General features: G+C 40.7%; 3 protein-coding genes across 6 annotated transcripts; 2 read left to right on the forward strand and 1 right to left on the reverse strand.

Moving 5' to 3' along the window:
• The first annotated feature begins 13,555 nt into the window (after positions 1–13,555).
• LOC131728029 (BH3-interacting domain death agonist-like) lies at positions 13,556–27,943 on the forward strand. Of its 3 annotated transcripts, none has more exons than XM_059019237.1 (5): positions 13,556–13,678; positions 15,321–15,623; positions 19,208–19,341; positions 20,103–20,324; positions 27,575–27,943. In XM_059019237.1, exons 2-5 carry the CDS (start codon positions 15,362–15,364, stop codon positions 27,584–27,586), a joined length of 630 nt encoding a protein of 209 aa, XP_058875220.1. In that variant the 5' UTR covers positions 13,556–13,678; positions 15,321–15,361; the 3' UTR covers positions 27,587–27,943. The 3 variants fall into 3 exon arrangements, with proteins under 3 accessions (XP_058875220.1, XP_058875222.1, XP_058875221.1); XM_059019239.1 differs by having other exon boundaries at positions 15,410–15,623; XM_059019238.1 differs by lacking the exon at positions 13,556–13,678 and adding an exon at positions 13,983–14,067.
• Positions 27,944–29,668: 1,725 nt separating this feature from the next.
• Positions 29,669–71,066, reverse strand: LOC131728028 (bcl-2-like protein 13). 2 transcript variants are annotated; one of them, XM_059019235.1, is made up of 7 exons: positions 70,416–71,066; positions 68,312–68,496; positions 59,352–59,450; positions 56,608–56,764; positions 53,448–53,517; positions 51,355–51,498; positions 29,669–32,159 (listed from the first exon to the last, which is right to left on the reverse strand). In XM_059019235.1, the coding sequence occupies exons 2-7, from the start codon at positions 68,439–68,441 to the stop codon at positions 31,242–31,244; spliced, it is 1,518 nt and encodes a 505-aa protein (XP_058875218.1). In that variant the 5' UTR covers positions 68,442–68,496; positions 70,416–71,066; the 3' UTR covers positions 29,669–31,241. The 2 variants fall into 2 exon arrangements, with proteins under 2 accessions (XP_058875218.1, XP_058875219.1); XM_059019236.1 differs by lacking the exon at positions 70,416–71,066 and adding an exon at positions 70,215–70,328.
• Positions 71,067–71,439: 373 nt separating this feature from the next.
• On the forward strand, positions 71,440–87,735 carry LOC117416171 (V-type proton ATPase subunit E 1-like). The gene is made up of 9 exons (XM_034027246.2): positions 71,440–71,732; positions 75,965–76,030; positions 76,953–77,062; positions 77,776–77,842; positions 81,530–81,619; positions 84,236–84,304; positions 84,655–84,749; positions 85,790–85,877; positions 87,035–87,735. The coding sequence occupies exons 1-9, from the start codon at positions 71,700–71,702 to the stop codon at positions 87,095–87,097; spliced, it is 681 nt and encodes a 226-aa protein (XP_033883137.1). The 5' UTR covers positions 71,440–71,699; the 3' UTR covers positions 87,098–87,735.
• The last annotated feature ends 56,444 nt before the right edge of the window (positions 87,736–144,179 follow it).

Below are 144,179 nucleotides of genomic sequence, written 5' to 3' on the forward strand. Positions count from 1 at the left end.
CATATTGAGTAGGTTGTGTAAATCAAAGGGTAAAAAATCCCATATGAATGCAACAAGATTTCAGGTTCTAACACACAAACTGTGAAAATGTCCAAGGGGGGTGAATACTTACTATAGGCACTGTGTGTATGTGTAATATATATATATATATATATATATATATATATATATATATATATATATATATATAATTTATTTCTTAGCTGACACCCTTATCCAGGGCGACTTACAATTGTTACAAGATATCACATTATTTTTACATACAATTACCCATTTATACAGTTGGGTTTTTACCGGAGCAATCTAGGTAAAGTACCTTGCTCAAGGGTACAGCAGCAGTGTCCCCCACTGGGGATTGAACCCACGCCCCTCCAGTCAAGAGTCCAGAGCCCTAACCACTACTCCACACTGCTGCCCATATATATATATATATATATATATATATATATATATATATATATATATATATATATATATATATATATATATATATATATATATATATATATATATATATATATATATACAGACGTGCTCAAATTTGTTGGTACCCCTCCACAAAAAACGAAGAATGCACAATTTTCTCTGAAATAACTTGAAACTGACAAAAGTAATTGGCATCCACCATTATTTATTTCATATTTAATAGAAATCAGACTTTGCTTTTGATTTTTTATTCAACATAATATTGTAAATAAGAAAACAAATGAAAATGGCATGGACAAAAATGATGGGACCGCTAACCTAATATTTTAATGCACAACATTTAGAGGCAATCACTGCAATCAAACGTTTTCTGTAGCTCTCAATGAGACTTCTGCACCTGTTAACAGGTAGTTTGGCCCACTTTTCCTGAGCAAACTGCTCCAGCTGTCTCAGGTTTGATGGGTGCCTTCTCCAGACTGCAAGTTTCAGCTCTTTCCATAGATGTTCGATAGGATTCAGATCAGGACTCATAGAAGGCCACTTCAGAATAGTCCAATGTTTTGTTCTTATCCATTCTTGGGTGCTTTTAGCTGTGTGTTTTGGGTCATTATCCTGTTGGAGGACCCATGACCTGCGACCGAGACAGAGCTTTCTGACACTGGGCAGTACGTTTCGCTCCAGAATGCCTTGATAGTCTTGAGATTTCATTGTGCCCTGCACAGATTCAAGGCACCCTGTGCCAGGCGCAGCAAAGCAGCCCCAAAACATAACCGAGCCTCCTCCATGTTTCACTGTAGGTATGGTGTTCTTTTCTTTGAAAGCTTCATTTTTTCGTCTGTGAACATAGAGCTGATGTGACTTGCCAAAAAGCTCCAGTTTTGACTCATCTGTCCAAAGGACATTCTCCCAGAAGGATTGTGGCTTGTCAATATGCATTTTAGCAAATTCCAGTCTGACTTTTTTATGCTTTTCTTTCAAAAGTGGAGTCCTCCTGGGTCTTCTTCCATGGAGCCCACTTTCGCTCAAAAAGCAACGGATGGTGCAATCAGAAACTGAAGTACCTTCACCTTGGAGTTCAGCTTGTATCTCTTTGGCAGTTATCCTTGGTTCTTTTTCTACCATTCGCACTATCCTTCTGTTCACTCTGGGGTCGATTTTCCTCTTGCGGCCGCGCCCAGGGAGGTTGGCTACAGTTCCATGGACCTTAAATTTCTTAATAATATTTTAACTGTTGTCACAGGAACATCAAGCTGCTTGGAGATGGTCTTGTAGCCTTTACCTTTACCATGCTTGTCTATTATTTTCTTTCTGATCTCCTCAGACAACTCTCTCCTTTGCTTTCTCTGGTCCATGTTCAGTGTGGTGCACACAATGATACCAAACAGCACAGTGACTACTTTTCTCCATTTAAATAGGCTGAATGACTGATTACAAGATTGGAGACATGTGAGACTAATTAAAGAAACTAATTAGTTTGAAATATCACTATAATCCAATTATTTATTATCTTTTCTAAGGGGTACCAACAAATGTGTCCAATCACTTTTCAGGAGGAATGAAGCATTATTTCAATGAGCTGTAAGGGTACCAACAAATTTGAGCACGTCTGTATATATATATATATATATATATATATATATATAAAAATTATTTAAGGTACTTAAGTTTTAAGCTATGGTAATTTTTCACAATGAAAAGTTTTTAGTACTTAGATTCACTTTGGGGTGCAGTGCAATTAACCAGTGGGAGATGCACCCAGCTACCTCCAGACCCTCATCTCTCCCTACACCCCCACTCGACCTCTCTGCTCCTCCTGCACTAGAAGACTGGCTGTAGCTCCTCTATGCTCCCCTGCATCCAGAGCCCATTCCTTCTCCACCCTCGCCCCGCAGTGGTGGAATGACCTTCCTACAGATGTCAGGACTGCCCAGTCCCTGACCACCTTCCGGCACCTCCTCAAGACTCACCTCTTCCCTCTGGACACTATCACTCTTCCTTAATGCACTTTGCTTGCACTTATCTGCTCCCTATTTTACTGCATTTAATCCTGTACTTTACAGTGCTGTACTGTAATCTGCCACAAGTGTTATTCAATCTGTAGTATTTTGCATTTAATCGTATCCTGATGTAACTGTCACTGACACTGTTATTTGCTCCGATATTGAATCGTATTTTGTCATATACTTGTACTTACTAGAGCTGAAGTCATTGTATTTTATCTTGCTCTTAATTGTATTAATACTTGTACTGTGATTCTTGAAATGTATTTTTTGTTTACAACTGTAAGTCACCCTGGGTAAGGGCATCTGCTAAAAAATAAATAATAAAATAATGTTGCAGTTCTTCTCAGTTACGGTTTCCAGTGAAGTGGTGGCTACTCTAAGCACTGCATGCAGGTTATTATCTGTCAGCCTTGTTCTGAGGTGTGACTTGTTTAGCTTCATAAGGGAAAGCACTTGTTCACAGATATAAGTGCTTCCAAACAAAGACAGCAATCTCAAAGCTTCTCTGCTAAGATTAGGAAACTGATTGTGGTCCAGTGATGGGTAGAATTCTAGGAGGCAGGTCCCTGTGTTTGCTCTTCAGCGCAGTGGAACACTGCAGTTCAATAACTTCAAGTTGGAGATCGTCAGGCACGCTTTCTGCATCAACAGAGAAGGGATCCGCAAAGAGTTTAAAAGAGGCTGGCTGGCTGGCTGGCTTGCTCGCCCCTGAATTGCTCAAATCTGCTGGCAAACACCCCATGTGGTTCTTTCAGGACACTTGCATGGCGTTTTCAGTTGTATGTCTCTTCACGTGGAAAGGCTTGTTGACATGTTTCAAAGTGTGTCAGCTGCCTTTTCTTGAGCTGGTTTGTGAACAGCTTTAATTTAATTTCAAACGCACACACTGCCTCAAACAAATCACAAATTAGATGCTGATTTCCTTGTAACTTTAGGTTTAAATCATTTAAATGTCCTGTGATATCAGTCAAAAAAGCCAGATCAGCAATCCAGTCGCTTTCTTCCATGACAGACGTGTCTCTTCCCTTCTCTTCCAGAAAATGTTTTATTTCTTTTCACAGTGAAAAGAACCTCTTTAGGACGTTGCCCCGGCTAAGCCATCTCACTTCAGTGTGATGAATCAGGTCACTGTAAGTGGCGCTGATATTCTCCAAAAAAGATTGAAATTCACGGTGATTCAAAGATTGCGAACGAATAAAGTTAATTGTGGATACATAATTTCTTTAAACTTCATGTATTTTTCACACAAAGCATCCTGGTGTATTATACAGTGATGCTGCTTCAGCAGCGCAGCTCGATCCCCGATGTGCTTTTTAAACACCCTATAAAACCATTAGTCTTGCCAACCATAGCTGGAGCACCGTCAGTTGTCATCCCCACCAATTCACCCCACTGCAAATTTAAATCTTCAACAGCTTTCTTAAAAGCATTAAAGATGTCAACTCCAGTGGTTTTGCCATGCAGAGAAACTAGAGATGCCAGCTCCTGGTGTACTTCAAATGTTTCTGTCAGTCCACGAACGAAAATTAAAAGTTGGGGTGTATCGGTGGCATCCTTGCTTTCATCCAGAGCAGCAGAGAAATACACAATATTTTTTCATTTGCTTTTTAGCTGATCATAGCTATTTCCAGACCTGTCTGCTGTGCGTCTCTGCATAGTCATTCTGGAAAGAAACGTTTTTAAAGGAATCTTTATTTTCTTTGCAAACAGCATCACATATTTGCATCAGGCAGTCTTTTACAAATTCCCCATCGGTAAAGGGATGTGATGATTTTGCAATTCGCTGCGCGATGTTGAAACTTGCTATTGTAGCAGCTTCAGATTCCTTCTTTTTCCATTCAAAAACACCTTGCTGCCCCAGTAGTTGCATTTTGAGAGATTCCAATTTGTTTGTTCGTGCTTCTCCCAGCAATTCTTTGTATTTGGGATGTTTTGTCTCATGATGGTGCCGTTTATTGTATTCTTTGGCAGCTGTGACGCATTCATAAGGCAAATGCGACACGTATGGACACCGGGTTTGGATTCAGCAAAAAAAAAAAAATTCTGGCCACTGGGTTAAATTTTCTGTGTTCAAGATCAATTTTTCTTTTTTTACTTGTACATGGCTTTGAAAGAGACATGTTTTCAGATACTACGGAGGCAGCCTACCTTAATTTTGTGCTAGTATAAATATTTTACCTTGAAAATAATCGCAGAGCAACAGTGAATCGCTGTCTTCTATTTAGCATCTAGCTGCCGCCTGTTTCCGAACCTTACGTCCTGCTTTCCAAGGTCTACTGTACTGTATTACTATTGGCTAACATGACAGAATCCCGCCCAAATAGGCTGGGCTGTGTATATTCCAAGCACTTCTAAACTTTAATCACCTCTGTGTGTCAAGTTATACTGTAATTATATTGGCTAACATGAAACAAGGCATTTTGAGGCATCTACCACTCAAACTCACTGTTAGTAGACTGGGTGTGAGTCACGTGTGGGTTCTCTCTTTCGAACGCTACTTGTTTCCAGTGAGCAGTGTTTTTTTTTATATACAGACGTGCTCAAATTTGTTGGTACCCCTCCACAAAAAATGAAGAATGCACAATTTTCTCTGAAATAACTTGAAACTAACAAAAGTAATTGGCATCCACCATTGTTTATTCCATATTTAATAGAAATCTGACTTTGCTTTTGATTTCATAATATTGTAAATAAGAAAACAAATGAAAATGGCATGGACAAAAATGATGGGACTGCTAACCTAATATTTTGTTGCACAACCTTTAGAGGCAATCACTGCAATCAAACGTTTTCTGTAGCTCTCAATGAGACTTCTGCACCTGTTAACAGGTAGTTTGGCCCACTTTTCCTGAGCAAACTGCTCCAGCTGTCTCAGGTCTGATGGGTGCCTTCTCCAGACTGCAAGTTTTAGCTCTTTCCATAGATGTTCGATAGGATTCAGATCAGGACTCATAGAAGGCCACTTCAGAATAGTCCAATGTTTTGTTCTTATCCATTCTTGGGTGCTTTTAGCTGTGTGTTTTGGGTCATTATCCTGTTGGAGGACCCATGACCTGCGACTGAGACAGAGCTTTCTGACACTGGGCAGTACGTTTCGCTCCAGAATGCCTTGATAGTCTTGAGATTTCATTGTGCCCTGCACAGATTCAAGGCACCCTGTGCCAGGCGCAGCAAAGCAGCCCCAAAACATAACCGAGCCTCCTCCATGTTTCACTGTAGGTATGGTGTTCTTTTCTTTGAAAGCTTCATTTTTTCGTCTGTGAACATAGAGCTGATGTGACTTGCCAAAAAGCTCCAGTTTTGACTCATCTGTCCAAAGGACATTCTCCCAGAAGGATTGTGGCTTGTCAATATGCATTTTAGCAAATTCCAGTCTGACTTTTTTATGCTTTTCTTTCAAAAGTGGAGTCCTCCTGGGTCTTCTTCCATGGAGCCCACTTTCGCTCAAAAAGCAACGGATGGTGCAATCAGAAACTGAAGTACCTTCACCTTGGAGTTCAGCTTGTATCTCTTTGGCAGTTATCCTTGGTTCTTTTTCTACCATTCGCACTATCCTTCTGTTCACTCTGGGGTCGATTTTCCTCTTGCGGCCGCGCCCAGGGAGGTTGGCTACAGTTCCATGGACCTTAAATTTCTCAATAATATTTTAACTGTTGTCACAGGAACATCAAGCTGCTTGGAGATGGTCTTGTAGCCTTTACCTTTACCATGCTTGTCTATTATTTTCTTTCTGATCTCCTCAGACAACTCTCTCCTTTGCTTTCTCTGGTCCATGTTCAGTGTGGTGCACACAATGATACCAAACAGCACAGTGACTACTTTTCTCCATTTAAATAGGCTGAATGACTGATTACAAGATTGGAGACGTGTGTGACTAATTAAAGAAACTAATTAATTTGAAATATCACTATAATCCAATTATTTATTATCTTTTCTAAGGGGTACCAACAAATGTGTCCAGGCCATTTTAGAATATCTTTGTAGAATAAGCAATAATTAATCTCTTTTCACAGCTTCTTTGCTTTATTCTATGACATACCAAAGGCATGCAAGTATACATGATAAAATAGCTTCATCACATAATTTCATCACTTTTCAGGAGGAATGAAGCATTATTTCAATGAGCTGTAAGGGTACCAACAAATTTGAGCACATCTGTATACAATTCTTTATCAACAGAGCCCTTCTTCTGGGAGGGCCCATTCCATACTTGCTTACGCTTACCTGTGTTACAGCAAGACTCCAGCAGAGGGAGTCTGCGCTATCCTTACCTGTGTTGCAGAGACACTCCAGCAGAGGGTGTCTTCTTTGTTCTTACCTGTGTTGCAGCAAGACTCCAGCAGAGGGAGTCTGCGCTATTCTTACCTGTGTTGCAGAGACACTCCAGCAGAGGGTGTCTTCTTTGTTCTTACCTGTGTTGCAGCAAGACTCCAGCAGAGGGAGTCTGCGATATCCTTACCTGTGTTGCAGAGAGACTCCAGCAGAGGGAGTCTGCGCTATCCTTGCCTGTGTTGCAGAGATACTCCAGCAGAGGGTGTCTTCTTTCCGCTTACCTGTGTTGCAGAGATACTCCAGCAGAGGGTCTTCTTTGTTCTTACCTGTGTTGCAGCAAGATTCCAGCAGAGGGAGTCTGCGCTATCCTTACCTGTGTTGCAGAGAGACTCCAGCAGAGGGAGTCTGTTCCACACTTACCAGTGTTGCAGAAATACTCCAGCAGGGGGAAGCCACTTCTGACTTGGAATACAAAGCTACCCCGGCAGGGAAAGCCTACATTGAACCTACCAGCGTACAGGACTACTCCAGCGGAGGGAGGTGGCCTGTACGTAACTTGGACTGACCCACCCAGGTCGAAGGATCCTTCCTGACACTTACCGGGCTCCTCAGCTAGAGTTTCCTGCTAAGCTCATCCCAGGGGACTCAATTCCACGGGGAAAGGACTTGCACAGGCCTCGGCCTGCAGAACTCGGTATTCTGAAATAGTTAGAGAGGGGCGAAGAAGTGAGCCAGTTAGTGACCAGTACAGGGCAATAATCTATACAAAGAAAGTGTTGACTTGTGTAAATATTGTAAATAAAAGTTACTTGCCTGAACGTTCTTCGTGTCTGTGCCAGTCGGTGGAAGCAGTAATAGAGTATCACGCAGGGGTACTCTACCGGTTTGTTACTATATATATATATATATATATATATATATATATATATATATATATATATATATATATATATATATATATATATATATAAGTCCTTACGGGCCATATCTAAGCAGTCAGCGGTCCATGTCTGACCCGCGGGCCATATGTTGTGCACCTCTGGACTAGGGTTACCATAGGTTAGGGAAGCTAGTCAAAGTAGTGCAAATCAGAGTCTATGAAACCAGCTGAATAACAAGTAGGACAAGTTGTTCGGCCAGTCAAACTTCTAGAGAACAAAACACTACATTTTGGAAGCTTTTTCTTCTTCTTCTTCTTCTTCTTCTTCTTCTTCTTCTTCTTCTTCTTATTATTTTTTTAAAGAATAGACTTCCAAGAAAGGGGTACAGCTTGCAATTGAAAAGTGAAACTAGTGGTGTCCTTATCTCACTGGAACATCTTGGAAACTTTAAAACTCAGAACATGCAAATACATCCTCTTTTTTTATAACCAAAACATGCTGCTGAAAAGAACATCTGAAATCCCCCTGTGGGCTTCCTGGTTCCATCCAAGTGCATTTCTGTGAAGGCATTTGCCTCCATGTATGTTTCAGTTTTGTTGGGGAAATTTTTGTAAAGGAATGCTCACTGCTAATTGATTTATTTATTTATTTTTGAATATGTTAATATGTATTTTAGTTGGTGTGCAATGTTATGGTATGACTACGCTGATAGCAGGACAATCTACAAATTATCTTCATCCACTCCTGTGCACATTGCTTGTGTGAGTGTGACAGGTTGGCTTGAGTCATGGCGTACCCGGACCATGAAGTTGACAGAGATAGGCTTAATGTGCTGCAGTGCATTTTTATTCAAAATAAAACAATTATACAAAAACGTTCACAGAACAAAATAAAAAGGTGTAACAAAAAGTCTTGCACACAAACAAAATAGACCTCCACCACACAAGCACTGTATAGCAATTGTTTTCTCTTTACTTTCTGTTTCATTTTTCCTGTCTCGCTAACACATGTTCCTCCTTCAAAACACCCATCCCCAACAGAAACAGGCACGCTTATATATACACGGCCATCTCCGAATTAACAACCAACTAATTAACAGGTTTAGTGGGATGGGGCTTTTATCCCCGTCCACACTGCCAAACAATAACGAAGAAGACACAATACATATAAATACCACACCAGCAACCCATTCTTTTAAATAAACCCACACTATCACATTTAAATCATGTCATACATCAATACATTCATTACAATCAGGGCTTTGCCCTGCCCCTATTTACGTACAGGGCTCTCTTCTGCCCTGCAACAGCGAGCAATTCAAAGTTTCTTCCTTTAACTGTTTCATTAATTCAGTAAGTAACAGTTTTTATTAGCCAGTCATACCAATGGGACTCTATATAGTCATCACTTTGGTCTGTTGTCTGCCACCAGTGATGATAATTTGAGTACATTGGTAGACTTGGCAAAGTCATATACTACCAGAATCTTGTTTAAAAGCAGCTGGATCACAAGTTTATAAGTTGGTCAATTAAAAAAATATATATACATTTTGGTATCTGTTGACAATTCTTCATACTTCTGGTCAACAAAAAAAATGATGTGTCTACTGTATAACATGGGAATTTTACCTACAAGTAATGGAACAAATGTAATATTTACTATGGAAGCTGTTTCATCTTTTATGGAACTACTCTAGATTATATTTGTAGTCATCAATCGCTACATTCTTTCAATATTTATAATATTCTATATTGCTAAACAACCTGCAGATTAAAATTGCACAAGTGGGCCAATAGAGTGTTAGATACAGGTAGACAAAATAAGACTGGCAATAGATAAGTTCATTTCTCCAGCCATGCCCCTATGAAAGTTCCATTAAAGGTGAAACAATTTCCATAGAAATGTTTTATTTCTTTCATGTTTGTAATCCAAATCCCCTCTCATAGATCCTTGTCCTTTTCCCCACTCCGACTGTTTACTTACAAAATATATTTGTATCCTTGAACAGTTCCTCTGTAAAATGCTGTAAATACGAATTACTTTAATGAGCAAGCCATCTTACCTAAGAAGTTGTAGCACAAAATGTTATCCGTTTTTTTGGAAAGACTGTCATTTAATGCCAGTTTAACCCAAATCAAACCCATTCATCATCTGTAGTGGTGACTGCAAAGACTGTTATTGCTTTGAAATTCCTTGCATCATATATCGTGTACTTTTTTATTATTATTATTTAATTAACAGATGCTTTTATCCAAAATGACTTGCAGAAATTAAACAAAATATAACAATATATAAGTTATAGGCAATAATGCAAAAACAAACACATATACACAATATATAAGGAAAAATACAAAAAAGATATAGAAATAGACATTTACAAATAAAGGTTGAATGAGTGGGTTTTGAGAAGATGGTGGAAAGCAGTGAAGGACTGAACAGTCCTGAGGTTAACCTGTAGCTGGTTCCACCACAGGGGGACAAGGGAAGAGAAGGAGCAGGCACACTTGAACTTTCTAAAAAGAACATCTTCTACACCCATGTTGCATTTGTTTTTCTTTTTTTAAATGCTACAGGAAGTACCTAAAATAAATCGGAGGGGATTTCTTTGGGGGGGGGGAGGGTGTGGGGGAGTTCAGTTGTTATAAAAATAGCAGAAGCAAATCAAATCTGGTGGTTTTTGGTTTTACAACAAAAAGCACAGTTAGAAAGTCCAACAGCATGTCATAAACCTGCCAAGTTAAAGTGCATTAAAAATAGAAGTTTTTCTATTTTTCCCTTGGAATTGTGATTGCTGTGAAGTTGCAGATGGTATATTGCTGCTGCTGTTCAATATATAATACATACACCCATAAACACTCAGTGATGACAATAAGATCTACATTTAAAGCATCATTGTTCTTTCATTAGATCATTATATGAGAAGACTACCTCGGGAGAAGATTCTAAAAACTTCATGTAATGTTTTGTCACCCAAGTAACTTTAAAAGTGTGCAACGAGCAGTAACTTTTTAACATCCAGTAACCGATTTACAATCTAGTATATAAAGATCAGCTAAAATGCTTCATCAAACATTAGACCCCTACTTCTCTAAATCCATTATATTATTGAAATGGGCTTACATTTGTTAACAGTAACTTTTAAAGGTGTTACTGTAAGAATGTTTAGAAAGTTATACCTTTATAGTCTAACTAAACACAGTGAACAACATTTGCTGAATGTATGTAAGCTATTTGTTAACAGTAAATAAACCAGTGTAGAACGGCTACCTTTTTCTAATACATCATTTATTATAAGTGTACTGTTGTTAACATTGTTCAGTGAGAGTTTAGGTGTCACAGCAGCTGTTTGAATGTGTAAGAGTGAATGTACAGATTAAAACTTCATAAAAACAAATAGTTTATCATATCATAGTGTGTAGGAGGCTGGGAGTGTATGATAAGACTGGTACAAAATCAAGGCAGTTCTCATGTTCACCACATAGTCGCACAGAGAGAATCAGAACATCAAGGTTCCCATTTTTTTAAATAAGGATTCTAAAAAAGTGTCCCTATAAAATAAAACAAGTCAACGTATTTTTGTAAATCTGTACTGCAGCTTTTTCAACTGCTCATAACCAGTTTAGATGCCTTATCTTGAATTTGACATATGATGTAATATGTGTGCCTTATGGTGGTCATGTGACTTTTTGTTTTCCCAGCTAATAAAGACCTAGCACTTTGAGATATTGATCTTGCTACAGTTTATAACTTTGAATGTCTGTATCGTACATACAACGATGCTTCCATTGCACAGCTAAAGCTTCACTTCTCAGTGACCATTAGAGGTAATGACTTTATATTTGCAGGGTTATGAAAACACTGTATAACTTTAGGTTTCTGCTGGATAGCAAAAAACTGTACACTTTGAGATACTGTCTTCATATTTGCAAGACTTATTTTTGCAGTTACTCGAATGCAGTTCTTAAGTTATAGATTCCTGCATAGATATACTGTGTGTAACATAGATCTTTACAAAAGTAAGAGGCAGCACTGTCTAATTATTTGCCACTTTGTTTTGCTGGCAATGCACTATTGTGTACAAGAGAGAGCTGGCACTTACTAGTATGACGACACTGTGGCTGATGTGCTGTCTGTAGCTGGCAACAAGAAAAGAAGAGCAGCTCCTGAACTGAAAAGTAAAAAAAACAAACCCTTAGATAAATTATCAAGCAAGAAACCCCCCAGTATTTGAGTCATTAAATCAGAACCACGCTGAATAATTACAAACACCATTGTCTAATATCACAGTAAGGGGATAAGACTAGAAGCAGTTTTTTATTTTTTTTGTTAACCAGGGCTTTTATTATTCAATTTATACACGAGCCACACAGGTCTTGGTTTGTTTTAGGGTTTTTTCTTTAGATGCAAAGACTTCTTTGTATAACCAACTTTTCCTGTTTGTAACTGACATGGTTGCAGTAAAAGACACGTATTTGCCAGTGCCTGGATGACTCACATACTCTTATCAGGAACTTTCAGCTTTACATTTGCCTGTCAGACAACCCCTGTACTACACTGTTGAAAATGACATTCCCTGTAGCACATTAAAACATGGTTGCATTTTGTATTTCTTACTATGAATATTAGACATTTTCTTGTTGACAGCATCTTAGATTAAGGCAGTGTTGTTAACCACAATATGTTGGAACACTCATTATTTTGTATTACATCACTCTAATACTAACTGGTGCATAATTCCTAGAATAGCATTAACTTGTATGGTGAAATTCTGAACAGATTAGTTAGTAAAACTGAAAGGAATAAAAAGAAAAAGTTTCTTCATTGAAATTGAAGTTTACAGTAACTCCCTTATAAATGACTTGCTTTTAAGTAAAAGTGCCCCTCTTATTCTTGTAGACGTGTTTACAAAGCTTTCATTGTAATAAATACAAAAGTGGTGACGGGTAACCACTGCTTCCCTTTTCACTTATGGAATGTCTTTATTATTCAGTGCGTTTTTTGCTCCAGTGGTATGTTCTGCACTCTAGATTTTAAATCCCCAAAGGAAAACTTTAATCACAGAATAACAAAACAGCTGTCAAATAGTAAATATGAGGTATACACCACAAACATGTCCATATTATACATTTAACCAACATCTTGGGAATCTATGAGATATTTCAACAGGAATAAGTATTTTTGTTTAAAATTAAATTTTGAGGGACTTTAAAAAGTACTTCATAAAAACACTGGTCTTATTTTGTGATTAGTTTTAATTTTACTGAATATTGCACCATGCTTTTAAAGTTCTTCATACAGTTGTTATATTGCTGTGGTTTCACAGTTCATCTCAATGGACTAAGATATTATGAAATACTACATGAATTATATAAGTGTAACCAAAAGATACAGTCCTACAGTATTCCTATGCAATAATGTATTGCTTGACCGAATTAGGGAGTTTAATTATCGAACCCAGGGCTATTGTGTGAATCTACCAAGACCTGACTTTATCTCTACCGACACCCAACCTTGGTGGTTGGTTCAAAGCACAGCAGATGACATGCTAATCTGGTAACTAGAATGCAATGCTGTCACTACCTCAATAGTATGTTATACAATAGATTCTTGCAAACTTTGAAGTTGTGGATTATCCTCAGTGACAGGATATAGTGGAGGCAGCGTCCCTACTAGTTTTATATATCTAGAGAACCATGTATTTAATCGTGATGAAACTTGCTGTACGCACATTCTTTAGCACAATATATTGTGTATCTTGATCTAGGGGTATGTGGAGGTCCCGTGTCTGTGAGTCTGTCTTTATGTAAGCACTTAAAATGTCTAGAGAACAGTTTTACAAGTACTTAGAGAAGCGGTTTTTCAACTGAGATGAAACGCAATTAAGAGACGATATTCTTAGAACTGTGGAGAGTATTGGAAACAGAGGGTATAAATCACATTCATAAACTCCCATCTCCCACCCACTCACATTTAGCCCCGCCCCGCATTGTCAAAACCCCGTGCTGAAAAAGTTAAAGTGCTTTTATTATTTATTGAGAACAGGACAAAACAAAGCGCTCTTTGTCTCTCACTGACCGTAGGAGATTCCAGCATCTGGTAAGTTAAGTGCTGTTCTTTTTGTATAAGCGAATTACATTATTTTTACTGGATGTTTTTAGCCGATAATTGCATTGCATTACTTTATATTGCTGAAGTGCCAAGGGGAACTCCCGGCCCATGTGTTTTAGTTATTTAAAATTTCAAAACTTTACCCGGTTGTATTTGAAAGAAGAGTTCACACATATGCAGATATAGTCTTTGGAATGAGTGGACCGGATCAAAAATCTAAAAAAGTAATAAATAACGACGTCCTCGTGTCTTGTATTGTTCTGTTTTTTTTTTTTATTTTGTTTTGGCGCGCGCACAGCAAGTTCGTAGACAGCACAGTGGGGCGCGCGGACACAAGAGACAGTTACTTGGACAGAAGAAAGTTACAGTCGACAAAGGTTATTTAAATGATTGCATAATATTTGTTTGTGTCATGTAATATTATTATGTCATTTCGCCACACATTGCTTAAGTAGCTCTATAGAATAAGTTATGCTGTGTGTTCGCGATGTTTAACTTTGAATTTGTTATGATTTAAAAAAAAAAGCGGAGTGATTAGAAGCAGTATAAAATCTACCAGCACGTCTTTGGGGGTTTCCTATTAGTGCAGTAGTTTAACATAAGGGCTGAAGAAAGAGAAATACTTAAACAATATTGTATGACTTTTCTAGGGACAGTGAAATGGGTGGTTATATTAATAATTTGTTTTGTGCATCAGCTGCCTCAGTATTCTCGCTTGGTACTGAGAGAGTCGGAGTTACTGTGTGAATGTATTTTCAATATGTTTATATAGGAAGATTGGTACGTCATAAGCCCATGTTAAAATATTAGATTTATAGTTGGGTTTATATGTTGAGTATAGAGGGATGGGCAAAACAGTAAACCATTTAAATAGGAACTAGTCGTCCACAAGTGTATTTAAAATAGAAAGTATGCTGCCATTAATGTATTTCAAATAGAATATTGAGATTTATATATATATATATATATATATATATATATATATATATATATATATATATATATATATATATATATATATGTATATATGTCAATAGTAGACGCCATCTACTGGACTTATTTATTGTAGTGTAAATTTGCACCGCGGTTGTTTAAATAGCTTTTTATTATAGCCTAAAATTGGTGCAATCCAGAATAATAATATATTATAACAATACTAAATTCTGGTGCAGTGCCTCCTACATTTTTAAAAATATGTTTTACATACAATCACAAGCCCATGTATAAAAAACATTGTTGTAAGACCAGGATACGAAAATCAAATTGTTTTGCTTGCCTTCACAAAAACACAGCTTGCATATGGCATTCAGCCCCCTCATGCTGTTGAAGGTAATGGCAGGGCTGTTTATCTCACTGAGTAACTGAGGCGAGGGTCAGAAAGCTTGGAGGGAGAATGGTGTGTATGCTGCAAAAACTATGTAGAGTAGCGAGGATGTGTGTTTCCTGTCTAATATATTTTAAATAACTTAACATGTCTGGAAACTATGATATGAATTTTAAAGCAAATTTCTTAACTAATGAAAAGACAATAAAAGAAACAAAACATGCTCGTCATTTTTTAAAATATAAATATCTGTATTTGTTTATAACATGCTGTAAAATGGGGAACTTCCTCTTGTTGTTCTTTTAGATTATTACTTCTAAAAAGGAAGCCCAGAGCAATGTGTTGAGATGGGGGAGGGCATTACAACACCATGGATTCTTCTCACTTTCCTACAGGACCAGAAGTGCAGCAACCAGGAATATAAGAAGGAACTGGACACTTTGGAAAATGAGTTGAATAAGAAGAGGCCTGTGATATCAAACTACTCCAGTCTCTGGAGTAACAATCAAGAGCATTTCAGTGATGGTGATGATGGAGAGCTTCAGACAGATGGGCATTTTTGTTCTGACATTAGAAATATTTGCAGAGAGATGCAGCCTGATGTACAAGGTATGGTGATTTTTCTTTGTATGTTATTGTGAATTGACCCATATGAGGAACTTTATTAACCTTTGGTTTCCATATGAAGTGGAAGAGATCTTTGTGGTCTCAAAAGCCAGATAATTGTATAAATCTGTTCAGCTGATCCTTTAAAAGGGAGCATCCACAAAATATATATCTATATATCGTCAATGTATTTATAATTTAATGTAAAGAATTATCCGATAAGTCAATGTTTTACAGCTTGTACCCTGGTCCAAGAGAGATTTATAATATATTTAATTATAGACATATATAAATTACTTTAATACTTAATGGAAAGGTTATTTGTGTTAAGGCATGCTAACAAAGATTTCTGTTTTCTTGCCTTTTCTTCACTTAAATGTCTTTTAGTTCTTGCTTGCACTGTATACTTCAGTTTGGAACATTGTTAGCCAGAGTTACACTGGAAAATGTTGACACTGTTATTTAAAAAAATAAGTCACTAGTACAGTTTTATAGGTACACATTTTAAAAATATTCGTTCCTGTACTGAAAGTTTTTAAAATTTTAAAATATATCCGATGCTTAAAGACTTTGTCTGTTTTATCCTTGAAAACAATGTTGAATCACTGGGCAATTATAAAAAAAAAAAAAATTTACATGAACATAATCTGAAAACCCTGGCGAAGATTACAGGAATACATATACTGCTTTCCTAATGTATACCCAGCATGTACTGTATGTAAAAAAAAAAAAAAAAAAAAAAAAAAAAAAAAAAAGGCACCACAGTGAATAAGGTATGACGTTTGGTTATTGCTGTACAAAAAATGTCGACAAAGTGGTGTGAAAATTGGACAAACACATTTCCAGTCACACACAAGGCTGCAGATTTAAAATAATATACATCAAAACTGTTGACATGTAGAGGAATTCTGCCAGTCAGGCAGAGGAAGTTTTACCACAACTGTGCCTTTTGTGTTATTAAAACGAGGAAGGTGTACAATGAAACTACTCATTAGTACCAGAGCATTTGAACTTTAGCTATTTATCTTTACAAAAAAGCTTTTTTTTTCATGTTGAATGGCATTAAATGCATCCCAAGTTTAAGGTACACAATGTTTTCAAAGACAACATGTGTTGTAGTTCAAACTTACACCAATGGTCTAGCAGCAAACAGAAAATGTGGACCACAGAAAACAGACCAGGATGCAGCAGTTTGTCTGGTGTTGCATCAGAAGTGTAGAACCAAAAGATTCTCAGCAAGGGAGGGGGAACAATGATGTTTATTTGACATGAGTTTATGAAAGAGAGTTACCTCCATATTATGGCATATGCATTGCACAGTTTAGTATGACTTACAGTATTTACTTTTTGGTATTTGGTTTTAAAATCAGTACTTTTTACATAATTAAAAAAAAAAATGACATTTTCAAATGATGGTGGCAACATGATGTACATTACAACACATTAACACATTTTTTATTTTTTTATTTAGTCGTCGCCAATGGTTTTTTACCCCGGTTTTCTCCCCAATTTGGAATGCCCAATTATATTGTTTTTATCCCGGTTCACCGCTGCAACTTGGGAAACGGAGGCTGAAACACGCATCCTCCGTTATTTTTCGCACTGTGGATCCACAGCGAAGCCACCAGACCTATAGTGCCGGAGGACAACACAGATCTGAATGGCTCCACTGCAGACCTGCAGGTGCCCTATCAGCCACAGGGGTCACTGGTGCGCAGTGAACCGTGGATTACCCTGCCAACCTAAGCCCTCCCTACCTGGGTGACGCTCAGCCAATTGTGCGCCGCCCCCTACGAACCCCCGGTCACTTTCAGCAATGACATAGCCTGGATTCAAACCTGCGATCTCCAGGCTATAGGGTGCATCCTGCACACCACCTGGAGCGCCTTTACTGGATGCGTAATACATTAAATACAGTGAAATACAGGGCATAGTACATTAAATACAACATTAAAAAACAATGCAAACACAATACCTATATGCATAAAACATAAAATAAAAGGCTAGGATTTGAATTTTAAACATTGTGGATGCGTGTATCAAGCAGAATCATACAGCTACGATGGAGTAAAAAACATGAAATTGCAATTTAGACAACAGCTAATAACAGATACCAGGCTTAGAGAGCATTAAAAGCAAGGGAGAACAAGTGGATCTTGAGAGTTGATTTGAAGCGAGCGATTGTGGGAGCGAGTTCCAGAGAGTCTGGGCCATGAAGCTAAAAGAGTGCTCTCCAAGTGTGGCGTGCTTTTGCTTGGGTATAACCAGCAGGCCGGAGTCAGAGGACCTTAGCTTGCGTGCAGGGACATAGCGGGTCAGCAGGTTGGGGAGATACTCTGGACCTGTGTGATGAAGGGCCTTGTAGGCAAGCAGGAGAATTTTGAAAGTAATCTGAATTTAACAGGTAGCCAGTGCAGTTAGGCAAGACGGGGGATAATGTGATCATGTTTTTTACATCTGGTAAGGATATTAACAGCTGCATTTTGAACAGTCTGTTTATGGCGCGTGACGGAAGACCACCGTAGAGAGAGCTGCAGTAGTCGATTCAGGAGGAGATGAATGCATAACAGAGTATCTCTGCATCCGGGAGGGAAAGGTAGGGACGGACCTTTCAGGTGTTTTGGAGATTGTAGAAGGAGGATTTGACTAGAGGGGATTTGAGCATCAAAGGGGAGGTTACTATCCAGAAGTACACCGAGGCTTCGTACAGTGGGGAAAGGCAGCAGCAGACAGTTTCTGAGGTTCAAGGCAGCAATATTGAGATTCTTGAGTTGAGTTTGTGAACCTACTAAAGTTGTTCAGATGTGTTGGTGTTGAGCTAAAGAAAATTGGCAGACATCCAGGCCTCAATGTCTTGGATGCAAAATGAGCACTGAACCATGGCCAGGGTCTAGTTTTAGGTAGAGCTGGGTGTCATCAGCATAGGAGTGAATCATGGGGCTATGTTGGTGGATAAGGTGACCCAAGGGGAGCATGTAGATGTTGAAAAGAAGAGGCCCGAGAACAGATCCTTGGGGGACAAGATGTAAACCTCATGGCTACAGGTCCAATATGGCATTGCCCCACTGAAAGGACAGATGTTACTAAAGCCATTTGTGGTGCGACTGCCGTGGGACTTTTTTATTCCGATTGCTACAGTATTGGATGTCTGTTTCAAATTGTGTAATATGGGGCTCTAAACATACCACCTGCAGCTCTTAAGTGAACTGAAGTGACTATTTTAGAAAGGCGTTGAAGAGAAAGCAAAAACATTAATCTTATCAGAAATACAATTACAAGGCTTTTTTCATGTCACAACTTACCTACCATGCTGGTGTATAGTACCGGTAACATACTTTTACAGGCATTGAGTGGATCACCAGTAATGTGAGGAATCAAATCTAAATCATTATTTCTCCATTTACTGAATTAACTTCCCACATATGTTTTTTTTTCACCAAGAAAAAAAAGGTAATTGAATTGGGCTCTTATGGGAGGTACTACCCTTGTACACAGGAAGCAAAGTCTTGAATTAGTCTAGGCTATATATGGAACATACCTCCTCTTTCATGTAGTGCCTTGATTTTGTACCTTTAACTTTTGCTCAGGAAATGCTGTTGATGTCGGTGCGGCAAGGCAAATCGCAGCAAATCTGATTGAGATCGCAGATCAGCTGAACCAAAGTGTGGTTTCACGGGCCTCGGATAATTTAGTCAGGAGGATGCAAACCAGAATTTCACAAGTAAGTAGCAAAAATATAGAAATGCAGGTTTACATCATTTCAAAAAGTACAGATGATTACGATGAGTACCCCAAACAGGGTTTGATCCCAACTAGTTCAGACTAACAAGGGTCTACTGTACTCAACAACATAAGATTCAGTGAGTGTTATCTACAGATCATTAAAGTCATAATAAACCAAACATATATTTATATATTTTGGTTTCCTGTAACCTGTCCTACCGTTTATTTTCAACCCTACCTAAATACAATTTCATGCATCCTTGAGCAGGGCTATGCAGTTGATGACTCTTGAGCTCCAAAGTATGGCTCTTTTGATTTGGAGGGGAGGCTGAACAATCTGTAGTTTTTGGTAGAAGCAAGGCTGAATGCAAAAAACAAATGTCATTTGTAATGTTTAAAGAGCACAATACTGAAACTGTGCGTAGTCTGATTTAAATTTTTAAGGCTGTTATATTATTCATACATCAAATGTCATTTTTATTACAATCAAAGAAAAAACCTGTACTAAAAGTTTCTCCTGGTACAATTCTCGGTACATTCATTTGAAACATACTAGCCAACTGTTAACCTGTACTTGTGTTGAGTAGAAAAAATATATTAAAAATCTCTTACCTACCTACCCAACTTTTGAAAGTGGAGTTGGGTTACAGGCTACCAAGAGTTGTTTATGGGGTGGTTGAACTAAGCTTTGCACTTCCTTTCTCAGGGAATCTGTATCGCTGTCCCCATACAGATGCTGCACCTCTTTGTTTTATGTAGGACTGGACCGGCTTGCTGTCCTCCGAAGTGGAGCGCTTGATGTGGCAGGGCATCCCGGGGCTGCAGCAGTTCCCTCAAGAGAAAGTCATGCTCACCCTCACCATGGTGCTAGTGCAGAACATTGGAGTGCATGCTCCCACTTTGCTGCGCAGCTTTTTCAGTACTGCTGTGCAGTACATTAACGAAAACCTCCAGAACTTCATAAGAGATCAAGGAGGATGGGTAAGTGCCAGTTTCTGTATATATGGAGCCCGTTAGGTTATTATCATAACCCTGATTCCCTGAAATAGAAATGTAACCATTACCGTCTGGGTGTTTACCTCCTAAAGACCCTGAACCTGAATAGATTATACCAAAACTGCGCGTCCGCTCCTGTGACGCAGTCATGCCCGCCCCCAAGGGCATAAGAAGACTGCACACACATACACCAGTATCATTTTTCCTTCAAGCATGCTGCAATCCTTGACACAGCGACCTTGAAGGTTCATGGACATTTCTATTTCAGGGAACCAGGGTTATGATAATAACGTTCCCTATCAAGTACGAAATGTAACCATTACCGTATGGGTGAGTACCAAAGCCATAGCAAGGGCAATATTGCATAACGACTGAAATGCTACAAGGCAAAGTCGAAGGCTACCTTGAGTGTTGCCATACGGAACCCCAGTAACAAGTAGCTGGGACTAAAAAACTGTTGTAAGGGTCGGCCCTTAAGCTGCCCTCAATAATTGAATTCCAAAGCCAGGGTTTTGGGGATCCATAACATTCAGTTGATAGAACCTTGTAAAGGTATGGGAAGTAGCCCACACCGCTGTATTGCAAATGTCCTTGTCAGATGCACCCTGGAACAAAATCCACAATGTTGCCATGCCCCTGGTGGAATGGGCAGTGAGCTTTTCTGGAGGGGGCAAGTTGACTTTAGACGGGGCTTGACCATGGGACTTCGCCCCATAAAATTGAAAACTGTTCAGACTGCCTCCAGCTCTGTGTACTGTCAACATAATATTCTAGTGCCTGCACAGGGCAAAGCATATGGAGCTATCGCTCCCTGTCAGACTGGAAAGGAGGCGGATGGAAAGTCTCCAATTCCACAGACTGGTTGACATGAATGTCGGTAGTTTTCAGCAAAAAAGCAGGATTGGCATGAAGCGTAACTTTTGTCCTGGCTTCTGCAAAAATGAAAAAGGCTTTCACAATTGAAAATGCTTGCATTTCACTCACCCGCTTAGTGGATGTGATTGCAAGCAAGAAAGCTGTTTTGAACGCTAAAGATTTCAGCTCGGCTGAATGCAATATCCTTCATAGGTGGCCGAAGCCGCTGAGCTCTTTTTTCAAAACTTGCCCCGCCAGGAAGTGAACTCCTGGGGAGACATTCAATTTTGACATGGCAAGCTGAAATAGCTGCCAGATAGACCTTTAAACCTTTGCTGCATACGCGGAATGACCATATTTGGTTTAAGCGCTTCTAGTTTTGGAACCTTAAATCAGAAATGAACCCCCCCGTACATCTACAGAAAGGCATTAATTATATATTTCCAGTGATATCATGTATTTTGTTGTGGGATCTATTGTTTTAATATGAGCTACACCTCCCAAAAAATTACAGAAAAATGTAAAATAATAAAAATATTTTTAAAAACTGCAGATTTCAACCTCTTTCCAAGTTTTACATAAAAAAGCTTAGCGCACATGGTAGCTGTGCAATTTTCTAAGGATTTCAGATCTGAACTCAGAATTGAAATATTTTGTACAGTTCCAGAGCTAGATAAGGTTTACAATGCATAGCATTTTAGAAAAGTCAACCTCCGAAATGGCAAATGCAGACCAGGCCTAAGACTTTCCAGAAACTGAGATTGGAAACATTACCCTGTTTGAGATACAGTTATATTTATTTAAGTATAAAAAATAAAGAAACAACACACAAGATATTAAGTAAAAAAGTCTTAGACAAAACTTTGATATGAAGATTTTTATTTTCGAAACTAGAATAAATAGTTTATTGTAAAACATTTATATTTAATAAGAGGCAACATGCAATACGAAAACTGTAAGGCAGGGGTTCCCAAACTTTTTTAGGCACTGCGGCCCACTATTAGCACGTCTTGGGAAAATGTCAAATTAAAAACATTATATATGTTTAAACCTGTAACATTATAAATAAACCTGATCTAAACTGTCCTTTATTCATTTGAATAAATATTGTGAAAGATGGAAATCACATAGAATATGCAGTGAAAAAAAAAATGAAACACTTTAATTTTAGTAAGTAAAATAAATTGCAAAAACTAAACAGATGTTTTTATCAAACCTTTTAAATTAGACACCTTTTGTATAATTGAACATTTTAGAAATGCAGTTATTTTTCAAACAAGAAAAAGTGCATGTCTCTTATTATTCCCATTCACAAATACTGTACAATGTGCACAAAAACATAACTTCAATCCTAATTTCTGAACACTGTCTAACTAAAACGTCCAACCGTTACCTCTCACGCTAAACTGTCATGCACAAAAAAGATGAATGCGTATGATGACATGGCCCGTAGTCATGACTACGACCCACACAAACAAAAAACAAGATTGCTGGTTGGACGGCTGAAATATGACAGGTTTTGGCATTGATCAAAAATAATCGATTTTAAAGCACTTTGTAGAGGGGGATTTCCCTTCATCAAACAGGTCCTGCAAAAATTGCAGTGTAACTGCAGTGGGGCAGGTCGTGGGATCAATTATTGGTTCGTAATACTGTATTTCACTGACAGTTTATTGTGGAATTGACATACTAAAATCTCTGAGCCTGATTGTTTAGTAACCGATTTAGAAACTGAAACTGCCGCACAAAACTCTGAACAGTTTTTATATTACCGAATTTATATATTACATCATTATATTGCACATGGTGCTTATAAAGACCCTGTGTTTGCAATGTATTTTTTCTGAAAAAACAAAAACTAAAAACAAATTACTAGTAGTATACCAGTAGTGTTTAATGCAAAACCCTATAAACCCTAATTTTATACATGAATACGAAAATAATAGTTGATCTCTGTTTATCACAGGATGGGAGGGGACGGGATTTTTTTTGACAGAACAGGATGGGGCGGGAATTTAAAAAAATAAATAAATAAATAATAATTTTTGAACAGGACTGGAAATGATTACACTTTCATGGGATGGGACAGGAACATAGATTTTTTTTTTTTTTTTTTTTTTTATATATAAATTTATTCGTTGCCAATTATTTTTATTATTTTCTCCCAATTTGGAATGGCCAATTATTATTTTAAGCTCAGCTCACTGCTACCGGCCCTGCACTGACTCGGGAGGGCGAAGACGAACACATGCTGTCCTCCGAAGCGTGTGTCGTCAACCGCTTTTTTTCACACTGCGGACTCGCCATGCAGACACCCAAGAGCTACAGTGTCAGAGGACAACGCAGCTCTCGGGCAGCTTACAGGCAAGCCCACAGGCGCCCGGCCAGACTACAGAGGTCGCTGGTGCACGGTGAGCCGAGGACACCCTGGCCAACCTAACCCTCCTCCCACCGGGCGATGTTGAGCGCTGCCCCCTGGGTCTGCTGTGGAATAGCCTGGACTCGAACTTGCGACGTCCAGACTATAGAGCGCATCCTGCACTCCACGTGGAGCGCCTTTACTGGATGCGCCACTTGGGAGCACAGGGACAGGAACATTTTTGACAGGATAGGAAGTAAGGTAGTTGTCTGTGTAATTGAGCACTCTGATGCCTCTAAGTCTCAGTGGGGCCAGAGTAGCTTCCATGCACTTCAAAAAGGCACAGGGAGCTAGAGAGAGGCCAAATGGCAGTACACAGAACTCGTATGCTGTTCCTTGCAATGCGAACCTCAGGTACCTCCTGTGCCCTGGTCATATTGGGATTTGGAAATATGCAAAATATTCCAGTCGTCTGGCCTGATTGACTGACTGCAACAGCTGTTGTGTGGTCAACATGTTGAACTGCAGTCGACTCAGATACAGGTTGACCTTTCTGAGGTCGAGGATTGGTCTGAGGCAAACATCATGATTGAGCACCAGGAGGGTGTACCATGCAAATAGCTCGCTTTTGTAGCACAGCTGTTACCTCCTGAAACAACACCGCAGCGTCTCGCGGGTCCCTGACTAATGTTGTAGAAGTGCTAGTTTATGTACCTGTCATGCAGGCCGTACAATGCCCACATCGACTGGGAAACAGCCGGAGCCGTGAACCCCAGGACGATTGGACAAGCACTGTGCCCTGATGGGGAAACAACTGCCCAGTTTCTCCATTTGTTCAGAGTCCGCTGATCTCTTAGGCCGGTGACTCTTTCTCTTCCTTTTCCTTTGAGGATGAGAAGGAGAGGCAGAGGATTATGAAAACTGTAAAGATGGCTTCCAATGTGGGCTCTTCCCCCCACGGCAATTCTTCTGCTCTCCCGCACAGCACCACGTGGAGAAGACGCAGCCATGTCTTTAACAGACAATGGGGGAGAGCCCTGACCAAGTGAAATGGACATGGAGTCCACAGAGCTGCAAGTCACCTTTTCCCAAGCATGCGTTTAGAAAAACTTGCAGAAACTGCGGTCAGCGAGTGCCTGTTTTGCATGCTCTGGCCCCAGACAGGAAGAGCACCTGCCGTGCTTATCCTCCACTGGGATACTGGCCTTGAATATGTCACAGGGATAAAACCCTGGCATGATGCAAACAGCAATGCAGTGTAAAAAAACTGCTGCCTCAGTCTACTCAAGCAGCAACGCCACTGCACAGTAATATAACTTAGTGGATAGTACTGTATGTAACAGGGTGGACGCAGTGTACAGTACTATAAAAACTGTAACAGGGCTGTTGAAGACCCGAACCAAGTCCTCTGGTACTGGACCAGTCATGGTGGGAACCGGGTCGGTGACTTGCACCAGGTCAGTACAGTACCTTTGGTTAGGTACTCTTGGTCACGGGCTGGCTCGCAACTTTGGTATAATTTATTCAGGTTCTTTAGGAGGTAAACACCCTGTGGTAGGATGCCCCGCCGCTGTGTGTATTTTGTGTTTTATGTATGTATGTATGTATGTATGTATGTATGTATGTATGTATGTATGTATGTATGTATGTATGTATGTATGTATGTATGTATGTATGTATGTATGTATTGGTGCACGAAGAGTGGGTTATCACAAATGATTTAAAATACCGTGTTTACTCGAATTTAAGACAACACTGAATTCAAGTCGCATCCCCAAATACGGACACCAAAAAAAAAAAATACCCTGAATGCAAGTCACATTTAACTCTTAATGAAAAAAACACCAAAATGAACGGTTCAATTACTTTTTAATTTCTAGGTGCCAGCAGGGAACATTGTATTACAGTACATTAAAGCATCAGAATATGTCACCTACTATATTACAAATGCAAATGGGTGAAGAAAATATGTACAGAGTACAGTACAGTACTTTCAGTATTGAACGACAGTCATTGCAGTTTATGGTAGCTGGGAAAGGGTCAATTACCTTGAACTTTATTTCAATCTGCTTTATTGTCCTTGTTTGTTTAATTTGGCCGCAAGCAAAATTAGTGCAAGCCAGAAATGTGTAGTTCATTTTAGGTTTGAGTTAGGACTTTGGAGTTTACACTAGTGGGGTTCCCGTAGTTAAACCAGGCACAGACCATAATAACAGTGAGTAAGTTAGAGAATCGGAGAGCGATGGAGAATCCGCCATTAAGCAGTACATACCTCAGTGTTCCTGTTTCTTGTGCTCCTCCAGATAGAGAAAGATATATAAATAATGATTGTTCATTTTGAAGCTGGACCTGTGTTGATCATTTCAACACGTACTATACTGGTAATATTATAGTATTACATAGCCTTTCGATTGCGTCTCCCATCTTCTGACACATCTCGGATGCCGTAGTTTCTCTTTTCTTCAGCAAACAAAATTACTTTTAAAAGCTACATTAACAAATGTTCATGAAGTTTGCTGTACAGCCATTTTAATATACTGGTACTGTACCGAGAGTAATATCTGTAGTGGGCAGTGCTGTGTACAGTTGGTCTTGTTCAAGAGCACCAGAATAATTGACATGTGCAAATGTAAATTGGTACCCTCACTAAAAACCTCAAATCCAAGTCGCTCCCCCCAAATTTGAACTTTTATTTTGGCCACAAAAGTGCGACTTAAATTCAAGTAAATACGGTATATAGTTAAAGTGGGTATTAGTATGGAAACATGGGGAGCACAATTAGTTCACATGCAGATGTACTGAGATTCCAATTGAATGATTGATTAACTGCATAAAAGATGCAGCGTTTCACTTGGGGTTAGGTGAGTGGAGAACGGGAGAGAGGAGAAATAAATTATAAAATAATAACAATTGCTATGTGTGCTGGAAGCTCGGCATGAAACTTGTTTGTTTCATGTTCGTCCATTGTTTGTCTGTCTATTTCTTTTGGCCAGTGTGCCGTTTTGTTTTGTGAAAGTCTTGTTTGTTTTAAAATCTTTTGTTTAATAATAAACTGAGCGCCGTGGTGTCTGTTTCCACCCCGCACTTGTGTTGTGGCTTGACGTCACCACCAGTCATCCTGGTCACACACCCATACGGTAATGGTTACATTTCGTACTGGATAGGGAACTGTGTTTATTTATGTAACTAGAGACTTCTGTATCATGCCTTTAAGTACTGAATTACATTGTCCATTAAGAGAACTAAACATGCCAAATAAACATGGATTATTGCAGTTTTCAACCAAAATAAAGATGCAAGTGAAGTGGACCTACAGTTAAGCCCAACATGAAACTATTGTATGGGTTTTGCTACAGTTTATGATAACCATGGAAATGTCTTCTTTTTTATGATATTTAATTTACATTAATGTAAACATAACAGGGTCCCTATACTTGTTTTTCGTTTCATTATTGTATGTGGGGAAAATGCCAAAATCCATATATTCACGATGGAAACTATTCATCACACAAACTCTGACCTGTGACAAATAGTCTCAATTCAAACCTGTTTGATTTATGGTCTGTCTAATGCAAATGAACAGGACTGATTTAAATCACTTTCATCTCCATGGAAACATGACATTATAGTTGAGTGCACTGAGTTAGTAGAGAATGAGTCACTCAAGCTTTATGTATTCATGGGAATTGTGTAAAATACAGGTCACTGAACAGTGGAAGGAATAAGATCATTTTTTATAAGACTTGCAGCAATCCTGTGGCTTGGAGATCCACATTCTAAATATGGCTATTCTATATAATTTCACTCCAGTAGCATTTAGACATGAGTGTGTAGGCGTTTAATGTTTGTTATAATGTAAAAGGTGGGTTGTTTAATTCATACGTACTGTTAATGAGCCGAGTGATCGTTTTGCAATTGTATAATTAATAATTAGAATGTTCATTTTTTCTATGTATAATCTCATTGATTTTAATGATAATTTGCAGTTTATTCCATAAATTGTGTCTTTTATTTTGAACAGGGAGGAATTTAACCATGGAAAGGGAATTCAAGCTGTCAGCTTTGGTTATGTAGCAAACATTTTCATATGACATGCTTTACCATGAAAAAAATATAAAGGTAAAATGTCCAGGGACCATTCTTTGTTTTGCTTCTTTGTAATTAAAAAAAAAAAGTAAAAAGTGTTAACTTACTTTTGTAAAATATATATTTTTAATTGATGATTCAGTACATTAAATAATCTTAATGCACTTATTTGTGTGAAAAAATGTAGCATACACTTTTGTGTTTCCTAAAGTGTTAAGTTGTAGATGTAGAGTTGTTTAAAATATCTGTAATGTACTTTATTCTGCATTTTCTTTTATCATAGTAATAAATACTCTAGAATGTTTCATTACAGTCGACACAAAACCAAATCATTTACAGAAGCTGCATTTTAAAGTTCAACACAAACACTAACTTTGAGACCGCTACAACACAGCATTACTTTTTAAACAACACTTTTTATTGTTTAATCTGTACATTTATGAAATTCAGTGAAAGCTGGGGCTTTTACAACTGTACTGCTCTGTCAAAACCTGCAATTACAAGAAGATACCTTTACAAAGTTTAAGGATCCCAAAGTGCAGTGTCCTGACCCAAATCAACTATGAACCATGTTAAGCATCATTTTATTCTCTATTTCTCTCAATACCCACTTTGTTTTGCTTTGTTAACAAGGTCCTAATCCAGGTACCTGTACAGAACTGTATTTACTGGAGTGGGGTTAGGACAGGCAGCGTGCAGGTGAAATAAGACCAAAATTACCTTTCACAAAACTTATGAAAATTCCACCACCAAAAAATAAATAACTTAATGATTCCCCATTATGTTCTCATTTTTGTGTTGTAAATTGACAGTGGAACTTAATCTGGGTTGTGAAGAAGCTTGAATTTCTGGAATTTCACAATTCAAGCGGTATCTCAATGGCTATTGATTGTTTCTGGCAGGGCTGGCATTTTTTCAAAAACCAAAAATTGACAAGTTTGGTGCTTGATGCATTCATTAAATTTAGTGACGTCAAACATTAAAATGAAAAACCAAATGGACAAGTGGTTCCCAAGAACTACAGCCAATAACGTACCGTAACATGGACAACAAGACCATGGTGAGTGACATTCACAGTATGTTGAATAACTGCCCTATCCACACTATCGAAATAATGTATGATCAGTATGAAACCATTCACTTCATATTTTCAAAACATGTTGATTGTGCATTATTTAAGTAAAGTGAAAAGGGTATTAAATGTAACAGATGCCCAAATAACTAAAGTAATACACATCAAGGTCCATCACAATTGGATGTTTTAAGTTGTACAGGCACCTCCACAATTGAGTTGATAAGAGTATGGCTATAGAAAAGGGAGGGGCAGCTTCAATTCCTCAATACTGTTAACTTTATCAAAGCACAATGTACTTTAAATCTAGAAGCAGGCATCACTAACACATTTTTCATTAACATAATGTGTAACGCGCTCATTGCAAATGACTAAATACAGAGAAGCGAGGTGTGTTTAGACTAAGCACACGTCATTTTCTTCACCTTGGGAAGCTACAACGATCTACCTGAAGGTTGAAGTAGGGAGTTTACAAACACAGCATTGAAATGCCATTGGATTACAGTGATAAACACGGAAATGAATGTATACACCAAAACAAATGTCATTGTAAGTGTGTTTATGAATTTGAAATGTCAATAGTCCTCCGCAAAAAACGTAATTAGCTTCTAGTTTCAGACCTGAATCTTTCAAACACACAATAAATTCGTAATATGACCTTTATACAAAAGCTATTTTAGTACCTGAAACCCTATCATTGTTTTTGTTTTTTTTCGATCTGATGATACTGAAGGGGATTAATAAGAATTTAATTTCTGGCTGACAGTATCTTTTTATATATATATATATATATATATATATATATATATATATATATATATATATATATATATATATACACATATACACACACACAAGTAAAAGAGTAGCAGCTTTAGTCATAATGCATGATCTGCATAATATAAAACAAGTTCAAACTCTGCCATTGTAATGAAAACATACCTGATTACACTCCTAGGTAATACACATTACTTTGTTTATTGCAGCAAGAAAACATTCCTTGGAAAAGAGGATTTCATTTTGGAACAGTAGCAGTTTATATTAAAAAAAAAAATCTACATTGGGATTAAGGGAAAAACAGGTTTAAAAAAAAAAAACACAACATGAATTCCAAATTCTTTTTTTTGCAATTTATTTGCCTGAACTCAACCCAGAACACATTCACATTCAATTTATAACCCTAAAGACTACTAGAACGGAACTGAAACCACCCTGAATCTAAACGTTAAATTCATTACAAACAACTATAATTGGTTTAGTGTCCAACTTTTAAAGAAGTATAAAAGGACCAATGATTGTCTTCACTTAAGCAGGTCAGTTTGTAAGGTTAATAAATCATTATTAAGCAATCGGGTTCACTAAGGGGGATCTTAAAAGCGGGTACACTGTGCTTTAGCTGAAGAAGACTTAGGTAACCCCTTTTTTTCAACCCCAGGTGAATGCAGTTTGTATTTTATAGCATAATGCAGGGGGTGGAGGGGCCCCAGAGCAGAAGAACTAGGATCCAATCTTATTGCAAGTCTTAACACCCTAAGAGACCTGAACATCCAAGCAAAAGAAACACTTCAGGAAGGTGATGCTTTAGATTCCACAGCCATACAAGAGAAAGAAAGGAGCCTGCAGAGCTCCAGTGGAGTTTAGATAACAGGAATATTAAATTGCTGAATAACTGTTGTATCTGGAAGTGGAGAACAGATCATTCAGACCTCTGGATAAATGGGATATTGCAAGTCAATTGTATTAACAATTTCATTACTACAGGGTAACAGCAGTGTACTTTGCCTTGACCACCATACAATATTACATCACATTGCACCGAGGCAAGTTTGGTGGCATCTCCAGTTTTATTCTATTTTATTCATATTCACACTTGCTATACAGGTCTCCAATGCTTGTCACTGTAAGCATGTATTTTCATTTTAAAACCTGATAAGTGTTAACCACTTTAACGGCACAGTGGGGTTCCTTAAAGGGTTTGGGATATCTTTTTTCATTTCTTAGCCATTTCAGCAAATCCATCTTGCAATCAGTTACATGATAATACGCAACAAGCAATGGACAAAAATCAGGTTAGATATGAACTTCAAAACATTTAAAATCACAATTCTAAGGTAAAACTATAAGAAGTCAAGCAGAAAAACGTTCTGGCTAGTGCCTTCTGCACTGTACTGTACTTATTTATAGTTTTACCTTAGACATTGAAAAAAAACAGTGCTTGTTGAAAAACAGGGCAGGGTTACTGAAGTCAGTGTCTCAGTCAAATGCGCCCCCCCCCCCTCCCAAAACTTTCCCTATCCCCATTCCCTCAAGAAAACAGGGCTTGAATACCCTGTTAAAATTAGAATTACAATAGAACTAAAAACCATCATATCATAAGCAATGCATCGCTGCATGGACAGTAATATTGAATCCTGCCACCCTTAATTCAAATCCAATACATGGACTGGTAGCAATAACATCCTACTACTGACTTTTTTTGAATTTGAGCTTAGAAGTGGTGGGCAGCAAGCTGTGGTTTAGAAATCCTAAACTATTTTTTCCTCAAAACCAGCGCTACGACAACAACCAGTGCCATCACTGCGACGGCAGCTGTACCCCCGTAGTACAGGAACGCATTGTCGTCTGCCAAAGAGATCTCCTTCTCCGCTTCTGGTGGCACTGTTTCTACCTTCTCCTCTGGAGCTAAGGGCACCTTTTCTGCTTCCTTCAGGGCTTTTGGCACCACTTTTGGGCTCTCTTTCAAGATATCTACCACCACCTCTTTTATTACCAACTCCTCTGCCAGCACAGCCGGTTTGGCTGGCTCCGTTACAGGTTCCACGATTGCAGGAGGCTTGGGTGGTCCTGCTATTTTCGGTGCAGTTTCAGCTGCTGCAAGTTGCTGTACCGGTGTAGGCTCTGGCACACTGCTTGGCGTCTCCTCTTGAGGGATGACGGCGGTAGCGGCGGTAGCAGCAGCAGCAGCCGGTGGTGACAGAGCGGTGGATTCCAGCAGTGCTGGTGGGGTCACCGGTGGCTCCTCCTCAAGTTCAGCCTTCAAAACTGACTCTTGGGCCTCCTGGATTTCCAGGACTTCTGCCACCGATATGGCCCCTTCGTCCTCTGCAATCTCCTCCTTCTCCACGTGAACTATGTCCGAGTTGGAGGAATTATTCTCGCTCCTCTCCTCCCCTCCCTCGTTGCTGTCCAGGCTCTTGAGGTCTTCTGGGTCCATGGTGACCTGTGCCCAGGACTCTGGTCCAAGGGAGACTGGCAGGCTCTCTGTCTGCCAGCTCTGGCTCACTGAAAGGGACACGGGCAGGTTGTCAGACTGCCAGGAGCTCAGGACTGTGAGCGACTCGGGGGGGCTCACCTGGCCAGAGTTGTCACTGGTCAGGATGTAGATGTCGTTGCTGTCCTCAACAATGATCCCTTGATCCTCCTCTTCCTCCAGGCTGAAAACTGTGCCCTGCGGGGGGAAGCAGAGACCAGCATATTAAAACATTTGACTAATTGTGACATAACAGATGAACAGGCCTTTCCTTATATCCTGGGATTCTGATACTCTCAACAACTGGATTAGCGGTTCACTCTGGCCCCACCAATATATCCCCATCTGCAAGGATATGCATTCCTATACAAGTGACAAATATGCATTCCTATACAAGTACAGCTATGGCCAAAAGTTTAGCATCACCCTATAGAATTAACGAATTTTGCTTCATAAAGTTGAATGAAACCTGCTGAATAATGTTACGTTAACATTTTATACCACTTTGTAGTTTTCCATATACTTGAAAATTGACAAAAATTGAAAAATACATGACATTTTGTACTACTGTACTACTATTTTGGTTTCCTGTAGGCTTCTGCGATACCATTTTGTAGTTTCTTTGATTACATGATGTTAAAAGATTAAAATATGTTCAGTTTATATATATATATATATATATATATATATATATATATATATATATATATATATATATAAGGGTATCTCTAGATACAGTTTACAAAAAGTGTTTGTTTATGACAGAAACAAAGGACGCATTGCATATGGGAAGCAAGACCTTCATTTTTCGTTGTGGACGAAAGAGGCATTGCCAAAGTGTGTCCATGAAGAGGAGCACTCAGTGAATGCTATAATAAAACACACTTTGCAAAACTGAAAGACTACTAGACAAAACTGTTACTTTTAGTACTACTGAAGGGTTAAAATGAAGATTTACAGAAAGCGATGTAATGCTACAGAGCTGTATTTCTATATACCACATTAAGCATACAAGCTGCTTGTTGTAATACCTATATAAAAACAGAGGTTTGTGCGAGACAATTGAGTTCCCAGACCTTCATATCCAAGGTTTTGCCTGTGATGGGGCCTCCCAGTTCAGGTAATATTGATCCATTATCTCGAAGCTAGTGACTGATATTTCTTGTCTAAAGAAATATTTGCCAATAACTGTTTTGTACTATCAATTAACCATGGATATTATTATAATTGTTGTTTAATAAATATAATTGGATTATTAACATATACTACCATTGTTCTTGTCATTGCAATTCAATAACTATTAATTAATGGTAACAAGGCTTAGAATAAGGTATAACAATATATAAAATAAACCCACAAACCTATACTACTATGTATTCTACCATTGAGTGTTTTACAGTTAGGGATGAACACTATATGTAAAAAATAATGCGAGACATACTATGAACAGGCCGATATAGAGCTTTATAAATTCCAATATGCTATGTAACTAAAGATTATGAAGTTTAACCGATTGTCTGAACAAATGTAAAAGCCAAACTTGCCACATACGTTATGGGAAAATGACTTTAAATTGTAACATACAGATTCAGCCACAATTGCCAAACATTTTATTTATATTGGGGGCATTTTCAAAGTGCAGATTTAAAAGATAACTTGTGTCTCATATCTCAGCTGTAGTACGATAGTTAAAAGCCTGAAATGTGCTTAAAATTCTAGTTTGAGTAATTGGTCGGAAACAGTAACCCTGAGCAGGAAATTACAGGAAGTCTCTGTGACGCCAAAATCAACCACTGGTGCGCAAAAACAACGTTTAAACCACAAATGGGTTTTCTGGTCTAAATTGGTCCTCAGTTCTGTATTAAATTGAGGTTTAGCTGGTACGGCACTGTGGATCATATCCAGCTTTGTACTAGGGTAGTACCAATTGCAATGAAAAATAACAAAGTTTGGGATTAGATGATGTACAGACCTCAGGGTTAAAGTGATCATTTCTACTTCGTCTATGGATAAAGACAATGGCGGGGGCAGGAGAGCAAGAGGAGTGCTGTATTCTTGTACTGCAGATTTTAACTAGAATTGTAAAGCTCTGTTAGTGTAGACATGTTCTTAAATTTGTCTTCATTCTATATTTGTGCTCAGTTGATCTAAATGTTGTTTTCAGGCTTCATCTCAAAAGGCCTCAGGTTAAAGGGCAAAAAAACACCCATTCATTCCTCACAGTACATATACAAATAAAACATTGATTTATTTTTTAAAGTATCAGCAGTTACAATCGATGGACTTGTGCTTTATTTGATTTATATGCTCAGAATGATGTTTATTTCAATGCTATATTAATAATAATAAAAACTATGTTAAAATATGTTGAAAATTCATGTAAGTTAGTACAGCACTTAATCTAAATAAACAGTCACTGGACTAACTTAATAGCTTGTTTTACAATCCTCTAGGGACAGACGACTAATACATTGTGTTTGTTGCAATTGAGAACATGTTAAAACCTGTCTGCAGTCTATCGTTAGTACTGTCCTCCATACTGACTACAGGATCATCCCCAGTTTGTATGCTGCTTGTAATAAATTGCAATTGACCATATGTTTATGATGGACTGGGTTAGGGAAATTACGAGCAAATGCTCTGCACTATAGGCGGTACACCTCTGTTCTAAATTAATTCTCAACATGCAAAAAACAAAAAGAATTCCAGTGCAGTATATAACCAGATAATGCACAACTGTGCTGTAAATGAGAGTTTTTGTGAACAAAACAGTACGGCAGTGAAAGGGTTCATTTTTACTAGACAGTGTATCAAACAGTAAGACAAAACAGTGTAGTGTTTCTGTATAGCAGAAAATGTCATGGTATCCAACATATTTAGCATGCAAAAATGAAGTTGCAATCTCAAATGGTTTCAGAGATATGAGGCTTTGACACTGTGGTGGTGGTAGCTTAACTTGCACCAAAGGGTGCATTTTTCTGGTACGATAAGGTTAGCGTTAAGGTTTGGGGTAGAATTGTGATTGAAGTTCGGATTAAATGTAATACAGAAGTAGTATCTTAGTGTAGTCTGGTTAAACTCTATTTCAGTTTTTCAATTGCTACTGTCTCCTAAATACAAATTCTTGTGGGAAACAGTAGCTATTTTAATCTGGACCTAGTCATTTACCTGGTGTATGACAAGCTATAATGTAAAGAAGTTTCATCTTGCATTTGGTAAGTCTTTTTTTGGTTTTCATTTTCTCATGAGGTGCAGTGCCCTCTTGTGGCAATACAGAGGAATTCCAGTCCAGGTGTACAGTATGTTTGCCAACAAGCAATTCACTATACGCTATTTAAACAATTATGTACTATATACTCACACATACACTATTATTATTATTTATTTCTTAGCAGACGCCCTTATCCAGGGCGACTTACAATCGCAAGCAAATACAAATACATTCAAGTGTTACAATATAAGTCATACAATAAGAACAAGAAATACAATAATTCTCAAGTGTGACAAACCACAATTCAATAATACAGGAGATAATAGTGAAAGTTACATCAGGATATGATTAAATAGTGATAGTTACATCAGGATATGATTAAGTACAAAATACTACAGATTAAACACAGATTACAATATTCTGAGGTACAGGATTAAATGCAGTAAAATAGGGGGCAGATAGAGCAAAATAAAGCATATTTAAATGAAGGGTGATAGTGTCCCAGGATACAACAGAGGAGTTCTACAGGTGCTGTTTGAAGAGGTGAGTCTTAAGGAGGTGCCGGAATGTGGTCAGGGACTGGGCAGTCCTGACATCTGTAGGAAGGTCGTTCCACCACTGCGGAGCAAGGGTGGAGAAGGAGCGGGCGCGGGAGGCAGGGGAGCGTAGCGGAGGTAGAGCCAGTCTTCTAGTGCAGGCGGGGAGCGGAGAGGTCGAGTGGGGGTGTAGGGAGAGATGAGGGTCTGGAGGTAGCTGGGTGCTGGAGGTAGCTGGGTGCAGTCTGATCAAGGCATCTGTAGGCTTACACTATGTAACAGATCCCTTTATTTGTATATAACATTCTTAGGGAATTTATCAGTGCTGTAAGAAAAAATGTAATAAACCGCAGGTTCATTTCCGCAGTTTTCTTGGTATATTTATCAGGAAAACAGACAGAAAAGCAGCTCACTTGCTTCTATCCGTTTTCTCTTGCTGCCTGCATCAGGGGTGTTCACTTCTGTTTCATTCCCTATACTTTATGATTACACTTTAATATATTGGCAATGTCTGTAACAAAGCTAAAATCAGGATTTTAGAAATGACAGCAACATGTATTTGTAAAAGATGCAGTCTCTGCGTTGAAAAATAATTATCGATAACCATTTTATCGTCCGTTACCCACTATGATATGCTTGTGTGTAACAGTAACTCTGCATTGAAGCAGTAAGACAGGACTTAACTGTCTGCGTGAGGCGCAACACGTGATCTGTGCGCGCTGCCTAGTGGGAAGTTGTAACATGTGACGTAAGATTCACCAAGTAAAAGGCAAATGTTTGAGCTAATGGCGATGGCAACTGCAGAAACTACCAAACCTTCCGAAAAGATTTTAGAAAAAAGAAACAGCATCAGTCCTGTGTGGCAGTTTTTTGGAGTGACAGAAAGTGATCCGCAAGGTAATAAGCCCGTCTGTAGGCAGTATGGAAAAGCTGATATTTTATAATCGCAATTTATATATATATATATATATATATATATATATTTAAACACTTCTTTTAATAAGTAGCCTATATTTCAAAAGTTGAAAAGCTACCAAATAAACATTTGGTTATATTATTTGTGCTTTTTTGTAACCAACCATTGTTTCATAACTTTTATTAAAGATGCTGGTCTTTTTGAAAACTGTCTAGTTTTATTTTTTCTAAACTCAGTGACTTGTAGAAGCAGTTTTCATGTTGCTCAAGTATATATAGCTTTAAATTTGATCAATTCCAAGAAATTTAACAAATCTTATTTATTCAGCCGATAATCATGATTATCGTGATAATTTACAGCCGATAATTGATAACTGAAAATGTCATTATCGTCCAACCCTACTAACTGATAACTAAATTAACAAAGCACCCCTACATTCAGTAGAAATGTAGCAGCGCCTCTAACCGTAATTATGAATACGAGAATTCATTTTAACACAGCACATCTACACACATTTAAAAAAATCACGTAAACTTGATGATGAGTTATCAGGTTACAAAACAAAATCTCTATCGTTGCCAAAAAAGTGTTCTTTTAAGCAAAGTTCCTGTTCCTCTAGGTGGAGCATTTACAATGAGGGGGTAATCCCTGCCTCTCAAACATCAAAAACACCAGAACAATCTTAACCCAACACAAAATCCAATTCAAAAATAAATAAAAGGGTTGTTTTGTACTGATAAATTAAGGTACCAAAGACTACAGGTTCAATTTCAATGTTGAATGTTAATACCACTAGCTTAACATTGATAAAATATCACTGATTCTTACTGTATGTGAATAAGTGGGAACTGTGGAATTAAGATCTGCCACGTTTTAGATAATTAAAATGGACTTCAATATTAAATATTAACTGCAGTATTAAATTAGACCTCAGTATTAAAAACACTGGATAGACACCATTAAAAATGTTGTTTTCAGGCTTCATCCTGAAAGGTCCCAGGGGCAAAAAAACACCCATTAATTCCTCATCTCAGAGAGCAGCTGTTGGATCAGTGCTGGATTACAGCCGCATTAGGGAATGACTGGCTTTCTATTTCCTCCTTGCTTTCAGTGATTCTCATAAATTAAAGTCGGCCCAAGCGCTGGGCACAGACTCACACAAATTCAGACTTTAATATCCGTTGATATAATCTTAGCAGGCAGATGTAATCTGCTCAGGCAGAAGGACTACCTCTACAGAAAAATGTTTAACTAACCTTCCATCCAGATTAAATGTATATTTTCTATCATTGATGTTTTTATACTGTTTTCTGGTTTAATATCGTAATACATAAAATTCCAGGCTATTATGTACAATATTTATCTAATAAGTATCATCAGCAAAATACCCTTAAAGTTTATGGTCATTTTAAGACCGAAGCGCTGAGAAGCGAAACATTTGTCATGCGACCCCACCTCTGGGGGGGGCTCGGACCCCAGGTTGAAAAACACTGCTTTAATTGGGGGGGGGGGGGTTACTTTATTAATAATAAACTCAAATCCAAATCCGAGTGGTTGCTGAACAGGTGTTTGGGCTATTGCAAGGGAGGGGGGCGTATACCACTGAAGTGTACTGAAGTGAACCATGAGTTTGTTCCCCAAATTAATACTGCCTGCTGTATCCTGCACAATCTGTGCCCGGACCGTAAGGAGTTGTTCAGGCAAGCAGAGGAACAGCTACCTCAGCCTCCAGCAAGAATTGCACAACAGCGATATGAAAAGGGTCCTTCTATTAGAGATGCACGGTTATCTTTATTTTTGTAACCCGAAGGTGTACTTTTATTTTGTATCACTTTTTTTTTTTCATTAGCTTATTCTGTATCTCGTTATACCAAATGTAGCATCCTCATTTGCTCTGTACTTGTATGACTGCTTCTGCTAAATAAAGAATTGGAAAATTGAGTATTGTTGATTCCCGAGAAATAAGTCACACAAATTCCACACCACATTTTATTTTGAGAGTGGGTTAAACAACGTTCGTGTTGTGCACTGTATCAAGCTGCCTCATTATATCCTCTTCCCTTATGGATATTAACACCCAAGTCTCTTCATCGCTTCAACGGACGTAAGTGGAGGATGAACACGGGTTTTGCTCAGACATAACTAGGAGAAATTGCATTTGGAGTACAGCTATACACATTTAAACATAGTCTTTTTGACAGTTGTTTGGAAAGCTATTTGCAAGTGTATTCTGAAGTACTGTACAGTAGCTGTAACCACCTGAATTCACAAGCCCACCATGCAGTTTATCAAACATTTTTTGTAATAGTTTTAAACAGAAACTTGATAAATACAATCTGTATGATAGTTTACAAACACATTTAGATCCATGTATGGATTAGCATTATGATAAGTTCTAGGGAAGTCAGGGAAAAAAGTGGGGTTATCTGCAACATTAAATCTGATAAGTGAAATACTGCAAACAAAACATTAACTTCCCTGCTGCCATCTTTGGACCATGGTAACTTACGTATTCCCATGTGACTTTATAGGGGCTTTTGGAAAGGACTTGGGCGAGCTAATTAACATTTTCACGAGAAACTCGTGTTTACATGTGTAAGTGGGCGTTGATTTCACAAGCATTTCCTGGAATCTCACAAGAAATTGACTTTCACAGTAAAATACTGAGGACCGTTTTTTGGGTCACTTTTACAAGCTTTCCCTGCCAAGTTTCACGCGCATTGTCCATTCACATGAAACAAACCAACATGTAAACTGGCCTAATGTTACATCATCCAGTTTATTTTTCACCCATCTGGTTGAATAATTTCCTTCATAACGCATTTGCAATAGAATGAAAGTTCTCACACAGACAAGTTTAATCCATGATTAAACCCCTGCCGCACGGCTACATGTGGGAAGTACAGGGTGGCTGTGCCGATGGGATTACTGACTGGCACACCATTGGATTCTCATCATTTAAGCAGATTTGTATTGTTTTTCAGTGACATCTGCTGTAAAACCTGGAGGATGATGCCTTTCAAGGTTAAAAATGTCAATAAAAACATTACACAACTTCTGAGGCAGTTTCATCCAATAGATTCAATAGTTTTGAACCTTCACTGGCTTCTTTCCTTTCCCTTTTTGACTGGCATGCTTACAGCCAGTAACATGCTTTGACCCAGAAGACACTACTGAGTTAAACCTGACCCAGGAAGTGTACATGCAAACAGGTAACCCATGAATATGGCATAAAAACAGAGCTTTCATGAACCTACAGTAGTACCAAATAGCATGTTTCAAAATGAAAATACGTGTTCATGTGTTTCTTTCAAAACTGCACAAGACATTTTTAGCTAATGGAAATGCAAAACAGGTCAAATTTAGGAAATGATTATATCCGCTACAATTATTTTGTACGGTACCAGAATATTTAAAACAAAAAAGAACGCTGTAACGTGCGATCCTTTCAAACTTGTGAACCCACATAGTGAATGGAAGTGCAAAACAAGTAACCCATTTATAATAATTCCATTACCTAGACACGCCATTAAAGTCAAGGCAATTACCTACAAGTTCATGCAACTCTACTCATTCATACTGCCTTGTTTGACATGCTTTCTTTGCACATTTTGCTAGAGGCAGATTTTTATGAATTACACAAGTGAAGAAAGTTAACATGCATGCTACTCCACCCCACAACAAAACAATATGCCACTGATATGTGTGGATGCACCCCACCCAGAGATCTGTCAAACTCCCACTCCCAAAAACAAATATGCAGTAAGTGGGCAATGTTCCAGCAGAGCTCCTATTACAGGCATCAATATCGAGAAAGCAGGCCACTATGACCAGCATTCACATAGTACAGAACACTGCAGCATCAATATTGAGAAAGCAGGGCCACAATGACCAGCATTCACACAATACAGAACACTGCAGCATAAGAAATGTACATGCATAGTGTAAATCAAAACTGGACAAGTGCTTACATGCAGATGTCAGCTATAACTTGGGTCTTCATATCTATGTTATGCTTAACCTAAAAGAACAAGGTCTTAGAAGATGGACAGTCTGTCTACAAGTGAAATATTTTTTTTCATCTTTATTGAAACTTCTGCAGGATGCATTTCCCCTCCCCATGGGTATCGAATCATATGTAAACCCACAATTTTGCTAATTTTAAGGTAATTTGTCCTACATTGCGACATTTTTTCAATCAGAAACAATATCATCTTTTATTATCATATCTTAAATGCTACACAACATACTGAACATTGAAGATGTTTACCAATGGCGACAGCATCCAAAAATTGATGAAAAGTAGGAAAAATAACTTAAGAATAAAACTGCACAAGTGGCCCAACACAGGTTTCAATACACATGTAAAAAATAAGAATATGATGATGGTCAAGTTAAATTCTGCAACTATTCCCTATGGTGGTTCCATTAAAGGTAAAACATCTTCTATAGTAAATATTTTACAGTCCCTTGTCCTTTAGCGGTGTGTCTGAAAATATCTTCACCTTCCAATACCCCAAGCTATCAGAGGGCATAATTATTGACTTAAAATCCAACATGCTAACCTGAGGAATGTCCTTACCAAGTTTCATAACAATTCTATGGGTAGTTCTAAATATATAGGTAAACAAGTACATGGATACAAAATATGCTATGCAATCGTTTTTTTTTCTGGGCTTTTGCTTATCATATACAGTAATCTGTCGCGTATCTGCCTGTCTCATATCCTCCCTAACCGTTTATCCGCCATGATCAATCTCTTCAGCAGCGTTAGTTTATTATTGAACAGAGAAGATTAGTTCAGAGACTATAAATCCTACCAATGTTTTTGTACACTGTGTTGTATGTGCGCCGTGCGCTGCCATTGCTGGTAGTGTCATGTGAGCTGTTCAATGTGTTGATATGTAAATAAATACTGTTCATCTGCGGGACATGTCAACTTCAGACAGCTACTGTGTCACAAGCATTAATACCCTGCATCTTTCTAAACAAGGGGAGTGCCCTAATAAAAGCTGAATCTCAAAACAATAATTGTGTGAATATAGTAATTGTTACAGCTGTGTATTTAAAACAGGATTCATGTATCTGACTTTTTACATATCTGCCCTGACTGGTCCCACCGCAGTCGAATATGCAATAGGCTACTGTACCATATGAAATTATAGTTCTCTGCTACTTTCGTTTTTTTCTGTCACAATATGTAAAGTAACTCCACAGTACTTGCACACTTGTACCTTCTTTCCTTTGCTGTCTTCCACAATGAAATCCTTATGGTCACAGGCACATTCTTCTGGGGTTTCTGTGTGTTTAGGCATTTTTTTACATTTCGCCACAATCTGCAATTCTGTTTTAAATTCCACGAGCGTGTAAATACTCCCTATTGTAATATAACTTAAAATCTCACGAGCAAGAACATATTGTTATAAATTTTGTGAGCGTTTTTCAATCCTCCAATAGAAATGCAGGAATTTGCTGCCACTCAGTAGTTGGGGTTGGTTTAAAGTATTCAGAATGAATCAATGCAAGATAAGTCAGGAAGGAGGGACATTGCCCAACTGCACTGGCAACGGTTTTTTTGGTAGGTATTTTATTTGCTTTTTTCACAGGGGAAGGGGTCAAGTAAACATGAACCGAGTAACCATTTCCAGTGTTTATACACCGATTTCATTTTCTTTTGCATAGGGTGTGTTTTATCGGTTAAAACTGAAAATCAGAAGCCCTCAATATACCATACACATCAGCATATTTAAAAAAAGAAATCTCTCTAATCATTCTCTTCTGAACAAACTAGATTCCATTTTTAATTGATATGCTTCTGCGCCAGGAATCAGGATTACTTACAACTGATTTTCTAATGCTCCCTTTGTCTAGGTGTCTCACACAAGACAATGTCAACTACACTTATACTGACATGAAGGCATTAAGACATACTGCAATTCTTTCTCTCATGCACACACAGTCACATACAAACCCGATTCTTGAAATACCTCCATGTATAACTCAACTTGTGCCCACAAGCCATACAGCTTTTTTGCTTCTATAATTGGAGCTTGAAGTTGACAGGTAGCTCAGTTGTCTTCTAAAACATACAGCATTAGAATGAATGTTTAAATATACAAAGACATGGATAGAACATAAGACAATTTGAAAATGTACAAAACGAGAGGAGGTCATTCGGCTCATATAAGCTTGTCCGATTCCTAGTAGCTGATTAAGCTCAGAATTTTGTCAAGTTGGGTCTTAAAGGATCTAAGTGATTCTGCCTCAATCATAACTAGGTACTGTAGCACATTCCATACCCTCGCCACTCACTGTGAAAAAGTGTCTCCTTCCTTCTGTCTATCTCCAACTGAGTCCTGGTTTCTGTAGTGTGCTTAAAATAATTGTTTGGGTTAAAAGTAATAGTTTGTGTCAATTCTTTTTAACATTTTAAAGACTTCAAGTCATGCCCCCCCTTGATCCTAGCTAGCTTGATGTGGAAAAGAAACAAAAAGCAGAAGGTTGCCGCGTTTGTTTACCTTGAGGTAATAAAGCAGCACCATACATTATGGAAAAGGTATTCTGACTCGTCTGTGAATAGGAATAGAGCAGAGCAATCTGACACTTAGACAGCAATGCAAATTTCAGAACAAGAGACCCGGAGTACAGGCATGTGCGCTCTTTCATTTAGGTCTACCCGAGGTTACATAATATCTCCTTATATCAAATATAAATCTTTTTCAGTGTTGGTGGAACAAAATAACTGATTAAACGGTACCCAGGGAAATCTTGACTGGTGCTACAGTACAGTAAAACTGTCCTGGATTGAATTACAGTATGTATCTCATAAATTGAAGTGGGTCTGTAGGTTTAGCTCTACACTAATGCACACCACCGATGTTCGACTTTAAAAATGCTCTGGAATGGCAACACTAACATCTACATTCATTAATGCTTTATACAACATTTAAAAAGATACTGCTGTATGTGTTTTGAGATATACCAGTATTTTAAGGTTCTCTTAGGGCAATTCTGATTGCCTTTGACATGCTAGAGGATTCGCTGGTGATAATAATAATAGTTATTAAATCATTTTCCAATCGAAAACAGCTTGAGTAAGACACACACTTCACAATGCCACATTCTTCATGTTAGTTCACATATTTTGGAGTCCCTTCTTTGTGCTAGACAACTGTGTGCCTTGCAGAGTTGAAAGAAAACATTTTGTTTGAATAGTTCTGCTACCCCATTCAAAGTATTCAATTATTGACAGGAAGTCAAAGAGACTTACAACAGTGAAATCAGTTTTTATTACAATGCACAAGCATTCATAGTGTGTGCTGGTTATATTTTTAGCCATCACCCTCATTCTTTATTTGCATCTTTTTCTGGCCATACTGTATGTTAATTTTGAACCAGGTATTAGAAAAACTAAAACTGCTTTCAGAAAGAGGGCCCAGGCACAGCCAGAATTATTAATCCACTGTCTTCATCTGTGGTTAAATTACATTTCTCTGCATAAAAAAAACAATTTAATATGAGTCCCACCCCAGCAGTGACCTCCTTTGTGCCCCAACAGGCTAACATCTTCTCTCCTGGCCTCCCTCAGTGAAATTCTCTCTGTGTGACAGTCAGCTCACACTGGGATCACTAGAGACTTGGTTAAATATAAAAAGAGAAATTACAAACCTGTTTCAAACAAATATAAAATCGCCACGTACCAGATAACCACACGTACCCACACACAACCGATAGTAAATATTACTGTACACATTCTGTATAAATTCATTTCCAGGGACTATTTATTTAAATACTCAAAAGGGAATACATCTAAATTGAGATCTGTATATCAATTAATTCAATCATTCTTCCATGGATTTCTAAGAACTACTTTTTACCTTCTAAATAAACAACTTAATTTCTGCCTTTTCCTTTAACTCAATCATATTAAAAACTTTTTAAAAATGAATCAAATACAGTATGTAAATTCTGAAAAGCAACTACAGCACTGTTTCAGTTCTGTTTTTGTTTCAATGTAATTTGGTTTTGTTCAGAATTTACCTTGTGGTTTTTCTCTACTGTTAGGGTGCTATACTAGATTTTGTGCAAGCTAGTTCAAATATTTGTATCTTCATTTTTAAGTCATGGTCAAGGATGAATGATAGAGTGATTAAAAAGAAACCAAAAACATTTTGTCAATGTCCATCATTTACATACCTTATTTTTTTAAAAAATAAATGTGTTATAATAGTGATATGTTTCTTTTTATGCTCGGTATATATACAAAATGATACGTCGATAGTGGATTATCCTGTAAAAAAAATTCAAACGCAAAAAACCACGAGGTCAAACAGGTTAAGCAAGCCATTTTTTTAAAAGACGATCTGTAATGCCAGAAATCCCTTATTTGTTTTCCTTTAAGGGAACTGTCCAGAGAAAATGTATTCTGAGCCAATCAGTAAGCACAACCTTAAAAGCATTTTGGTTTCTTCACACTATTAAAAAAACATAGCACTACTATGTGCAATATGCTTTTATCAACTGTAGCGATGCCAGTTAACCATACAATGCTAGAATGATATTGACCTTTAAAATTTAACAGAATTATCAGAATCATTCCTCAATGACTTGCACAAACAGCAGCAACTAACCTAATAAAAACTGTCATCTCAAAACCAATTAAATCAACCAATATCATCTTCAAAACCTTGTGTCAATGCTTTATGAAATAAAAATCTGTAATGCACTTAAAACAACACATTCCACCTCCAATGTAATACTTTGATCCAGATCTTAAATGTTTATCCTGCATAACTGACGCTTCCAGCAATTCAATATTTTATTCTGACAAACGCAACAATAATTTTACCCGTGACCATTCATGAATAAATTGCACAATTTATAGAGTAATTTATATAACAACCCCTCCTCCAGTAAAGTAGATAAACAAAAATACTGCATATTAATTCTGTATTCACTCTATATAATGCATTTTGGCATATATCTACTTCTGTTTTGTGAATTCAGACATTTCTTACCCTTCTTTAACAAGGATCCTCTGAAAGCAGGTTTCTAAAGCTGGCAATGTAAGAAGTGAGGCAGCTCAAAGCAGACAGAGAGGGAGGGAGAGAGAGAGGAGAGTGGAGCGAGGGAGAGAGAGCGAGAGTGAGGAGAGAGAGGAGAGCAAGGGGGAGAGCAAAAGAGAGGAGAGCGCCAGAGAGAGAGAGAGAGAGAGGGGGGAGAGCAAGGAGAGAGAGAGAGGAGGCTGTGTGGTCCAGTGGTTAAAGCAAATGCCTTGTAACCAGGAGGTCCCCGGTTCAAATCCCACCTCAGCCACTGACTCATTGTGTGACCCTGAGCAAGTCACTTAACCTCCTTGTGCTCCGTCTTTCAGGTGAGACGTAATTGTAAGTGACTCTGCAGCTGATGCATAGTTCACACACCCTAGTCTCTGTAAATCGCCTTGGATAAAGGCGTCTGCTAAATAAACAAATAATAATAATAGAGGAGAGAAGGGGGAGAGCGTGAGAGAGAGGGAGAGCAAGAGAGAGAGGAGAGAGAGAGTGTGTTTATGGTGAGGACACAGCTGCAGGGTTCACTAGCAGGCTTCTGTCGGATCTGTCTTGTTTCTGTACTGGCATTTCTTTTTTTTTTTTTTTTTTTTAAATCCACCCCAGATATTACACAATGACTCAATGAGGACACAGCCTTGTCTTATATGTACAAACCTCGATTTGCCTTGAAGATATACACACGGTTATACTGTCAAGTAGGTAACCCTGAGCATTTGACATTATCCTGGCATTTACCATTGAGGAAATAGTAGTCTTTTAGCTTGTACAAGTTATGGCAAGTCTTCCACGGTGTTAATTCATTCCAAATGTTCATAAACATAACCTGAATGAGGTTTTGTATTTTGCAAGGCGTTCAAATTGTTCTTGACAGTTACCTGACAAGCACTTGATTTTGGGGTGTTATTTTTTTAAATAGGTTTTACATTCCGAAACTTGGACCGTCCGATATTAAACCAAGTTCTGTAATGTCTTGTGGTTCATGCAGAGACAATACTGAAACAGCCTCTCCACCAGCAGAGGGCACTATCAGGCAGTGCAGTTTTAGATAAACTGAAAAAGTGACCAGTAATGCTAGCCCTCTGAAATTAAAACCGCACCGCAGAGTACCTGAAAGGTAAAAAAAAATGGTATACAAATCAAAAAGGTTATCGAACTACAGTCAAATGCAATGCTAAACATCTATAGGCAGTTAGGAGTCTTTGATAAAAGCTTGGTGCAAAACCAAGGTAGTTATCATGTTCACTGTGTAGAGTGTGACAGACAAATTAACGGATCAGTGCAAAAGGGTTCCACTTTATTGAATGAGGACCTAAAAAACAAACCTATCCACGTGAGGGGAAGCTACGCGAGCGATCCATGTCTAATGGTAAAACTGTGGGCTTCCCTAGACCCACTTTTACACCCCAGTGAAGCACAGCTACCCTTGAAAGGCCTGCTCAAAACACCAAATATACTGCATCTGCACACAGGTGTGTTCCCCCAACAGCCCTCAGTGCTGATGAGATTCAATCTGTGTGCACTGATGCTATTTTTAGCCCTGCAGCTACTCCAATGAAATATTGCAGAAATAATTTTGCCGCTCTGCTGCATCAGATAAGAATGATCCCAACTGAAATAGTGATAGAGGATATAATGTATTATTTATATGTATATATAAATAAATTCTAAGCATATTCATATCTAGATCATTACATAAATAATGAATGAATTAATTGACATTTGTTGTCATTCTGAGAGGTTCTTTTTGTAATGACTTTAATACTGTTCATCAGGTGCTGCTCTTTCCTTCTAGTTAAATATAGACCTAATGTACAGTAGATCACCCTAAGTGTTTTTATATTAGTCAGCGCCACCTAGTGTACTGTGTTTCCAGTGATGTAGTCAAGACAAAACGTACCGAGACCAAAACCAAGACTGAGACCAAACGTTCCAAGACCAAGACCGAGACCAAACGTACCGAGACCGAGACCAAACGTACCGAGACCGAGACCGAGACCAAACGTACCGAGACCAAGACCGAGACCAAATGTACCGAGACCGAGACCAAATGTACCGAGACCGAGACCAAATGTACCGAGACCAAGACCAAACGTAAGGAGACCGAGACCGAGACCAAACGTACCGAGACCGAGACCAAACGTACCGAGACCAAACGTACCGAGACCGAGACCAAACGTACCGAGACCGAGACCAAACGTACCGAGACCGAGACCGAGACCAAACGTACCGAGACCAAGACCGAGACCAAATGTACCGAGACCAAGACCAAACGTACCGAGACCAAGACCGAGACCAAATGTACCGAGACCAAGACCAAACGTAAGGAGACCAAGACCGAGACCAAACGTACCGAGACCGAGACCAAACGTACCAAGACCGAGACCAAACGTACCGAGACCGAGACCAAACGTACCGAGACCAAGACCGAGACCAAACGTACCGAGACCAAGACCGAGACCAAATGTACCGAGACCGAGACCAAACGTACCGAGACCAAGACCAAACATAAGGAGACCAAGACCGAGACCAAATGTACCGAGACCAAACGTACCAAGACCGAGACCAAGACCAAACGTACCGAGACCGAGACCAAACGTACCGAGACCGAGACCAAACGTACCAAGACCAAGACCAAGCCCAAACGTACCGAGACCGATACCAAGACCAAGACCAAACGTACGGAGACCAAGACCAAACGTACCGAGACCGAGACCGAGACCGAGACCAAACGTACGGAGATCAAGACCAAACGTACCGAGACCAACACCAAGACCAAATGTACCGAGACCAAACGTACCGAGACCGATACCAAACGTACCGAGACCAAGACCGAGACCAAACGTACCGAGACCGAGACCAAACGTACCAAGACCGAGACCAAGAACAAGCCCAAACGTACCGAGACCGAGACCAAACGTACCGAGACCGAGACCAAACGTACCGAGACCGAGACCAAAAGTACTGAGACCAAGACCAAACGTACCGAGACCGAGACCAAACGTACCGAGACCGAGACCAAACGTACCGAGACCGACACCAAGACCGAGACCAAACGTACCGAGACTGAGACCGAGACCGAGACCAAACGTACCGAGACCGAGACCGAGACCAAACGTACCGAGACTGAGACCGAGACCGAGACCAAACGTACCGAGACCGAGACCGAGACCAAACGTACCGAGACCAAGAACAAACGTACCGAAACCGAGATCAAACGTACCGAGACCACGACCAAACGTACCGAGACCGAGACCAAACGTACCGAGACCGAGACCAAACGTACCGAGACCGAGACCAAACGTACCGAGACTGAGACCAAGACCGAGACCAAACGTACCGAGACCGAGACCAATATATTTTTGTTGTGACCAACCAAAGGTAGTTAAGTGGGTCTGGGTCTCGGTACGTTTGTTCTTGGTCTCGGTACGTTTGGTCTCGGTCTCGGTCTCAGTACGTTTGGTCTCGGTCTCGGTCTCAGTCTCGGTACGTTTGGTCTCGGTCTCAGTCTCGGTACGTTTGGTCTCGGTCTCGGTCTCGGTCTCGGTACGTTTGGTCTCGGTCTCGGTGTCGGTCTCGGTACGTTTGGTCTCGGTCTCGGTACGTTTGGTCTCGGTCTCGGTACGTTTGGTCTCGGTCTCGGTACGTTTGGTCTCGGTCTCGGTACGTTTGGTCTCGGTCTCGGTACGTTTGGTCTCGGTCTCGGTCTCAGTACGTTTGGGCTTGGTCTTGGTCTCTGTCTTGGTACGTTTGGTCTCGGTCTCGGTACGTTTGGTCTCGGTCTCGGTACGTTTGGTCTCGGTCTCGGTCTCAGTACGTTTGGGCTTGGTCTTGGTCTCAGTCTCGGTACGTTTGGTCTCGGTCTCGGTCTCGGTACGTTTGGTCTCGGTCTCGGTCTCAGTCTCGGTACGTTTGGTCTCGGTCTTGGTGTCGGTCTCGGTACGTTTGGTCTCGGTCTCGGTACGTTTGGTCTCGGTCTCGGTACGTTTGGTCTCGGTCTCGGTACGTTTGGTCTCGGTCTCGGTACGTTTGGTCTCGGTCTCGGTACGTTTGGTCTCGGTCTCGGTACGTTTGGTCTCGGTCTCGGTACGTTTGGTCTCGGTCTCGGTCTCAGTACGTTTGGGCTTGGTCTTGGTCTCTGTCTTGGTACGTTTGGTCTCGGTCTCGGTACGTTTGGTCTCGGTCTTGGTCTCGGTACGTTTGGTATCGGTCTCGGTACGTTTGGTCTTGGTCTCGGTACGTTTGGTCTCGGTCTTGGTCTCGGTACGTTTGGTATCGGTCTCGGTACGTTTGGTCTCGGTCTCGGTACGTTTGGTCTCGGTCTCGGTACGTTTGGTCTCGGTCTCGGTACGTTTGGTCTCGGTCTCTGTCTTGGTACGTTTGGTCTCGGTCTCGGTACGTTTGGTCTCGGTCTTGGTCTCGGTACGTTTGGTATCGGTCTCGGTACGTTTGGTCTCGGTACATTTGGTCTTGGTCTTGGTTGGTCACAACAAAAATATGTACCGAGACCCAGACCCAGACCAAGACCCGACGTGCCAAGACCCAGACCCAGACCCGACGTGCCAAGACCCAGACCCGATGTGCCGAGACCGAGACCGAGACCCGACGTGCCGAGACCCAGACCCAGACCCAGACCCAGACCCGACGTGCCGAGACCCAGACCGAGACCAAGACCAAGACCCGACGTGCCGAGACCCAGACCCAGACCAAGACCAAGACCAAGACCAGACGTGCAGAGACCGAGACCCAGACCCAGACCCAGACCAGACGTGCCGAGACCGAGACCCAGACCCAATGTACCCAGACCCAGACCCGACGTGCCGAGACCCAGACCCAGACCAAGACCCGACGTGCCGAGACCCAGACCCAGACCCAGACCAAGACCTTAAAATGTCGTCTCGAGCTCGGCCTCGAGACTGAGACCGGGTTTCATCCACAACAGTAAGTGGCCAAATGTCTTAAACCCTGAAGAACGAAGTCTGTCAAGTTTCATTCAATTGGATGAACAGTTCTGAAGACATAGTAACAATGTAAGTGTGACATAGATATGTACAGGGACACCCACTTCTAAGCCCAGAGTTTGATAACGTGTGCAATAAAAACAGCAGTTGTCTCGATGCAAATATTACAGTGCGACACATGTACACACAGACGGACAGAAAATATAACCCCGGATTGACTCTGTAAATAATTTAACATTTAAACATGGAACAGTGACGTATGTACCTATGTATAGGCGTCTCCACTACATGTCCCCACTGGGGATACAAATACATATACAAACCTGAAAGATTTGTAATATTTAATTAACCTAAAGTACTGTAATTTTAAATGACAGTATTTATTTTACTTCCCTAACTTTTATGATTTTTTGCAATCATTCCAAGGATCACTGCTAAAATATTGAGTTCTAGTCATTTTTCAGATGTCTTCGATTTGTTTTGAAAATGGAGCCTTACTGAAGCTGGTTGTACTTCAATGGCTACTAGCAGCGTCCTGTTAGGTAGCCTGAAACATTTTTGAAATGTGAAACGGTTGCAAATGTTATAAAAATAAAAAGTTAATGAAAAAAGAAAAACCCTGTCAAAGTGTAATTTGAAAGTACTGTGTATGGAGGCTCAAGGTTACAGTGCTGGCACACTGGTGAACTCAGAGACAGTAAGTGAAAGGCCTCGCTCACCCAGCCGCCCTGCTGGATGATGTAGTCAGCCGCAGCCTCCTCCAGATACTGGACTCCGAGCTGCAGAAGGGGGCCGAGGGGCTGCTGGCCCTGCCTTGTCCGCTCTTTCAGGAGCCTCTGCAGGAGCACCAGAGGCACCAACACCTGGGGGGAAGAGAGACAAAAACAACTACTCAGACATTCGGTCCTTCAAAACACCTCGCCACAAAAAATACAGCATTGCACTTGAGAAGGTACAGAGAAGGGTACTCCCTGGACTCAATTGCATGAGCTATGAACAGGTTAAACTAATTAAACTTCTCCAGCCTAGAAGAAAGAAGGGAACGAGGGGACTTGATTGAACTTCCAAATGGTATAGATATGGTATAGATAAATCTTACAAAAGTCACCACTTCAAAATTAGTACAGAGAATAGGACACAAGGGCATATGGAAGCGGAGTAAAAGTTTAGAACAGAAGGCAGGACACACTCCCCCCCCCCCCCCCCCGAGTTATAAATTCTAGGAACATAGATTCTGTGCTACTACAGTAGATCCCCCTCAGTAGGAGTAAACTGTGTGCCAACAAAGGAAGAGTCTTTATGGGCCGAACAGACTCTTCTACAGTAGTTCCTAAACTTTTCTTATTAAAAAAACTAATTTCACATTTTTGCATATTTCACGTTTGCATATCTCGCACCAAGCTTATGGCTGTTGCAACTCAATCCTGACTGAGTTTTTAAATAAATAAAACAGAAATATTTGAGCCATTAAAGGTTTTATTAGGAGCTTCCATGTCGAGAGACCTCAGTAGAAGGTCACCCTGACTATACAGCAGTCATGTTTGGCATGGGTCCTATTTTAAATTCCCCTGCATTACTCCAACAGCTAACCTCAACCTTGAACTGAACAGGCTGTACACAGTCTTGGGAGGGCCTTGGAGAAGAGACTGACATTGGTGCACAATTATGTGGTTGTTTGTTTGTGGTGTAGACTGCTGTTTATCAAGGACCAATTGAAACCCTTATATAGTTGGCCACAATCACACACTTACATTTCTTTTCTCCAGTTTCCTGATTTCAACATGCCGGTTTGCTTTTAAATCAATATCTATATACTTCTTGGCAAGCATTTTTTTCATTTATTAAAATCTGATTGGATGGCAGTTTCTTTTTTTTAGCTGGATCCCGGATGCATATGATATGTGGATCTGTTTTACTGTACTGTATGCATGTGAACAATAGGGAGACTGAACTCGGCAGAAAAAGTATCTCAACATATTAAACCACTACTATATCGTTGGGTACAAATTTACAAAGCAGACAATATTAATATGTGTGATGTTGTTCACAAATACTATTATTATTATTATTATTAACCTCTTTTTCATATTTCTAAAAAGCCAACAATATTCAAAACTAGAATAGGGCAGTCATGTATTTTATTCTCTCAAGCAAAGCAGAATTAAAAGGTAAAAGTGCCCCCTCAATATAAGGTGTCCCTCTAACAACCCTGGTCCTGGAGAGCCGCAATCCTGCAGGTTTTATAGGTCATCAATGGCTAAAAAGATCTGGAACACATGTTAATCTTGACTACGATTCCTGAGAGCTCGGTTGAAACGAAAACCAAAAACCAGAAGACCCTGTAGCTCTCCAGTACCAGGGTTGGAGGCCCCTGCTCTACACCATGGAGCAGGTTACAATGGCAGTATGGGGATGGTTCCTATTTGGTCCAGAAAGCCTTTACAGTAGCACTTGCATTCTTGTTACACGATGGAACACAAATTGCATTGTCTTTTACAGTACCTATGGCTCCCGTCTACATCATAAAGGAGGAGCACAGAATGTATTTTTATTTGAGAATAAACTAATTAAAAAAAACTCAGGTAGGGAGTTCAATAGAACACCACAGAGCTCCTCAAACTAACAGTAAAGATACACTGTACTGCAGTGAATATTAATGTGTAAGTGTTATATTGACTGCAGACATAAGGCCTGTCTCTTGAACTGCTGCAGATGGCATCACCCTACTGTGTATACCCCATGGGGGATAATACAGCCTACTGGCCGTACAGATTCAAGCTTCACATACAAGTTAAAAGGATGTTTGGCGTACCGTACTCCATCCTTGAGAATGAGATGCAACTTGCTGAACTGCTTCTTTGTAGTGTTTGTAGTCCAGGGGTCTGAAAAAAGAAGAAAGGAAATGAAAACATACAAACAGGGTAATGATGCAGGAGTGGTACTTTAAACAAACAGCACGTCACCCTGATGCACGTTCACAGGACAGGTAACACTGTCCATGCGCAGTGCCATCAGATTTTGGTTTGTTGTTTAAGTATTATTTGTATCTTCACCTACCTGGCTTTGAACTGTTTTGAGCTTGTCTAGAGAAGTGCTAGTACTGAACAGTCTTCCTCCTACCATTCAAATAATGTGACAATGCAAACGTATCCATTATTTGACTGGAATGAGGAAAGCTGTTCAGTCCTGTCGCTTAGGATTCCCTAGAGACTCCAGACAAACTCATACTGGAACAACATAACCCGAAACTGAGTGTAAACAATGTAAACATTCAAAAAAGCAAATTACATTTGAAGCTGCTCTCTCTTTAAAGGCAAATCCTTTACTTAAAGCCAAATAAATGCACAATTTAGAAACCTATGACATACTAATAGAACACAAAATATTGCTAAATAACCTCACAGTATTTGTGTGATGAATGCAGGGCCGGCGTCACATTTTTGTGGCCAGTGGGTAACCCTTGATAAGCTTTAACTTGCTGAAACTCCCTTATGAGGTAACTGAATTTTTCTTCTCATTGTTAACATCCTGACAACTTTTAACACTTATAACCTTAAACTCTGTTTCAAAGCTCTTTTCAAAAGTGTACTGATAGTGTAAGGATTATTGCCCACATTGTCAAACAGGTAACACAGCAACGATCCATGATGTGGTACGGAACAGAAAAGCCAGAGCACTCGTTTTATATATATATATATATATATATATATATATTATATATATATATATATATATATATATATATATATATATATATATATATATATATATATATATATAGCTCTGGAAAAAATTAAGAGACCACTGCAAAATTATCAGTTTCTCTGGTTTTACTATTTATAGGTATGTGTTTGGGTGAAATTAACATTTTTGTTTTTTTCTATAAACTACTGACAACATTTCTCCCAAATTCACAAAGACAAATCTGCCCGATTCCAGCCTTGCTGAAGCACCCCCAGATGAGTCCAATTTTCAGCTTTGCCCAACACCTGGTCGTCTAATGGTTAGACGGAGACCTGGAGAGGCCTACAAGCCACAGTGTCTCGCACCCACTGTAAAATGTGGTGGAGGATCGGTGATGATCTGGGGGTGCTTCAGCAAGGCTGGAATCGGGCAGCTTTGTCTTTGTGAAGGACGCATGAATCAAGCCAAGTACAAGGTTGTCCTGGAAGAAAACGTGCTTCCTTCTGCTCTGACAATGTTCCCCAACTCTGAGGATTGGTTTTTCCAGCAGGACAATGCTCCATGCCACACAGCCAGGTCAATCAAGGTGTGGATGGAGGACGACCAGATCAAGACCCTGTCATGGCCAGCCCAATCTCCAGACCTGAACCCCATTGAAAACCTCTGGAATGTGATCAAGAGGAAGATGGATGGTCACAAGCCATCAAACAAAGCCGAGCTGCTTGAATTTTTGCGCCAGGAGTGGCATAAAGTCACCCAACATCAATGTGAAAGACTGGTGGAGAGCATGCCAAGACGCATGAAAGCTGTGCTTTAAAATCAGGGTTATTCCACCAAATATTGATTTCTGAACTCTTCCTAAGTTAAAACGTTAGTATTGTGTTGTTTAAAAATGAATATGAACTTATTTTCTTTGCATTATTCGAGGTCTGACAACACTGCATCTTTTTTGTTATTTTGACCAGTTGTCATTTTCTGCAAATAAATGCTCTAAATGACAATATTTTTATTTGGAATTTGGGAGAAATGTTGTCAGTAGTTTATAGAATAAAACAAAAATGTTCATTTTACCCAAACACATACCTATAAATAGTAAAACCAGAGAAACTGATAATTTTGCAGTGGTCTCTTAATTTTTTCCAGAGCTGTATATATATACAGTTGTAGCATCATGTGGGGATGTATAAAGCTATATTTTTCAAAACTCCGTTACTTGCTCTTTAAAGACTAGTGAATCAAAAAAATGTGCAGAGACATAAGCACAAGGCATATACGGAGATCACTTGTGCAAAGAGACTTGTCCCACTTCTGCAACCACTGCTGAAATAGCTGGCCAGTCATCCATGCCTTCTTCGAGCTGGCATAATCCACAGGAAGCAGCACGGTTGTTTGCTCTTGCCAATGATTAACAGAGGCCGGCTTTCAGAGCCCGACATAGAGAAGTGCAGTGATTCTCTCCTTGGCATTCTTGCCTCCAGCTAGCTCCTCTCCTTAAAGCCACACCTGAGCGATCACTTGCGCAACCAAATTGCTCTCGAAATTGCGCAACTTAATTGCTGATCACTCGGGGTGGACACAGTTTTAAGGCAGTGCACTGATGCAATGCACTGATCATGGCAGTCCATCTATCTGTCTGTCTGTATCACACACTACATGGTGAGCCTGATACCTGCCTGCATCATACACTCCTAGCCCCCTACAGACCTTTCAAACTCATTAGGCAATCATCCAACCAACTCTCGGTTTTATAGAAATGTTTCAGTGTTCAATGATTATGAGGACCCCATGTATGTGTGTGCACAGGTTTATATTGTCTGTGTTAAGGTGCTTTGAGATGAATTAATTTGCTGCTTCAATTCTAGTTGCCTGCCCCAGACACACACACAGCCTGGGTCAGATCGGGCAAGGAAGAGCCAGCTGTATCTGGTGCACCATTGTGTACAACCGGCAGAGACACTTGAGCCTCCCTTTCACTAGATGGAGCTGGCTTTTAATTTTATAAAGACCAAATGTCTATGACAGAAAAGCAGAACAAAAGAGCAGCTCCCGTACACTCAAAGCACCTTAACACAGCAAATATAAAAAAAGAGTATTTGAGTACTTGCAACAAGAACCACCTGGCATGAAGGTAAACATAATGACATAGTAAATGAACACTAAAAAAATAACTTTATGAATGTAATTTCAAGCTACTCAGTGCTTAACAATTATAGGACTATTAATGGGAGCCACAGACTAACTGAACCTGCAATATGAGGGGTGAGGAGTGAGTGGTGTGCTGTACTCACAAGCTGAGCAGGCTCTGCATGGCGGTGTGTAAATGCGTTGACAGATCCTGAGATACTCTGTCCCCCAGGTGTGCCAGGCAGTCCTCTATTGAGCTCTCCGGGTTGGCAGGGCTGAAAACTGGAGACGTGTGGCAGTCAAACCCTGTGCTCGTGAAGGCTGCAGGGATTTAAACAGAAACAGCATTGCTTTGTTAAATATAGCAATGCTTTCTGGACAGAGACTTTTCTGTTACTGTGACGCAGTGATGGCACCTTTTAAATAAAATCTTGCAAGCTGTTAGGAAGAGCTCAGTCTAGTCTAATTTTTATTTTAGTTGCTTTTGGGTAAATTCTTTTGGTGGTGTCAATTAATTGCAGTTAAATCCGTGATTAACAACAAAGTTGAATAAGATGTTAATGAATAAGACAGGTCAATGTCAAATCTGGTTTGCCTATATAATGTATCATCCCTGGCGTAGTAACGACCGTGTTGCGACCGAGGCGCAGCAGAGAAGGGAAATTGCCATAGTTTCACGTGTTGGCCTTCGCATTCTATAAGCAAAAAATGTCAACAAAAAAAACTTTACAGATTATGAAATACACACACTGCTGTCTCTATATAAAGAGAACAAGGAAATTATTAACTCTAAGCTTAACAGGACAGTAATATTTAGTAAGAAGAAGGGTGCATTCCTTTGGTTCATATATTGAAGGTCATCCCGTATTTCATCTATAAGATGAAGGAGGTTAAGTCTGGGTAATCGATAGCGTGGATAGAGCTCAAGATCATCAAACATATCCAGTCTGTCCCGTATGATTCTTTTGCGACGCATTGCACGGCGGTACTGTAAATCATCAAACCAATGTACTATTCCACCCATCCTTGGCTTTTGCTAAACTAAATGTTATTTTACAATATTCAAAGCTGACTTGCTTTTAAATTGAACTTTCTGCCTCTATCCACTATGTTATTTGCCTGTCTACGCCAGCCTTACACCTACCCGCTAGCAGGCGTACAGTGACGAGCCCTTTATGACCTGAATAAGTCTTATGTCTGTTTGGTGCACTCCGCCCCAGAGGAGCAGGTAAGAGAATACACCTCCTGTGTTTTTTTTTTTTCTTTAGAAATAAAATAGTTAACAGTAAAAGGCTTGTTCATTTTTGTTTACAAATGAATTAATTGTATTTTTTTATTTTTATCACAATGACACAATGACGTCCTTCAGCGGGATGACATAGAATGTGAAGCTCGGACTTACTAGGCTGATCAAATGGCAGTGTAAACGCAACACCACTGATCGTGATCAAATGTACTGATGCACTTGATCTGGATCAGAAATGGCAGTGTAAACGCAACACCACTTATCGTGATCAAATGTACTAATGCACTTGATCTGGATCAGAAATGGCAGTGTAAATGCAACACCACTGATCGTGATCAAATGTACTGATGCACTTGATCTGGATCAGAAATGGCAGTGTAAACGCAACACCACTGATCGTGATCAAATGTACTGATGCACTTGATCTGGATCAGAAATGGCAGTGTAAACGCAACACCACTGATCGTGATCAAATGTACTGATGCACTTGATCTGGATCAGAAATGGCAGTGTAAACGCAACACCACTGATCGTGATCAAATGTACTGATGCATTTGATCTGGATCAGAACTACTGATCGTGATCAAATGTACTGATGCACTTGATCTGGATCAGAAATGGCAGTGTAAACGCACCTCATATTAGCAACACACCCTTATTTCTGCTGGCCTCTGAAACATTCTGAAGCTTGGCTTATCTTATCTGGCCTTGGGTGTAATGGCTAGTATTCATTCCTGGAGGGGGGTTGAAGCGAGCTCACACCATCAAGCAAGCTCACAGACTACTGCAGGCGTAAATACCATACAGCAGCGCAGAAAAACATCTACTCTGAAGCCACTGAATGATGATCTCTCTTGCTGTATCCAATATTAATCTGTTCTCTGCTGTTTCTACAATAAAGACTGTTAGTTTTGACTGATGGGCCAGGGAGGGAAAATAGGCTAATTCCCTGGAGCCAGCACTACACTTCAGCCATCAACACCAGGCAGAAGGATATCTATCATCAAATGGAAGGAAACGCAGATGGATCACATTAGTTTACAGTAGTAGAAGCTATGTCTCAGTTGGTGCTTATCTTGGCGAGAGCCAAGTCCAATATCAGCATGAAGTTTTAACACCTACTCTCATGTAATGGAAATCATGACAATCTTTGTCCAGACTATTTTATTTATTTTATTGTGACATTATTATTAACTAGTGAATTGCGCGGACATGTATTACTTTATTGCATCCACTATGGCTTGAAAGTTTAATTGCTAGAAATATCAACAACACAATACTGTGTATACTGCATGATTATTGATTTGTACCAAGATCTTACCAGAAGATTGTACCAGTATACTGCTGACGAGAAATATGTCCGGGTTTGGTGTGTGGAGAAGGTGGCAACCCTAGTATGTTTTGTGGTTTAAACGTTTAGAATGTTTTGTCATTGGCATGAAGAGTGTGGGATCTACACTCTCGGCAAAGTTATCTGTACAGTTTCTCCCAATACGAATTGTAATGCTGCTAAAAACTTGCTGTGCGACTCTGGAAGTGGCCTGTCACTTATGGTTACCAAGCCAAAAGCCAAGCAGACTATGTGCCAGCAGTGGGGTCAGTTGTGCTATTAGGCCAAGAACCGTTTTTTCCCCACCAGGACCTGTAAACTTTCTGGCTCACCTTTCGAAATTTCCTCTTCAAGAAGCTTCAGCTCCTCTTCGATCTCTGCTTTGACTTTTGCAGCAACCTCCTTCTCCTGTGGTGTCTCTCCCTGCACGCCTGAAGTCACAAAACATTAGCTGTGAAAATGACTTAAATTAACAAAAACAATGGTTGAGTTTCCTTCAGGGGACTACTTCTACAGTCTACCAATGTTTACCCAAATCCTGAGGTTTTTATTGATTTCTTTTTACAGCTAATTTATCTGTATTTATCTTTTATCTGTATGTATATTGGTGCGATAAAGTCCCAACAAAAAAGATTACTTGACAAAAGTTAAACACTGTTTAAAAACAGGTAACATACAGTAAATGTGTGGTCCAGTGGTTAAAGAAAAGGGCTTATAACCAGGAGGTCCCTGGTTCAAATCCCACCTCAGCCACTGACTCATTGCGTGACCCTGAGCAAGTCACTTAACCTCCTTGTGCTCCGTCTTTCGGGTGAGACGTAGTTGTAAGCGACTCTGCAGCTGATGCATAGTTCACACACCCTAGTCTCTGTAAGTCGCCTTGGATAAAGGCGTCTGCTAAATAAACAAATAAAAATAATAATATATCCCCACCACGACTGGAAATTCAAAATCAGAGCTATCAGCATGATGAAACAGTTGATGACATAAATCAACAAAATGTACAGAATAGTATAGAAGCAGAATTAGCCATGACATGTTTAACCCACATTTAATAATGATTCTTTAGATAAATACAAAAATATAAGTGTGACATACAGATGGCCGGATGTACAGACTCATGTCAATTGGCTATGCAGTTCTCCAGACATATTAAAACATGTGTGAAGTGTGACATATGTACATACATAAATACAACCACAAACCCCACTGCTGAGCACAAGGAATCCACAGCGCTAATGTATGAGCCACTGTGGCAATGCGCCCCGTCCCTGTGTGCATTTGTGTTGTATGTTGCGCGTGTAAATGTTGGTGTATAGTCATTGGTACACGGGATATAAACGGGTCTGTGTTTCACGTGTATTTAAAAAGTGTATATTTGTATTTAGGCACGGGATTGCACATCACGCACGTGCATTTAAAATATAATATGTGAACACGGGGTTTCACGTAATGAATTCACGTGCTGGGATTCAAGTGAGTAATTAATTAGTAATTGAATCCCAGCACAACAGTATAAATAGATGCACGTTTAGTCACTCGTGGGTTAGGTGTTCGGTGAGTGGAGAACGGGAGAGAGAGAAGGAGTAAAATAAGAACGTAAATATTAGTGTTATCTGCTCACCGTGTTTTGTTCGTCTGTCTGTGCACTGTCTAGTCCGTTTTGTTCGTCTGTTTATTTTGGCTACAAGTGCCGTCTCCTGTTTTGTGTACTGTTTAAAACCTTTTATTTGTTATTAAACGCTGAGTGCAGCCATTGCACTCAGCTCATCATCACAACCACCATCTCTGTGTATTCCTTTTCTGGTCTGACGCCACCCACTCTGGCCGTCTTTGTGACACGTGGTGTCATCGTGGGATAGCCGCGCCTCCAAGCGTCAGACCAGGAGGGGTTTTGTTTAAAAAAACAAATATATATATATATATATATAATGGCAGAAGACGCCACAAAATGGCGGGACTGGTTCCTGGAGAATGCTGGGCTGGAGGCCCAGGCTCTGCCCATAGTCGTTCGGGCCCTGTGGATGATGGACAGTGAGAGATGGGAGGCCTATCAGCAGGAACACACCCCAAACACCTTGGAGGAAGGTGTGGAGTTTCTCCTCAGCTACCTGGAGGCAACGATAAACGGAACAGCAGCCCAGGTAGCAGGACCACCAGCAGAGGAGTACCTGCTGTCCCCATCTCCACCAGCAGAGGGTGAATGCCTGCTGGTTTTGCCTCCACAGCCCAAGCGGGAGACAGATAAAGAGGTGAAGGACAGGGAGGAGGAGTGCCGCCTAAGGGCCAGGCATCCACGGCGATGTAACAAGCCATCGTTGGGGTGCCTCCTCTGCGACCAGGATCACCTGTTCGCCCACTGTCCCTTCCGCAGTTATGGGGAGGAGCCTGAGCGTCCACAGCCCAAGCGGGAGGAGCCTGAGCGTCCACAGCCCAAGCGGGAGGAGCCTGAGCGTCCACAGCCCAAATGGGAGGAGCCTGAGCGTCCACAGCCCAAATGGGAGGAGCCTGAGCGTCCACAGCCCAAGCGGGAGGAGCCCGAACGTCCTACGCCTGAGTGGGAGGAGCCCGAACGTCCTACGCCTGAGTGGGAGGAGCCCGAACGTCCTACGCCTGAGTGGGAGGAGCCCGAACGTCCTACGCCTGAGTGGGGGGAGCCCGAACGTCCACAGCCCAAAAGGGAGGAGTCGGTGCGTCCACAGCCCAAAAGGGAGGAGTCGGTGCGTCCACAGCCCAAAAGGGAGGAGTCGGTGCGTCCACAGCCCAAAAGGGAGGAGTCGGTGCGTCCACAGCCCAAAAGGGAGGAGTCGGTGCGTCCACAGCCCAAAAGGGAGGAGTCGGTGCGTCCACAGCCCAAAAAGAGGGAAGTCGGGGCTTCCACAGCCGTAGGACCCAAGCTGCCAGCAGAGGGAGAATGCCTGCTGGTTCCACCACCGCCAGGAGCAGAGGAGCTGGAGCTGCCTCTGCCTCCACCACCGCCAGGAGCAGAGGAGCTGGAGCTGCCTCTGCCTCCGCCACCGCCCGGAGCAGAGGAGCAGGAGCTGCCTCTGCTGCCCGTACCTCCGCAGGGAGTACGGTGGCCGGAGCCCCAGAAAGGGGAGCTGCCGGCCACGAAGGGGGAGGAGGTCTGGAGACCACCAACCCCAGCAGCAGTTTCGCTGCCGGAGATCGTGGGGGAGGTCCGGAGACCTGCTCCCACTGCAGCTTCTTCGCTGCCGGCAGTACTGTGGTCGGAGCCCCACCAAAGGGAGCTACCGGCTACAAAGAAGGGGGACGAGGTCTGGAGACCACTTTCCCCAGCAGCAGTTTCGCTGCAGGAGTTCTTGTGGCCGGAGCCCCACAGGAGGGAGCTGCCGGCTACGAAGAAGGGGGAGGTCGGGGGACCACCTGCCCCCGCAGCTTTTTCGCTGCAGGACGGGACCAACAGGCTGTCAGCCGTGCCACTACCGGCAGGGGTGCTGACAGCATGGCCAGCCATGGGCCCACTGAAGCCTCCCTTCCCAGCCCGAGACTTTGTCCTGGACTGCTGGATTTTTAAGGGGGGAGGTGGCCGTTGAGGCCATGTGTGCTGCGCACAAGGGGGGGTATATGTGGCAATGCGCCCCGTCCCTGTGTGCATTTGTGTTGTATGTTGCGTGTGTAAATGTTGGTGTATAGTCATTGGTACACGGGATATAAACGGGTCTGTGTTTCACGTGTATTTAAAAAGTGTATATTTGTATTTAGGCACGGGATTGCACATCACGCACGTGCATTTAAAATATAATATGTGAACACGGGGTTTCACGTAATGAATTCACGTGCTGGGATTCAAGTGAGTAATTAATTAGTAATTGAATCCCAGCACAACAGTATAAATAGATGCACGTTTAGTCACTCGTGGGTTAGGTGTTCGGTGAGTGGAGAACGGGAGAGAGAGAAGGAGTAAAATAAGAACGTAAATATTAGTGTTATCTGCTCACCGTGTTTTGTTCGTCTGTCTGTGCACTGTCTAGTCCGTTTTGTTCGTCTGTTTATTTTGGCTACAAGTGCCGTGTCCTGTTTTGTGTACTGTTTAAAACCTTTTATTTGTTATTAAACGCTGAGTGCAGCCATTGCACTCAGCTCATCATCACAACCACCATCTCTGTGTATTCCTTTTCTGGTCTGACGCCACCCACTCTGGCCGTCTTTGTGACAGCCACCCATTGCCCTGCTTTGCACTGTGATTTTGCTGAGCACCAGAAGACGAAAGCAATCTTCACGCAAGAGCTGCAGACACACTGCCAGTTCAGTGGGGTTGCTCAAACCCAAGTTTATTTTTAAACCCAATGTGATACAACACTTCAACAACTTTAAATTCGTGCCAGGCAAAATAAATGTTAAGTTCTCCAAAAGATTGTGAGCAGGAGGACTGATATTCTTTAGAATCTACACACATTTTAAAACTAGAAAGGGGTTTAAAGCTCACTGGTTAATCCATCTCAGTTACATATGTGAGCAGGATGTTGATGGGAAATGTAGTTTTGAGAGGTCCATGTGGGTACATGGGAAGCCATCTTGAGGCAGGGAATGCAATTTAAAAGTTTAAAAAAGTGGTCAAAATGTAAAAAAAAATTAAAACACACACCTTACGTAAACAGTTGTAGCAACACATGGGAACATGTAACAATAAAATAAAAAGGTCCTAATGTACCCTTTAAATGGTGTCACTGGAACAGTGTAATGGCCACACACTGTAGTGCATTAATTCCAAGCAGATTTGGCACATCATGCAAGAACACATACAAGTTTCTGGTTCTCAGACAGAAACGAACAGCCAAAGTGTAGTTGTCTTCTGCGAGTAGTTGCGCGGAGTAGAGAAGTGTTCTACTTTGATTAATGAGTTCACACAACCTGTGCTGTACTTACAGTATTCAGGTCAGAGTTGTCCCTTTTCTAAGTTGTCTTCTATTACAACTGCACAACGTAGTACTCAGGTGGCGGATGTGTGGACAATATGGTTCCTGACAGCTTGGTTGCTCCACAGTTGCTTTGGTGAAGGCCCATGGCTCAGTGAGTTAGTTGCATGACTTTTAGTTCACTTTGTTTGGAGGGGGGTATCCATTTGTTATCAATTTTACCCCACCCTGTTTTTATATGATTTGAAATGCCCACTTTGATTATTGCATCACTTACCGTAAAAGCTATAGAACCCAGGAGGCCTGGACTTGTGCAGCACCTTACCAGTAGGGGTTGCTGTAGAACAATGAAGTGAGCGATCCCAAACCCACAAGAGAGCAAAGGCGAAAGCAGCCCATCCCAGTGGGCACCCAGCCAAGATCAGCAACTCAGCACCACCAGGATTCAAACCACACGGCTGAGTAATGATACAGTAATTCCACATGACAGGCTGTCAGAACGGATGAGGGGTGATGTGGGAAACACAACGATAGGTTGGGCCATGTATCACAATAAACAGTAGGATTAAAATGGCTTTTTACAAATTGAAACAGATCCCCTGAAACTAGCTGTACCACAATACAATCCCCAATGCATCTGGCAGCTCCTTACACAGAAGCTGGGCTACTAAAAATGCTGCTTTCTGATCTCCTACAATGGATTTAAGCCACTACTTTGAACACTCCATACATTTATCCAGGCACACGTTCCTAGAATGTACAGTATGTTAATGTAAAAAACACAGAATCTGTTTAACTAATCCAGTCCTTGTCCTCCAATCAAAATACTTGCAAACATTCCTAAGCATAGGGCCCTTGTGCTGCAATTCTAAAGCATGGCTTTTTAATTTAGTAAGGGCAACACATTACTATTTACTTTCTGTACAAACCTCTACATTTTCTTAATGCAGGATATTTCATTTAAATGAATGGGCATTTTCAAAACAACCGAATTAGCGGATGTGGAAAACACAGCCCACTGTTTTTCACCAACACGGGCACAGGAAGGACTATGGTAAACGGCTCAAGGTAGATGTTACAACATTACTTAGATTTCATATTTTTGCTCATTATTATGGGCTGTGACGACCCCCCCCCCCCCTCCCAATTTAAAAAATAAATAAAAAACCACCCCCACACATTATATCAATAAAACAGTAGACTACTGCTCCCCTCCAGTAATCAAGTAGACAAGCCATACTGCATGTGTGCTGTCATTTAAGCAAAACGTTATCCTTTTTATATAAATCTAAAGTTATATTGAACCGATCTACTTATCAAATCCACGTGTAACATTTCAGATTTGAATACTGCACATTCCGCTGCAGTTTTGAGTGCTCTTTAATTGTTGCTGTGTAAATTACACTAAAACAATATGCCCAACAAAACATAATGACGCTTTTATTCTGAATATTCTAGCCAAGAAGCAGCTTTATTTTATATCACGCTGCATTTACGAGTGTACTTCCAAACATTTAATTTGTCGCAGATACCCATTCAGACTGTTGGTGTGGTGGTCCCTCTTACTTTAATACACACAGTCTTGATTTCATTATCGATCAAAAGTAGCCTACTCACTTTAAGAAAAGCCTCCAGTAAAACTTTAAAAGACGATGCTGCACTGTCCTGCGCCGTGTCTTGGTTTTCTTCGGTGGAATGTAAAGAGGGACATGCTATTGATTAGCCTAGCAGACAGCTAACCCTTAGATGTTGCATTTTTAAAAATTTCTTATGATTGAGTACACGTGTGGAAATACATCCACTTCGTCAGTCAGAAAGTGCAAATGTGGTAACGTTACATTGGTAAGCAGAAATCAATATTTTGGAGGTGATTATTGTGAAGAGTCTGAATCGGATTCATTTGCTTCCCGAAGCAGGTTTTTATTTGGCGGTTTGTCTGGATACGGCACATAGCTCCTTGTTGCCACTTGACTTGAATTTCTTTATATTTTTTTATTTTCTTTTTACTGGCCCGACTCGTACTTAAGAGAAGCCGACATAATACTCGCAAGACTGTTTTGAGACTGAAGACGTCAAACAATTTGTGACGCGCGCGGGGACCCCTTAGGAGTAGGGCCGCCGCCTTGCCCTAAGGCCAGTCCTGAGCGGAATGAGATGCACAAAAAAAATCATGTTTGTACATTTTAATTTTTTTAAATAGTCCTCAATATCTGTTTCCTAAAAAAATGCCTCGGGAACTCCTGGCATGGATTTGATCAACTGTAGCAAAACACTTTCAATGGAAATTGCATCAGTCTAAGGCTGACAGGGCTGCCAGGAGCTGTTGCAATAATTAGACTGGACTGTTGAAAGAAAATGAAATCACTGTGGGAGAACAGGTCAGCTGACAAATTGTCTTTTGCCCTAAAGTTGAAGTAACCATCTCCCTAGAAATTGTCCCAAGTGTATTAATCTGAAGTATAATTTAAATTAGCTGTAATTTATTACTAGTACTTTAAAAATAGCTTCACTTGATTTAAATGAAGCACATTAGATTTAAGGTTTGATTCTTCTTTTAACCTGGAGAAAGTAAAAAATAAAACAGGAAAACCTACATAGCGTGTATAGAATAGCCGATTGCAGGTTATTAGGTACGATAAGTGACGTCAATGCAAACATGCCAAGCATGGAGATGTTATAGTGATGGAGAAATGAGTTAGAAAATGAATGTGGATCGTTGTATGGGTAACAAAACAATCCCAGTAAATCGAATCGGAATGAAACACCCTGTCAAAGTGAAGACAAGCCGCTGCCAACGTTTTAATACTTTTACTTGAAGAGGAGGACATGGAAAAAGCGAAAGTTCTGGGATCAGCCAAGGATTTTTTGTTATACAAACAGAAATATAGAAAAACCAAAATGAAATACTAAAGACTAGGCTTCAATATTTGCTGCACTGACTTATTGATGTACTGGTATTTATTTAGTTGTTTTGTTACCAGGATAACCCTTTGCGGTCCATTTATTCAGCACGACTCAGGCGCGTCAGGTCCAATTTATTTTCACATGCGCAGATTTATTTTAGACGTGCTGTTTAAAAGTATTTTTTTTCACAGTAAAATAGGTTTAAAAGGCACTGCATGTCAACAGGACACAGTACTGCATCTCCAGCCCCGCCCCACCCCTTGTTTGCTGTATTTTTCACATACCTCTTCATAGTAGTGCATACCGATAAATCATCTCCTGATCACTCATTTTATCACCAAACTCCTCAATAATGCTATCCAAGTCATTATTTTATTACTATAACACCTCAAAAAGCTTGGCAAATGTCCGTGATATTCTTTGAGCGCTGGATGCGGAAGCAGCTATCTTGTTTGTTTATGTCCGTGTTATCTCTGTGGTGCCGGGGCTATGTGTATTGCTCAAATCCACCCCTTTATTTATTTATTTTTGGCTTCTCTCGGCTCCTATCAGTCTCACTCGGCCATTGAATGGTTTTCTCGGCTTTTTCCGAAGAAAAAACGGCCAGAGACCTGTTTTTTACGTCTTTTTGATGATGTCGGACAGGGTCTGACATTGGACCGGAAAGGGTTAATCAGTTGTGTAATCGCCAGCGAAACAGAACAGTGTCCTAAACTGGGCAACACAAGTCCCACTCTTGTTGCCGTCAACAAAAGTTGCTTGTGTGACCAGGCCTTACATCTATATATTATCAATATATTATATCCAATCTTTTTCAATCAGGTGGAAATGGCACAAAAAGGAATTGCTAAAAACCTAGTACACTGCTAAATAAAGTTTGTGTCAGGCCCATTTGCAAAGCTGTAGACACATACAGATGTGCAGTTTTGAAAGAAACACATGTTAGAGCAAACATGTATTTTCACTAGTACTTTAGGTTAAAGAAAGTTCTCAGTTTCCATGCCTGATTCTCTGGAAATCGGTTACACTTCCTGGATCATTTTCCATCAGCAGTATCTTTTGGGAAAACGTTTGTTGAAGGGGCAGGGAAAAGATCAAGGAAGTAGTTTGCAAACAGAAATTTCCCAACTGTGGGACCAGATATATTTTAAAATAAAAAGGTAGCCTACATGTTTCCTACAACATGTTTGTTTTGTTGTTTTATATTTTATAAACTGCAAATTTGAGACCTGTATATACCAATAGAATTGCACAACTGGTAAGATTTAGGGAATAGTTTTGTTACCTACAATCACTTTAAGAGTATAAACTACCTTGTACAAACCTGGCTTCTATCAAGCACATGGGTGTGTGCCATGGGGGTCAGTGTTCAGCTGCAGGTTGCAGGACACTGCAAAACATCTGACGCCTTGGCCAGAATACTGCCCTTGGACTTGAATGCAAGCTACAGAAATGTTGTCTCCCTCTAGGTTTGTTTTCACTGTGCTCCTTTCCCTCCCCAGCCTTACCTTCTACTGCAGCACCCTGCTGCCCCTGCGGCCTGTCCTGTGCGATGAGGCCCAGGTAATTGAGAACGACGTACTTCGTTTCATAGTGAAACCCTTCCGGAACAGTAGCAGAGAGGGCAGCAGCAGCCATTGAAGAAGAAGAAGTGTTCACACAGACGCAGCCTGGTCACTCAGTCTCAAGTGTCCTGCAGCAAACAAACGGAACTAAACTGAAGGGACCGTGTCGAAATTGAGCAATGGCCAGCACTGGTGTATGCTGGTCAGAACTGGTGGCATGCTATTTTAACACTCTACACTCCCAAATTAATCTGCTGTTAACCCCTGCATGGGATTTTATATACCTGCTTGGACCCATTAAATATAATGTAATACGACACACTTGAGCTTGTTACCTCATAGTAAAACCTGGAATGGGTGAAACTGCTATGTAACAGGAGTCTTATTTGCAGCAGGGAACCAGACTCATATTAGGATTAGCCAATGTAACCCTGCCACCCACCTTCCCCCTCCTGCATTTCTATCTCAATTTACCTCACCACTTGAGAAGTAATTTACTCTTCTTGGGCCTCAGGCCCCCAAAACCATACCATGCGTTCCCAAGTATTAGGCTAATACTTTAGGAAACTGAAAAACTTTTAATAACCCTCTTCCTTCAAGGTCAGAGAAATCAAAGCTTGCTAATGTTTTAGATGCCTTCCGGGTACCTAGGGTCAAACAACATATGTCTGAATACCGTGAATGGTTTCTCGTACCATCAAGGCTGAAGGGCATAAGTCCCACGCTTTACTTACAGTAAAAAAGAACCTAATCTCTATGAAGAGTAAGAGAGTCATACCTTTAAGAAGTTACCCAGACACAGTATATAATACACAGAGTGTGACCTGTCTCTGTTCGTAAGGGGTAGATTGTGCATCTGTAACTCAAGACTGTGCAAATCAAGGACCACTGTCTGTGTCACTCTATATACAGTAGAAGACAACTGCTCAACTCCCAGTCACTCTATGTGATGTGAGAAGTGACAGAGGAAGAGAGGGACTGCAGAGGACTCACAAAGGCGTCAATCACAACACACAGTTACAGACATTGAATGCAAAGGCAGGCTGTACTTACCAGCCGATCCTAATATAGTGGACATGTGCTCTATTACACAACAGTCCAGCTGACTTTCATAATTACCTGTTACTCCCTGTACTTCTCATGGCTGCTGATCAGTATGTGCTGGAAAAAAGATCACCTCGTTCTAACTTTTCATGATTGGCCACTGTTTCTTATGCAACACTTTTTTTCAAAGTGTTACTGAATTCTTTTAGAATAGATAAACAAACCGTTTAAAAACGAATGCAATATTTTGGCATTTTATTTCAATATTTATTTAAATTTGGGATTCGGAAACTGTTTGTTTTTTTTCCCCCACATCTGTGTTACCATCTACCCGAGTGTGCAGAAGCAATTAACTAAACTTTCAGACATCAACAATGTCATGACCTTTCAAAAGGTACAATCACTATTCCAGAGCTCGTTTTGTAAGCTATGTAGAATAATTGTCACTATTGCCACAGTTACTCCTTAAACTTCAATTATGCAGAGATATTATTGTGTCATGGTTAAAATACTACATAAAATAAATCGCAGTTCTATTTTTTCTCGAGACAAAGTTCTGCTGAATAACCGAAATGATAGAGAATAGAAAAAAAGTAAAACCTAATAAAAAAAATGGAACAATTTGCAAACTTGCCATTTCAAAGAATTGAACATTTCATTTTTGATTATGTGCTTTCAACAGGACAGCAAGACACCCAATAGACAAAAATGTGTACTTAGATATATTACAGCGACGGATAATATTTCAGCCAAAGTTAATAGAAAAACACAGCCCGCATTATTTCTCTTCTCACCGCACTACCTTGGTTCTCAATCCATGTTTTCTCGCCTGTCTGTGGAGGTCAGACACGCGCTTCCAATAATAATAATGCAATGCACTGTGTACAGAAAAACTAAACTATTTGCAAACATGCATTGTTTTTCCCTTTCCCTTTCCCTGCACCGGAAACGACAAACAGGCTTAAATATATAGACCGTTTCTGCATTAGCAACCATTGCTTACCTTACAGCTTCAGTATCAGCCCTCTGTGAGTCACGCTTCAGTATGTCTGTGTCTCCTCTATTCTCAACTCTCAGTTTCCTAATTTAGAGGCAGAGCAGCCACCATGGGGCAGAAATACATAACAAACAGCTACACTGTGGGAGGGTCAAAGGACAGTCTGTGAAGCACAATTTTCGATGATATTATTACATTCATTGAGAACGCACTTGCATGTCGTTTTTTTTAACTACAATTGAGATCGTCAAGAAAATACATTGTTTTGTTTTTAGTACATTTCACATGCGCTTAATGTGTCAAAGGTCATAGGATGTGTGCGGCTCATATGTAAAATATTTACTTTTAGCAGCTTTACAATACATTAAATTCAATAGGCATTGTATTGATCTGTACATGGTGCAAACGCATTGGCATTGGTACATTAATGTCATCAATATGTTAGCAATTGACGCATCATTTATGTATGCTTTTTAAAATGGATAATTCGCAATTCAACCATTTCCTTGGTGACAAGGACATTTATTTCATTTAACTATTGGTGTTACAAGTTAAACTTTACAACGTACACATGTATGCATATGCGGGATTAACCACTGAATAAATTAATAATTCAAAATATTTCCAAAATCCACAGCACAATAAAACAACGTAAAATATACTGCCACCGTGCGTTCGATATAACCCTTTTCACCTTCCGTATCAATCGGTCACGTGACAGTAACTATTTATTGCATGTCTTCGTTTTATTTTATGTTGTATTATTAAATATAGATGAATACGCTAGAATAATAATTAAATATTTAATGTACTAATCAATATAAAAAAGTAGGGTTTCGACGTTCACTTTTTGTCATGTGACTAAGGTGAAAAATGCAGATTATTTTTAAAAAGAACATTCTATAATTACAATACAAATCGTGTTAAAATATAAATATTAAATATTGCGTTTATTTGTGTTTACTTTACAAAATATATTGAATGTTATTTTTATATATTTATATTTTGCGAATCTTTTTTTGTCAGGTCATGTGACGTGTGATTCCAGTTTCAGCTGGAGCGTCGGCGACAGTCAGCTGACCCGATATTTGACATTTTAACATCTAGCGACTGCAGCAAAGACCCGATCATTTTGAATTTAAAAAGCAGGGAGAGAAAAAAAAAAAATATTTAAAACGATTCAAACACCTCACTAATAGGCGAGGAAGATAACCTTTAGCAACTGCAATATATTCAGATAATTTCGCTTTTTAACTTTTATCTTAGTACAGTCCTCTGTTCGCCGCAGCCATGGCACTCAGCGATGCAGATGTGCAGAAACAGGTAGAGTACAGTATGTTTTAATTATTTAACAGTACGAAACACAGTACTTTTTAAATACAGAAAAAAAGGAATTCATTATTAGTAGATATCATTCTGATTATAAAGATAAGCATTTATTTTCACGTATCATACGGTATCCATTTAACTGCTGTAGGGATGACGAGTGTTGTTTTTTTTTTTTAACGCTTTATTTTTTTAGTACAATTCGTGTCTTTTTATTGCATGTAGGGAGGTTGTCATTCATCATTGTTTTTTAAATTGTTTGCACTGATACATACAGTCCTTTGATTTAGACAGCCCTCCTGGCGATGTGTTGCAGTTTATTCTACAGCCCAGAAATCCTACACTGGTTTCACCTACAGTACTGTTTTCAACGCTAAGGCATTGGCCAGAAACGTTTGTGCGGTATAATTAATTTCCATAATTGTCGCATATTTTAAGTTTATAGGTTATTCAGGTGTAACTATTGTCATTTTGCCTAATTACAATTAAAAGATTAACTACAGGTTTTACAGACCCTGATTAGCACTAATGTTGGACTACCTAATGTTACTTTGGGTAAGATTAGTTTTAGTCCAGGTATGTAAAACTAGCCATATGTCATTAATAACTTATTTAGAAACTTAAGAACGTATAATGCTTCCTCAAAATATTACAAGAAGTACGTTCCTGTATCTGATAGGCATTGATTATGCAAGAAGTCTATAGGCAGTGGCTTTTTTAATTTGTTTTGTTTTTAATCTAATGAACCAATTCATAGCTTTTAGTGAGAGGTTTAACTGTATGGGATAATTGTAAGAATGAACTAAACCAGAAAAACTCTATTGGCAGCAGTCTTTTTGGGGTTTCTTATTACCAATATAAATTCTACTGCCATTAAGAAACCACAGAAAGACTGCTACCAGTAATTTAACAGCAGGGCTTTATTTTATTGGCCTTGAGTCTGTGGTAAGATACATGGGTAGTTATAGTAAGAATTAGTTTTGTGCAGCAAAATCTGCTGCCTTAGTGTCGGTACAGAACACTGGTATGATTTTTTTGATATGTGATTTTCTTTCCCCTAAAATGCATCCACTGGTACGTGAGATTTATAGACAATTAGTATTGTAATACCTTGATTATAGACATTACATATTAAGTGAACATCTGGTGAAAATCTTTCTTGTGATTCTGTCATATGAAAAGCCCATGGTTGTATCAAGAGGAACTTGTGATGCTGTGTATTTTCCAAGGTTAACGTAAATGCAGCCGTTCCCCCTTTTAGTTTCTGCAAAGCAGTGATGGCTTTGTTAATGAAGTAGTCTATTGAATGGATGTTACAAGCATAAACAATTGTTTATAACAGTTTAGGAATGAAGTTGGTAAATGTTTTTACAATGTCATATTTTAAGAGCGCGTGTTCATTGAATCATTTGAAACTTATAGATTTCTGAATTCTACTCTTTATGGACCATGAAACAACCTTGGACTATGACACATGGCTAATCTATTTGACTGACAAATCTTTCTGACATCAGAGATGTATTTTATCTTTCAAAGTTCTGTTATGTCTCCTGTGTTTACCAACAAGCCTCTCTCCATTAAAAATCGGACCCAAAACAATGTGCATCTCTCTTCACTGGTTTTCTAGTTTATAGTAAACTGTTTCCCCTTCCTTGCCTCTGCACATCGTTCCAGATCTGTAGCAGTTCTAGTTTGTTTGTGGTGGCAGGGAACTGGGTACTGTAGATATAATCATTGAAGTTCTTGAAGCATGTCGAGGACTGTAGGTCTGGATTCAGCCAAATCCAGCTGGGGCTTGAGCCAGTCCTTCTGTGGATCTGTAAAGTAACAGACTCCATCACAGTAGTATTGGCAGGGTCAGTTTATGACCAGCACTAACAGTCCTCTTCAGTTTAATTTCTGTGCACTATATGTGTGTGTGTGTACAGATAGATAGATAGAAAGGATATATAGCTATAGAGAGAGAGATTCTAAAAACTTGCAAGTGCTAAATTGGTATGGCATGCTGTAGAAGCTAATGCACTACTCCTATGAATGTACAATTTCTGTGATACAAAAATGGTTATGTGGCACATGTGATGATAGTGGGCACCGCCAACAGATCACATGCTACTGTACAGTAAGCACAAAGGGGGTGTTAATCAGTCGGATGGCAGGAAATGTTTTGCAGTATGACTGGTAGAGTTCTTTATTCCTATGAGTAATACATTTGCTGCTTTTCCAAGCTAAAGTGATCCACGGCGCTCACATACTGTATCTAGAGAACCGCATCTAGTTGTGTTCTTTAAGACTTTCTGTAATATAAGTTATTCAGAGTATAGAAATACTAATACACATCTAAATGAAATGACACACTAATTTGTTCAGCACTATTGTCTTTAGATATATACATAACTGTATGTCCCCTCCCATTATATTCCAGTTCCTCAGAGCTCCATGCAATAAAGCAGGGGAGGCAAAAGTTGGCCCTTCCACTCCTGGTCTTTGTTCCAAACCTGTTCTAAATTGTTTCATTGAACCAATTAAAACGTAATCCAATCCCTGAAGTACTGTACAGGGCTGATGGTATGAAGTTTAATATAGTGGACTCAAGCAAATCAAGAGCAGTTGGGGCACAATCCTATTAAGATTAGTCGGAGTACAGATTTATAATCTTTACCACGCAGAAAAAAAGTCTATTCTATGTTTAAATTTGATATTTTTAAAGCAGTCATATGTAGGGCAAAGGATTTGGTAACTTTTTTGTGAACTATTTGTTTAAAACATTATAATTATTTCAATAAAAAACATTGGGATGATAACTGAATTTTTGTGTCATGATTATCATCTGAAAAATTACCATGATAACTGCTTTTTTGCATTAATTCAATTTGGTATTTTTTTTTCTTTAGAAAGCTACAACGGGGTCAAGGAGCTACTTACAAAGTATTCCTTTTATTATTTTTTTCGGCAGCTCCCATCCCATAAACCAGGCAAAACATTACCCTTCCAATTGATCCAGTATGGCTACTGTAGTTTCTAAACACCACATACTTTGAAATACTGCTTTTAAATGTAGTTCACAGCTGTATTCTATGATTCTCTTGTCAAATTAATTACAGAGGCTGCTGGCTTTGAGATAATGTCTTTTTTTGTACACAAGTATGTTGTATGATTCTCTAGAGTTGTTTAAACATTTATAAATTGAATAGTCACCATTGATTATTAGTCTCCCCCAATATAAATGAACCATTTTAATTTACCTCCAGAAACCGTAGATACCATATGTAATTCATCCTCTTCCCAACCACTATTCATGTTGTATTTCACATATGTATTGAGATGATGGAGAGGTTCAGGTTAGGCAAGGAGACGATTAGTTACTTCTTTATCTCCAAAAATCTGCAAGGTCATTTTTTGGGCCGTACATGCAGCATGGTGTGCTTTTTTGTTTAAGTTGGTTAAAAACAGGAAATTGCAGCAATTATTTACTGTATGTGTGTGTTCACTTCTCAGAATGATTTCATAGGCCTCTGTTGGCATAACTTATTCCTCAGTGTCTTTTTTTTTTCTTTGAGCAGCCCATTATGTGTTCAATTCTTGTTGCTGACTGACTGGGGGGAAAAAAACACAAAAAACTCATCATCTGATGACTCAACTTAAGTGCTCATACAGGATTGGTTTCTGATTGCACCACCTGGGTTAAAGCCCTACATATTAAAGCCCTACATATTAAAACCATACACTTCTTTACTATAAGGCACATCAAATCAAACCTATATACAGTGGTAAAACTATGAATGGGAAAGCGCTAGTCTACTTGACATATGCCCAGTTTCCACTGCATGGCGCCCTGGCTAAGGCTGCCCATGACAACAAAACAGGGTGTGTCCACAGCTCACCCAAGCGGCTCAACGCGGCTTTTTGTGTCGCTGTGAACAAAATGCTTTTGGTTTAAGCTCTTTGTTTACAGCCATGATGAAGCATCTAGAACTTGATATGCAGTATAAATTGTAAGCAACGTTAGCCAGTAGCTGCATAGGTTATTCAGGCATTTCTTTACAATGTATTATTCCGAGGTTGGCCAGGTTTGGGAAAAAAAGCACTGAAACGTTCTTTTGATTTTGGCGGCTAGCCGTGGGCAGCCAAAGCCTGTAGCGCCAGGCAGTGGAAACAAGGCAATGGTTTCTTCCAGTTTTCTATTTTAAGCTTCTGTTTCTATTCTGGTTGTAACTGTCTTGCTTTCACAGATCAAACACATGATGGCCTTCATTGAGCAGGAGGCCAATGAGAAGGCTGAGGAAATTGATGCAAAGGTAAGTTGACCCTGTCTGTATTCTCTACAGACACCCGTGCCAATGGATAATGCATCTGCTTACATTTTCAGATAGTTTTTTAATAATTTGCCATCAACATACAGGTGAACTATTACTGAGTGAATAATCGGGGGCTCCCGAGTGGCGCATCCAGTAAAGGCGCTCCTCGCAGGATGTGCCCTATAACCTGGAGATCGCAGGTTCGAGTCCAGGCTATGTCACAGCTGACCGTGACCGAGAGTTCCTAGGGGGCGGCGCACAATTGGCTGAGCGCTGCCCGGGTTGGGAGGGTTTAGGTCGGCAGGGGAATCCACGGCTCACCGCGCATCAGCGACCCCTGTGGCCGATAGGGCGCCTGTGGCTCTGCAGCGGAGCCGCCAGATCTGTGTTGTCCTCCGGCACTATAGGTCTGGTGGCATTGCTGTGGATCTGCAGTGCGAAAAATGACGGCTTGGAAGGAGCACGTTTCGGAGGACGCGTATTCCAGCCTCCGTTTCCTGAGTCGACGGGGGGGTTGCGAGCGGTGAGCCGGGGATACAGATACTAATTGGGCATGCTAAACTGGGGTGAAAACCGGGGTAAAATAATTGGCGACGACTAAATTTAAAAAAAAATATATATATATATTGAGTGAATAATCAGCAGTGAGAATTATTCATTTAGGGTAGTCACCTATTATGCGCTCAATTGTGTACCACATATCTTTTTATATATATTTTTTCAGTTCAGGAGCTGCCATGAAGTAGATGTGACGTAGGCTTGATCAGCCAGCAGCATCTCGTGATCTGCCAATTTTGATAGAGAACGTACAGATAACGCACAACCGTGCATATAGTGTGTAAAAGTATGCACATTTACAATACAATACATACTTTACAATACAATACATTTCCTTATTTTTTTATTTTTTTTTATTATCCAGGCAGAAGAAGAGTTTAACATTGAGAAGGGTCGTCTTGTACAAACTCAGAGATTGAAGATTATGGAGTACTATGAAAAAAAAGAGAAGCAGATCGAACAGCAAAAGAAAATGTGAGTCACTTCCCTATGGCTTCAGTTAAACTGGGAATGTGTATTCTGTGCTAATGCAAAACCACCTTCCCTAATATTTGTGTGTAGCTCTGGATGTATTTTAAATACTTCAATTTTATACTTTTTTCTAATTGCAAAACACCTGCCATAACACTCAGTTTGGTCTCTGGGCAGCAGGATAGCGCTTATTCAACCAGACTAGATGTATAAAGGTTTATAAATTGTTCCAGAGGGATACATGGTCCTTAATGTTCCAGTTAAGAAAGGCCAGTTGTCATGTAGTCCCGTCCCCCCCCCCCCCCCCCTTGAGACTTTTCCTCCTGAAACAGTTATTTGTGAATATGATGCCAATCAAAGGCCTACTGTCATCTTACTTTATCTGTCCCCACTGGGTATAAAATCCCCTGCGAAGGAGATATAGTAAAGATGATGTATGTACATATGCCACACTACACTTTTTTTTTTTTTATTTATCTGGAGAACCCCTATCCAATTATTATACCACGATATTAATATTGTTTATCATAATATATTGAGATTCTGGAGTTATATGGAGGTGTCTGACTTGGTTTATTAATTGCAGCTTAATTCAAAATTTTAGAAGGGGACAGCCCATTTAGACGATGTGTATTTAAACTTTCTAATGTGTGTGTTTTTTATTGATTTATTTTTGATCAAAAGCTTTAACTGTTCTCTACTGCTTTGTTTAACAGTCAAATGTCCAACTTGATGAACCAGGCCAGGTTGAAAGTCCTCAAGGCCAGAGATGACTTGATTTCGGTCAGTACCATGGGTTTATTTCTCTTTGCATGCATCAAGCTGGGGGTTAGTTTCTGTTTCATTTATTAAATGTTTAAACATATTGGGTCAATTGCAACGAACATTCAGAGTTAGTACGCATCAAGCGTACTAAGTTGCGTACTAGCTAGTACAGTACTTTCCTGAGGATCATCCCCAGCTGTGGATTAAGTTAGTTCCAATTGCAACGATCCTCAGGTTTAGTACGCAGCAGAGGATCAAGACTATCTTCAAACCTCAAGTGTGGGGTGCACTCACAAACCAATTGATTCCAGTTCATTCTAGTTCAAAGGATTTATGTGATTAAGCATATTTTATTCTGCAAAAAATAAATAAATAACAATAAAAAAACATATATATGTAAAACATGAAGATAATACATTTTAATTTGGGTCTCAAACTGGGGGTCACAGGGATGTCTGAAGGGGGTTGCAAAGGATTTGGTAGATTAACGTTATTGCATGACGTTGTTTCTTTGAATTATTACAGTTGGTGGTTACGTTTAATTTATGATATATAAATACTGTACTCACATGTCACTATGAAAAGTGGTGATGTATTAAACTCCTTCGAAATGCCTGTCCTTCCCTTTCTTCTGGTCGAGGTCCATTGTTTGGTTGGTATCTCCCTGGGTAAGGCATGGGGGGGGGGATGTCATCCCAGTGGACTGTCAGATTGAAGTACCACACATGCCACGATTATTTGGCAGGCTCAGCTGGGCGTGGTATGCAAACCAAACAAAAGACAAGCAAAACTATGTTTTAATATTCAAAATGTTCTCTCAATACACACTCTTGCCTTTTTATGACTCGTATTGTATTTCAGCTGTGTGGGTGATGTGGGATTTGGCACTAGTGTAAGAAGATACCTCCTTGAAGGATAGCCTTTGTAACCCAAGAGGGTACCATGATAAAAGCCTTCCTGGAATTGTAGTTTTAATCGACTGTTCTAAAAAATGTGCGCATCGTGTGTGCTGCCTGCTCATCGTGCTACCATGTTGCGTTTTCGGAGATGATGTCACACACCATCTGTCAATTGATTTACGTGTAGCTATGCCTGTTGATGAAGCTCGGATCCTTATATTACCTGTGAAAATGAATACGGATGTGTGTGCAGTCTATGGCCCCAATAACTCCAGGTATTCCAGATGTAGAATAGTATGCGGTGCAGAGATCTTGTTGCTCCTCTTCATTGGGCGTTCAAAGGTAGTGTTCATGAATGCCACGGTGCTTTTGTGGATGTTAATCAGACACTACCTCCCCAACACACAAGAAATATTCATTACAAATGAATACTTCAGACACCCCCTCCCCAACACATATTCATTACAAATAGAAAACAAATATGCATATAACCTACAGAAACAAACACACACTCCACAATAATTGCAAAAAACTTTACATTTTCAAAAAAAGCAGACATTTTAAAAATTCCCCAAACTAAACAAAACAGGCAATATGCAAGAGCCTACTTCTCCTGCTGCCTTCAAGCCAAAGCTAAGTAGCCAAGGTTACGCATGGACATACTGGGAACTTTGGGATATGGGTAACCAGGAGATTCTGAAAATATAAAATCAAATGTTACTGACATCCTACTGTACAGTATGCTGTTATGGGTTCTCATGTCATGTCAATTTAGAGAAGGAAAAAAAGTATTCTTTTTTTTTTTAAATCTTTGTATTTTGATGTTTTTTTTCTTCCACACTGTTTAATACTTTTACATACGCACCAAGTAAGGACACTTATTAATGCCCATAACGCTGGCATTTATGAAAAACGGGACAACGAGCCAAAAACAGGATATTAAACTTAAATATTGTACTATATATTATAATAAAGGTTTGTACTCACTCCCTCGCCATTCTCGTATAATCCTCATGCAGCTGTTTTTTCTTTTCATGCGTTGCTGTTAGCCTATCTAAACAGAGCATGCAAGTGTTTTTTTTTTTGTTTTTGTTTTTTTTTTCAGACAAAAATACATAACTACGGTAATGCATTTATTAATAAAACAAAGTAATCTAAACAATGTCCTCTTAAGTCTAGTACTTCACACTCGCTCCAGTGTGTACTGAAGCTGGATTTACCGGCAGTTGAAACAATAGCGGGTCAGCTCAACAAACTAGACCAATAGGCAACAGACAGTAGAATGTCAGTGATTATACAAAGAAACTGAGTGGTAGGAATTTCTGTCAATCAACCCACGGTAACTTCTCTCTAACGCATTTACATTACATTAGACCAGTGCGAGAAATTAATAGCACGTTTATTCAGGGACGAGCTTCGTGAACCGGGGACCGTTCCGGGGCCATTATTTGCCTGGGGACACAGTATGTCATCCGGGGACTGTCCCCGGAAAACGGGGACGTATGATCACCCTACCCTAATCGCCTCCTGCTTTAGTACAGGAAATACCTTTACTTTCTAAAACGTTAATTGGGAAAGGGTTACAGAGAAGTACACTGAAAGGACAGAAAACGTTTTTAATTATTCAAATTCAGACCCGAGCCTGACCTGAAAATTGAATTTCTTTGACCCACACCCGAACCGCAAATCGCGAAAAAGTTTACATTCCGACATGAACCCGAATCGCTTTTGCGGGTCACCTGCGGGCACCCGACCCGATGCAGGACTCTAATCTCTGCATCGTATTGCACCTGAATCAATTAAGAATAATTTTCTTATTCAAGATCCAATAGATGGATAGGCTGTAATGGTAGCACTTCTCCACTTTGGCACGCACTTGCCGATTCTTCCTGAGCAACATCCGAAGAATCCGACCCTTCCTCACCAACTATGCTACCCAGCTCCTGGTCCAGGCCCTGGTACTCTCCCGCCTAGACTACTGCAACTCCCTCCTGGCTGGCCTCCCTGCGTCCGCCACCCGTCCGCTCCAGCTCATCCAGAACTCTGCTGCCCGCCTGGTGTTCTCTCTGCCTCGCTTCGCCCACGCTACTCCACTACTCCGCTCGCTCCACTGGCTCCCGATCACCGCTCGCATCCAGTTCAAGACTCTTGTACTAGCCTACAGATGCCTTGACCAGACTGCACCCAGCTACCTCCAGACCCTCATCTCTCCCTACACCCCCACTCGACCTCTCCGCTCCGCCTGCACTAGAAGACTAGCTCTACCTCCGCTACGCTCCCCTGTCTCCAGAGCCCGCTCCTTCTCCACCCTTGCTCCGCAGTGGTGGAATGACCTTCCTACAGATGTCAGGACTGCCCAGTCCCTGACCACATTCCGGCGCCTCCTTAAGACTCACCTCTTCAAACAGCACCTGTAGAACTCCTCTGTTTGTATCCTGGGACACTATCACCCTTCATGTAAATGTGCTTTATTCTGCTCTTATCTGCTCCCTATTTTACTGCATTTAATCCTGTACTTCAGAATACTGTAATCTGCCAAGTGTATAACCTGTAGTACTTTGTATTTAATCACATCCTGATGTAACTATCACTATTTAATCATATCCTGATGTAACTATCACTATTATCTGCTGTATTATTGAATTGTGGTTTGTCACACTGAACAAAAGTTATTGTATTTCTTGCTCTTATTGTATTACTTGTATTGTAACACTTGAAATGTATTTGCTTACGATTGTAAGTCGCCCTGGATAAGGGCGTCTGCTAAGAAATAAATAATAATAATAATATGTGCTTTTTCCGTCAGGATCTGCTGAACGAAGCCAGACAGAGGCTGGGGAAGATTGCGAAGGATCCGGTCAGGTACGCCACCTTGCTGGAAGGACTAGTGCTGCAGGTAAAGTTTTACACATCAACTCTTGAGTCGTAGGAAAGCCTGAATGTAAAGTTATAGTCATTTTTACTATGCGTTTGAAGATAACGTCCTGATGGATAAAATTCAAGATGGAGGCGAGGCGTCACCCTGTAGTTACAGCTATAATAAAACAAGTGTGTTGGTCTTTCCTTTTATTAAGGTCCTTGGTTTAGTAAAGGTTAACATTTATAATCTCTCTTCAAACAAATCCGTCATTTGAGTGTCGCTATGGACCTATTGTAGAGATGCTAACATTTGAAAATGGAAAACCTAGCTCCTGCCGAGCAAAGCATCGAGAAAACCCTTGCAACCCCTAGCAACCCGTAACAACCCCTAGCAACCCATAACAACCCCTAGCAACCCCGCCCCCTCAGTGACAGTCCCTTCCGCATTATCAGTTTCACACACTCCTAAGGAGGAAATGAAACAATAATTAATTATTCTTATATAGAAATGTAATTCTGAGCTAATTATTTAACTGTAATAAAATTAAATAAGTCTTATTAAAACCGTACTTTTATTGTCTTTGTCCCAGCAAGATTTACCTCTTTCTTGCCGATTTAATCTGTGGCACAAATATTTTAACAAGATTCAGCATAACATTTTTATTATGTACAGAGTATTTATTGTTTTTACACAAGTATATGCAATTAGCATCACTGTACCCATAAATAAATTTCTTACTACTGTGTATATATAATATAGCATTTGTTTATCTAACTGTACTGTGTTGGATTAGTGCAGGATGACTGGATTTGGAATCCCAATGAAAGTCAATGGCAACTTGTCAAAATGTCATTCAGCACTTTTCTGTACTTTTCTCTGGAGGCATTTCATTTTAACTGATCGATTTGTTGAAACAATATCGCTTTAAAATGAGCCTTATGCAACAGGTGTTGAGAGATCTAGCATTGAATAACCTTTTCATAGTCGGTGGCCATGAGTGACTATATAGATAGTAGTGGTGCAATTGGAAACCTAATTTCATATTACATTATTGTATAGACATTTATCAATGATGTTTTGTTTTTCAAAGTAAAGAACAAACATTAGTTTTTTTTAACAGAAGATCCAGTAACTAAAAACACTGTTGTGCATAGTAGTTCAACAAAAAGGCACAACTAGCATTCACATTAGAACACTTCCAATTTATAAAAAAATTAATTAATACATACAAAGGACTTGAGTTTAACAACTGAAAATAATATGCGTGCGTACGTATCAGATATCATACATATAATCCAAACACAACATGCTTTGAAACAAAAGAAGGTAAATCTGCAGATTTAGTAGATTTAAAACAAAAAAAGAAAACATATTGCCTTAAGTTTTTAAATCAAGAAAACGTGAGTACACGAGGCCTACTTCTGATCTGCTTGTTCAACGCAAATGTAGAAGCCTAAAGTGTGTCATCCTAGCAACGCGCTAATATACCGTACTAGCACTAAAAGAAGCGCACTCTCACACACTGAGTTTTAATGCAAACCGGCAGCAGGAGACTTCAAACTGGGTTCTAATTTGATGCATCGATTCACCAGTATGTAATCGAAGCTCAGGGAATTCAAGGACAGATGATCAATAATCGATGCATCGATTAAATTTTGCACCCCTAATAAATAGATAGATTTGTTTTTTCCCGGAGTCTCTTGTTGGAATCTATGTTGCCTTCATTCAAATCAAATGACAGAATGTCCAATGTCCGTGAATCGCACTGTTCCAAATTACACTGTGTTGCTAAGCAGATGCAGAGCTTAGGCTAAGGAAAATAAATCTGTGATAACAGCTGTTAATATAAGTTTAAACATACTTTCCTTTTTCAAACATTGTACATGTCCTACAAACAGAATGCACCATAAATGTCCATAGATTGCTATGGTTATTTCCCTCATGAGGATAGACTTTGGGATTGTGGGTTATATTTATAACTACAGCACTCTATAATGTTCATGGTGTTTTATCTATTTAGAAAGAGTGAAGGCTGATTTACTTTATTGGAACAATAAATAAAGCTTAGTGTTACATAGCACCCTGGAAAGTTTTTACAAGAAACGCATTGTGTTACCTTTTCTGTGTCCTGTTTTGTCTCAATTTCAATGTAACTCTAAATATTCACACTCCATCGGTGATAAATGATCTGGGCAATACATTTCTCAACATTTACTCAGGAGCTTTCGCCAGGAGAAGTAAATATCTTCTAAGGTTCACCGTGTATCCAGATCACGCTCCCTCCTACAACAATAATGGTTTTCTGTTCCCACAATACACTGCTCATTTCAAAAATGAAAAGAAAAAGCTGCGATATGGACGACATGGGATACAGCAAAGATACAGTATTGGGTTTCTTGTAAACACTGCAGGAGGTTCTGTAACACTTTAAATGTGCCCATGGTGGCTGTGAGTTTTTACATTGTGTATATTACTAAGTACTTGTTAGAAATATTCTTTTATCTAGTGTAGATTTATACAGTTAAGGATGCCATATATACATAAAATACATAAAACAAACTATTGCTGATTCATCAGTTCTTGTTTTGGCTATCCCTGTTGACTGTGGAGAGGATTGGTACATTATATAATAACACATTATTTATCTGGCAGGGATTTTATCAGCTACTGGAGCCCTCTGTGATTATTCGTTGCCGTAAACAGGATCTTCCTATGGTGAAGGTAATTGTATCCTATTTTCAGTCTTCAACTTTGACTTAAGTTTCTTTCTTTAGGTTAAAGAAAGCAGTGTACAATATGGCATGATAAGGCTTCTCTAAGGACTTTTACATACAGTAATCAGAAAAGAAAAGAAAAGAAAATGAATACATTTATAACAAATGTATCTCGTCAAAATCTCGGTCCTTGTGCCTGATAATGGTGCAAATGAAGGTACAGTCCAACACACCAGACGACAGGCTAATGTCATTTAGAGGGACTATGACCGTCCAAATAATGTGATTTACATTTTGTTCAGTGTTGTACAAATGAGTTTGTTGAAACGTGTGTTGTGTGCATTTGGATTTGTTTAGGCTGCTGTACAGAAGAACATTCCCATCTTCAAGGCAGGTGTGAAGAACGATATTAATGTTCGCGTCGACCAGGATAACTTCCTGCCACCAGAAATGTAAGAATTAGTAGTTTCTCTTGAAAATATTTCAAACATTCATTTTCCATGCTTATGTTCTCTCAAGCACATTATGGACTCTTGTCACAAAGATTTAACTTATGAGTTATTTAATATCTGTTTTATTCCATGGAGTCCATTAGGGGAGTGCTGATTAGGACTGTCAGTTAAGCCTCCAAATAGAAATCGATTAATTGGGCACACAAAATATAATCATTCGGAAAAATATCAATGATTATACATCCTACAGAAAATTTGCCTACAAAGTGGGATATATATTACTTCATCGATTTTAATCAGAGATTGGAATCCTACAATTCACTGCAGAGATGACACATTTCTAAGGAAATAAGCAAAGTGAAATTAAAATGATTTTACATCAGAAGGATAAAAGAAAGACAAGTCTTTGCAGATAAACTATGAGTGTGGTCAGTTATACTCAAGAATAGTGTAAACAAGGGCAGCTGAGGAAGGCTTTGTTTTGTGTTGATCATTTACACATTTATATTCATTTAGTTAATACCCAACAGTTTCAATCTTATCCGAAAATACACGCATCAGCTGGCCATATAGTCATGGCAGGTCCACTACCACCGATGATGTTACTGTAATTAATTGAGTACATTTTCACAAAACAACCTGAAACTCTGATCCATCCAAGGTGCAGTACACTGTATAAAAACAGCGCAAGCTTCTACGTGGTTCAGATTTAGCAATCAGAAAATCCCTGCGAGTGGCCAAAGTGTAGTGTAATAAAATACAATCAGAAGTTTATGAAAATGTTCTAGACTTATTTTATTAATAAAATTGACTTTGATGGTGGTTGATAAGGTTAACATTAAAATCATTAAATGTAAGAGAACTGTGAGTTTAAAAATTACTGTATTAGATTAACTTCATACCAGTGCAAAATGACTGGGTGGGATGTTTGTTTTCAGTCCTCTAAAAAGGGTTCTGATGCTCAGGGTCTATTTGGTTTTGCTGTTTTTTTTACTTGTATTACCAGAATAATGTTAATTTACACTGCTCTATATCCCCAGATCTGGAGGTGTGGAAATCTATAACGCTAATGGAAAAATCAAAGTGGCCAACACCTTGGAAAGCAGACTGGATCTTATGGCACAACAGGTATGGAATTGAATTGGGGTGCCTCACAATATATAGTGAAGGCATTCACACTTGTTTGTGTGTCACATTTCAGATCTAGAGAACTAGACTTAATTAGGAAGTGTACTGCTGAGAGAAAAAAAACAAAGTTAAGGGGATTAAAAATGAAATAAACTGCAGCTTACTTGATTGCAGTAAAAAAACAATTTACCAATATTACAACTGAACACAGACATTATTACAGTAGCTAAATGTAGAGTAGAAAGTAGATTTCTGCAAATATTGTACTATTTAAAGATGAAACATGGTAAATTATTATTATTATTATTATTATTATTATTATTATTGTTATTGTTATTATTATTATTATTTTGTTAACCCTTTGCGGTCCATTGTCGGACCTGGTCCGACATTGCAATTATTCCTATCCGGTCCATTGTAGGACCCTGTCCGACATCATCAAAAAAACGCAAAAAACGGGTTTCTAGTCGTTTTTTCTCCCGGAAAAAGCCGAGAAAACCATTCAATGGCCGAGTGGGAGCGACAGGAGCCGAGACAAGCCGATTAAAAACTAAAAAGGCGTATCTCATGAATAGTCATACCTGCCCCTGGCATTACATAGGGGCGGTCATAAGGAAACAAGCTGGCTGATACTGCATCAGCGCACAGAGACTATCACGGACATTTGCAGAGCTTTTTTGAGATGTTATAGTAATAAAATAATGACGGATTGCATTATTGAGGAGATTGGTGATAAAACGAGTGATCAGGAGATGATTGATCGGTATGTACGACTATTATTATTATTATTATTATTATTATTATTATTATTATTATTATTATTATTACTATTATTTATTTCTTAGCATATGTGAAAGCGATAGCGAACGAAAGGGTGGGGCGGGGCTGGAGATGCCTAGTGAGTGCTTTGTTGATATGCAGGGCCTTTTAAACCCGTTTGACTGTGGGTAAAAAAATACTTTTAAACAGCGCGTCTAAAATTAACTGTGCATGTGAAAATAAATTGGACCTGACGTGCCTGACACGCACTTAATAAATGGACTGCAAAGGGTTAACTTACATTAGCTCCTCAAGAAGTATCTCAGTTGTTGAGTAGGATATATAGAAAGACTAACTCCCTGATTTTATTCATTTATTGTATTTCTTTTCCTTTGCAGATGATGCCAGAAATCCGAGTAGCTCTCTTTGGTGCAAACCCAAACAGGAAATTCATAGATTAGTGCACTCTGCCGCACCCATTGCATCCCAGATGAGCATGGTTTTAAACAGGAAACAAAAAAGAACATGTGACATTTATATAAATATATTTAAAGATTCCATTCTGTGTCTGTACTGTAAAACATTGTATGTTAAGTGGATAAACTGAGTTTGTGTTGTTGTATAGCCCTGTGTTGTATTTGTTAGAGGTTAAAAAAAAAAAAGTCATGCATCAATATAACTGCAATATTGTTATTTTCCACCAGGAGGTGATATTGTGTGGCTTGAGTGGTTCAAATAGAAGTACAGAACGGGTATGAGCAATCTACCAAAAGCCCTTGCTGTGAATCTGTTATCACATGCTTACTGTACAGTATGTCTATACATCATCCATATCAGACTAGTTATCTTCTGTCTCGTCACTATCTTTATGCAGAACAACCCTCCTTCCTGAGCCTTGCAGTTTTCCTTTTGTGGTGCGACTGGTAGATCTGTTTGTGTGTTTTAGATTAAAGACAGACAATAAAAAAGGCATCCTTGTCTTAATGATAATGCAAGCCTCCAGTGTTAAGTGATTGTTGAGATTTATGACGTTGGTATCATTTCATCTACTGTATATGTGGTTTAAAAAAATAAAGATGCTTGGCCATCTTAAACCTCATTATTTATGTTTCGTTTTTAAAGGGATTTTTCCAAATATGTTTAACTGTACAGTGAAACCTGATTAATAATCCCTTAAATGTCGCCACTGCACTTCTATTCACTGTTTCGAAAGAAACTCTTGTTATAGCAAACGTATTTTTATTTTTAAAACCTGAAAATCCATGTCTGCTTGCATTGCTTTAAGGTAGTCGGTTACTGTTTCACTTCCTAGGTCATTTCATCCTCCAATGTCCATGGGAAGTGCAAGACAAACTGAAATTAAGGCTTGCCTAACAGATTTCTTTAAACTAGTACCCAATATCATTTAAAAACAATTATATCCTGGGCTGTGATACATTAAGACTGGATGAGAGGTAAGAATTATGTTTGCTACAACCACTTTTACAGAATTGCTCAGCAGTGTGGAGTAGTGGTTAGGGCTCTGGACTCTTGACCGGAGGGTTGTGGGTTCAATCCCCAGTGGGGGACACTGCTGTTGTACCCTTGAGCAAGGTACTTTACCTAGATTGCTCCAGTAAAAACCCAACTGTATAAATGGGTAATTGTATGTAAAAAATAATGTGATATCTGTATAATGTGAAATAATGTATAATGTGATATATTGTAAGTCGCCCTGGATAAGGGCGTCTGCTAAGAAATTAATAATAATAAAAAAAAATAATTAATTAATAATAACAGAATAAAAAAATGCCGCCTTGATACCCAATACTGAATCAACACGCAATCAACATACACCTCTTATGGTCTTCAAGTTGTCATTATCTTGGTGTGCATGTCTTTTGAACTGCTATGCAACCTTCACACACAAAACCACAATATAAACACAATCAAAATGAGGCATGGTGTGTATACATGGAGCAGCTTGCATGTGGCAGATCTTGTCAATGCTGTGATCTGGGAAAATAGTGAGCCCAACCCAATATTAGGTACAGGTCCTAATAAAGTGGGTTAGGCAATGTATGTCTGTGGTGAAAGAGATTCTGAAGTACCTTAACAGAGTATACGAAAATTATATTATACACCACTAAGAATTATTGGAAACCTAATAAAAGTAAAAGATTATTTGACAACTGACTTTGAGTAAGATCGGAGGCTGGAGTGTTGTTTGAAAATAAAAAGGTTGGTTAGGGTTAGGGTTGAGTATAAATATAGCATAGTGCAGTTTTGGGGGGCTTGTAGCTGGGGATCTGTAATTTCAAGATAATTAGTCTCTAATTCCCTATTTAAGCTCTGATCACCTGCACTCTGTCTAGTGTTTCTGTTGTACCAAACGCTCAGACGCCAACATTCCTGCTTCAGCTTAACATCTTCGCTAATATTTAAACTTTGTTGCCTCGTTCCTTTCACCACAGGTCACTTTTCTGCACAGCTCTGCCAAGATTTTATCAATTATTTTCCTACCTGCTCCGGTGATTCTTCTCATCATTCAGCTTCTCTATTTGGCTGCAGGAGCTCCAAAGTCTTTCCTGCTCCATCCAGTCTCCAGCCCAGCAACAGTGCCGTTCAAAGCGCAGCTCCATTACTCAACTTTTTCTGCGTCTTCATTAGAAAGACTGGACGTCTGCTAAACTTTAAAAGCTCCACCAACAAGACAACGACATTCCCTCATTAGTGATTGCCTTGCCTTAGCTCTATTTAAATCTACCACAAAGCTTTGTCTGCTCAATCATTACCCCTTGCCTGCAATCACAATTTACCGTTCCATCAGAAAATCCTGTCCTGGACCTCCATCAGGTACGTTCAACGTTTTAAAGACCTATCCAGCCCATTACAAACTTCATCCAGTGGGGGCTGGTGACTGACGGGTCTCATAACATACTCCAACAACACTGCTGTACTGCAACTCTTCCACCGGCGCCTCACAGACCCTGGTTACCATGGCAACACCCTCATCGTGTGTCTACAGGGAGTGGTAAGTTGCCATGGTGACCAGGCAGCTTCATCAGGCACTGCAAGCCTGTGCCTCAGTACTGCAATCTTCTGGCTTCTGCTGCTGTGCTTTCACAACATGACAGCGAGTTCAACTCACCGAATTGTGACATCTAAATACTGCAGGCTCATCTCGTAGATCTACGTTAACTTATTTATATACATCTGTGGCAGGCTGGCTGGGCGGTGACGTCAGACAGAAGCAGGGACGGGAAAAATACTGACACCAGGCAAGTACTGCAGTTAAAGGCGGCGGTGCTTTATTTAAATACAAAAATAAATCAAATATTTAAACAAAGCACTGTGTGCTCACAGAGCAAAATAAATATTTTAAATAAAACAAATCACGAACACAAAATAATAAATGCAGGTCAGGCTGGGCAGTCACTGTTCCTGTATATTTTTAAATAGTTTTGTTTTTCTCTCTCTCCTCTCTAACACCCACCCTGAATGCACTTAATTAATTCGGGAGATGGCCACCTTCTGCACAAGGTTTTTAAACTGCTGTGGATGGGACTTCCCATCCATGCTACTAAACAAAACAATCGGCTACGCAGTCAATACATAAATACAAAACAATAAGTAAATACAAAAACAATACCCACGGCGCGTTGCCGTCATCTATACATAAATACATACCGATAATAATAATAATAATAATAATAATAATAATAATATAAAACAAATACAAAATAACACAGGGACAGAGGGGGAAACCCCGTTCTAAAAATTAATAAACAAATCAATGTACAGGGCTCTCTACCGCCCTGCTACAACATCACTAACTGTTTTGAAACGTATCGAATATATTTATTATTCAAAACTAAAAAATATGCAAATGTTTTATACATAGACAAGGATTTTAATCATAATAACAAAATATATTCAACCCTGCTTCACAAAAGCTAATGGTTTCAATTCCAATCACAACCTCTAGATGGCAGTCTAACACCACAAGTTCTACATATTGCTATCGCTGCGAATCTCGCACACTCCAACTTTCCTACCCATTCTTGCAGTTCGTTGTCACTGAGGGATTCTCAGGAGTTCCCATCCTGCCTCAACCTTTTGCCTACCTATATTAACTGACATTCTTCAATTTCATTAACCTCCAGCTTTCCTGCATCAGGCACCCATTCCTGTGACCTCTTCATTGTTCCCGGATTCATGCTTCCTCATCTGGCTCCGCTCCTCCAAACCGACCAACTTCATCAAGGCACTTTATTCAACTTTCAATGTCACCATTTCATTCAATGTGAGCTGCCAGTCAGATATGGAAACCATGTCCTACGATTATCAACGTTTTAGTCTAAGTGTCCTTCTACCCCGCAATAGACAATACACTCATAGACTGCTCTTGATCAAATCAATAGGTTTTGCAGCAGACTCAGAGTAACGCATTCTTCATCCTGTCAGGTTCTGCAGCGGCCTCAGATCTATGCATTCTTCATCTCTGCGCAAAGGCAGCCCCATCTCCGGCACCATCTAAAACAGTGTGGAGTAGTGGTTAGGGCTCTGGACTCTTGACCGGAGGGTTGTGGGTTCAATCCCCAGTGGGGGACACTGCTGTTGTACCCTTGAGCAAGGTACTTTACCTAGTTTGCTCCAGTAAAAACCCAACTGTATAAATGGGTAATTGTATGTAAAAATAATGTGATATCTGTATAATGTATAATGTGATATGTTGTAACAATTGTAAGTCGCCCTGGATAAGGGCGTCTGCTAAGAAATAAATAATAATAATAATAATAATAATAATAATAATAAAACCGCCTTAACTCTCAAAAGACCAATATCCACCGCATTCAGCAGATCTCTGCCCTCTACAGCAGGCCACCACACAAGCAGATCTCTGCCCTCTACAGCAGGCCACCACACACTACCGATGGCAGTCCTCCGTTCACTATTACAGATCACAGCTTCAGCAGATCTCTGCTCTCTACAGCTGGCCAGTGCACACTACCGATGGCAGTCCTCCGTTCACTATTACAGATCACAGCTTCAGCAGATCTCTGCTCTCTACAGCTGGCCAGTGCACACTACTGACAGCACTTCATCGTTTACTTCCTCAGATCTCTGCACTATTCAGCAGATCCTGCCCTCTACACCAGATTTCGGCTCCCTCTTCAGATCTGCTCACTATTGCAGCATGCAAAAGTTGCTTTAGTTTACTGTTTAAATCTGCAACTACCCTCCTCCAGAGCTTCCAACGCTCCAGCTTTCCTCCACTACTCGGATCGTGGCAGCCATTTCCGCAGTCAAGGGTAACGCTAATCCCCATCTAATCAAATAAATAAATAAATAAATAATATTTTTTTAAAAATGGGGCGCTTGACTTCCTCTGCAATCTAGTCATATGTCTGCTCATTCTCTCAAATACTACAAGCATTAATACATGGTGAGAGATGTGGTACGAGACTGGAAATCTGTCTTGATTATGAGTTAAGGAGTTCCACTATTAGGAGAATTACTGAAGTTGTGAAACTCAAATCTCTGAATGTGAATTCACCTTTTCCATTCCAAGCAGACATGATAGTAGCAAACTGCTGATCGATCCTGTATTAACTAACACAAAGGATGGTTGACAGAATATGGGGCACAGAGGGTGCTGAGCTTCCCCAGCAGTCGATTCATATGTTCATTCAGCTCCAGCTGCCACCTCAGCCCTCAGTTCCAGCACTCCTTCTGCCTCTACTTTCAGTATCCAAGTTCCGTCAGCTGGTCCTGTCTGCATCCCCAACCCCCCTCCAGAATCCCCAGCTTCACCAGCTGCTATTCGACTGAATACTACTCTCAGTAACCTCCTTCACTGCTCAGCATTACATGTCTGCAACCCTCAGCCCTTCTTCAAGAGCTTCCTATTATACTGCCTGGTCAGGGTCTTCAACTTTCTACGGGGATATAGATGGAGACCATCTGTCTGTCAGCCTTCTTCGGCTTCCTCAGAAGTTCAGAGTTCCCAGTTTCTTCTGCTTCCAGTTTCCCTGCAACGGGCATCCACCTCTGTGACATTTCTGCCATTTCAGACTCCCATTTCGCCTCCAAGACCGATCAGTTTCGGCGCCGTCTGTTCATTCAGCTGTGTAAGATCGAATCTCCGATCTGCCCTTTCTCCTCAATGTTACGGTATCTCTCTAGCAGAAAACCCTGCCCCGCTCAGACCCTGTGTTCATCGACTCATCCCGCTCCCTCATCACTCGCCACTGGTTCTCAACCCACCTCTCCACCCTCGGCTCTACACCCCTCATTCATTCCTCATAGGTGCTGCCACCTCTGCTGCGAGAGTCAATATCAACCTGAGCCTGATAAAGAACATGGGGCGCTGGTCCTATTCTGCAGTGGATTCCTACATCCAGTCATTGTCCTCTGGTATAGTTGCAGCCCATTCTAAAATTGCTAGTATGCCCAGAGTGGGGGCTTCCTGTCCGTCGGGGCCACCAGAGGTTTTCCCCTAATCGACCTCAAGGGGTTTTTTCCTCTCCACTGAGCGGTGGGCACACACATAGTCACACCTACTAATAATTCCTAACCACCTCTGTTTGTCCTGTTTGTCCTTCTAGTCTTTTGTATATGTTATGCGTTGGCATGTGCTCTTCGTCATTGTCTCACGGTGCAGGTGTTTCGCAGAGAGCCGGGGGTCCATCCTTTGGGTGGCAAGTGAATCTTACATCCCTGACCACAGGTCCAGGCATCCGCCTACCTTCCTTCTAATAGGGGGGGTTCTCACCACCGTGAGTCAGATCGGACCCCCGGCCACACTCTATCCTATCGCAGCTCATGCACTTATCTTACCTCACCTAGTGTTCTATCCATTCCTCTCTTTGGGACATGGTCGCTTTACACTTCCAGTGCTCGAGTCCCACACTAACCTGCATGCTTTTTCTTTACTTCAGGTCCCAGGCAGCGTGGAGTCTTGGCCTATCATGGGGTTTAACAAGCGCCCCTTTACAGAAGGCTCAGATGCTGGGTACCCTACTCTCCCGAGGGGCGACTCCTTCATACTTCCATTTCGTGTCCTGGTCCCCAGGACCGACCTCCTCTCTCGAGGGTTGGTTCTTTGAGTATTAACCCTCGTATATGTTTTTCGGTAGCTTGGCTTCGCCCCTGGGATACGATGGCTTCGCCACCCTCAGTCAACAGCCACCTTTCAATCCTAATTTCCAGCCCAGGCCATCTGGGCTTTGCTCTACGTAGAAAACACGCTTTCCACAGACTGCCTTTTTACAACAGGCGCAGACATCAAAAGTTTAGTTTTTTTATTGCATTTATCAACCTGGCATTGTCTTTTATTCCGTGTGCCAGTGCCAGGGCCGGATTTTGGTATCATGGGCCCCTGGACCAGGAACCAGAACAGAGACCCACCCCCCCACCAGACTGACACCAGATTCAAATAATCACTCCATTGTTTTAATGTGAATGCCAAATGCAATAAATTCATTAAACAATTAGCTTGACATTACACAGCGCTATCTAGTGACTTAGACACACAACTTTTAATAACTGGATTAATATGAAAAGAACCTTTAAAAGACAATGTTAGAAATATGTTAGTAAGTGCTCAATACCACAATCTATCTTAAAACTAAACAGCATGTTACTTAAATTTTCCTAATCACCTCTGTTCTAAGTAAAACTTACTTAAAACTTGAGTAATTAAATCAGACTTACCTTAAATTAATCTTCTCGATTTCATCTGTGCAAAGTCTCTAATAATGTGAGTAAAAATGCCAGTTTTCTGCATATATCACATTCCGTGGACATGATGGCAAGGCTGTTTAGGTGATCCTGGCTCATGGTGGCTCTCAGTTCATTCTTAATGAGTCCCATACGCGAGAATGATCTTTCTGCAGAACAGTTAGTGCACATTAAGGATAGGAAAATGCGCAGAGCATTGGTGACATTTGGAAACGTGGAAATCACTTAAGAATTCAAGTTGAAGGTGGTCAAACGATGTTCTCTTGTCCTTGCCAGAAACAAATTTAGTAAACTGGAGCATTTCTGATGGGAAATATTTGTACAGATCTGGATAGGTTTGCACGAGTGTAGCAGCTTTGTTTTTGATGTTATTATTATTATTATTATTATTTATTTCTTAGCTGACACCCTTATCCAGGGCGACTTACAATTGTTACAAGATATCACATTATTTTTACATACAATTACCCATTTATACAGTTGGGTTTTTTTACTGGAGCAATCTAGGTAAAGTACCTTGCTCAAGGGTACAGCAGCAGTGCCCCACCGGGATTTGAACCCACGACCCTCCGGTCAAGAGTCCAGAGCCCTAACCACTACTCCACACTGCTGATGTCATATTCTGACATGTTCTGAAAGTCGGTAAGGAAGCCAAACAAGTTATGCACAGTAACAGTAGCAATCTGTTGAAAGAGTATCCAGAATCTTATATGGACACGAAATCTGTCTGTACCCTGTAGTAAAACTTTAGTTACACTGGGGCAATCGTGATCCTGCGTGGTCATCTCTGCCGCCGCTATTGATCTCGATATTTCTTCAGCACTGCAGTTTCCATTGCACGGTTTTCAAAGTCATCAAAATGATCACGAATCTCATCCAGAAATGTTTTCAGAGATTCATGTAATTCAACTACCACTGACAGTTCGGTGTTGCGTGCTTGAATGGATTTACTAGTTTTGTCGAATCTCTCCAGAATGTTATTCCACAAGTCTGTGGATTAAAGTGAAAGGCAGATTGAAGTTACCTTGATTGTTGATTGGTGATGTGGGCAGACTGGGTCTGACCCCTTGTTCTGTACTACTTTCTAATTCTTGAGGCCCGTTACTTGGAACAGTAGCGCATTTTTATAGGATTTAAAACCGAAATTTGATAGTCTCTGAATGTTTTCCAGCAGGCATTTTTCACTAGCTTGCTTTTCCTTTTGTTTTTTTTTCGTTTTGCTGCACTGCTAAGTTTTTCCATTTTTTCTATATTAGTCTCTCTCTCGCTGTCCTCCAGTGTGAGTGTGACCAGTAAGAGATGCAAGTGTTTAGGTAGCACAATCACGGGGCAAGTGGATTGGCGTTGGCCGGCTTTCATGTCTCTTATCAAAATGTTTCTGCCGTAGCTCCAGGGCTAGCTGCAAAATGATGTCCCTCCGAGTGATTGTGTTGCCGGTGCACTCCTTGTACAAAACCAAAGCGTTGATGGCTGCCAGGTCCAAAACATTATAAAAAACAGCCACAGGCCACCTGCGAGTACAACCTTTGACAGAATATAGCCGTGCCATTTGATCAAGTATATCCACACCATACTTCATTGCGTTGTAAAATGCAACAGTCTCTGGCTTTCGTTTAGCATCAGTCCCGATGGTCACTGATCTGTGTAGAGAGCTTAGAATATGCACTTTTTTTTTTTTTTGCACCATCACACTCAGGGTGGCACAGTCGTTCTGCCTGAGAAATGTAGTGTAAATAATAATAATATGTGATGTGTAGAATGACTTTCATCACTGTTTCAAGCCCTCAACAGGATTATAATAGATTATTTCACAATGACTTTGATTTTATTACAAAGCACACAGGGGCGGGGCACATTGCCACAGGAACTCACTTATTGTGATGTCTATATCATCTGAAACAAAAACACATTGGAAATGTGAAAAAACAAAAAGCTATCAAAGGTGCCCAGCCATTTAAAGTGGAGATATCAAAAACACAAGCCAAGTTTCAAGAAACTGTAGTGTCAGAGGGGGTCATAATATCATTCTGTGTGTGAAAGTAACATAATTGAAATATACAGAAGGGGAATCTTAAACCATTCTGTGTCTTCTTGGTTTCTGGTCACAAACTCCTCACTGACAAAGCATGCTTTTAAAAAGAGTCATGAACTGCTGAGCAAATGGCTTATCTTCACGATCGCTGAATGACAATTTATAATAGTTAATAGTTTGGTGGGATCACTTATAACACACACGCACATTACGGGAATATCAAAATTGTTCAGCCTATATTGAGGCAATGTATTGCTCTTTGGATAGGGTAAATGTAAATAGTAGCCTAGTCTGTTGAAAGGGTTAAGATGTGAATCTGTGTAGAGCAGCGGTTATGTAGTTGGAGTGAAAGTATGACTAGTTAGGGCTCAAATCCAGGGTTGGGAAGCCCTGCCCTTAATCCTCTTTAAGTTAATCACATAAATACAATATTGTAGCTTTATCCATTCAATATCTCTGTAGCATTTGCTCTTCTGTAAGGTCCATACAGCTGGCCCTTTGACGGCACACCTGTGAGGTCTACTTTCGACTGCATCAATTCCCTCGCAGCACATTGGGCACCATCACCATTAGTCAAAGAGTCACTCCACCCACAAAAGGCCTTTTTTATTTTAGCATAGAAGCTTTTTTGTTTTTTAAAAAATAAATTCAATCAATACTACGGGAGAATTTGAATAACAAAGTACTAATAAAACAAGAATATGATCTTTGGTTTAACAATAACCCAATTAGACCTGTTTTCTGTACTCTACCAAAGATACACAAGCGTCTAATTAACCCCCCTGGTCGCCCTATTGTGGCAGGGATGGATCTTTAACCAAAAATGTATCAAAAGTTGTTGATTTCCATATAGCTCTGTGACAGGATGGCTGACCAGGTGACGTCAGGTCAGAAGCAGGAAGGAAAACAAACAAGTACTGCAGGGCAAAAGACGATTTTGGCGCCGTTTATTAACACAAAAATAAAATAAAATGTTTAAAACAAAAACACACTGCTCACAGAGCAAAACAAAAGATTTAAACAAAACAAATAACGAACACTAAACACAACCCTATGCAGTTGACCATCTCCCGATTAGTAACAATTAAACAATTAACTCGGGAGATGGTCACCTTATGCATGATGTTTTTAATGTGGATGGGGCTTCCCATCCACGCTGCAAAACAATACAAAACAATAACAAAACACGGCTCCGCCGTCATATTTATAAATAAATAAATCGTAATAATAATAATAATAATAATAATAATAATAATAATAATAATAATAATAATAATACAACAAAACAAATACAAAATACGATTTCCATTACACGAGAGTAGATGTTAAAACTTCATGCTGATTTGAACTCGGCTCTCGCCAAGATAAGCACCAACTAAGACGTAGCTTTACAGTAAACTAATGTGATCCATATGCGTCTCCATCCATTTACGTTTCCTTCCATATGATGATGTAGATATCCTTCTGTCTGGTGTTAATGGCTGAAGTGTAATGCTGGCTCCAGGGATCAGCTTATTTTGCCTCCCTGGCGCATCAGCACACACAACGGCTGCGATGCTGGCTCCGGGGATCAACCAAAGTGCGGCCTCCCCAGCGCATCAGCATGACAACCGTCTGGATTGAGCTAAGTAGGGTACATCTCTGGGGTTTTCAAGTGGGCACCTTCCATCCTCAGTGTTTCGTCGACTAGCCCACGACACCTCAAGAGGGCTCGACGGTGATTCTGGCGTCCCAGCATCACCCCCCTCCGTCCCCCACTCAACTCAGCCCAGCTTACTTACCTGTCCCCAGCCAGAATCTTTCCGTCTCAACCACAGCCAGTTGCTGCTCCTCTCTGCTGCTTCAGATAAGTTCTTCACTGTGCGACGCAACTCTTGGCCACTGAATCCGACGTCTCTGAGAAACCGGGTTGTAGAGTGTGCCACAAATCCTCGACAACCCACTTCCACTGGGTAAACCCGAACTCTCCATCCTCGCTGTTCCGCTTCAGTGGCTAGTTGAGCATACCGCAGTTTCTTCCTCTCATACGCCTCATCTACAGCGTCCTCCCATGGCACTGTTAACTCTACCAGGTGAACAAGGCGTGCTGATCCAGACCACAAGACAATATCTGGTCGAAGGTTAGTGGTGGCAATCTCAGGTGGAAAAATAAGCCGTTGACCAACATCTGCCAGCATATTCCAGTCTCTAGCAGCTTCCAGTTGTCCTGGGCGAGGATTGGTTTTAACACCTTTTCTTGGTGGTTGCTCTCCTGGGCGGAGGAATGTTGTCTTTTGTGTGTAATGTTTTGATGGAACAGGTGGCAACTTATTGGTCATGTTACGCTTGTCTTCCAATGCTAAGGCCAAACATCGCAGCACCTGGTCATGGCGCCAAGTAAACCGTCCTTGGCTAAGAGCCACCTTACATCCTGTCAAAATGTGCCTTAATGTTGCAGGTGATGAACACAAAGGACATGAGGGATCCTCTCCTACCCAGAGGTTTAGGTTCTGTGGTGATGGGAGAACATCATATGTTGACCTGATGAGGAAACTGATCCTGCTCTGTTCCATTGACCATAGGTCTTGCCAGCCAATCTTGCGTTGTTCCACACTCTCCCATCTCATCCATTCTCCCTGTTTGGCCTGGGAAATGGCCTTTATACACCTCATCCTCTCCTCCTGCTTTTGCACCTCGTTGACTACCAGCTTCCTTCTTTGAGCTGGGGCCGCCTTGTGCCATGTAGGAGGAGTTGAACTGAAACCAAGACCCCCTCTTCCATGCTGAACTTGCCCCATGATATCACCAATTCGAAGGGCAGCCTTTGCATCTTCCACAGCTTTCTTTGCCGCCCACTTTCTTCCAGTTTTCAACACAGGTGCTGCCTCCCTTACGCATTTATCGCGTGACTCTACTAATGTCATTTCCAGTCTGACCTTGGCGCACTTAAACTCCTCGGTTAGAGCAGAGACTGGTAGCTGCAGTATTCCTTTACCATAAAGTCCCACTCTGCTGAGGCAGCGTGGAACTCCCAACCATTTCCTGATGTATGAACTGATTAAAGCTTCCAGCTTCTCTACTGTTGTCAAAGAAACCTCGTACACAGTCAGTGGCCACAGCAACCTCGGCAGTAGACCAAACTGAAAGCACCAGAGTTTTAGTTTACCTGGTAGAGCGCAGCTGTCTATGCTCTTCAACCCTTCCACTGCTTGTTGTCTAACTTCTCCCACACGAACTGTGTCCTTTAGATCCCCGTCGTACCATCTCCCAAGACTCTTCACTGGCTTCTCAGACACTGTTGGTATTGCCTCACCATTAATGAAGAATGTTTTATCTACTACTTTGCCTTTAATTATAGAGATGCTCCTTGATTTAGTGGGCTTGAATTGCATTCGTGCCCATTCAATGTTATTGGTTAATTTGCCCAATAATCGATTAGTGCAGGCTACTGTTGTAGTCATGGTTGTCATGTCATCCATGTATGCTCGAATTGGTGGTAGTCGCATTCCAGAAGCCAAGCGCTCTCCTCCCACTACCCATTTTGATGCCCTAATGATTACTTCCATTGCCATGGTAAAAGCCAGTGGAGAAATGGTGCATCCTGCCATTATTCCAACCTCTAGGCATTGCCATGTAGTGCTGAATTCTGAAGTTGAAAAACTGAATTGCAAATCTCCAAAATAGGCTTTCACTAAATTTGTTATTGTCATCGGTACACTGAAAAAATCAAATGCTGCCCAAAGTAGTTCATGTGGCACTGAACCATATGCATTAGCCAAATCCAGGAATGTCACATGGAGCTCCTTCCTCTCCTTTTTAGCTGATTGAATTTGTTGCCAGATCACATTGATGTGTTCTAAGCAACCTGGGAAACCTGGAATGCCCGCTTTTTGTATTGAAGTGTCAATGAAGCAGTTCTTTAATAGGTAAGCTGCCAATCTCTGAGCAATAATGCTGAAGAAAATCTTGCCTTCTACGTTTAATAGGGAAATGGGACGAAACTGACTGATGCTTGTAGAATCTTTTTCTTTAGGTATAAAGACTCCACCTGCTCGGCGCCATGCTCTTGGTACAACCTGTTTTTCCCATGCCACTTTCATCAATTTCCACAGAATTCGTAGAACTCCTGAAGCACTCTTGTACACTCTGTACGGAACTCCATTAGGCCCTGGAGATGATGAAGCCCTTGCTTTTTTCACAGCTTGCTCTATTTCTTTCCACTTAGGTGCACAGTCCTCCATTTGGTATTCTGGTGGATTGATAGGTGGGATGTCTGACGGAATTGACATAGGCTCCTGCCTTTTTGAATCTGTATGTGTTTCCTCCAAATATCTCTCCAGCTCTACCTTAGATGCTTTTAGTGTGCCATTCTTCTCACTGGTGAATAACCTCTTTACAAATTTGAATGGGTCTTTATAAAAGTTGCACAGGGGTGGAGGGGTACCCCATTCTAAAAATAAATAATACAATTATGGCAGGGCTTCGCCCTGCCCTCTTTTCATGTACAGGGCTCCTCGCCCCTGCCACATACCCCCCCCCCCCCCCCCCTTTGTGCAACGCACACTTGGCCACAACGGCCAACTCCCCCCCTCAGTCTCAAAGTCCCGGAAGAGGGGGAAGCAAGATGTTCATGAGGGCGGCCATGGTGGGATGTCCTCCACCCCCCACTTATCCATGGCCGGCAGCTCCCTTTTGTGGAGCTCGAACCAGACCATTTCCTGTTGCCACGTAGGACCCAGGCGAACTCCAGCCACACCATTTCCTGCAGCAAAACTGCTGCGGGGGGAGATGGTCTCCGGACCTCCCCCCCCCCCCCCCCCCCCCTTCTTCATGGCCGGTAGCTCCCCTTTGTGGAGCTCCGACCACACCATTTCCTGTTGCCACGCAGGACCCAGGCGAAGCAGAGCCGGCAGCGACCCCAGGCAAAGCGGAGCCAGCAGCGACCTCAGGCGAAGCAGAGCCGGCAGCGACCCCAGGTGAAGCAGAGCCAGCAGCGACCTCAGGCGAAGCAGAGCCGGCAGCGACCCCCAGGCGATGCGGACGTGGCATCCCTGAGCGGAGCAAGGCAGACTTCCCTGGGCAAGGCAGAGCTGGCGACCCCAGGTGACAGTGGCAGCGGACCCTTGGTAGGCAATGACGGCAGCGGACCCTCGGGAGGCAACGCGGCAGCGGTCCTTAGCGAGACAATGGCGGCAGCGGACCCTCAGGAGGCGACGGCAGGAGGGAAGCTCCTGGCCATGAAGGTAGCAGCTCTTGCTCCTATCCTCCAGGTGGGACAAACATTAAACACACAACAAGTATCGTGCTGGCCCTCTAGCACGACTGCAATTGTTATATTACTGTTTTTATTTTCTCCTCTCTCCCGTTCTTTCTCCCTGAACACACAACCCAGAGTGAGTGAAACATTCACCCTTTTATGCAGCTGTACCGAGATTGGATTGCTAACACTGTGTAACAAATTTATTTTTTTTTTTGGTTCCTGGGTAGTAAGTGTTATTTCCTAATTGCTTATGCCTCAAAAGTATAGAAAATGGCTATTATTCCCCACAAACTTTGCTTTTGTGACCAGGACAGTGATATTTTGAAATGTACCTATTTTCCAGAACATTCCAGATAGATTCAGTGCTGAGTAAACTTGGAGTAACTTCTAGAACTTTCCAGTAATATAAATAGTAGTATAAATACAGGGGCCTTAAGCCCACCAGTTTAGTTTAGTTCCAGCTGCCTAAGTGGATACATATCTGCATTTTTCTGAGATGGCATCAAGGTCATAGGAGACTTCAAAATGGTGGCATTCCTGATGGGTCCCCAAGGCGGTTTTACCAAGTTTCCCTGCTATCTTTGCCTTTGGGACAGCAGGGAAACCAAGGCGCACTACCACAGACGGGACTGGCCACAGCGGACCGAGTTCTCTGTGGGGAGGAACAACGTCAAGTGGGAGCCACTGGTGGACCCCCGGAAGGTGCTGATGCCACCACTGCACATCAAATTGGGCCTTATGAAACAATTTGTCAGAGCTCTAGATAAGGAGTCGGCAGCCTTCAAGTACCTTCAAGACTTCTTCCCTAAGCTGTCTGAGGCAAAGGTCAAAGCCGGTGTCTTCGTCGGACCACAGATAAAGAAGATCCTGGAGTGCAATGAATTCCCCAAGAAGCTCACTAGTAAGGAGAAAGCGGCTTGGAACAGCTTTGTCGCAGTGGTTCGGGGCTTCCTGGGCAATCACAAGGCCGAAAACTATGTGGAGCTGGTTGAGACTCTGGTGAAGAACTACGGCACAATGGGCTGTAGGATGTCCCTCAAAGTCCATATCCTTGATGCTCATCTTGATAAATTCAAGGAGAACATGGGAGCATACTCAGAGGAGCAAGGCGAGCGCTTCCACCAGGATATACTGGACTTTGAACGCCGCTACCAAGGACAGTATAACGAGAACATGATGGGAGACTACATTTGGGGGCTGATTCGTGAAAGTGATTTACAGTATAATCGTAAATCTTGAAAAACTACTCACTTCTAAATCTTTTGTAGTCATTTTTGTATTACTTTAGTATAAATACATGTTAATTTAGATTCATATGTTGTTTTTTTCTGACTTTATGTGAATGAAAAGACACAAATAGGTAAATTTCAAAATATCACTGTCCTGGTCACAAAAGCAAAGTTTGTGGGGAATAATAGCCATTTTCTATACTTTTGAGGCATAAGCAATTAGGAAATAACACTTACTACCCAGGAACAAAAATTGTGTTACATAGTGTAATCAATCATTCAATTGGAATGCATGTGAACTACTTTGTGCACTTCCCATGCTTCCATACAAATATCCCTTTTAATCTGCACGTGAAGTGATTGTGCCATCCTCGTGTCTAAATACAAATTAACATTTTATAACACTCATGCTACATAACACCACATTATAACCCATGCACCAATACATATACACCAACATTAATACATCACGTGCAACATATAAACAAAACACACACACAGGGGTGGGGCACACTGCCACATATCTCCCCCCTTGTGTGTAGCACACATGGCCTCAAAGGCCACCTTCCCCCTTAAAATCCCAAAAGTCCAGCACAAAGTCTCGGGCCAAGAACAGGGACTTTAAGGGGTCCATGGCCAGTAATTCTGGCAGCAGAAAGGCTGCTAACGGCGGGGCTGTCAGTAGACGTGTCGACAACGCCAAGGTTGGCTCCTCCAACCCCGGCAATCCCTCCTCCCGTTACACCACTGGCAGCGGAAATGTTGTCAATGGCGAAGCTGTCAGCAGACGTGCTGACAGTGCATAGGCTGGCTCATCCAGCCTTGGCAGTCCCGGCAGTGGAAATGCTGCTAATGGTATCATTGGCAGCGGAAATGCTGGTAACAATACTGCTGTCAGCAGACATGCTGACAGTGCCAAGGCTGGTTCCTCCAACCCCAGCAAATCTCCGGAGGTCAGCAGCAAACGACCTCCAAGGCATGCATCTACCGCAATAGCGCACAGGCATCCCCAGGCGATGACGACCTGGCATCCCCAGCGTTGCAGGCTCGGCAGCCCCAAGCGGTGCGGGACAGGCAACCCCAGGCAGTGCGGGACAGGGCAGGAGTGGTCCTTCCGAAGGCGACGGCAGCAGCAGACCCTCGTAAGGCGACAGCAGGTGCAGACCCTTGGGAGGTGATGGCAGGAGGGGAGCCCCCAGCCAATAAGGCAGCAGTGGGAGCTCCACTTCTCCCCTTGGTGATGGAGTCAGGACTAGTCGTGGTGCTGGGGTTGGCCACTCTGGCAGTGGCTGTGGCAGGGTTGGCCCTCTTTGCGGCCACTGCGGCCGGGCTGTTTTCCCCCGTGCTCCCCTCAGCAGCCTATGCATTTTACAATGCAACAAAGAACGGTGTGGATATACTGGATCAAATGACACAGCTGTATTCTGTCAAAGGTGGTACAAGGAGTGCACTGGCAACACATCATTTTGCAGCTAGACCTGGAGCTATGGCAGAAACATTTTGATAAGAGACTGGCAAATGCCCCTCAACCTTCAGCCAGCACTGCGCCCACTGGCACACGAAATAAAAGACAATGCCAGGTTGCTAAATGCAATAAAAACAGAACTTTTGATGTCTGCGCCCATTGTGAAAAGGCAATTTTTCTGCGTAGATTGTACTTAGAAAGCTGTAATACAACAGACAGACAGCGTTTGAACTCTGTTTCACTCAAAGCGCTTTCACGTTGCATAAGTTATGTTATATTTTTGTTTTATGCTATTTTTATAACTAGTTATTTATGTTTTATAATTTTATATGTGCATACAGCTTTCTACACCTGTTTACACTGAAGTTTATTGCGTAAAGTGGGGCCGCACATTTTGGGTGTGCAGCGGTTGTTTGTAGTCCGAAATCTCGGCGGTTCGAGTGTTAATTGCAATGTATCTTATATGGCTTTAATCTTAATGTTTGAGTAGATTGCACTGTAGGAACAATTCAATAACTGATAATTTAACCCTTTGCAGTCAATTTATTAAGTGCGCGTCAGGTCCAATTTATTTTCACACGCGCAGTTAATTTTAGACACGCTGTTTAAAAGTATTTTTTTCCACAGTCAAACGGGTTTAAATGGCCCTGCATATCAACAAAGCACTCACTAGGCATCTCCAGCCCCGCCCCACCCTTTCGTTTGCTATAGCGTTCACCTATGTAAGAAATAAATAATAATAATAATAGTCCTACATACCGATCGATCATCTCCGGATCACTCGTTTTATCACCAAACTCCTCAATAATGCCATCCAAGTCATTATTTTATTACTATAACATCTCAAAAAAGCTCTGCAAATGTCCGTGTTTTCTGTGCGCTGATTCAGTCAGCCAACTTGTTTACTTACAACCGCCCCCGTTATCTGATACCTGATACCATGTATGACTATTCATGAGATACGCCTTTTTTTTTTTTTTTTTTTTTTTTCGACTTGTCTCGGCTCCTGTCGCTCCCACTCGGCAACTGAATGGTTTTCTCGGCTTTTTCCGGAGAAAAAACGACTAGACACCCGTTTATTGCGTTGCTATAATGATGTCGGACCCAGTCCGACAAAGGACCTGTGAGGAATAATTGCAATGTCGGACCCAGTCCGACAATGGACCGCAAAGGGTTAAAAGGCCCTGCATATCAACAAAGCACTCACTACGCATCTCCAGCCCCGCCCCACCCTTTCGTTCACTATAGGTTTCACATATGCTAAGAAATAAATAATAATAATAATAATAGTCGTACATACCGATCGATCATCTCCTGATCACTCATTTTATCACCAAACTCTTCAATAATGCAATCCAAGTCATTATTTTATTATTATAACATCTCAAAAAAGCTCTGCAAATATCCGTGTTCTCTGTGCGCTGATTATTATTATTATTATTATTATTATTATTATTATTATTATTTATTTCTTAGCAGACGCCCTTATCCAGGGCGACTTACAATCGTAAGCAAATACATTTCAAGTGTTACAAGTAATACAATAAGAGCAAGAAATACAATAACTTTTGTTCAAGCAAAGTACGTGTGACAAACCACAATTCAATGATACAGCAGATAATAGTGATAGTTACATCAGGATATGATTAAAAAGTGATAGTTACATCAGGATGTGATTAAATACAAAGTACTACAGGTTAAACACTTGTGAGATTACAGTATTCTGAAGTACAGGATTAAATGCAGTAAAATAGGGGGCAGATAAGAGCAAAATAAAGCACATTTAAATGAAGGGTGATAGTGTCCCAGGATACAAACAGAGGAGTTCTACAGGTGCTGTTTGAAGAGGTGAGTCTTAAGGAGGCGCCGGAATGTGGTCAGGGACTGGGCAGTCCTGACATCTGTAGGAAGGTCATTCCACCACTGCGGAGCAAGGGTGGAGAAGGAGCGGGCTCTGGAGGCAGGGGAGCGTAGCGGAGATAGAGCCAGTCTTCTAGTGCAGGCGGAGCGGAGAGGTCGAGTGGGGGTGTAGGGAGAGATGAGGGTCTGGAGGTAGCTGGGTGCAGTCTGGTCAAGGCATCTGTAGGCTAGTACAAGAGTCTTGAACTGGATGCGAGCGGTGATCGGGAGCCAGTGGAGTGAGCGGAGTAGTGGAGTAGCGTGGGCGAAGCGAGGCAGAGAGAACACCAGGCGGGCAGCAGAGTTCTGGATGAGCTGGAGCGGACGGGTGGCGGACGCAGGGAGGCCAGCCAGGAGGGAGTTGCAGTAGTCTAGGCGGGAGAGTACCAGGGCCTGGACTAGGAGCTGGGTAGCATAGTTGGTGAGGAAGGGTCGGATTCTTCGGATGTTGCTCAGGAAGAATCGGCAAGTGCGTGCCAGAGTGGAGATGTGCTGGGAATAAGAGAGACATGGTGGAGTCAGAGGTGGGGAAGGAGAGGAAAATCTTAGCATTATCAGCATAGAAATGGTATGAGAAACCATAGGATGCGATGAGGGGGCCCAGGGAGCGGGTGTAGAGAGAGAACAGGAGAGGACCCAAGACTGACCCTTAGGGGACTCCAGTTAAGAGAGGGTGAGGTGTGGCGGTTGCTCCACGCTAGGTTACCTGGTAAGTGCGGTTGGAGAGGTAGGAGGAGAACCAGGCCAGAGCAGTGCCAGAGATCCCCAGGTCAGCAAGAGATGATAGTAGAATAGAGTGATCAACAGTGTCAAAGGCAGCAGAGAGGTCGAGAAGAATTAGGACAGAGGAGAGAGAGGCAGCTCGGGCACACTTAAGTGAGTTGGTGACAGACAGGAGGGCGGTTTCAGTAGAGTGAGCAGAGCGGAAGCTAGATTGGAGAGGGTCGAGCAGAGAGTGGTTGGACAGGAAAGCAGAGAGCTGGCGGTGTACAGTCCGCTCAAGGCTTTTGGAGAGGAAGGGTAGGAGGGAGACAGGACGGTAGCTCTGGAGGGAGGTGGGGTCGAGGGTAGGTTTTTTGAGGATGGGAGTGATAGAGGCTTGTTTGAAGGCAGAGGGAAAGAGAACAGAAAGGAGAGAGGTGTTGAGAAGGGAGGAGATGAAGGGAAGTAGAGCAGGAGCAGCAGCTTGAAAGAGATGAGTGGGGAGGGGGTCCAGGGCACACGTGGTGGGTTTGTGACCCTGGAGCAGGGAGGAGAGGTCAGAGTCTGAGAGGGGCGAGAAGGTGGAGAAGGAGGGTGAGATAGTAGGGGATGCAGTGGGTGTAGGGATTGGAGCAGGAGGGGGTGCAGGGGAGGGAGAGGTGTTAAAACGTTTGCGGATATCTGAGATTTTAGAAGAGAAGAAGGAGGCAAAGTCATCAGAGGAGATAGAGGAGGGAGGAGAAGGGGGAGGGTTTAGGAGGGAGGAGAAGGTAGTGAATACGTGGGTTTACGTGGGTTGTTAGTGGAGGCTTGGATTATAGATTAGAAATAAGTACATTTAGCAGAGGAGAGAGTCGAGGAGAAGGAGGAGAGTGCGGTAGAGGTCTAGGGCAGCAGATTGCAGTGTGGTTCTTGCTGAGCGGAGCACAGAAGAGAGTCAGGGTTGGGGAGGGGAGGGGCAAGCAGGTCGGGAGGTGAGGGGACAGAGGGAGTCGAGGGAGGAGGTGAGGGTGGAGGTAGCAGAGTCTACAGAGAGTTGGGAGAAGGAGTCGAGAGGAGGGAGGTGAGAGCGGTGGAGGCAAGGACAGAGGGGGAGAGAGCAGAGGTTATGGCAAGAGGTGACAGTGGGGGTAGGAGGAGCTGGGAGAGGGGAGAAACAGAGAAAAATAGATGAAATATTGATCAGAGAGTTCCAGGGGGTGACAGAGAGGGTGGAGGGGCAGCAGGCCCTGGAGAAGGTGAGGTCCAGTTGACGGCCAGCTTTGTGGGTAGGGGGGATGGAGAGAGACAGAAGTTAAGGGAGTGAAGGAGAGGGAGGAAACCGGCAGAGTGGCTGGGGTTGGAGAGATGGATGTTGAAATCACCTAACAGGACAGTTGGGGTAGACAGAGAGGGGAGGGAGGAGAGTAGATAGTCGAGTTCATCAAGAAAGTGAGCGAGAGGTCCAGGGGAACGGTATAGTACAATTAGCAGGAGTTGACAGGGAGAGGTTAGTTGGACAGAATGAAATTCAAAGGTGTACCGATATAAGTGTTTTCTTCAGCAGCTGTGCTCTACAATTTTTTTTTATTTTTTTTTACAGTACTGTATTTGATTCTCAGTCAGTCTTGCACCAGGGCAAGGTAATTCCTAGCACCGGCACTGTAGATTGTAAACCAAGTAACACTGACAGTTAAATCCGTAAGGAAAGACACTTTATGGTACCTATTCAGCCCCATGCCATTGCTCCCCCAAACATGAAAGTCAAACTGCCTATGCCAGACGGTGTTCTAGAGGAAACAGTTCAAGCATATCCAATGCTTAGTAAGACTTCCTTATGCAGTGTATGAAACAGATGATTTAAAAAATGCTGAAAATGCATTTATCCTTTGTGGTCCTATGTCGGACCAGGTCCGACATTACAATATTTCCTTTCCGGTCCGATATCATCAAAAAGACATCAAGCACAGATCTCTAGTCGTTTTTTCTCCGGAAAAAGCAGAGAAAAGCTTTCAATGGCCGAGTGGGTCAGATAAAAGCCGAGAAAAGCCGAAAAAAAGGAGGCAAATCTGAGCAACACGCATAGTCCCTTCACCACAGACATAACATGGACATAAACAAACAAGATACGGCATTATATCACTACAACCTAAACTAGTCCAAATACAAATATATCTTGCACATTACATACAGTATTCTAAAAAAAATAAAATAAAAATAATGTTACGTTGGTGTGAAAGGACTTTTAACTAAGTTTTGTACTGTAAAGTAACATTTAATTTTGCCTGAAATCAACAGCAATAGTCATTATATTATTGGTTTGGGTGTACTATATAAAAGCCCTTGTGTATGTTGATGTAGCTAAACCTACAGTATTTTGTGGCCTTTCCGTGAATTCTTGTATTTTTCTGCAACTCGCCCAAAAATCTACGTGCCGAAATCGTATCCTTAGCGATAACCATTTTTTTAAACTCGTGACGTCATGAAGTACAGCGGTTTGTTCGCTAATTATTTTAAATTACTACTTTGACTACTTACTAGTAATAAAGACATTGCAAGTGATCCATTACTTATTGTAAAAAATAAAATAATAGTTTAAGGGAAACAATTCTGAAATTGGAAAAGAAGAAAACACAACATTTTGTGAAATGCAACATTTGGCCTTTGGATAAGAATAGTTTATATTCTAGCCCTTTATGGTTGTGTTTTTATTAATTGTATTACTAATATAATCGTTCTCCAGTTCATGATTTTTTATTTCTGCAATTATTTCTTATTTCACCAAAACATGAACAAATATATATCTTTCAAATTTTGTTACAAACATTTTACTTAAATTTATAAAAATTAATTATTTCTTTTACTTATTTTACGACATACAAAATAATAATATATTGATATTTTTATAATGTAAGAAATTTTTATAATGTAAGATTATATAAGTTCACACACACATATATTCCTCATTTTGTTAAATTTTTATTTATTTTAAGAAAATATAAATCCTGTTTAATACAATGAATCACCAGATTAAAAAAAAAGATTTATTGCGTTATTACGAGATATATGTATTACATTTTGTTTTTATCACTTTTGTACTAATTCTTAATTATTATTATTTTTAATTTTCTCCTTTAGTATATATGTTTGTTTTCTCTGTATTTAAAATATTTTAAATGCTTTGAGCTGCTTTTAGTATGAAAGGCTCTGTATAAATAAAATGTATTATTTATTATTATGGCTAAATTATTAAATCATTTTTCAGAATACAAATTGTAAACAGACTGAAATTATTAACTTTAACAAAAACCACTTGGGTACTATCGACAGTTCAGATCACAGTATCAGTTTCTACTGAAACACGAGTTATATGTTTAAAATAAGTCTGGTAATTGTTTGGATTTTGTTGATTTAGGATGTTTGATTTTTTAAAATATATATTTTTACACAGAATCACAAACTTCTTACACTGTTAGTAAGATTATATGTTCAGGAACATAGATAAAACATTATTTTTGAATAATATTAAGGGATGGAAGAGATTTTTAACAGATTGGAATGCAGTGTTTTCAAGAATCGGTCTCCCATGAGGCTTTGCAGTAGAGCATTAAAGAGAGTGGTGGAAGGATTTTTGCTTCAGTCTGTGTTTAGATGTAGAAGAGGGCAGATAGACTGAGTGGACAAACTAGCTGGTGTGGGTTTTTTTTTTTTTTTTTTTTTTTTTTTTAAAAAGCAGAAATAAATTATCTAGTGTATTAATTAAATTAGCTTTTTCACTGTGAAGGAGCATTGTTTATAATATATATATATATATATATATATATATATATATATATATATATAAAGCATCTTTCTTTAAACATTGTCTCTCAATGTTACAGTATGTTTAACAAAATGTTGTGTTACGTCATTTCAACATCATTAAAATGATACAAATTAAACTTTATAACTATTTATACTTGCTATACGAGTAGCCTAATTTGTTCGGAGGGCTGTTCTTGTCAAATTTGTATGCAATTCAGAACTTCGTGAAGCCTGCGTTAATCCCATAGAAAAATCGGTGATCAATTGTAATATATTCCAATGGCCAGACTGAAGGCCGTATTTTTTTAAAACGACAGCTGGTGTTTACATAAAATCCAAACTGTCTGTTGAAATTGGTATTTTCTCAAGCACAGCTGGAGAAGTGACTTGATCAATGATGTGAAATGCAGAAGCAATTAGTAGTTTTAACATATTCTTGATAATAACACGCACAGGAATAGCAAAATTGTTCAACCTATATTGAAGCAATCTATTGCTGTTTGGACAGTAATAGATCCTCCCATGTTTTATGCTGGGTTCTGCTTTATAACAATCCAAAGCAGTGTTGATTTGATGTTTTTTCATTTTCATCACCAGAGTCAGATGCCGGCCAGGAGGTTCATCATCTTTTTTTGGTGGTTCAGGTTCTGTAGTTTGTGCAACAGGCTGTAGCGCATTGACTTATGACAACAAAGTACCAATTAAATTCAACACCTCACCCCGCACAGATCTTGGAAGGCACTTCAGATTATTAAACCTTGGGTTGAGTGCTGTCATGATCTTTAGCCATGAGATACTGGTACATTTCCTTGCATATTGTTAGGTCTGCAGTGAAGGTCTTAAACTGAGTATCATACGCTGGGTAGGGGTGAAACGAAACACCAAGGTCACGATACAAGACTTATCGCGATACACAAGATACAATACATATCGCAATACTAATAAACTCATCTCTAATAATTAATTTAATCAATTCTACAGACACAGATTCAGTTCAAAATAAATTCTATTTATCTCCCACAAAGTAGTAAATCACTAGTTTGAATTTAAAGACAAAGCAGTATGTCAACTAGAGTTCCTGGGATACCTATTTTAGCTGAATTAACATAATCTCTTTACCACATTGCTGAGACCAGGATTTAAAAAAAAAAAAAACCTAAGCAATGTGTTTGATAACTAGAACAGTCCAAACTTTGTTCATCTGTTATTTTAGAAACATCTATCAAGTCTGAGTTGTGATGTCTAGTCAATAACAGTTTAAATATTTACAAATAAGTACACCAGCAAGTGTTTTGCCTGCATCAGACTCAAAATCAGAAGTGAAAGGAATCTGTGGATGTCTGGGAAATGAAGTCCACACAATGTTCTTATTTTTTTTCAATAGATAGTCAAAATATTAATTTCTAGCTTTGAACTTTTGATTTGTGTTGACCAATAAGTTTCAATTACTATCAAAAACAAAAGCTCAGATCCAAATTACAATAATTTCTAAAGTGCTGACAAAATATTTCAAAAAAATTAAAAAAAAAAAAATATATATATATATTAATCAGTTTGTCAGATGACTGTAAAAGTCTAAACAGTGGTTGTATTTTTCTTAAGAAAAATCAATATATCCACATTTTCAGCTTTGAGGTGTGATCATTGTGCAGTAACAATGTCACCTGCTGTTCAAAACACGCACACTGGGCACAGAAGTAGCAGGGACATTCAGGTTTTCTTGGTAAGTCTTGCAAGCAGTGAATAAGTACTTCGGTTGAATCGCCACCATTCTAGAGGACTGCCGTTTAGTGGACTACATGGGTCAGTTTCTCTTTCAACGTCTGCATAGTTTTACTGTGCAGGCTGTACACTTGCAGTAAAGGCATCAGCAAAAAGATCTTCAAAGTGCACTCTTTTTATATGAGGGAGATTCTTCACTTTCTCTGGAGGGCCCTGGCGTCTCTAACAGTTGTGCTGGATGGTCTCTCTTTTTGAAGGGCTTTTCTGATCAGTCTCGGTGACTGATTCCTCAGGCGTCTGAGGATCAGCTAAGCATCCTGCTGTTGGACCACTAACATTCCCGTCCTTCTTAGTTACCTTCTTTCATGTTCCCAAGGCTCTATAAATAGTTACCCACAATGATGTTTAAATACTTCTAGAGTATAAAACATAATCCCTTTATAACAGCAGCCTATTTTTCTTACAGTAGATGGTTTATTATAAGTTACTTTCTTTAAAGAAATATTACATATTTAATAATACTCATTTTATCAGTAATCTAACAATTTGAATTTATTTCTAACTACAGTACATTTATATTCCACAACAGCAGTGTAGAATAGTATGCAAATAGGGTATTATTACCCTTTACATTGCATTAAAAAAGTATGTTCTATTTGAGTGCCTATAAAAAGTACAGTACTTGAAAACAAAGAACTACTGTATCCTTTTATTTTGCTATTTATCATAAAAGTATTACAATGTAATTCCAGTTAATATTTACAATTTTATACTTTTATGTTAAGTCTTACCAAAATATTACCTGGAACTCGTGCAAATCAACAGCCTTCCTAGTCGGAGCAGAGAAGACGTTCTGGCGACTGGTTTCATTTAGATGGGGCATCCATCGCAGACCTTTCCAAAAGAAAAAAAATCCATGCTGAAATGGCTTTTCACCAGATGTGAATCGTAATCCTTTTGGCTCCACTGTTTTCAGAATAATTTGCTTCAATTTGCATTCGTTATGTCTTCGTTTATTTAATGTATGTATGTATGTCCCTTGCGTTTCTTCAAATTTCCATTATGAGTTTGTAGGATGGCAACATCAGTAAAGTCTGTTTTTTATTGTGCTGTAGCAGTAGAACTGCGATGAAAAAAAAGAAACAATCCTGTGCACTCTCCCCAATAAACATCTCATGGAAGCACTTTGCAGACCTCTTTTGAGCTGCAAGATTTAGAGTATGTGCATAGCACTTGATGTGAGGACTAAGCCCACTTTCGTTAACTGCTGTGTCCATATTTCTGGCATTGTCTGTTGCAACAGCAATCCGATGTCCCGGCTTTGCAAATTCCATTCATCAACAACTGAAGGTAATACTTAATACGATGTTTGTTCCTCTATGAGATTCATACCGTAGACGCGTCTGGAGTACATAGCTTAATATTTCCCAGTTCTCTGTCATTAAGTGTGCAGTCACTGTCAGATAACTTTCGTACAGACTAGGGATCATCGATCTGCTGAAATGAGACAGTGGCGGTATTTCATACTTAGGTTCTAAAAGCTGTAAGTTTTCTGAAACCAGTTGAAGGCAATTTAGACTTCAAATGCTTCTTTCAGCGTGAGCTGGCTGACGGGAGCAGATTTGGAAGCTGCCGTGTTTTTGTTTTCTATAGCCTTTTATTTTTGCACACACCTCTACCTTTTTTTTTTCTGGATGATGCCGGTGAATATGAGTTCACATGTTCGTTGTGGTGTTCTGCAGAGCTTGCATACTGTGTTTTGTTTGTCAACTCGCTTTGTCATTTTCGTAAACAGGAAACCCCAAATAGTTCCACACTGCTGACATATAGTGCAGGAGGGTTCTCTAATTCAAGTTTTTTGGTTGTTCCTTGTAGATTTTAAATTCATTACTCGCCATTGTTTCCTCTCCACCCGCTTAAATTCTGGAAGCGTTTGGGCTGCGCATTGTACAAAGGGATATGGCTAGGATCAAGTGTTGTTTATGTTCAAACAACCAAGACTTTTTTTTTTTTTCTTGTGATTTGACAGTTTAATAAATGCAGCACATTATACTCATTTCAAGCTTGTATCACGATACATGCATTGCGTATCGTATCGTGCAGTAGAGTATCTCGATACACAATGAATTGTCTCACCCCTAATGCTGGGTCATCATCCGAGGCTGCAATAACACTAAATGAATGGCACAAAGCAGGAAAAACTACGGAGCAAGAAATGTACAGTTCTCCCCTAAGGAGCTCAGTCACATACCTGCAAGGAAAGATATGGAGCAATATAATGGTGGTTGTTTTTTTTTTCTTTTTTTTTTTTTTTTTTAATCTTTAAAAAGTTACTAAGACTCATAATTGTGTGAAATTTAATTTGTGAATAATTAACCCAATCACCTATTGTAGTCTGTGATTATTGGACTTTACAACTACTAATTCTAAATTTATCTACACGTATTTTCTTTTATTTATCTGTTTTGAAGGAAGAAAAAAAAAACATACCTGCAGTGCTCAAGTAGTCCTTCAAGCTTTTGTAGTTTTGTCAAATTCATTTGGATTCGGCACTGCTAGATTGTGTTTTTGAAGAGCTAATGTGGTTGTGACGGCGGTTTTGTTTCTCAGTAGACGATGAATCATTTCAAATGTGGAGTTCCATCTAGTTGAAACATCTTGTGCTAGAGGTTCTTGTTTTTGTCCATTTTGCAGCTTGTTGTCTGTAGTTCTGCACTGTTAGCTTGGCTGGGTTTGAAATGCCCCACAAGTTTTTTGCATTTCACCAGTACGTTATCAGATCCATCGAGTGCCAGCGTATGTGTTCAAATGGCATAAGTCTGGCTGCTGCTGTCATATTACGTGCACTGTCTGTACCAATTGTTACCTTGCCTTGTATATCCCACTCTTTTGCAACATCCAAGAAATGCTCTGCACATGTCTCATCTGTATGCGTTACTGTTAAAGCAAATGATTGCATTGTCCATGCAGCATCAATCTGGTATTCAGTAACTCCAAGATAGCTGTGCTTGCTCAACGATGTCCAGTGATCACCAGTCAAAGCAACAGCTGTTGTGTTTTTCAGAAGCTCCACCTTTTGTAGTAGTCTTGTTTTCATACAGATCACATGTATTCATGATGCAGTTGTTCCTCTGGAAGGTAAGGTATATGACTGATTGGAAGATGCTATTTGAATAACATATCTTTGCCCTGTATCGTTTACCATGTTGAGCGGCCTGCAGTCGGTAGCTATCCACATGGCAACAGCAGTAAATTGTTGTACTTTTTTGTTTTAATTCGTGGACTTGCAGCGATCCTCCTGACATTCTAGAATAGTACTCTAACCAAATTGACCATTTTTATTTGTGGTAGAAGAACTGCTGGCAATCTGATTTTCAGCAGCAAAAGCTTGTTTAGCATGTAGGTACTACTGCAGACTATGTACTTCGGCGATACCTGAAATTCAGCCTGGCAGATGTATAGGTTAGGAGGGTCAAAACAGTGGACTGCGATTAACGCCATTTAAAAAAAAGGAATGAGTTAATTTATTTATTTTATATATACATATAACATATACAGTTGTAGGCAAAAATGTTATACATTTCTCGAACAAAGAATTAAGGAAGTTTTGCTTTTGTGGATGAGGAAAGTTACAGAAATAAATGTCTACAATTAAAGTTTTTTGCAAAACTCCAATAATGCTCATTCAAAAGTATTCATACCGTGACAAGGAAAATGAAATTAATAGCTAGTTGAAGCACCTTTTAGCACCTTTTTAAACAATTAGGATATTTTTCAGTGAACTTGATTCTTTAGTGATTTTTGACCATTCTTCAACGCAAAATGCTTCCAGTTCATTCGAATTCCGACGACTTCTCTTGTGCACAGCCTTCAACTCATACCAAAGATTCTCAATCGGATTTAGATCAGTCTTTGACTAAGCCATTCCAGAACCTTGATTTTATTCTTCTTTAGTCATTCTGAAGTAGATTTTGGTGTGTGCTTTGGATCGTTGTCATGTTGGAACGTCCAATTGCGCTTTAAGCGTAGTGCCACCTCCGTTCTGTCACGCTCACTCGCAAGGCAACAAAGGAATTCGGCTGTGCTGGTCAGCCGTTTCTAGAGCGCAACCCAAGGCATTATGACGTGCCTTCAACTGGGTGTGGTTTCCAGCCACGGAGCACAGCCAGGCTTCACTTAAAGCGTGTCCGAGCACGGGCAGGACATGAGCCCCTAACCACTACAGGATGTTGGATGCGGGTGTATCAACTGAATGAATGCAAACGTGGTCACATCCTGCCTGGAAAGGAGCGTCTTCCCCGGATTGGATGCCCATGCAAGACGGCACCTACCGCGCAAAGGATGCCCTGGGCCATGTATTTGTTCATAATCAGAGCATGTACATGCAGGGGCGTGGTTTCCCAACACGCAAAACACGCAATTCTAGGGGGCCCCCTGCTGCCTAATAGCAGTGTTACATTACTGCCTGAATTGCAACAAAATCCTTATTTTCTCAGATGAAGTAAAATAATATACACATTTGATTTCATAGACCACACACACCCTGTCTGCACTTCTATATATTTGCAAAAGGTAATTTCATTCAGCGCACGTCATGACACATTTGAGCTACCGTAACTAGGCCAGCTTCAGTCAGTGAAATCAAGCAAAATGAAGCACACGTATCCTAGCGGAGGTCAAAAACGAAAAAAGATAAAAGAATCAAAAACTCAATAGGAAAGTTTGCAGAAGCTCACTAGTTTTTTTAAGAGTAACACTGTAAAGGAATCATCCGACGAGGAGGTGGGAAATGTTTGTCCTCCTCGTGATGCCACCACCTCAGCTTGTTGCAGCAGCACCGTTAGCACAGACCTACCGGATAACGTTACAGCGACTAGCTCAGAGGAAGCAGCTCCATCTGCCTTAGAACTTGCCGAGGCCTCGCCCGAATCCTCGCAACAACATGACCCGGTGGTGAGTGAAACTGTCATTCTCTCGGACGACCCAGCGCTTTGGCCAGACAAGCTTACCGACCAAAGTAAATGTCAGTTGATCATAAGGGGGCCAGTTCAAATTAAGGATTTTGACTTCCCACAAAACGATGACAACGTCCCACGTCGTTTTACTGAAGAGAATTACCAATCGAAAATGAAAAACGGAGAGAAAATACATTGTAAGTGGTTAGTTTACTCAGTGAGCAGTGATTCTGTATTTTTGTTTCTGCTGCAAGCTGTTTGAAAGAGGGACCAGATACGCTCTTAGCAGCAGTGGATTTCGATCGTGGATAAATCTTCATAGCCACTTGAAAGAGCATGAAAAGGGCAAATCACACCGTGCCAATATGCAGAGCTGGTGGGAATTAGATGAACGGCTGAAATCTGGCAAAACCATTGATAGTGCCAGTCAGGAATTACAGGCTCTGGAAGTGTACAGCACTGGAGGGCTGTGTTAAGCAGAATAATTGCCATTGTTTGCCACTTAGCAGAACGCAACCAGGCATTAAGAGGACACTCAGAGAAACTTTTTGAGCCCCATAATGGCAACTTCCTTGGACAGATAGAGCTGATGGCACAGTTTGATCCCATAATGAGCGAACATCTTGGAAGGATTGACAAAAAGGAAATCAAGGATCATTACTTGAGTAACACCATCCAAAATGAGTTAATTGCATTAGTTGGACAGAAAACATGTGATGCAATTGTGCAGAAAGTGAGAGAGGCCAAATACTTTTCAGTCATAATGGACTGCACCCCAGACATCAGCCACACAGAACAGTTGTCCCTGGTACTACGCATTGTGAACTGTGAGTCAGCTGTGGGGCCCTTCATCTCAGAGCACTTTGTTGGGTTTATCAGTGTTGATGACACCACAGGAAAAGGCTTGTGCAATACTCTCCTTGAGCAGCTGAACCACATGAAATTGAACATTGCAGACTGTCGTGGGCAATCCTATGACAATGGAAGTAATATGATGGGACACAAGCAGGGGGTCCAGAAAAGAGTGCTGGAACTGAACAATAAGGCAATGTGTGTTCCTTGCAGCAGTCACACACTAAACCTTGTTGTGGCTGATGCAGCCAAGTCATCTGTACTCTGAATTTTTTCGGCAATCTTCAGCGCCTTTACAACCTCTTCAGCTCCTCATTACAGCGCTGGTCAATACTACAAAATCATGTGAAGCTCACAGTGAAAAGTCTGTCAACAACAAGATGGGAGTGCCGCATTGACAGTGTGAAAGCACTTCACTACCAAATGCCTGAAGTGGTGGAGGCTTTACCTGCACTCAGTGAACAAGCAACAGAGAAGAAGGATGGGGAGACATTGTCTTCATCACAGAGCCTGTGTAAGGAGCTGACAACATGGCGCTTCATTCTATGTGTTGTGATCTGGTACAGTGTGTTGTATCGGGTAAACCACGTCAGCAAACTCCTGCAAGCCCCAGTGTGTCAATTGAGACAGTGAAGAGGGAGACTGATGGTGTTAAACAGTTTCTCCAGGAATACAGGGATGGTGGACTTGCCTCAACCCAGATAGATGCAAGAGAAATAGCTGAGAAAATGCAGATAGACATGACATTCCCAGTGGAGAGACAGAGAAGAACTTGCCAATTCCTCTATGAGGGCACAGAGGAAACTCAATTCACATTCACACCAGAACAGCGCTTTAAGAAGATTTTTTCCTTCCACTGGTTGATATGGCACTGAATAGTGTCAGTGAGAGGTTCACACAGGTGGACCAATTTTTTTTCTTTGTTTTGGATTTTTATATTCAGCAGATAACATGAAGAAAGCCCTTCAAGAAGACAGACTGGAGGAGTCATGCAGGAACCTGGAGCAGACACTAGGGGATATTGACTTGGTCCTTGAAGTGAGCGCAGCTATCATTGCTTTTCCAGGTCACATTTCTTCTCCAGCAGAAATGCTGGATTACATCTACAAGGATAATCTGTTGGAGCTGTATGGCAATTTGAGCATTGCCCTGCGTTTACTCTTGACTTTGCCTGTCACTGTCGCCTCAGGTGAGAGGAATTCTCCTTCTTGAAGCTGATTAAAATGTACTTGTGGTCAACCATGTTTCAGGAAAGACTGAATGGTTTAGCAATGATCTCTATTGAGCAGAGAGTCTGGAGATCATTGAATATGGAGGACATAATCAAAGCTTTTGCTGAAGTCAAAGCCAGGATGGTTAGATTCTGATTGCAGCAAGAGCTACTAGAAGGTAAGAAAATGTCTTTCACTCTCCTATTTAACTTTACATGAGAACACCTTAGTTCAAGTGCACTGTCGGTTCTGTAGCCCACCCTTATAATGACATAGGACTGTGGCAGACACTGATGTGTGTGGTAACGCTAAAATGGTCATGACAGGTAGAGAAGGAGGGGCCCCTAAACTGAGCTTTGATTGGGGCCACAAAATTGACAAACCCGCCTCTGTGTACATGGCATGACATAATCCATCCCTCAATGAGGCATGCCTGACGCGTCCAGCATGAAAAAGAGCCTCATCTCCGGCTTGGACGCCCATGCAAGATGGTGCTCATGGAACCTTCATGCACAGCAATGAGCCTCCAGCCCAGCTTTTTTTGATTGAAACTCCATTTTGGGGGGCAACATTTGGAGTTGTTTGCTTACAATGGAGAGTCTGAAAATGACTTGGAAGTGGGACTGGACTCTAGCTGGGCGATGGACGGCTTGGACGTGGCATCCCAGTCTTGGGGACTGGACTTTCCCAATGTCCCAAGTCCGATGCTGGTTCTCTGGGGTGGTAGTGTGAGCCCGGGGGCTGGTGCTAGGAACTTGTGCCTAAATAAACAGTCAAAGTTTTGAACCCAAGGTACTTTTTTTTATTAAGCAGACAGGCAGAACATAAAGTGACAAGTGCATTTAACAGGAACCCTCTTCGGTGGCAGGATGTTGGTTATCTCCAGGCTTTCCTCGATGAGGAACCTTGCTAGCTGACAGTTAGCCAGTGCCTGCCGTGGAAGTAGAAGCTTCCTGTGTTCTCAAGATGTGTGCCATGTCTCTTGAGACAGCCGTTTTGTAAACTTTGCTGTGAGTTGCCCATGTCTAAGGACAAAAGAAACAGTGAAGCCAGCTTACTCCCGTTGACTTTTTTAACTTGTTCAAATGCTGTTAGGCATTGGCAGAGTTCTGCTTACGTAGGTTACCATGGCGGAGCTTATCATTCCCAGTGCCTCCAGGCATTTGAGATCGCTCTTCCAATCTTAGATTAGGATTGCCCGTATTTGTGAAAAAATGGGCTAAGGTTGGTATTTGTACCCTGGGAGTGTGTGTCTCAGTACGGCAGACCTCGAGAGCCAGTGATGTTCCAGAGAACTCACCACTCAGACCGCCATCCCGTAGGTCACAGCCATCTTGTGATCCTTCACCTGTTTGGGGTACACAAAGAGACGTTACGGTTCTGTGTGGGGCGGACAGAACGGTATGAACGGTAGGATGATTTGGAACTCCTGGTGGGCTTTGGCTGCCTCGAAGTCACGTGCAGTCATGTTCATGATCGCCCCTCTACAGTGGCCGTTATGCAGCAATAGCCTCCCGCACAGGAGACCGAACAGGGCGGAGACGTTGGAAGGGGCTGCTGTCTTGCACAGGTCTTTAAACACATGGGGTTACAGTCGGGTCGGTAGCGATGAATGCCAAGAAATGGGGGTACGTGTACATTGAAAGGCTAAACTTACCTAGGAGTTGTGGGATTGCCGTCTCGCATTGGTGAAAGCGCTGGAGCTTGCTTTTCGGGATGAGACGCTCTGCTGGAGAGACCATGAAGCATAAATGAGCTGATTTAAATAAATAAATAAATAAATAAACGAAGCGGGGGAAAATAGAACCAAAAAATACCTTGCTCGATGTCGTGCACTAATTGTTGGTGCAATGTGAGTTCCTTTTCCCTCCCGTTTTTGATTTTGTTGAGGAACATTTAAGAACTGTTCCTTTCCATCAGGTACCTGAGTAAACAGTACATCTTGCAGGTAACTGGACGTTTGTTGGTTTGAGTCCTGACATCAGCTTGTTGTCGTTGTACCATCTGTAAGTGAATGACGTGGGGCGGTCAGTTGTTTGCCTAAACAGATGGTGTTGATGGAGGTTTAACTTTGCGAGTGGCACTTAAGTGGCTCAGTGATGTGTTTTCTTCATTAGTTCCATAGGAATAAATGTGTACATTAATGTTGATTTTGGCTCATGTTGTTAATTATGAATCCCTCATGCACAAATGCTCAAGCAGATTTAAATTTTGCCTAGTAGTGACTACCTCATCGATAACAGTTACCAAGGTATAAATTAACATGTGTGGGAGAACTGATGACCAACTAGGATATTTCCAATTCTCTCAAGGTGTTTCTCAATTAGTAAAATTAACATAAGGAGAAACGCCTTGATAAAATGTAATTTTATTCTGCCGCCATATGCCATATAACTACTAATTTTATTGATGGATATATTGCTTATTCATACAGCTTATCATGTGTACTTCGTGTTGAAGAGGCTGTTATTTTAAAGTCATGACCTGTTGACAGCATTTTCTGATAAAGTGCACATGAATGCACATCCTGGATCAACTGCTTTAGCCAATGGTAAACGATTTAACAAACTTACTGTGGTGTGACATTTTGGCCCCTCCCTCACTGTGGTGTGACGTCGTGCGTCCCTCCACTGTATGTTTCTGCAGTTGACGGCAGCGGGAGATTCAATTACAGAGCAAAATTATTTGCTGGACTGTGCTTGCAGAAGGTAAGGATTGTTCTCCTGTCATCTGCGTCAGCAGATTTAAGATTTTTTTTTGTTTGTTTTTACTGTTCGTGCCTTTAAGTGTAAAATACTTAAGTGCAAAATACATCTTACTGTATGAAAGCGCCCTTAATACTAATTTAAAATATTAATATTATTATTTATTTATTACTTTTTTGATGAAATGTGCATCAATCATTAGAGCGTGCTTACAAACTGCCTTCCTTTAGAATCTGCTTGGAGGGAAAACCGTCTTCTTTCAAATTTGAAAAACTGCAAAAAGACTGAACAAGTTTGTAAAGAAAGATATTTCTTCTAAATCAGTCACATTTGCAACATTTTACTGATTTTATTATCCAGTAAACAACGTGTTTTACAGTTGTCAATTATTGGCAAAGTAAACAACCGTTTTTTATTTTTTATTTTTTTTATTGTGTATTTGAATTATAACAACTCCTTTTGTGCATATTATTACTAATGTCTAGTCTATCATGTGCAACTGGGAACAACGTGCGTTTGTGTTAAACAATGCTGATAATGTTAGCACAGGAACAACACCGATAATTTTAGCGCAGGAATAACACAGATAATCTTAGTGCCGGAGACATTTTATGTAACAAATCAAATTGACCCCTGTTGTGTATTTTTGTTGTGAACTGCAAGTCTTACTATTATTAATTACTTGGAAGGTGCTCCTTACCCAGGGTGACTTAGTTGTCACAAAATGTACATGTTTGAAGAATCAAAATGCAATAAGAGCAGGTCACAATACAATAAGAGCAGTCTTGACATTTATAAGAGAATTTCAAAGCAAAATATTATTTATTGCTTAGCAGACGCCTTATCCAGGGCGACTTACAATTCTTACAAGATATTACATTATTTTTACATACAATTACCCATTTATACAGTTGGGTTTTTACTGGAGCAATCTAGGTAAAGTACCTTGCTCAAGGTTACAGCAGCAGTGTCCCCAACCTGGGATTGAACCCACAACCCTCCGGTCAAGAGTCCAGAGCCCTAACCACTACTCCACACTGCTGCCCTAATAATAAAATATGTTTTATTATTATTTAGAATTAGAAAAAGTGGAGCAAATTAGCTGAAAGTTTGTCTTGTCAATGTTCATCTGTGCCTGAGTAATATTACTTCTTTATATGCTTGTTGTCGCCTAACTGTATATTATATTTTCCCTTGCAAATGTCAAAATAAGACCAACTAACTCATGTAAGTGAAAGTGTTAGACACTGTCCTTTTTTTATTTATTATATTAAATAAAATATTAAGTAAGCATTAATGTTATCGCTTGAATATTATTAATCATTCTTTGAGATTGTCTGTCTCAAGAAATTGAGTGTGCTGTATAACTGTCTATTTTTTCCTTTGCACAGAAAGGTATCTCTTAACATGGATGTGTCTGAAACGTCTCTGCACGCTGGATAATGGCATGTGGGTGGATGATGTTATAATTGACGCCTACATAAGGCACGTTTTTAAAGTTTTATTAATTTGTAATCTGATCGTGTTTTTTTACATACCAAAATCTGCTGTACTAGAAATAAGGCGGCAGGTGTTTATTTAATAAAAAATTATTTGTTTTTTGTCTTTTATATTGTAGTGACGTTTATTCCAGTTTGGTGCGGACACCCCAGAACAAAGTGCACATGTTCCCAGTGCATTTTTGAGAAACCGGAACGCTGGTAACATATTTTGGCATTTTGCTATTGAATTGTAATAGCTGTTAATATACCTTTTAATCACTTAGTACAGTACATTCTTCTTTGTAACAGTATAACGAGAACATGATGGGAGACTACATTTGGGGGCTGATTCGTGAAAGCGATTTACAGTATAATCTTAAATCTCGAAAAACTACTCACTTCTAAATCCTTTGTAGTCATTTTTGTATTACTTTAGTATAAATACATGTTAATTTGGATTCATATGTTGTTTTTTTCTGACTTTATGTGAACGAAAAGACACAAATTTGCCCGTTTTCTCATTGGAAATAGGTACATTTCAAAATATCACTGTCACAAAAGCAAAGTTTGTGGGGAATAATAGCCATTTTCTATACTTTTGAGGCATAAGCAATTAGGAAATCACACTTACTACCCAGGAACAAAAATTGTGTTACATAGTGTAATCAACCCTTTCAAGAAGGATTTTTTGCTGCTTGTTCAGAATTACAGCAGGTATTAATGAAATGTACTTTTTACTAGTTTTAGAATTATTCCTTTTTTCTTTTCACAAGAATATGCAGAGCCACTTGAACTTTGTCGTGGCCCTGTCCTGCAGGGTGGAGTGGAGCCAACCTGTCCTTCCACCCTGCAGGACACTGTCTCAGCACAGAAGTGAAAAAAAAATGTCATACTAGGACTATTCCCTTTTTGGGAAACTAAATAAATAAATACAATTGTAAAGCATTTCAATACGAAGACTGTAATATCAACAGTTTGTGTGTGGCATAGCCTGGACTACAGTATGTGGCTTTGTCAGCTATTTATCCATTTTAGTTTTATTTACTTATCGTTCATGTTTTGTACGTGTTGACTGATATAACAGGAATGTTTTTAATCAATTAATTGGCCATCCAATTTGATTTATTACAGTCTGGTATGATTTTGTTGTTTTACTTAACAGAACCCATTGGAGACTGTTTGTCATTTGCTACCCAGGAATGGATGAGCCCAAGAAGGAGAAGGTTGGAAAGACAAAACAAATCACAAAATGGTACACGCATTATTGAAATTGTCATATGTAACATTAATTCAGTTGTCATGGAGTATGATGAAGCAAATGAGCTTTCACAGTTTTAAGTTTATTTTTATTATTCAATGATATCTGTGCCATCGTAGTTTTCTCTCTGTCTCTGCTTAAGTGTATTTTTTCATTGCAGTTCCTGCATACTAATGTTGGATTCCCAAAACCCAGGACTGGAAAGCGGTCAATCAGTTTTTAATAATCTAAGAAGGTGTGTTTATTGTCTTTTATCCAAAGCATGGAATGTGTTTAACAATGCATTGAAACATTTTGTGACTATCATATGCACATAGGCTACACGTGTGTTACTCCCAAGATTATAACAAATAATGTGAACTCAGTACATTCATTAATTTTGAATTGAAAATCTAAAATGTGGATGTCCATTTGGTTGTCTGTCTGCCTTAAGGCACATTCATCGTGCTACAGTATAATATAGCACATCATATTTTGTGCCTTAACTAGTTGTAGGGCTTTCAATACATACATGGTAAGAATCATGGTTATAGATGATTAAAATCACTAGAACTCAAGTCAGTCAATTCAAGCTTCTACTATTCTGTATAGTATTACACTTTTGCATCTGCACTAGTACTGACTTTCCTCTTTCATCTATGTGACAGGGTAGAGGTCAGAATTTAAGATTATTTTAATAGAGCCAATTTTATTGTTGACTTTTTGGAACACCATATATTGTAAGTACATGTGGGAGCACATGTTCCATGAGAACTTTTCTCCACTACAACTATGCCTGTAGTATTGATGCATGTCCCATCTCAAAATGACAATGTCCAGAATGTGGGATTTTTGTCCTGTATTTCATGGAGAATTTTTTACAGGTAAATACATTTTACAGTGTTTTTTACCACTGTTGCTTGCTGTTGGTGCTTCATTAATATTATTAGGGGGCTATTATTGTTAGTAACATTATTTGTAACCACCATTAAAGGGATTGTGATTACCATTTCATGAAAATGTAATTCTCAGTACTATGCAGTCCATTTCTTTATTGGTATTAAGATCATGTACTGTTTTTATTGTGTGTGATTGCATTCTGGAGCTCAATTTTTAATAATGATCAAAATGCCTGTCTCCTGAAGATCTCATTTAAGACTCACATGCCAGGCTTCTTGAGTCACGATACACTATTCCCTGGGCCAGGAACACACTCATGACAATTGGATTGACCTGTCTGTAGTAAACCTTGTTGTTGTTCCTCCTACTTATTTTTTTTAGCAGTGATCTACAAAAAATGTTTATCATTTTATATATTATCATTACTGTAAATAGATGCAGCTATATTTTAGGTGTAGATTCACTCATGTTTGTTTTAATTTGTACTTGTGTTGCCTAGTTTGTAATTACCAATGTGTTGTGATTTTACCTCACAATTTAGGACCCCCCAAAAGTGTTTGTAGGGGAAGCAGACTCCTCTGAGTGGTTTAGTCTTTTGGATGTTTTTGTCAAGAGTGGAGATCAGGCAGAAATTGAGGGGAAAAGTTCTCCCACCCCAAACAGGTCAGCAAACATGATCAAATGTACAGATTTGCAATTATATGGTTAATCCATGTGTTTAATTAAGTAAGGGTATCTCTTTGCCATTTTTTTATGCTTTAGGACGGTGATCCCAAATCCTTGTCCTGGAGGGGCATAGTCTAGTAGGTTTTCTCGGCCTCCCCAAATGACCAACACTCTTTTTTTTTTTTTTAAAACAATCCTACAAAACAAAAGCAAAAAAACAATAACCCATCCCATGTGTATCGGTAATGTTTTTACATAATTTTGGTAGTGTACTGTTTATTCCCAGTACACTTATCAATTAGCTTATCAATAATTGATCTAAATGGCATTGAACAAGTTTTCCAAATTGATGACCAGTTAAGTTAATTTCAGGAGACGTGCAGGTTAGTTGCCCACTTTGACCTGTAGGTATGAAACTAGTGAAGCTCTCAAAAATATAACATATTTTAAAATTGAGGAGTTCAATAATATTATAATTCATTTTATATCATCGTTTTGATTTTATTTGTGAAAATGTCCCTTGTATTTATTTTTTCCCACTACTGGAAGTAGCAAACAAACAGAAACTAAATTCAGAAAAAGTTCATTTTCACACCTTTTGTCTACTTCGAGTTGCAATGTTTGGTTGGGGTCTAGGTTGCTATGGGTTTGTCTGTCTATATATGAAATCTGGATTACACCCCCTCCCCCCCCAGGAGGACCCTGTCTCAAATACGCAACAATTTGGAGAAAGGGTTGGATGAGGACTCAGACTTTAGTCTCCTGATGCGTACTTTTGGACCCAGGGCTATGTCTTTAACACCCAGTTGCTTAATTGATTCACTGAAGGGTCGAAGTTAAATATCTTGGTTGGTCATAATGGAAGAAGTAGAAACATGGTCTACTGTGTACATCAATGTTAACAAACGACAGTAACACATGTTATGTGTTTTTTTTATTTTATTAATGTGCTTTCATACCACCACCACTGTTCTTGCTGTCTTTGATTAATCTGTATTACAATGTACAATGAAAAAACTTCGTAAAGTACAATAAATGTGCTCTTGAATTCACTCTACAAAACTGAAGATTCTCATCTTTTAACCCTTTTCAGTCTATTTATTAAGTGCGTGTCAGGCGCGTCAGGTCCAAATTTATTTTCACACACGCAGTTAATTTTAGACGCGCTGTTTAAAAGTATTTTTTTTCCACAGTCAAACGGGTTTAAAAGGCCCTGCATATCAACAAAGCACTCACTAGGCATCTCCAGCCCCGCCCCACCCTTTCGTTCGCTATAGCTTTCACATATGCTAATAAATAAAGAAATTAATAATAATAATAATAATAATAATATTATTATTATTATTATTATTATTATTATTATTATTATTATTAATAGTCGTACATACCGATCAATCATCTCCTGATCACTCGTTTTATCACCAAACGCCTCAATAATGCGATCCAAGTCATTATTTTATTACTATAACATCTGAAAAAAGCTCTGCAAATGTCCATGATATTCTCTGATCGCTGATGCAGTCACAGCCAGCTTGTTTCCTTATGGCCTCCATTATCAGATGCCAGGGGCAAGTATGACTATTCATGAGTGAGCAATTTTTTTTTTTTTTTTCAGCTTGTCTCGGCTCCTGCCGCTCCCACTCGGCCATTGAATGGTTTTCTCGGCTTTTTCCGGAGAAAAAATGACTAGAAACCCGTTTTTTGCATCTTTTTGATGATGTTGGACAGGGTCTGACATTGGACCGGATAGGAATAATTGCAATGTCGGACCAGGTCCGACATAGGACCGCAGAGGGTTAAGAACCGCATTTTTAGCCATTTGTTTTCAAAATGATTTTCTGCGTGGATTACCTGCTTGTCTTTTCAATTTCTGTAATTTTAGAGCGTTTACTTGTATTAAACTCAAATTACTTGCCCTTGCAGTCATGCTGTCATGGTCAGTTTTTGCACTTTCAGGCAATGCCTGTTGCTGAGTTGTTTGTGCAGTGGTTTTTTTTACGTTTTCTGTTTGAAAGTTTGCGCTCCTGTTTGGAAACAGTGGCTTGACTCTGGACTTGTCTTCCATTCTCTCTTTTTTAAGAGACTGGTGACAGTATCTGAATGCTTTACATGGTCATGCAGATCATCAATGTGTTTTACAATATGCAGGGGAACTGACTGCCATTTCTGTACAGTTTCTAGAATATTTAAGTTACTATAGTTTTCCCCAAATGTGTAACTTCTTTGGTGGTGTGGTCAGTTTCTTCTGGTGCAATGAATTTTGTCTGAGGAAGATGTTCAGAGGTCTTGTCAAATGACTTGCCAAACAATTCACAGGCTAACTAAAGACAAGCACATTTGCCACAATGTGAAAATGTGCAACATGTACATATGTATGTAGTTGCTGAGGTATGATAGGTTTCCCTACCACACACACTTTGTATGTCTACTTCCTGTGTGTCCTGACTGAGAATTGAATACCTCTTGCTCTGCTTTATTGCACATGACAAGTAAGGTATCTGGGTTTCAAAACTTGGGAACTTCTGAGTGTCATGATCTGTCAGCATCTCAAATAATCTCAGATGTTTACGTAACGTCCCTCCCGCCCCAACTGGACAACTACAGAAGCGTTCTGCAGGACATACTATGTAAGTGACATCAGAGGTATATTCTGATGGGACATAGTAATGGTATGTTTTATAGTCGGTTACACAGATTTTGTTAATCCAACCTTTCGCAATCATTCTTGAGGCAGATTTTAGTACTTCTGAAGATTTTGCAGCAACACGATTTAGACATCCGACCAGTTGCCTGCAAGTCCTTAATGATATTGAAGTAATTCTCACTCTTGTTGAGGAGCACATCTATGAGGTCATCCAACTGTCTGTTCCTTATACCAGATAAAAACTGGTATTTCAGTCGATGGAAAAACTTAGAAAAGGTAAATTAACATCATTAAATTGTAAACCTCATAAACTGAAATGTATATAGAAATGTTTGTAGATGGAGAGGAAGAAGGAGGAATATAGAGGAGGTGAGATTGAGTGGTTAAAATCCATGTTAAGCTTGAGTTGCTGAGCATCCATCCAGGAGAGATGGCTGACAGACAGTTGGAGATTGTGAGGAACGGTAGTTCCTCGCTACAAGTTAGAAAAACTTGGCAGAACTGCCGAGACTCTCTATACAGCACCATAAAGTTTTAAGCTTTCTTAGATCGAATGTGGAAAAAAATGTAAATACCTCTTATACACACTGAGATATATATAAGCCGTCAAACTAAGGTAAAATTGAAATTACCATCTGTACCAGTACCAAAAGTTTAGCTTACTTTAAGAGTGTGTAGCAACTTTTCAAACAGAAAAGCTAAATAACTGGACATCTACCAATCATGTGATTCCACATGTTGGTCAACATCAAAATAAACCAGGGAATGCAAGCAGTTTGATATCCACTCGATTTATATTAAACAATTTAGTAATGTTTTCTAAAACAGCACATATCGCAGGAAAAAAAATAAATAATTGCCGTGGTTTGAACTTGCAACATGCCATCCTTGAAAAGCACACAGCCTTAGCCTGCTGCGTCACTGCGCAGTTCTGGATATGGTGTTAATTTTTTAAGCGTACATCCATGCCTGACCAGCTTTTGCTGAAAACCTGAAGGTTCTGCTCGATTCTAGAAATGCTCTATTTCCTGTTTGATAATATCTAGTTTCCTGTTTGGTAGATACCATAGAATGGAATTGTACACAAGAGTGGCATGTAGCTTCCTTGTCTAAATCTCTGAACTCTGATAAATTTGTAGTTCCTCGTTTTAATTAAAAATAAAGGAATAATTTATTAGGTAAAAATAAATTATTTAAAAAAATGCATAGAGGAATAAATATATTTAGAAATAAATATTTTAAATAAATGTAAAAATTAATGTTTATAGTATAAATGTATAAATAAATTAATAAATAGAAAAATGTCATATTAATTGATTTGGCTGATGCTTTTATCCAGAGCAATTGACATTTGTATACCTATATACAACAAGTACGTTTCATTTAAAAAAAAAAAAAAAGTTATGCAAGGAAACATTAGTGCCTCTTCACTTTTAGCACATGTGGAGTAGTGGTTAGAGCACTGTGCTCTTGACTGGAAGGGTGTGAGTTCCATCCCAGGTAGGGGACATACTGCTGCTTTACCTAGATTGGTCCAGTAAAAAACCCAACTCTATAAATGAGTAACTGTATGTAAATAAAATAAGTAACGTCACAATTGTAAATTGGCCTGGATGAATTAGTTATCTAATTGAATTTGAATACGCATTCTCGTTTTTATTGTTTGGTACTGAAAAAATGCATACATTTCAAACTTTGCATTTGATTCGTATCAAATTAGCTTTATACAGGGCTTGTTTGTATCCAAATATCTAGGGTGCTCAAAACAACCCACGAACACATGAGTGAGTCGACGGGGCTGATGGACCACCCTGTACTAGTGTATGAACTATTCTTAAGAGTGCAGAAAATATACACCGTGTTCACAGCGCTGTATGGTGCATAACCGTAGAACTGTATAAGAACAATAACCGCAGACAGATGGACACACACACACGGATGGCTTTTCTCATATTTTTATATGGCACAAATGTAGCTCCACAATTGGGAATATGCCTTCAAAAAGTATTCAGACCCCTGACCAATTCTCTCATATTACTGAATTACAAATGGTACATTGAAATTTCATTCTGTTTGATATTTTATTTTAAAACACTGAAACTCAAAATCAATTATTGTAAGGTGAGATTGGTTTTATGTTGGGAAATATTTAAGAAAAATAAAAAACTGAAATATCTTGCTTGCATAAGTATTCAACCCCCACACATTAATATTTGGTAGAGCGGACTGAAGCAGGTTCTCTTGTAGTATTTCCCTGTATTTTGCTCCATCCATTCTTCCTTCAATTTTAACAAGATGCCCAGTCCCTGCTGATGAGAAGCATCCCCACAGCATGATGCTGCCACCACCTTACTTCACTGTAGGGAGGCATGGGCAGTGTTAGGTTTGTGCCACACATAGCACTTTGAGTTTTGGCTAAAAAGCTCTATCTTGGTCTCATCTGACCACAAAAGCTTTTCCCACATCGCAGCTGGGTCACTCTCATGCTTTCTGGCAAACTCCAGACGTGCTTTCAGATGGTACTTTTTGAGTAACAGCTTCTTTCTTGCCACCCTCCCATACAGGCCAGTGTTATGCAGAGCTCTTTATGTGGTTGACTGGTGCACCATTACGCCACTCCCAGCCACTGAACTCTGTAGCTCCTTCAAATTGATTTTTGGCCTCTCTGTGACCTCTCACAAGTCTCCTTGTTTGAGCGCTGAGTTTTGAGGGACGGCCTTTTCTTGGCAGTGCCTGGGTGGTGTGATGCAGCTTCCACTTCCTGATTATTGATCCAACTGTGCTCACTGGGATATCCAAACACTTGGATATTATTTTGTACCCTTTCCCTAATCTATGCATATGTATTACTTTATCTCTAACTTCTGTAGAATGCTCTTTGGTCTTCATTTTCCTTCAGATTCACAGCCTGACCAATGATCCTTCAACAGTGGAGTTTTTATCCAGAAAATGTGACAGCAACTTTTTAATGGTTCACAGGTGGAGGCCAATGGTAAGGTAATTGTGTCCTCGTTAGGGCAGTTTCTTTCATCGGTGTAAACTGGGAGCTTCCACAGCACAGGGGTTGAATACTTATGCAGCATTTTGTCCCGGTCCGTCCTGTCCTGAAGAGAGAGGCAGCTCCTGCTCCTGTCTCTCGGGTGGTGGGACCAGCAGGCACTCTTCCCCTGCTGGTGGAAGTGGGAGCGACCAGTCATCCTCCCACGACGGTGGAGGTGGAACCAGCAGGCATTCTCCGTCTGGTGGTGGAGGTGGGAGCGGCAAGTAATCCTCCCATGGTGGTGGAGGTGGAACCAGCAGGTATTCTCCCTCTGCTGGTGGATACCTGAGCTGTGGACGCACCGACTCCCCCCTCTTGGGCTGTGGACGTTCGGGCTCCTCCCACTCAGGCACAGGATGTTCGGGCTCCTCCCACTCCAGGTCTGTGTCCTGGAAGACTTCCAAGCAGTGATGCTCCTCATGTCTGTACCGCATGCAGTGGGTGCACCACTCCTCTTCCTCCCATGCCTTACTTCCTCTCTGCCTCCTTCTCCTCCCCTTTGTTTGGGTGGGGCAGATGGCTACTGTGTGCCCAAACTCCCCACAAGCAGGGCACCACTCATCTACTACATGGATTTGTGGTAGCTGTGGCTGCTGCCTCTTGCAGCTCTTCCTCCTTCCTCCCATCCTCTTTCTTCCTCACTCCACATTAGAAAAAAAAAAAAAGAAAAAACTGCAGTACCCTAATCTGCCTGCGTCCAGGAGGCGCTGCGATCCCACGTGTGACAGGGTGGTGATGTCAGGCCAGAATACAAAAATAAATAAAAGGTTTAAACAGAAAACACAGTGCTCACAGAGCAAAATAAATATTTAAACAAAACAATCACTAACACAAAAATAATAAATAATCCAGGTCGGGCTGGGCAAATCGCCTTCACTGTGCCAAGATTTTAGTTTCATTTTGTTTCTCTCTCCTGTCTCTCCGCTCTTGTTCTCGCTCCTAACACCCACACCAAACATGGAGAGCTGTACCCATCCACGCTACTAAACAATATAATAATAAACAAACAATGTGGCTACGGCGCTATATTTATACAGAAATACAAAAACAAATAAATACAAAACAATAACCTGCACGGGGCGGAGGGGGAGACCCCGTTCTAAAAATTAATAAACAAATAATATGTACAGGGCTCCTCACCCTGTCACAGTGATAAACATTGAAATGTAATTAACACAAACATGAATGACATGACAAGTCACTTAAGCTAATGAATTATTGGTTAAGTCCCCCTATTTCCTTATCTTAAACCTGGAAATGTTCATTTAACCTCCATATTTTGAGTTTTGCTGCAAATCAACATGACATTTCAATTCATGTTCTGTCACAGAACTCATTTTTTTAGCTTATCGAGGTTAAAAGCAATTCATAATAAAAGCAAAATGAAGTAATGATAAGACATTTCTTAAAGCATATTGCATACACAATAAAAGCTTAGTAAAAATGTAGGGAAATCCATAAAATGATCATGCAAAATCTTCGTAACGGAACAAAGTATAGTTTCTCTTGCAATAGCAACCGCTGAACAACGACACGGAGGTATGCAATTTCCATATTTGGATTCACATATTTAAAACTTTGTCCCTGTTCCTCCTCAACTGGTCTTTTCCTCATTTCTTCTTGCTCTCCAGAAGAAATGAGGCATATGCTTTGCATAATGTTATAGGACACCAATGTGATACAATTACCAAATACATTTAGCCACCACTGTAAAATAAAGCTTACTTCCCTGCTCAATTTTTAAAAAATGAATATTTAATTACAAGTTAATACAACAGACCCCCAAGTGGATTCTACATTAAATATGGATAAGTCACATATCAAAAGAATTAAGAAAAGCATTAAGAACCATGAAAAATGCTTACTTAAATGGCCAATTCTCTTGCTAGACAAAGAAATCCAACAGGTTTTGCTTTTTGGGTGCATCCCAAAAATGTTCAAGTTAATCTGGACCATACTTTTATCATACGAACCGGCGAGTAAAACATGGATGAAACATTGCCCACAACACCACCTTAATACACTATTACAGGAACACAAAATACATTGTGTCATTCACGTTGGTCTGAATATATTTGATTTACTCTCATTAAAGTAAAATGTCATTAAATACTGTGGAAAAGGAAAACAAACTACACATGTGTTAGGAAGAACAATGTAAAACAATTACAGTAAAGTAAATTAACAAAAAAGAAACTGAATGCTGGGAACTAGGGGCTACTTCTCAAAGCAGCTCTAGGTAACAGTCTGCCAAATACAATTTGCTTCAATAAAAGAAAGAAGAAACACAACATTTATCCTTTAATCATATAGACTAGGTTGATTTCTACTAAACTTTATTGGTTTATCTTAAAAGTTAAAAAAAAATCCTGCTAAGTGCTAGAGGTGCTTTGTGAAACTAGCACCAGAACATTGGGAACCAAACTCAACCTGTATACACAGAATACCTGAAAAGTGCCAGACAGGCTTGGTGTCTTTTTTGGTAAAATCTACCCAACTTGAAAAACAGAGGGGCAAAGACCCATAGGTGTCTTCTGATACCTTACACCATTTCTTTGTCTGAAAATAACAGCATTCACATTGTATGTAAGGCTTGTAAATAAAGAACTGTAGGTAATCAAGCAGTTTACCTCACATTGACAAAATAGAAAAGTCAATAAGTAGCACAGGTCAAAGATTACACATACCAACATGACAGAAGAAAAATGACTTGCGTTACGCCAGGGCTATCATTGAAAGGATTTGGGGTAAATAGGAATGATTTACATTAAAATTGCTTAAGCATTAAACAGATACTGTCAGACATTAATATCACTTTAAGCAATATAATAGGTTCAATAAATAGTTATAAGTACTACAAGGTTTGCACCATCCTTTTAAATTAATAAAAGGGTAAATAATGTTAAATGTGTGAATTGAGAGGAACATTAGTTCCACGGACAAGTTAGAAAACTACTGTTTGAAACTAGTCTCTATACAACTCAAATAGTTTAACTGTTTTTACCATGTTGCAGCGTCAAAACTAAATCACTTAGTACCAGTATCAAAAGTCTGAAACTTTCTTATATCAAATGTGGAAAAAAATGTACATACCTCTTGTACACAATGAGATATAAGTCGTCAAACTAAGGTTAAATTGTTATTCTCCATCCTCTTCAGTCTACTTTTTAAGGGTGTGTAGCAACTTTTCAAACAGAAAAGCTAAATAACTGGACATCTACCAATCATGTGATTCTGCATGTTGGTCAACGTCAAAATAAACCAGGGAATGCAAACAGTTTGATATCCACACCATTTATATTAAACCATTTATTTATGTTTTAAAACCGCACATATCGCAGGAAAAAAAAAATACTGTGGTTTGAACTTGCAACATGACGTTCTTGAAGAGCACACAACCTTAGCCCACTGCGCAGGTGCTGAAATGCGTTTATTTTTTTAAGCTTACACCCAAGCCTAAAATTTACATTTAATTTACTTACAGGGTCTAAAATTCCAACTGTAAGCAGCAGGTTGAAGCGAGGTGGCTGTGCTGGATCGTTTTAGTACTGATTTAACTTGCAGACAGGAATACTTCTTGTCTGCGCTGACTTTCCAGTTTGGTTTCTGAAAGCTGTTTATTTTACATACTGTTCAGCAGCCTCTGAAGTAGCCTTTTTGTTTAATGTGTGATTCTGAAGCTAAATAGCGATCGATTGTATTTTCTCCAAAGACACATTAAGATATGGAAAACAATTACCTCAGTCTGCATGTAGTTTATTTGGGAAATATCTTGAAACGATCATCAGCCGAAATATAGTTTGCTTTCTTTGTCGTCCATTTCTACTATTTTACCTCCAATGCTGAAAACTAGATTTTAGCAACTTCAATCAAAACAATGCAGCACCAACTTTGTCCCGCCCCCTCCTGCACAGTACAGGTCACATAAAAGCAGTAAAGACGCACTGATAGGCTGATTAAAACTTTGTCATTTGAATAGTAAACAAGAACGTTAACTGCTTTGGAGAATTTATTTTGTAAATGTTACTTGTGGACATTTTTTGTTTGTTTGTTTTTTTGCTTAAGTGCAATGCACACGGGACGGTGAAGGAATAAAAAATGGCTATCTACAGAAGGAAGACAAGTAGTTTGCATCACTTGCGTTGTGCAGTAGTTCATTTAAATGAGGTTTCTTTTTTTTCCTCTCCATACTTGTTTGTATGCATTGGCCCCTAAGAGGTGAATTTCGCGGTGACCCCTCAATTTCACGATTTCCGCGAAATCGCGATTTAAGTAGGTCCCTAACTATAAACAATAAACATGATTTATTTTTTCAGCTGAAAAGTATTAAAAAAAACAAAAAAAAAAAACACCTTGGTCGGATCTAAACTCATAGCTCAATCGTAATGTACTCTGGGAATGTAGTTTATTGGTGTCCACTGCTCACTGTTAATCATACATTAAAAACTACAAATCCCATACCCCGCCAATTTCACTGATTTATTAGTACGATGGCAACTCATTTCCAGACAGTTTGTCAAACCAAGATGAGGAAAATAACAAATTCATATATGTCGGCGTCTTTACAAGAAATGAGCAATGCAGGTGTGTCAAAAGATGAAAGCAAACGGCGTGTTCACAGTTGTAAAATACAAGTTCAACCAACAGTGGCTAAAAGATTTCCCCTGGCTTAAGTTTGACAATGTTAAAAGCAATGCATGTGTTGCACATTTTATCAGGATGCAGGGAAGACTGCATTTTTAACAGGGAGCCAGAAGTTCAAAAGTGAAAATTATATTAATAACAGTGCTTCAAAATGGCACGCAATGGGGGCTCCCGAGTGGCGCATCCAGTAAAAAGCACTCGCTAGAGTGCAGGATGCGCTCTATAGCCTGGACGTCGCCGGTTCGAGTCCAGGCTATTCCACAGCCGACCGTGGATGGGAGCTCCCAGGGGGACGGCGCTCAATTGGCCGAGTGTCCGGGGGGAGGGAGGGTTAGGTCGGCCAGGGTGTCCTCGGCTCACCGCGCACCAGCGACCCCTGTAGTCTGGCCGGGCGCCTGCGGGCTTGCCTGTAAGCTGCCCAGAGCTGCGTTTGTCCTCCGACGCTGTAGCTCTGAGGCGGCTGCACGGTGAGTCTGCAGAGTGTAAAGAAGCGGGCGGCTGACGGCACACGTTTCGGAGGACAGTGTGTGTTCATCGTCGCCCTTCCCGAGTCAGCGCAGGGGTGTAGCGGTGAGCTGAGCCTAAAAATAATTTCAAATTGGGGAGAAAATAATAAAAACTAATTGGCAATGACTAAATTAAAACCATTTTTAAAAATTTTTTTTAAAAAAAATGACACGCAATGTGCGGAGAGGCAGCCCAGCCCGCTACCATAAACAGGCAAGAAGCACATTCTGAGGAACACCAGGCAGTTAATAAAAAAAAAAAAAAAAGTTGTCCATTTTAATTTTGTTGATGCACAAGTGTTATGTAAGAAAGGAAGGAAAAAGAGACATGTAGATATTCAACAATACATTTGAGCAAAAAATGTATTATTATTATTAGTCGTAGTAGTCCTATTTAAAACACGTATGAGGACTGCAGCAGCTGTCAAGACAGCTGGAAAAAAAATCCTAGTTAGCATCCTTGAGTGTTAAAAGAAAAGACGTACCTTAACTAATTTAAAGAAAAAAATGGTCAAAAAGACAAAACAAGTGGGGGCGGTGGTACAGAGTACACTCCCTAGAGCCCACTGGTCACAAAAGATGTCATGTCGCCAGCGGACTCCACGTGGGCGTGCTCTAGCTTAATCCAGGACCGGACTAGGGCCCTGAACATGACCCCACAGTCAGAGACCCTCCCCGATCATATTAGGCTTTCTAGTGTTGTTAAAGGTCAAGTTTACCAAGAGCCATGTGCAGATTCACGAGGAGGTCCCTCTTCCTGGTGGAGCCACGGACAGGGTGCCCGAAAATGAGGAGGGTGGGTGAAAGTGCAGCCAGAACTGCAGCAGGAAAAGCGGCTGCAGCCTGGCGCACAAAATATAAATGTGGCTTACCGACTCACAGTCCGCAGAAAAGGCATGCGGTGTCCGAGTCGGTAAAGTGACGCAGGATCTCTCCTGGGGACCAGCGGGGAGTACAGGGCCTCCCACTGGGGACTCTTGCCCTCCTGGGGTCGGAGGGGCTCCCGCCAAGCAGTGTCTCGGCGGCAGACGAGAGCGGGGAAGTGGAGGGCATGGAGCGTCATCGCGTACAGGGTCCTCCTCGACACGGATCGGAGGGGGGTCGAGGAGAAGCTGAGGGGGGGTCTCGCGCCTTGGGTTCGAACAACAAGACCGGAGAGCATGGGGTAGGGGGGGAAGGTGGCTCCCCGGTCCTGAGAACTCACTCGAGATACCTGACAGAGTCTGGGTGTAATGCTGCTTTGCACTCCCAGATCGCTCGGCCGGACGTCCTGGCGACCAACGACCGCTTGCGATCCAGGAGATCCCAGACTCTGGTCACCTTGGCCGAGATCAGCGCGCGCCACACCGAGGAGGACTCCAACGCCTGCACACCTACAGTACTGTGCAAAAGTTTTAGGCAGGTGTGAAAAAATGCTGTAAAGTAAGAATGCTTTCAAAAATAGACATGTTAATAGTTTATATTTATCAATTAACAAAATGCAAAGTGAGTGAACAGAAGAAAAATCTACATCAACTCAATATTTGGTGTGACCACCCTTTGCCTTCAAAACAGCATCAATTCTTCTAGGTACACTTGCACACAGTTTTTGAAGGAACTCGGCAGGTAGGTTGGCCCAAACATCTTGGAGAACTAACCACAGTTCTTCTGTGGATTTAGGCAGCCTCAGTTGCTTCTCTCTCTTCATGTAATCCCAGACAGACTCGATGTTGAGATCAGGGCTCTGTGGGGGCCATACCATCACTTCCAGGACTCCTTGTTCTTCTTTACGCTGAAGATAGTTCTTAATGACTTTCGCTGTATGTCTGGGGTCGTTGTCATGCTGCAGAATAAATTTGGGGCCAATCAGATGCCTCCCTGATGGTATTGCATGATGGATAAGTATCTGCCTGTACTTCTCAGCATTGAGGAGACCATTAATTCTGACCAAATCCCCAACTCCATTTGCAGAAATGCAGCCCCAAACTTGCAAGGAACCTCCACCATGCTTCACTGTTGCCTGCAGACACTCATTCGTGTACCGCTCTCCAGCCCTTCGGCAAACAAACTGCCTTCTGCTACAGCCAAATATTTCAAATTTTGACTCATCAGTCCAGAGCACCTGCTGCCATTTTTCTGCACCCCAGTTCCTGTGTTTTCGTGCATAGTTGAGTCGCTTGGCCTTGTTTCCACGTCGGAGGTGTGGCTTTTTGGCCGCAAGTCTTCCATGAAGGCCACTTCTGACCAGACTTCTCCAGACAGTAGATGGGTGTACCAGGGTCCCACTGTTTTCTGCCAGTTCTCAGCTGATGGCACTGCTGGACATCTTCCGATTGCGAAGGGAACTAAGCATTATGCGTCTTTCATCTGCTGCAGTAAGTTTCCTTGGCCGACCTCTGCGTCTACGGTCCTCAACGTTGCCCGTTTCTTTGTGCTTCTTCAAAAGAGCTTGGACAGCACATCTGGAAACCCCTGTCTGCCTTGAAATTTCTGCCTGGGAGAGACCTTGCTGATGCAGTATAACTACCTTGTGTCTTGTTGCTGTGCTCAGTCTTGCCATGGTGTATGACTTTTGACAGTAAACTGTCTTCAGCAACCTCACCTTGTTAGCTGAGTTTGGCTGTTCCTCACCCAGTTTTATTTCTCTTACACAGCTGTTTCTGTTTCAGTTAATGATTGTGTTTCAACCTACATATTGAATTGATGATCATTAGCACCTGTTTGGTGTAATTGTTTAATCATTACACCTGACTATATGCCTACAAAATCCCTGACTTTGTGCAAGTGTACCTAGAAGAATTGATGCTGTTTTGAAGGCAAAGGGTGGTCACACCAAATATGGATTTGATTTAGATTTTTCTTCTGTTCACTCACTTTGCATTTAGTTAATTGATAAATATAATCAATTAACATGTCTATTTTTGAAAGCATTCTTACTTTACAGCATTTTTTCACACCTGCCTAAAACTTTTGTACAGTACTGTAGGTGGGGGTTGTGCAGCAGGGGCTCCAGAAGGAGTCCTTCGCCCTCGGCCGACAGAAAACATGCTCCGGGTCCTGAGCAGGTCCTGGTAAAAGACCGGCAGCTCGGTGAGACTGATTCCCCGGAGGTCGACCCAGAAGAGCTGCCGCTCGTAGCCCAGGTCCTGCAGTTGGCGCAAAAGGAGGGACACCAGCATGCACCACTGCGGGGCCGGGTCTGCGTACAGGTATCTCTGCAGGGTCTGGAGGCGGAAGGTGTGCACCTGGCTCTTGATGCACACCAACCCTTGCCCTCCCTCGGCCAGAGGGAGGCTCAGAACTGCCGCAGAGACCCAGTGCTTTCCGGCCCAGAAGATGTCCGTCAGCTTCCTCTAGACCCTGGACACAAACTCAGGGGGTGGGCTCAGGACGATGAGTCGATGCCAAAGCATCAACGCCACCAGTTGGTTTATCACCAGAGCCGTGCCCCTGAAGGAAAGCAGTTTCAGCAGACCCGACCACGACCTCAGCCTCGCAGCCACCTTGTCCTCCAACTCCACCCAGTTGGCTGCGACCGAGGTCTCTGCGGGGCTCAGGTGGACTCCCAGGTATTTGAAGCTGTCTGCGCTCCACTTGAACTGCTGGAGCGCGACAGGGAGGGAGTCCACCCGCCAGGGACCCACCAGTAACCTGGAGCATTTGGTCCAGTTGATCCTGGCAGAGGAAGCGGCAGAGTAGACGCTCTGGCAGCTCCGCATCCTCTCCAGGTCAACCGGATCGGAGGCCAGCAGGAGCATGTCGTCGGCGTAGGCCGACAGGACCACCCTCGTGTCCGGCGCGCTGAGCGCCAACCCCGTGAGTCTCCTGCGAAGGAGGCAGAGGAAGGGCTCGATGCACAGCGCGTACAGTTGTCCGGACAGTCAGTTGGCCCTCGAACTCGTCCCGGACGCCATCGCCAACCGTGGGAAGCCCGTCCCACAGAACCCTGCATGCATCTGAGTCGACAGGATTTGGAGAGAAGAGGGTAGAGTAGAATGCCCTGGCCCTCTCGTTCACGCTCTCCGTTCAGTCTCAGAAAGGAGATTACCTGGGCCCTGCGGATATGGTCCTTACACCTGTTAACGTTCACGGTCCCGATGCGATACATTGTCCTCTGTCGGGTGTAGTTGGCGACACTCACGAGAGATCCTGAGATCTCCCGAAGTTCACCAACTGGTCGTGTAACTTTCGGGCACGAATGTGCACGCTTGTGCCCGAAGTCTTGCTGGCGTGGCTGGCCCTGAGGAAGGATCTCACAGAGTGTAGGATCCTCTGGAAATCCCCCCATTTGTCCAGGGCCAGCTGGACCTTGTCCCTGCGGTGGATGGTGGCCTCCAAGAAATCCAGGAGCTCCGCCGCAGGGATGTCCGGAGAAGGGGCGGACAAACTCTGAGCCCACACTACATGTGGACTCAGAGTCCTCCTCCCGCTCCTCCGGTTCTCCACCGCCACCCTCGCGATGGAGAAGCACAACGCACTCACGTTGGTGGGTGAGCGCGTTGTGTCTGATCTTGATTTTAACCGACTCTCCCAGCGCCCCCCCCCCAGGGGACGCGACGGGAGAGATCAGCGGCGGGACCCTGGCGAGGACCGTCTGCACCCTTGATTTCGGGGGCGCAGACGGACGATCGACGTACGCCGCCGAGCCGGACGGCCTCGTCGTCCCCACTCTGGGTCCCTCCTTTGAGGTCCGAGGCACGGTCTTAGGCCCGTCCTCTTTCCTCAAAGGAAGGGGATCCACCCTCTCGGGTCCTTCCCCTCCCTTCCCTAAAGAAAGGGGATCCACCCTTTTCGGGTCCTTCCCCTCCCTCCGCATCAGTCACCGGGACTGCCTCGGGCGATGTTTCTCCCCTGACGGTCGCACAAGGGCCAGAGCCCTCGTCGCTGCTAGAAAGGGAAGCCTGAGGCTGTTGTTCTTCCAGGGGCTCCTCCCGCGCCCCCTCGTGACTGGAACCTGCCCCTCAATGCTGGGTCGGAGCGGTTTCTTGGCCCCGTTGCACATCGGGGAGGGGATCTACCTTGAGGGCACCACCTTCTGCCCTCTCTGGTTCTTCCCCTCCCTTCTGCGCTCCGGAGACCATTGTAGGCGTGGGCTCCGCAGAGCCCACATCTGCCTCAGGGGGGGTTTTCTTATCCCCCTCCGTGGCAGCACGAGGGCCGGAACCCCCGTCGCCGCAAGAGAGGGAAGCCTGAGGCAGCTCTTTTTCTGGTTGGGGGGGCTCAGCTCCCCCCTCCGGCCCCTCAGCAGGCAGCTCTTGGTCTGGGAGGGGTAGTTCTTCCTCCCCCTCTGGCCCCTCGGCAGGGGTCGCCTGCATGGGCTCCGCTTTATCCACGGAGCCCATGCCTGCCTCGGGAGCTGGTTCCGCCGCCCCCTCCTCGGCAATACAGGTTTCAGGACCCGTGTCACTACCGGAGGAAGGCGGTGCCCGAGGCAGCTGTTCTGTCGGGGGCCCCTCCTGCGCCCCCACGGCGACCTCCGCTGCGGCCGGCCCCTGGTGATGTTCTTGAATGGGGGGGCTGCTTTGCTCGCAGCCGCCTTTGCCCATTGTTTGGGGGGCTGTGGTGTCTGCCCGCTCATTTTAATTATTTTATTTATTTGTTTTATCTATTTTTTATTTTCCAAAATAGAAAAACAAAACACACACACAAGACAGACACACCCCTGCACTGCAAACAGTTACCAGCGCAAGGGTACACAAAAAGACAAACCACCACCTACACTGTAACTAATGTAGGGGCACACACAGGACAAACAGATTTTTTTTTAAATTAAATTAAATAAACGAAAAATAACTACCCCTGCACTCCAATAATGCAGGAGTAGCAAACTAAAAAATAAAACAAACAAACAAAATTTTGAATTTATTTTTAAACAAATAAATAAAAATTCACACACACCCCTGCACTTCAATAGTGCAGGGGCACACACACAAAAATAAAAATAGAACAACCAAAAACACAAAAGTTTTTTTTTTCTTTCTTTCACAAACAAACGTATTTATTTATTTTTAAATAAATAAATAAATACAAGTTCACACACCCCTGCACTCCAATAGTGCAGGGGTAAAAGAAAAATTCAAAAATAAATCAAAGTTTAAAACTAAACAATCGTTTTAAACTTAAAAGTAAATCAAAAAACAAACTAAGGGCAAACAAAGGAGCACACGGCCTGTGCTCCCTGCCTGCCCTTCCCCCACTCCGCACACAGCAGAGATGGGGGATTTTTAAAACAAAACTATTTTTAACTCAAAAACTAAAACAGTTTTATAAATGAAAATAATATCAATAAAAAGGCAAAAATTAAACCTTTAAGGTAAAATTAAAAGTTTAATAAAAGAGTGTTTTTAAAAAGAAGGAAAAATAAAGGAAAGAAGAATCTCTAAAACTAAAAAAGTGTTTTTTTATTAAATAAAAATACTAAATCAAAATGTTTAACTAAAAAGGTGCACTACTACTTTTAGATAAGTTAAATTATAAAAAGATTTAGAAAAGAAAGTTTAAATAACTGTTTAAAATGTTTTTTAAGCACAGCTGCAGGAGCGCCACAAACGTGCGACCTCTCAGTAGTCCTATTTAAGGCCTAATGGCCGGACTACACCGAATGCCCAGTGGAGAAAAAATTCAATTTAGCACCCCTAAATTAGGGGTGCCAACAAGAATTAGGCCCTAACTAATTAAATGAAAAGACCAGAAAAAGGACTGTAAATTAAATATTTAATACCAAAGGGGAGGTGGTACAGAGCACGCCCCCTAGAGCCCACTGGTCGACAAAGGTGGTCATGTCGCCAGCGGACTCTGCGTGGGCGTGCTCTAACTTAACCCTAGAACGGATAAGGGCCCTGAACATGGCCCCACAGTCAAAGAGACCCTCCCCGATCATCTTACGCTTCCTGGTCTTGTAAATTGCCAGTTTAGCAAGAGCCAGGA

Source organism: Acipenser ruthenus, unplaced genomic scaffold (assembly GCF_902713425.1).
Source record: "Acipenser ruthenus unplaced genomic scaffold, fAciRut3.2 maternal haplotype, whole genome shotgun sequence".
NCBI classification, from domain to species: domain Eukaryota; kingdom Metazoa; phylum Chordata; class Actinopteri; order Acipenseriformes; family Acipenseridae; genus Acipenser; species Acipenser ruthenus.

Coding starts and splice junctions, on each gene's coding strand:
- LOC131728029 (XM_059019237.1), top strand. CDS start 15,362: ATGGGGGAGGGCATTACAACACCATGGATTCTTCTCACTTTCCTACAG. Junction 15,624..19,207: donor GATGCAGCCTGATGTACAAG/GTATGGTGATTT, acceptor ACTTTTGCTCAG/GAAATGCTGTTGATGTCGGT. Junction 19,342..20,102: donor TGCAAACCAGAATTTCACAA/GTAAGTAGCAAA, acceptor TGTTTTATGTAG/GACTGGACCGGCTTGCTGTC.
- LOC131728028 (XM_059019235.1), bottom strand. CDS start 68,441: ATGGCTGCTGCTGCCCTCTCTGCTACTGTTCCGGAAGGGTTTCACTAT. Junction 53,518..56,607: donor ATGCAGAGCCTGCTCAGCTT/GTGAGTACAGCA, acceptor TTCTTTTTTCAG/ACCCCTGGACTACAAACACT. Junction 51,499..53,447: donor ATTCTCAAGGATGGAGTACG/GTACGCCAAACA, acceptor TCTTCCCCCCAG/GTGTTGGTGCCTCTGGTGCT.
- LOC117416171 (XM_034027246.2), top strand. CDS start 71,700: ATGGCACTCAGCGATGCAGATGTGCAGAAACAG. Junction 76,031..76,952: donor CTGAGGAAATTGATGCAAAG/GTAAGTTGACCC, acceptor TTTATTATCCAG/GCAGAAGAAGAGTTTAACAT. Junction 77,843..81,529: donor CCAGAGATGACTTGATTTCG/GTCAGTACCATG, acceptor TTTTTCCGTCAG/GATCTGCTGAACGAAGCCAG.